At 30.4% G+C, this 144179-nt stretch overlaps 5 protein-coding genes across 11 annotated transcripts; 2 read left to right on the forward strand and 3 right to left on the reverse strand.

The window, feature by feature from the left end:
• The first annotated feature begins 20880 nt into the window (after window positions 1-20880).
• LOC121119926 (uncharacterized) lies at window positions 20881-40010 on the forward strand. Its single transcript, XM_040714765.2, has 3 exons — window positions 20881-21218; window positions 38219-38441; window positions 38989-40010. The coding sequence occupies exons 1-3, from the start codon at window positions 20949-20951 to the stop codon at window positions 39753-39755; spliced, it is 1260 nt and encodes a 419-aa protein (XP_040570699.1). The 5' UTR covers window positions 20881-20948; the 3' UTR covers window positions 39756-40010.
• Window positions 40011-40366: 356 nt separating this feature from the next.
• On the forward strand, window positions 40367-47923 carry LOC121119925 (uncharacterized). 4 transcript variants are annotated; one of them, XM_071889181.1, is made up of 9 exons: window positions 40367-40454; window positions 40685-40734; window positions 44565-45402; window positions 45474-45946; window positions 46046-46198; window positions 46257-46487; window positions 46551-46643; window positions 47283-47411; window positions 47469-47923. In XM_071889181.1, exons 3-9 carry the CDS (start codon window positions 44576-44578, stop codon window positions 47711-47713), a joined length of 2151 nt encoding a protein of 716 aa, XP_071745282.1. In that variant the 5' UTR covers window positions 40367-40454; window positions 40685-40734; window positions 44565-44575; the 3' UTR covers window positions 47714-47923. The 4 variants fall into 4 exon arrangements, with proteins under 4 accessions (XP_071745282.1, XP_040570696.1, XP_040570698.1 ...); XM_071889180.1 differs by lacking the exon at window positions 40367-40454 and adding an exon at window positions 40550-40603; XM_040714762.2 differs by lacking the exon at window positions 40367-40454 and having other exon boundaries at window positions 40535-40734.
• Window positions 47924-65024: 17101 nt separating this feature from the next.
• Window positions 65025-67328, reverse strand: LOC121120994 (uncharacterized). Its single transcript, XM_040715857.2, has 3 exons — window positions 67137-67328; window positions 65993-66337; window positions 65025-65426 (listed from the first exon to the last, which is right to left on the reverse strand). Exons 1-3 carry the CDS (start codon window positions 67319-67321, stop codon window positions 65123-65125), a joined length of 834 nt encoding a protein of 277 aa, XP_040571791.1. The 5' UTR covers window positions 67322-67328; the 3' UTR covers window positions 65025-65122.
• Window positions 67329-67514: 186 nt separating this feature from the next.
• LOC121119910 (uncharacterized) lies at window positions 67515-71282 on the reverse strand. The gene is made up of 4 exons (XM_040714738.2): window positions 70800-71282; window positions 69570-69929; window positions 69183-69500; window positions 67515-67811 (listed from the first exon to the last, which is right to left on the reverse strand). The coding sequence occupies exons 1-4, from the start codon at window positions 70973-70975 to the stop codon at window positions 67703-67705; spliced, it is 963 nt and encodes a 320-aa protein (XP_040570672.2). The 5' UTR covers window positions 70976-71282; the 3' UTR covers window positions 67515-67702.
• A 3696-nt stretch (window positions 71283-74978) lies between these two features.
• LOC121119909 (uncharacterized) lies at window positions 74979-86475 on the reverse strand. 4 transcript variants are annotated; one of them, XM_040714735.2, is made up of 4 exons: window positions 86038-86475; window positions 75618-76007; window positions 75200-75563; window positions 74979-75143 (listed from the first exon to the last, which is right to left on the reverse strand). In XM_040714735.2, exons 1-4 carry the CDS (start codon window positions 86301-86303, stop codon window positions 75072-75074), a joined length of 1092 nt encoding a protein of 363 aa, XP_040570669.1. In that variant the 5' UTR covers window positions 86304-86475; the 3' UTR covers window positions 74979-75071. The 4 variants fall into 4 exon arrangements, with proteins under 4 accessions (XP_040570669.1, XP_040570668.1, XP_040570671.1 ...); XM_040714734.2 differs by lacking the exon at window positions 86038-86475 and adding an exon at window positions 76070-76448; XM_040714737.2 differs by having other exon boundaries at window positions 75077-75563; window positions 86038-86472.
• Window positions 86476-144179: the final 57704 nt, after the last annotated feature.

A 144179-nucleotide genomic window follows, 5' to 3' on the forward strand; every position in this document is an offset into this window, starting at 1 on the left:
ACAATAAACAAGTTTGCTGGCGTCCCTCACTCCCTTCTCCAGGATCACATACTCTTCCCTGTCTCAAGTGCAGCTCTCGATTGAATCCTATATATAATTCATCACTCGACATAAGATCATGCTGGGACTCGTAAAAGATCTTTGAATAAATCATTCATCCTCTTCCATCCAATCACAAATGTTCAAACTCTAATACGTAGGTTTCAAAGTATTTGGAAGGAATCACGGAATACTATTACTACGGTCCGTTGCAAAGAATAATTCACATTCATATACACTCCCTTTCTTCATCAAAAGGCCATGACGAGGATTGTATTAGACTTTTAGAACTAGATCAAGATTGGGATCTCGTCCATAAAAGTCTGAATGCATTTGTGAATATGATATATAATATTAAATATATCTAAATACTTCATTATTGGTTATATTTATGTATATCAATTGGTTTTAGCCCTTTAGCAGGCTGCTGGTATCAAAAATGGTCCTAAAAACATTTCAAAACCCTGACAGGACACCAAAAAGTGATGTTTGAGTCTGTCCTGACTAATATAGTTAGAATACTAGAATTAATTGCTGCAAAAAATGAAAAGATTGGGTTCCGATATGATTGAGTATATGTTTAAACAAGTAAAAATCGGTGGGTGAAAAAAGAATTCCCTTCTCCCCTGAAGTAGCATAAACTGTTTTATGATTAGTGATGTAAACCCTATGAATTTTTGTAGCTGTCCTGTTTTTTTGTTTTTTTTAAGTGTTAATCTGGAGAATGAATTTTCTTTTCCCTAGCAGTTGTCATTTCATTCCTGAGTAGTGATTCCTTTCCTAAATAGATTCCATTACATTCAAAACCTAATTGAACATTCTTGTGTCCTCATAAAAGACGGAGTGTAACCTTGAGGATTTGTGGCAGAGTTATAATTGTAAGTCCTTGTTGGACTCTGAGTAGAATTGGAAATCAATATCGGAGTAATTCCTACCAATTTTCATGTTTATTTCCTGCGCCCTCCCTCCTCTGTAACAGCTTTTAGTGAAAGATTTCCTCAAAAATATTCCTCAAATTGTCCAGGTTACAATGTTGACTTTCGTTTTTTTTTAGCATGTCATTCATTCACACGATTTTCATCACTATTTATCATGATAAATATTATATGACTCCGAAACTTCATCTATAGACCTAGTATTGTTCTCAAGCTTAATAAAATACAATATTTTTTTGAAGAATAAGGGTTAAACATTTTAAAATATTTTTCAGCGAAGTCGAAATGGCAAAATGACCATCGTTGCTCTTGTGTCAAATATTTAATTTCTACACCCAGTATAATCTTACTATGAAATTTAGATTTTAAAAATAATTACTGCAAAGATATGTTCAATGGAGTAACCGGTAATTTTGCCATTTATAGTTTGACCAGTGGTAATTTTTCCACATGACATATGCCACCAATTTATTTTTTCATAAAACAGTTTCAAACTTTGCTTTTAGTCTTTAGTGCTGTATATCAGCTATAGATGAGAAGATGGAAAAAGAAAAGGAAATAGCGATGAACTAAAGAAGGAATACTGTTTATAAGGAGTCAAATGATTCTATTTTGAAAAACTCATTGACTAGTTACCTTATTCATTATAATTATCTTAATTGAGGATTGAAGAATGGTAAGAAAATCCATCGATCGATAGAAAAAAAGATTTTTTTTTAATAATAAAGACAAAAAGTAATGTTCTTACGTATAATAAAAAAAATAAAAAGTTGGCAAAATATCCTTCAGACGAAAATTTTTGTGGCAAAATTACTTAGATATATTTCATGGATAAGAATGTGCGTGTACACACATAAATTATAAATATGAGAACATATTTTCCTGTTATTTTGAAAATAAGAAAGTAAGAAATATATTATTTATGAAAAAATAAGTAAATATATGTTTTATAATTTATAGTTTTTTATGAGCTTCGACTTATGAAAAAATATATCTAATTACAGCCTCAATAAAAAATTTATTGGGACAAGTATTAAATGCTCATATATTACATATAAAAACTTTTTGGTTTGACAAAAAAAAAAGATACAAAGAATGATTTTTTGTCAAAATATTTTATTGATTGTCATAGATGTACTAAACCCTTCAAGAACCAATTAGGTCCAATTGATCTTTTTGTTAAGTTTGATTGTTGGTCCTACTTCCCCTATTGGTCCCAACCAATGGAGTACATGCATGGATAGTAAAGTATGCTTAACGAAACACCAAAAGCTTTGATTCCAATTACCTGTGGACTCTACACTACTGATCCACGCACTATTTGTGATAATAATAAAAACGAAAATTGAGAATATATATGTAAGAATAACTTCAAATATGTTATTTCGGCTTAACATTGAAAAAACATTACTTAAAATTTTCACAATTTTTGATTGACAACGGGGATCAGTTTAAAAAATTATTTCCCGAAATTTTGCTACTTTTTCTACCAAACAATTTAATTTTTTTTTATAATTAGAAAAAATATCGTTCAAGCTAAGCAAAGAATAATAATAAATTTAAAAAAGACAATTTTGAACTGAAAACCCGTGCTTTCAATGATGAGCTGAGGATTTTTCAACCCATGAGTTAGATATTAGACTTATCCAATAAGTAATTCGCTACAAATAATAGAAAAGATTTTTTTATTATAATATGTAATCCACTTTATTATGAACCCTGATTTACTAAAGACAACACCTCATATTAAAACCCATATTTTGCGAAGAAGGTATAAAAATATGCCTAAATATTAGCCTTTAATATTTTAAAGCATCATATAAACTTTTTATTAATTGTAAATTATTAAAGTTGTTCACTATTGTTTGCAAAAGTAAACAGTAGATTTTAACGCACTTTTTCAAATACATGGTCAATATTGATTCCTAAACGTTGTTAAACTATAGAAATTATTCTAAAAAAGAAGGTTCTTTTAATAGTTTTACTTTAAAAGGAACAATGCTTAGATTTTTATTGTTTAAAGCAATGAGTTTTTTTGAGTGTAAATTATCGGTCTTTCATAAAAAAAATTATTTGATTCTGATAGTTATAGTTCGGCAGCAACATCGATTTGAATTCTATTAAATCAAGACATAAATTTATCAAGTGTAAATGTTGATTTTTGAAATGTTGTGCTAATGAATTATATTGTACTAAAAAGGAATAAAATAATACAAATATAAACAGATAAGTAATGTGATTCTTATTTATTATTAAATCAACCTTTAGTTTTTCTTTAGTCAAAATTAAGATCAAAAATCAAAAATGTACAAAAAGTCATCCATATATGTAAGTTACATATTCAATACATATATACAGTGTTCGAAAGCAAAACGTGGACTGAATGTCTGATTTTAGAAAAATGTCAATATTTTTTTTTTTGGGAAAAATAATTTTGAAATTTATTTTCGGGTGTTATGATTAAATTTTACAGATTGCAAGAAAAGACGGTTGAAGTTATGTCGCAAGATAAGCTACATTATTTTTTTCCATGCTGTATTTGTTGTTCTCTGCTGTTTTCGGTTTACCTGTTTGTCTCTCATGTAGGTGGTACTCTATGAAGGCTCAGACCTCAGTTCCCTCAGAGACACCACCATCTCCTTTGTTTGTGGAAATTACTTGGGAATATAAATTGTTCTTTTTTGATAACGAATTTTTGCAATTGAAATATGACTTTCTTATATTTTTATGTAGTAAATTGAAATTAGATCTCAAACAATCATAAGTTCAAGACACATAAGCACCTTTTGTTCAAGCTCAAACAAATTATCAGGCTTAACTTGATCATATTTTACGAAACTTCTTTGCAACATGTACCCTAAGACAGTGGTTCCCAAATTTTTGTGCCAAAGGCACACCAAAAGACTATTAAAAATTAAATTTCTTGACAAACCCTTATTTAAGTAAAATCAATTATTTTGATTATTACAAGCTCTTGCAGATAATGTATGATTGTCACAAATTGTAAGGCACACTTGAACTTTCCTCAAGACACCCTGTTTAGAATTGCTACCCATTCACTTAATATTATCATATTTTCTTATGATAATAAAAATTCTGTCAATTTCATAGTTGTTATTCAAGATATTTGATTATGTGCAGAATTGGTGTTATATCTAATCAAGCACAAATGTTACATCCTGATTTATATGCTGTTGTCCTCAGGTACCGTTGAGAGAGTATTTTCTGAAGGAGATCAATTACACTGATGAACAAAAAAAATATTCTGGTATGAACTTTGAGGACGTATTTTTATAGAATTTGGACTCCTGATTCTAAATATATGCTTTGATTTTCCCCTTTACATCAAGTTTTTGTTTGATCTGATATTTAATATTCATTGAAGTTTACATTAAAAGGCTATAATGCTACCACGTGTTCCTGTTCTGCTTGAATGTATTTCTCTCTCTTTGACTCGAGTACCTACCATGTTTTAACATATAACTTGGTGTGTGCCAGCTTTAGCAATCAATATATCCTTTATTTAATCCAATCGATACTAGTGTCGCTATCATTGGATGCGCTTTCTTGTGTTGCTCTCATTTGGATTAAGTAAATGTTGATGATTATTAAACATTTTTTAAATGGTCATCATAGCTGTTTAGCTGTTTATGTAATCCTCACAGAGAAGAAAGTACTCAAGCGAGTGAGATATATTCTGCTATATTTGTGGATGCTTCCCTTCATCACCTCACAGACGGAACATAACTCCCTTCGTTAAGAGTGTGTACTTGGCGTATTTGAATGTACCTCTTGGAGACCACGACAAAAAATGTACACCTCTCATTGTATGTAGTACTTGTAGTGAAACTCTGATATCATGGTCTCCAGGAAAAGAAGATAAGCTCAAATTTAGTATGCTAGATGATTTGAAGAGAGCCAACAATCCACCTAGATGATTTCTACTCCTATCTTGTAAATGTTAAAGGATTCAATAAAAAGAACAGGCGATACTTGAATAACCTAGTATCTCCTCTGCAATATGCCCAGTTACTGATTCGGACGAAATACTTGTACCTGTTTTCTCCAAGTAAGAAGATATTGATTGGATAAATCCTTTTATGAATCTTTTGGATTTTCAATATAATTTTAGATCTTTAAGTTTTATTTATTCTTGTAACTTATTTATTTCATATTTTGGAATAGATTATATTTTTAATTTCAGGAAATTATTTTTTTTCATAAAGAGTTGTCAAATACGAGCAAAAATGAGCTCCACTCATTTTTAATTGAGGGGGAGCGCGCTCAGGATTTCTTGGGAGAGAAATGCTCTGATAATGGCCATAACATAAAATAAAGAACAAATTCTTCAAAAAAAGTAAAGTGCCTCTAAAACATAGTGTATATTCCAATCCCTCAGAGTACTGACATCTTATGAATATGATTGATGTAATGAGGGGTCTCAAGTTTTCTAATAAACTTAGAATACATTCTATGTTACACAAGTTTACAAACTATAATATACAATAATTTTATACTTATTTATGCGGAAGTTATATATTAATGATATACAACAACCTCTCTTTCTCCTATTTTAGATAAATTAAGTTAAAGCTATATTCTAAACGATACTTTTTTTATTTGGTTGGTATACAATTTATTTTTCTATTTGGTAAATTCCGAGTCGCCTCTTTGGTGTTTGTTGACATCGATTCAAATATAAAAATATGATACTTGATCCGGTATTATGCTTTCTTTACTTTGAGATGAAGTTCGAGAAAAATTGTTGGAGAAGACTCCACAGCTGAATTTGAAAGATACTCTCACTTTACGTAGAACAGTATAAACGTCAAAGAATAATCAAAATAGTCTAAATGATGTTCTATCAAAGGGTGTCAAGGCAAACAAAAATTTAAGCGGAGTCAATATATATCAAAGAAGAAGAAGTCAAACCTGTGAGAGATCGTGGAACAAGAGACAAGAAAAATTATGTATACAGTGTGGTTTTAATTTCCTCATAAGAATGGAAAAATTGTCCTGCAAGAAACGTTGAGTGCACAAAATGTGGTGAGAAAAGCCATTATGCTAGAGTGTCCAAGTGTCAAAAAGAAAACTCTTTATTGATCATCAACTCTATTTAAAAAATGAATTAAATAAATTACCCATCCATGTAGTGAATATAAATGGAAATTACTTATGACAGCGGTGCAATTGTATCGGTACCTGGATCGAGAATAATAACGGATTTAAATATAGGACGTCCAAAAACATGACTCAAAAATCAATTATCGGGGTTAATGGATCCAAATTAGAAATATAAAATACAATTGAATTGTATTTGTAATTGGGAAACCGTATTCATATAAAAATAGTTTATGTAGTACTTACTATCCCTCAAAACGGGATATTCATTTCAGAAAATCATTGTATTAAGTTGGGAATTTTACATCTTGATTTCCCTTGTCCATTAAAAGAAGAATAAATAGATCAATCATTGGTAAATGAACAAATTAAGACAAATATTAAGAATGCCCTCGATAAATGAAGGTGTAACCGTAAAAGTATAAATTCAAATATTTTTTAATATTGTATTCATAATTTATGTATATATATATATATATATATTAATCCTTTTAACTGCACCATGTAGTGATGGGTTTGATATTCTTTATTTAACTGAGAATACATTTTATTTCGTAAAATTTTACATAATATAATATATATTAATTATATATTTCTTTATGCGGAATTTATATATTAATAATATATAACAGTTGGTTTGTTCCTTCAAAATCAAAAATAGTCATTCAAAGTCGGTAATTTTAATAAAAAATAATAGTTAAATCCTACAAATTACAGATTTGTAAGATACTAACTGAGAAATTGGGACTTTTTGGAGAACAATCGTTGACTTTCTTCTCCTCTATATTAATTATTAATGTATAAGGCACAGTTATAGTCTTAGTAAATAAATATTATTACTTTTGTCCTCATTCAATAGAAAAATAAATGAAATATTTGTTACTTCACTCATAAGTGATGGTTTATATATATATATTTTTTGAGAAACTCGCAGCTCAGTAAATATACAAAAAACTTTTGGTGTTAAAAAATGATTTGAATTTATCAAAATAATAATTTCTATATAATTTAGCAGTAACAAGTGATTTAATAACGTAGACAGTTTTCAGACGTGAAGTGGACAGTTAAAATTTTGATAAAATTCAAAATGATTAAAAAATACTTCAAATTTTAGGCTATCATAAAATGCGTGAACGGTATTTTTGTCGCAAACACTTTAGCCCCCTGCAATTTTTCCACTGATAATTTAACCTTGAGGAGATTTTGTTGCATGACATCTTCGCCGCTTTTTATGTTTTTCTATTATCGGTTCGAACTTTACAGTTGTATCTTGCTCAGAGTAATTATATTGCTTGGAGAAGAAGCAAAAACTAAAAAGAAATAATGATAATGAAGTAATCTGTAATCTTGTGCTGTTTATATATTTAATATTATAAGGAGAATAAGTAGGGAATCACGAATCTGGGATGCTGAGTCTACTTCGAAGGGACTCCTTAGTTGAGGCATGAAGAAATGGAAAAAACTCCATCAATATAAAGCAAGGAATATTTATTGTCCGAAGAGGGTGGTTAGCCTCTTATTTCTCTACCGTATCTACTTTTACTATCAACGAGATTAAATAGCTCACACAGGTGCATTAAAGAATAATAATCACGTGACATACAAAAAATTGTAGTTATTATGTGTATATCAGATTTAAAAACATACTTAAATTATTATTACATTTTTTATCTTAATTTATTTATTCCTTAAATATTATTATTGAATAAGCAAAAAATCTTTGTATGGGTTTTTAGGTAAAATTACATACTTTAATTTTATTTTTTTAAATAAAATACAATGAAGTCAAATAGACTTTTTGAAAAAAGTAACTAGAAATTCAGTTATGCTATCCCTAAAAAATGGGGTATTACAATGCTCTATTACAAGCATGCACCCGAATTTGTAGAAATTAATTAATTATTCAATAAAAAATAATTAATTGCTAAAAAGTGGAAATAGAAAGAGGTGATTGTACTGATAGAAATAAAATGTGCACAGGCATAAGTGAAAGACTCCAAGGCCAAGTATTAAATTACAATACGATAGAAATATAAAAATATATGATCAGCATAGCCTTGAATCTTCACAAATTTAAGAATTAGATATGTCTATGTACGTTATGTGTCTTCTTATTTAAAAAATTAAAACAATATATATATGTACATAATCCTTATTTTAGAAAATGAAGGATATACATCTTATTAAAATATTTAATTTATATGAGTTACAACAAATGACTTGAGAATAAAAAAATAAAACAAACTATTGACTCCTCTAGAGCTGATCTATAAGCTATGTATAAATAGATAGCACATAAATAACAAATGCTAAATCACGTCAAGTTAATTAAAAAGTAATACAGTAAGTATTAAGAGATTAAAAGTCATACTCCACAACGTTAGAGTAAAAAACCATGGGATCCTCCAGGCTGATACCTTTTCAAATAAACAATATTCAAACAATGTTGAGAAGATAGCCCACTTGATTGAGGATTATAAAGAGAGACAGTGTTCTAAGATGGGAAAGAAAGGCTTCTGGAGAGTGATAAAGTAAATTCAGGAAATATAAAAAGGAGATCACTGATTAAGAGATAGTCCAGCATGATGATTTTACCAACAATCTGGGATAAAGATAGTCTTAACCCTATAAGGACAAGTGTAAAGATTTCTTTACGTTTGAAATCGTCCTTTTTTTTTACTCCAAAGATTAATTTGACCAATTTTATTATGGCTATTATCTTGTTGATCTACTGTCTAGGAGTACTTTGAACCTTTGTTTCTCCTTTATTTTCTTTTTCTAATTGAAATTTATTGACCATCAATAAGTTATTTTGTATACAAGTGTGCTTCCTTACTCAGTGACTTTTCTGAATGCATTTATTTGCTAAATTTTGATATATTGTTTTTTTAGAAAAAATATCGAGTTGTTTATTATTACCAAATCTTTAAATAATATTATTGGTATTTTCATCTATTTCTCCTTTACAGGCATTTTTTTAAATAGAGTTTCAATTGTAAAGAATTCTTTACGTTGTCCGTTTGGAATATTTTTTATCGACTTCAGAACTTATAAACATTCATTTTTTAAATAACAATGAGGATACATAGGTTGATGATAACGAGCAACACTGAAAATAGACGTAACTTCGTTTTACTCAAAAAAAAAAAAAAAAAAATGATAAGTCTTCAAGAAGAAATAAATGGTTCTGAGGGGTCTGAGAGTTCTGTTTTTGAAGATGAGGACATTGTTAAGTAAAACAAAGAATAAATTCACAATGTATTGTATTTTTAAGTTCCTTTAAAAAAGCAAAACAGAAAACAGAATATGATATTGAGACTAGGAGCGAGAATGAAGATAATACCCGAATTGCAAAACTTCATCCAGCTCCAAAATGGAAAAATATATATACCAATTCAGAGAAAATCCTTCCTATATGGCTTGAGAATAATGTAAATGTGGAAGAAGTAAAAACCCCAGTCCCTTACTTCAAACATTTATTTGACGAGAAAATAATAAATCGAATGGTTGAAGAAACCAATCTTTATTCCACAAAAAATGATCCTACAAATTGTATCAATCTGACTCAAAACGAGATATATTAGTTATTTGGGAGTCTTATGGCAATGTATTTGGTTAAGATTTCGTACTCGTACCTATATTGGGCATCATTTCTTCAATGTCCAATAGTTAAAAAAGCATTTAGCCGAAATCAATGGGAACAAATTAAGAGGTATTTGCACCTGAATGATAATACTAACATGCGAAAATATCGAAAAAATAGTTAGATATATAAAATAAGTCCACTTTTGGATCACCTGTATAAAATTTTTTGTAAGGTACCCATGCCTCAAATGCTTTGTATTGATGTTAGTTCCATTTAAAGAGACATCAAGTATAAAATGTTACATTCCGAGTAAGCCCCATAAATGGGGGTTTAAAATATTTGCTCTATGCGATATTTATGGATTTATGTTTGACCTCCATATCTCCGACGGTCCAATAAAATCTCTGAGTGGGGAATTAGACTTAGGAGCAAGTAGAAAAATTGCTTTACAGCTGACCCAAGAAGTACCTTGAGAAAAAAATATGTTCTAGGAAATGTGAGACAATCTCGAGTGAAAGGATTTTCCTTTCTCAACGAAAAAGAATTATAAAAGTAAGATTGAGGGGCTTTTAAAGAAGCTCAATTGATTGATATTGAAACGGAAATTAGATTAGTAAAATGGGTGGACAAAAAATGTGTGACCCTTGTATCAACACTTGCTTCCGCTCAACCCACACAACTTTGTCGTCGTTTTTACAAAAAGAACAAAAAAATTAGGAAATTCCTTTTCCAAATATTGTTAAAACCTTTAAAAAAATTATGGGCAGTGTCGATTTAATGGATTCCTTAATTGCTCTATTTAGAATTCAGACGAGATCTAAAAAAAAATAATCACCGTTTGTTATTCCATATTTATAAAGACTGTTTATTAAAAAAATATATATATTTTACTCTGTCCATTATTTGAAAATTATAATTTATATAACTGTGTCCCTGATAGCAAATAAATACAAATGATTGTTCATTTTTTACCTTTTATGACGAGCGTAAATAATTATTACGTTTAAAAAAAAAATAGTAGCCATGACATTTACAAAAAAATTGAAAAAAAGTAAATTGTTACTTTAAGGGTATAATGAAGAAAAGCGAAACAAAATTTTTTTATGGAAAAAGCAAAAAAGTTCGTCCTTAGAGGGTTAAGTAGTTTGTCCTGATATGATTCTTAGGTGATTTCCAGCTTGAGAAAGAAATGGAGTCGGAGTCTACAAAGAATGAAAGAATCAGTAATAATATCGTAATATCTAATATTAAGAAAATAATTAATAAAATATATTACACAATGGAATAAGACTAAAGCCAGGGAATATGAATTCAAGGAAAGAGATGATTCCTTTCGAAATATTCTCAGCATCCCAGATCCGTTATTCCTTACTCCTTATAATATTAAATATATAAGAGCACCAGATTACATATTAATTTTTTAGCATTATTCCTTTTTATGTTTTTCTTCTCCTCCTAGCTATATAATTACTCTGATCGAGATACAACTGTAAAGTTCGAACCGATAATAGAAAAACCTAAAAAGGTGGCGATGATGTCATGCGACAAAATCTCCTCGAGGAAAAATTACCAGCGGAAAAAAATATGAAAAGTTAGACATGATATTAAACAATGTAGGGTGCAAAAATGTTAGGAACAAAACTCTCCTTGGCAAGCCACCTGTCATTCTGGACGTTGTAGTTCTGTCGACAGTCCAGTTCTTCTCGTCGGAGAAGAAGTTGATTCTTCCTCCATGGCTCTTCAGGTCATTGAGGAGACGCTTACCATTGGGGAGCCAGGTGGCCTTCATGGATGCCGTGAGGATGTGCTGTTTGGCCATTCACAGCCTTGGACACCAGCTGCTTGCTCACTCCACGGTTTTTGGCCAACCTGGACAAGGAAGTCCCCGGCGAAGCCTACATGAACTTCCGGAGGCCTTCAAGGAAGCGGGGAGTGCGGATTCGGTCACTTCTCATGTTGTGGGCCTTGCAGCAGACCTTCTCCTTAACCTCCCAGGCATTGAAGACCCGGTACACCGTGGTCTTGGGGTAGTTAAGAAGCTTGTAGATAGCAGAGGGCTTGTGTCCCGCGCGAGCCAATTCGAGGATGGCGTCTCTCCTTGCTTGTTCGATGATGACTATTGTTTGTTGTCAAAACAATTGTGGTGGAAGTTATAGTTTATAGTGTATTGTTCACACAACCTTTAATATTAGTATGATTTAACCCCGAATATCCACATTATGGATCTGGATGAAGTTTAAAGTTGTTCCAATTTATCGTGGACACCCTGTATATACATTTGAAGTTGATTAAATAATGTTATTGATCAAAGCACCCTCTATATGAGTAACAAAAATATACATATACTCGTATGGTGATCAAAATTACTCAAATAGCATTTGAGTTACTTTCCTTCGAGTATGCTTCTTTGTTTTCCAATGCTATAAAATACAAATGTATAAAATTAAAAGTAAATGCGTCGTTATAATTAGTCACCCCTTTATGACAAGAACTCTTCTTTTTTTATGATATTGTTTTACTCGATTAAATGTTTTAGTGTGTGATGACCCCTTGACCTGGTTTCATTAGTATATTTTTTTTTCTTTCTAAGGGTGTTCATTAAGAGGAAGTAGTAAAGTAACTAAGTAAGTATGAGTAAGAAAATACCTGCATTAAACCTTACTTCTCAGTCTATTATGTTTTTCTAATAAATCATAAATTTTTTTGTAAGGTTGTGTTATGAAGGGGGATTTTATTTACTAGTTCTGTTTGGTATATCTATGTTATAGTGGTACCGAGGTACTGATACATTTAAAACTCTACAATACTAAATTGATATTGAAATTGATGCTTCAAATACTTTTATGTCATACAAAAAGTTATTCTGATTTAATAGGGTATTAGTTAGTGTGATTTGTATATTGTGAGGTCATTGTACAGAAAGATTAAAACCTGACTGTATATAATATTAGAATGTATTTATGTCAGTATCAATAGAATCGTCTATCAGTAGAAACGTTGAAAGTTGGTCCTTAACATTAGTAGAAAGAACCAAGGATATGATGAAGAAAGTTCAATTCATCATGACCAAAGTTGAGGATGTCTTACAAGAAATTATTTATGACGAGGTAACTGAAACAGTCGAGAAATTAAGACTATCGATCATAAAACTCTCCAAAAATCCCATAAAACAAAAAGAAAATAATCTCCTCCCGTCCAAGAAGTCAATACTGCAATAATAAATAACGATTTGAAGCCTAGAAAACTCACAAAAGAGTCGGCACTCGCGGAATTCAGATCATAGCGGACAAATTACGAACTTATCTATTCCATTAATAAGATGGGACAAATGTGCAAAGCGGAGTAACAGGGATATGTAAAAAGTTGTCTAGATTTAAAATTAAAAACCATATTATCGTTCATAATAATTCCAGACACTCCAATTATGTCATCAGAGGATATTTATACGAAATATTAAAAAAAAATTCTTCAGGCAATTCCCCTCTGAACGCGGCAGTATGGCTTCTTTCAATATCACTAGAAAGGGAGAAGAGTTCTCAGACTGGCATCTCCATCTTAAACTACATGGCTAAGAAGTCGAGATCAGCATTATCGATTAAGACTATTTAAACACCATGTACTTGATTATGTGAACAAATAATATACGTCTATACGAAGAGTTTCTCCTTCAAAGTGAGCCAGAAAGACACGATCTGATTCAAAAAATAATTATGAGCTCCCTGAGCCAGAGGGGAATAAAAGCCCAGGAAGGTAACGTTATCCCTGATGAAGGATCGTGTTTGAAGCCTGATATTATTATTTGTAAGGGTGATAAGGTTTTATTTTTCTTCAACTATCCGTGTCTTTCGACTTAATGGAAGTCAACAGGAAAACACATGTCGTTGTCGTGGACCGCTATTGAGGCTGGTCCCACATATGTCATTTACTTCAACTAAGTCCGTTACTGATATAATGTTGACGTGGCTTGAAGAGTGGGGACTTCCAAAGCATATTCCAACGTAACGTAGATCACAATTTTTGACCAAATTTGGGGACTTCTGCAAAGATTTAGGCATTAAACATGAGCTTGCATTCCCATACTCACCCCAATCCAACAGGCATGCAGAGGCTGGCGTCAAATTCATAAACATGATTCTCAAAATATCTAATAACTGGGCTTCATTTCGTTCATGACTCCTAGAATGGAGAAATACAGCCAGATCTAACGGACTCTATCCAGCCCAAAGGGTATTTGGCTACTCACAAAGAACTCGTGTCCTGGTATTGCTCATTTTCTACACTCTCCTGTCCCCTGCCGACTTTGAAATTGTGGAGGAGAAGGGGAGAGGGAAAGACCACTCACCTCAAAAAATACTACGATCGCACCTCTACAAATCAAAACGCTTTTGATTCCTGGAGATAACGTTAGGATACAAAATACAAAGTAAAAGGTTTGGGACATACGTTGAGTAATTAACCACACTCGGGAAGATTTAAGAAAATACTTTCTTGTTGTAGAAGGAAAATAAATTATACGTAATAGACGCTTCCTAAAAATGTGTCAACCAGAATGTCCTTAAAAACGACTTAAATAATGTTATTATTACTTAATTATAAGTCAGTTTTGTATATTAATGTTTTATGAAGTGTATAAGTGTATGGATATTACGTATTAATAATGATAATATGTTATGGTATTTGTCGTCTTGGGGGGAATGTGAGGTCATAGTATAAAAAAATTCAAACCTGTATCTATATAATATTATAATGTACCTTTGTATAGAATGTACTAACATCAGTATCAATAGAATCGTAGATCAGGAGAAACGTCGTAACCTTCTACAGGTAGTAGAAAAAAAAATTAAAATTGGTTTAGAGTGGGAAAACAGGTTTTCAGTTCCTTAAACAAAAAAAAAGGTAATTTGGTACAATTCAGGCCTAGCCCAAAAATGTAATTTGAATTTAAAAAAAAAAAAAAACTGAACCTGCAAGTAAAATCTTGAGAAATACCCCTGATTGCGTACGTGTTTTTAAGCAATACATTTTAACTTCTTTTTTGATACGTTTTAGTAATAAATCATCAATATCTAATTCTTCTATATCCTTTAGACCATTTATTACCGGAGTTCCCCATCTTTATTACATAAAATTCCTAACTTTGGTCCTTCATGACCATTTTGTTGTTTTATTAAAGGTAATATTGCTATGTTGGAATCTAACTCCGTGCATGCATCTCTCCCACCAATACCTTTTCCTTTCCTATTTAATTACCTTCTTATATTTCTCAGCTTTCTTGGTTGTCTTTCTTAGTCTGGTCAATTCTTTTGTCCATCATGGGGTAACTCATTTATACTTTTTTTACACAGTGCTGTCAATTCATCTAAAGTTTCGAAGAGTTAAAATGTTATTTCAGCAGCTGTAAGATACGTTGCATTTACACGTAATTTGTCTTCCAATCGAGTTTTATCCATTTTATTAAGCGGAAGTAGCTTCTATAATACTATATCCATTTCAGTTCCCCAGATTCATATATAATATGGGCTCAGTTTTAATTTCAAGTCTAAACATTAATGTTTGTGGTTAGACATTGATTGTATTTCAATGTCTGACCGCAAGTATTAAATGTCACTAACCCATTAACACCGAGAAATTAGATATAAATATTTTTTTAATGCAACTTTTTAATTTAGCTGATATAAATGTAAATAAGAGAGAAAAATACTATTTCGCAAAAATGGACATGAGTACATTTTAAACATATTTTCTATTTTTTTTAATAGTTCTTAATATAAAATTTTACATATTAAAGTACCACATTAAAAAATATTGCAATAGATGTCAGTAAATTTGGTCAAGATTTGAGAATAATTACACCTAAAGACTTCATAGAATAAGGTATCCACTATTTTTGTAAAAAAATATTTAGAAGGAAAAATTAAAAATTAAAGCTACAGTATACATTTTTATAAACATATTATCGATACTCTTAGAGGAAAATAAAATATGATAGGGGTAATAATTTCAAATTTAAAGGATCAACTTAATTGGTCATTGATTTATGTCTATAGAGAACAGCAGTGTTCATATGACCACGATAGGATTAAGGGATTAATACAAAAATACCTTTAAATTTCTGGCCCTTACCCTTACTCAGCACAAAAGTGCTGCTGATGTTCCTGTAAGTACATCTGAATTACACTTAACGAAATTTTGGTTTATACTTTAGTCCCCAGTGTACTAATGTACCAAAATACCGATTTCCATTACAGTACTGTAACCGATACGAAAATAATAATATCGTAATTACACAATAATGCACTATAGGTTAGAAGGTTAATTTGAGTAAGTGGCAACTGATAAGGCGAATGATAAAAAATCCCTAAATCAATCACTTAATCTGCAATAAAATTCCTGATTATTAAGAAAGTGAGTCATATTCAATACTTATGTCATTATTGACTCAATCAAACATATGAATCATGAAATTGAATCTATGTACATATTTATTGAATAAACATGACAATTTTTTTAAAAACAAATATATGTTCGAGCTTTCTAATAATGAAAAATATGTATGTGGATGACCTTAACAAATATTTATTGAAGGACAGATTTTAATGAAAAAATATACTTTGTGAATCATGGTTTTATTGGATTATTTAAAATAATTTAAAATTATATATTTGCTTGTTTATATATAATATCATAGGTAGATATTTCTGTATAAATATGTGTCTAACTGATTTTAAAATACATTATCCTAAATGATGTGTTATGTACATGACGTCCATCGAAGTACATATTAAAAATTCGCAAATGGGTATTTAGTTTTAAATCAACCTTCTAGTATTCATTAATTTCAGACCCTTAACGAAACTATTTCTTAAAGAAACCTAGTTTTTATTTCAAATAAATTTTAAATAAATATTTTAGTTTACAGTTAAATTCCTTAACAAAATCAATGCAACAGTTAATTAGCACGGTGAGTCAAAAGTAAAAAGACTCTGTAGTTGTTAATCACATTCCATAGAAAACTTCAATAAAATGAGTAAAATGATTTGGTAGAAAGCCAATGAGGCAAGTGCGTTGTTTACTTCAATTCGTATGTAAATACACCACCAATGAGTAGCTCCACATTGCGGAAAAATAATAAACCTCCCTCAATAATAATTATGATTATCCAGCCAAAGAATATTAGTTACTAGCTAGAGAAAGACTTGAGACGAAGTTGAGTCACCTGTCGACATAAGTCCTTTAATTTTATTACTCATTGTTATTACTTATTTGAGACTTTATCAAAGTGATTTTCATTTTTATAAAGTGACACTCAAATTAAAAGTATTCTTGATTCAAAGTTGTTTTCCAAAGATGAGTTGAACTACCCAAGAAGTTAATTTCAAGGATCTATTCTTTTCAAGAAATAAGAAACGTATAACGTCCATCTCAGTTCTTGCTAGTATTCCTTGAATTACAATTTGGATTTCAATCCATTAAAACTAATCCATCTATTAGTCAATGTTCCTATTACAAGGTTAGGCAACAAGAAAATTGCCTTCTTTTCTTCGGAAATAGTTTTTAGACGTGTATGGACTACCTCTCCTCATTTCGATTCTAATGTCAAATAAGTTCAATCTTTGGAATTTGTTTTTTTTTTTTTTTTTTGTGAGCAAGGACTGACTCACTAAGATAACGAAGAGCTATCATCCTTTTGGATTAGGATCTTTCGAGATAATACGAATATAGTCTATTCATGAATTACTCATTCTCATGAAACTGAGAAAAGGGACCAACATTTCTTCTCATAAAAGTCGAGATCATTTTTATTCTACATCCATTAAGATACTAAGATATTAAGATTCATACAGTTGATAGAAATCTAAATACTACTATGTTTATCGGAGCCCTCTGATCTCTTATGCAATGGAAAGAAATAACTATGTTTTAACATTTTGCGGTAAATTTTTTAGCATTTTTGAATTAGATATTCAGGACTGATAATTATCACTTCGACTTTTTTTATATTAATATTTAATACATACATGATGATATCCATATGATCCTATTAAATATATTTTTGTATCCTGCAATCCATTTCAATTTATTCATTTAGTATTTATCCTATAACTGTTTTGATTAATTTAGGAGTTTAAATACACCTATTTATTTTAGAATCGATTGGTTTGGGGCTAATATCAAATAATTTAATTAAGTTTATTTGATCCCTTTTTTGAATATTATATTGTTGAAAGTTATTAAAAATAGTTATTTCCGTACTACGCATACAATTTTATAATTTAGAAACATAAAACACATCAGAAAAGTGATGACGCTGATTAAAACAGTTTTTAAAATATTTTATTATAAATTGATAAGAGTATTTTTGAACCTAAGATTTAGAGTGAGATTAATGACTATCATTTATCACATGAAAGGCACTATGAAAATTATTCTTAGCAAGTCCCATTTTTTAAACAGGTTAACGACTAGTTAACTAGTTATTATTAGTCATTGACTACTTGCCTATTTATTACCTATTAGTTATAAAAGCGAGAAGACGAAAGTAATTTATTTAACCATGGATTCTTCTAATTATTCAAGCTGAACTTTATTGGCGCTCAGGAGAGAACTGAACAAACGAGGCACAAGGACAAGTGGGAGGAAGTCCGATTTGATAGAGCGTCTTGTCTCGTATCAACGAAACGCTGACTTCGGAGGCTTAGTTGTTCAGATCTCAGACATGGTTCCAATGACAATCTAGCGTGATTCTGGGGACTTTAAAAGTATTGTTATGTCAGATAGGACGTATATTCCTCCTATAACAAAGGCTCACATTGAGCATTATGTTATACATCGGCAAGTAGGGGAAGATATTCAAAATTTGGATATTGTGTCCATGTGCAAAGGGGAAAAAATGAAAGATTAGTCTTGGCCTTGAGCTTCGTGGAATCAAAAGAAGATTAATTATAATAATATATATAATTAATTCCTAATTATAAAGCACTATTTTCTGGTATAGTTGAAGCTGAAATGAAAAAAGTTAATTTTAATGTAAAGTTCGTCATCGCAAAGTCAGGAGAGGTCGTTAATAGCCATTGTGAATGTGCGGCAGGAATCGGTCCACATGAGACCTGTAAACATATGGGTTCTGCCCTCCTGATAATGGAAAATTTTGTTTCTAATGGCATTCTATATATATCAAAGTACTCTACAGAGACATTACAGACTTTTAAACGTTTGTTACTGACAGAAGGCAAATTATTTAATATTTGGGTCTATATGTTAAATAAATATAAACCACCACTTATTGTTGAAATCAATATGATAGTATCCCCCTCACCCACTAAATAGTTCCTTTACGCTCTAAACTTATTCAAAGTCTTTGAGAACAAAGAAAGTATCCCCTGATGTGTCCCATCTCCTGTGAAAAAGTGTGGAATATAAAAATGACATTTAAGTTAGCAAAATATGGAAGTACGGGACCTCGTTTTTCCCAAGAGTTTCTCAAAGAAATGTAAGGATTTGATTCCTAGAAATAGTTGTTTAGAAAAATAACCGATTTAGGTCTGCTTCTTAAAACAAATTATAAGTTAATTTGAAAAAAAGCTACAATTAGTTCTTTGGAACCTTTTTTTAGAGTTTGTTCTTTTTTTGGGGAGAGGCCGGAAGTTGAAGAAGATCTTTTTGAAACAGAACCGAGCCTTGTCCTAGATAGTTAAATGAGATCAGGATTTAGTTGCGGTTTTTTTTGGGTTGTATGCAATGGTTGATAATTCTTTATTATTTTCCTTTGAATTTTTTCTTCTTTTTTTCCTTTTTATCACACGAAAGTGCTATAATTTCTTCAATTGTATTCGCTGAGGAGAAGTCAATGGAAGCAATATTCTCTACCATTATCTCAGAGGGAACAATGTTATATTCATCATGTAAATGAAAATTTTCTTCATAAGTTGAACCTTTTTTTATGGCTCTCCTTGGTTTCTCCATTTTTTTCCTCCTCGTATATCGTTTCTGTTACCTCAGACGGAACAATGTTATTTTCTTCAAGTAAAGGACGATTTTCTTCACACACATATCCTTTTTTAGGGGTTTTCCTCAGTTTTTTCACTAATATCTTCCTTGCCTGTCATTTCCGGGACCTTATCAGAGTTTTCAAGAACCGTTTGTTCCACTTTTTTGAGACAAAATGAGTCTTCTCTTGATTGTAATCTCACTGTTGTCTCAGAAATAACCACCTCTTGAGAAACTTCTTCATCTGGAATAGGTCGTCAACTTGACAAAGAGTCATTTGCTTTGCGTCATGAATACCTTTTTTTTTAGCACATAAGCCTGCTCTTAAACCTTTAACCAGGCGTTTGTATAGCCAAGAATTGTATGTCAAAGGCCACAACCGGTTTTGACACTACAATTTAGCTTCTTTAAATTTTAACTTAGTGAGACATCCTTGCAATAGAACTATCTGTGGTGTGATGGTAGGGTCATTAATAATTTTTACATCGTAATTACTATCTCTTCAAACGTATTTTTATTCTTTGAATTTGCGCTCAGCTTTCTTCATTGGCTGGATTCTTCTTTGGATAATGCACAGCCATTCAACTTTAAATGTGTTAACCATTGTGATGATGACCATTCTGTTTATAATAAAATTAATTTTGTTCGATTTATTTTTAATTTGATCTTAACATTTATAAGCATGTTTTTAATGAGTGTACTTTCATAAGGTCTTCAAGCCTTCCTCTTATGTCAATAGGAAATTATGTACAAAATACGGCTTGATTTAGCCAAAATTTCAGATTATCTTTGAATCAAAAGAACACTTCCATATCATAAACATCAATGTGTTTGAATCCCTCTCAAATTAATAAATACTGAAGTTAGCTAGCCCTTGCTTCATGAATATAAAATAAATTACATAAGCTTCAAAGTATTTATTAATAGCTATCTCATCCGTGAATTTCTCGAACTACAAAAATGAGTGACACAGGATCTTACATAAAAATAACAACTTCCCAGGAAATTAAATACAGTAGAAGAAGCACATATTATTACAATTGTGGTACAACTTTATTTATTAAAATTACACATAAAAATGAAAGGGGAGAGACATGACCCCCCCCCTGGTCTTCTTCCTCTTTAACAACTACTTTCTTTCGAGAAGAAGGGACCTTACTTGTTATGTTTTGTTTCTTATTTTTATATACCTTCATAAAACAAAAAGACGTAATAATCAAAATATTTCTGATTCTCCGTTGAACAAGTCCTTATCTACTATAACTATTTTGTCTTCCAGCATGCCACCTTTTAGTGCACCCTTTTGCCTACTCCAACTTTGTGGAGATGTAGAATCTAATCCTGGTCCTCGAGGCCGTCCCGAAAAACCTGATCCTGTAAAACTGATGGAGACTAAAATGGAGGAACAAGAGCAAAAGATCGAAGGAATGAATGAGATCATTAAAGGACAAGAAGAAATTATCAAGGATCTTCAAAATAAGCAGGTAGTTGCTGAAGAAAGGATTGAGAAACTTCAGGTAGAGTTACAGGATCGGATCAAGGAGATTAAGGTTAGATTTGTACATGTTCGAGATTTTGCTTTGTGTGTACAATTCATTTTCATACATATTGTCTATGTGTGAATGTCTCGTTTGTGCTTTTGCATGTAAATCTAATTTTAAATTGAAAGTAAAAAGGGTATCAACATGTGAAATTAAATAATGATATTAACAGAATTACTTAAGTCCCTGGCGGTATTCATCGATTCCCGAGACGGAAATATTTTTTTTTTAAATATTGTATTCATGCTTAATTGATCTTATACGTCCTATAATTTATTTTGGGAGTATATTTCATTATATTTTGAGTTAATAAAATATTGGTTAAATAATTATTAATATTTCAAAGAAAGTTTTAACAGTTCTTATGATTTATTCACTCCAAAGATGAATATGAGAAAGCGAAACTGATCTTCTTTTTTTTTTTTTTTTTTTTGATAATTTGAAACTTGGAAGTTATAGATTTATTTTTTTTGAAAGCATTGTTTTAACATTAAATACAAACCAAGTTTTTTCCATTGAGTTTGATTTGAGCCTAAAAACACACTTTCACTCAACTTGGATGATACTAGTTATCTCAATGTGATTGTGAAATTGAGTAAGGGTTTTAATACATTTTTACATATTTTTAATAACTCATATCTTATGAGATGACATTATATTATTAAATAAGCATAAAACAATAATAAAATGTATCCTTCGTTAAATATATGAGCTATTTATCAAAAAGACTTTCGGACAGTTTTACGATTAAATCCCTAATTTTCGAAAACCATCCAAACGTAAAAAAAGTAATTGAACTTGTCATAATTAATAGTAAAATGTAGTAAAATATATGACCCTGCTTCTAAAATCATTTTTTCCGAATTCCGAAAAAATTTATAGTTTGCTTCGAAATATCACTCGGCCCCCTTGCTACAGTATTCAATAAAAAAATTAATTCATGAAATTCATGAAAATTGAATTTATATTTACAACTCACGCATAATGAGAAATAGAAAAATTTGTATAAAACTGTTCTTCAATTCCATACCAGATTTTTTTTTTTTTTTTTTGAGTCATTAGTTATCAAGGTTTCAATGAATGTAGAAGACATAACTGAAGTATTATGTAGATATCTTATACTGTAAAGTATTAGAAATAATCTATCTTTTACATTCTACAAAATTTAGTAATTATTGTAATTCTTCTTTTAGAGGGAGATGTGAATGTCATATGCAACAATTACTAATAGTAAATAATGCTTGATATTGCTAAGATATCAATTATGATGTTGGGCTAGATAGACATCCCCAGGAAGTACATGCATTATGATTTTAATAGAAATAAAACAGGGTGAATCCATTTTATCATTTTTTCAAAAGTTATTACTATGATATCAATATTACCACATAGAAAGTTAAATATATTTTATAAAATTATACACACAACTCATATTTATTTTTTTTGCATTGTGAATATCAAATCATTGAAATGCAGAATAAAGCTTTTGCGAAAATAGTTTATAGCTATTAATACTTTTATTTATGTATATATATCATCAATATTTAATCCTACAACAAGCAAAATGTATTGAAAAGGAAAACTTATTTAGATTATACCACTGAGTAGTATAATGTCAAGCAACATCTTTGAAAACTTTTTGTTTATGTGATAGGATATCTCATTTTTTTAGGAAATTCTTCTCAATATGCAACTTTTTTATAAATATAAAGTTTAATCAATAAGCTACAGATTGCCACTCAACTTTGCCGAGTAAAACACTTTTTGAGTTCGCTTATGTCCTATCCGCTTTCGTTAAAGATGTAAACAGTTGTCAACAATGATTAATTAGTCATTTTGAAGTTTTGGCTAACTAACAACTGATTTCGGAACTTTTTTTTCTGTTTGTGGAGCGGAATACAATAAATGTAAAGGCAAGACGTAGGAAACTTAGCCTTCTCGTTCAATATATAAAAATTATAAGCGAGATATATCATTTACTTTTTAATATTGTTGTCAAAATAACAATGATTTTTATTTTGATACTTTCTTGAATCAAAATAAAAAACAAAATTTCCTCAGAGCTACTCACATGCACTTAAAAGGATGCATGCAGGATTTGGTTTCGATAGGTTGAAGAGAATAGCTCAGAAATTTGATAACATTGAAAACACCCATCTTTCTTTGTTTCATAAAATATAGTTTTCCACCTAAGAATTTTGGGGTTACGTCATTGACAAGACCAGAGGCATTGCTAGCTTCGTTGAAGGAGGGGGTTGAATCTTTCTCTTCCCCCCCCCTCCTCCCCCCCTCATAAAAAATATCATCCCTATGTATGCATTATAATAAACCAATTTACTTAATTAAGGTGTTAATAATTTAATTTTTGGGCTGAGATTGTAATTAATTATTACACAACTATTTTAAATATTGATTTCTTTCCTTGATTGCACAAAATAAAATATTATCAAGAATAATATAATCTTAAGTCAACAGAGATTTAATTTCACAAAACAGTATATTGAAAGTAACTAAACATACTCATACACTTTATTAGTCATAAATCATTCCTTGTGCAAAAAAATATACTTAATTATAAAAATTACAACCATACTTACCATTGCATTATTTTGTTAAAATTTGATGATATGTATACTAAGGGAGTTACTCGAATTTTTTTTACTTGAAAATAACAAAAATGTTCTTTATTATTAAAAATATACAAAACTCATGCATAAACCACTTTAAAGGTACGTGATTAATTTAATTCATTATTTAATACAATATTAGTTTAATATTATGGAGCATATTTTTTTAATGTTTCTTTAATTGGTCAGATTGAGTTACACAGCAAAATATAATTAAATATTATAATCAGTCCTTATTTGACTGAGTAATTGTCTTTGAAGTCCACATATCTACAAATTGTAAGCTTAGTAAGACTAGTAGCTGTGATGACAAGCCCAGAAGTAGCCCTCAGAGTTCAGCAATGGCATACCGTTTATAAATTATTTGAACCGTGAACGCTTGATGAATATAATGTCATCATAAATTGGAATTTTGCAGCCATTAGTTCATAGGTTGGCCCAGAATGACTTGAAGATTTACCTTTTAACCTACGTTATAATTAAAAACTTACAGAAGCTATACAAACGAAAAGGATGGAAGGGCCAAAGAAAATTGTTAGAAATTTTGTACACGAAAGCTCTGCATTGTCGTTAGTGACGAGAAAAAGTGGGATATGGCTAATAAAAATAACTCCTGTTTGAGAAAAATCGATATGGCCTCCTTGAAGTGCAGATCCCAACTATCTCGATATAAAGTTATGTAGAGGAAAAGGTTAAGGTTCATTCCTATCAGAATTTTGTATTTTTTTGCAATGCCATCGTAGAAGTGTGGCTGAAACGTCTGTAAAAATACATCCATACAGAATACAACTATTTATACTTTGTTTTGGTAGATGTTATTTCTAACAACAATAGTTATATTGCATATATAGTTTAAAAAAATAAATTCAGAAATATAGTCTACAACTTTTATTTTACTGTTTCCTAAATATAATTTTATCTGATTAATTATCACGGTAAATATTACCTCCAAAACTTATATATATTCCTGTATACATGTATAACATGACTATTTGTTAAATAAATGTTTCTCAATATGTGGGCCGCAATATTTTATACAAGTAAGTTGTAGAGATTTGATCAAAAATACAAATATAGTTTCTTTTTATCCACCTGTACGGAATAATTCAATATGTTAAATTAATTCCAAATATATATGGATCCTGTCGGATACAAATTCCTCATCGTAGAGATTCATTTATATATATATATATACATATGTTTATATTAAAATTCATCAGTATTCTTAAAGGGGCTAAGAATTTTGATTTCATTTTATATTTTGTTATTCTTAGGTTTAGATTGATGTAATTATAACCTATTTCATAAATATATAAACTAATAATATAAGCCATTAATGTTAGACGTTTTTTACTTATAATTATAAATTAGTTCAATTTTTGTCCTTTGTTACATCAAATATATTCAAAACTAATTCCGGAAAATGAGATCGTAACAATTTGTTACACGAATGTGCATTCTATTAACGAACATATATCGACAATATAACTTAATTGATATGTCTCAAGCTCTCATATATTTAAGGCTTCTTTTTTCAAACTATCAATCATAAAATAATTGATAACAACCTCAATAATGCAATTACCGTTCCATCACTTATACCGGTAGTTGCATAAATACGCGGACTATTTGTGGCAAATAATTAAATGTGTAATAAAATTCGTATGACGTATTTTTTTTGAAAATTATATAATAGAGAATTTATTCTGGTATAAAATTTAAAATAATGATGATATAATGTTCTTCCATGGCTGCCCATTGCTCATTGACGCTGGCCTTCAATGAGTCCAAATTCGGATGGCGGGTAGCATAGGCTTTCTTCTCAATTTGCCACCACACACTGTAGTCAAGGGGATTCAAATCAGGTGATTCAGGTGGCTAAATGTTTTTGTTCCAAAATGGTATGTTGGCAGCGAGCCAATCCTGAGTCATTCCAGAGGTATGGGCAGGTGCCCCATCCAGCTGGAATTAGAGATCTTGAGGGCCTATGGAAGGACCTTGTCCTTCAAAATCTCCAAGTAGGCCTCTGATTAAGAGTGGCAACCATATGACGTTTGGCCTCATCATTCATCGTAAACGACTTTGTTTGATGCGAGTAAGAAAAACAAAAACAAAGCCAAAAGATTTACCGAGTTACTTGTGGTGGAATTTTTTATTTCTGGTCACGGAACCTCAAGATATAAGCGTTTAAAAATTAGTCCGCGTATTTATGCAACTACTAGTATATGTGCATTAAATATTGATTGAAATGTATTAAACTCTCCGATAATTTCCTTGAGTGATTGGACACTCACGTTCTTTTAATAATGTTATTAATTCATTGTAACAAATTCCGCTCTCTTCCACAATGCATATCTCCACACAAAACCGAAACCTTGAGTAGACCGATTTTATGGCAAGACATGTCATTCATTTTATACTCAATTTTTACGTTTAATAACTCAACGTTTAAGTGACTAGCAGCATAGGTATCACTCTCAATGGAATACAAACGTAGTAATCCAAAGGTTCAATTTGTAAAATTAGGGTACTACAACTCTTTTGACCAAAATTCGTCCGTTCCTAACTTTTATTTAAGGTATTTTTTTAGCCATGATGGAAATGTAAGCTGGTACTCCATATCCATTTGAAGTAGATTTGTCGCACATTTGAACAGGGTTTGTCCTTTATCTTGTTCTCACCTGACTCAATGTTAGCTTCAGTACGCATTGTCTTAAGTTAACAAGCATAGTAAAGATTAAAAAATCTTCCAGTTTTTTCAAAAAGCTTTTTAATGTTATATATTTTTTTGCATGATACATTAAATCTGTTAGAAACCTCTGATTGAGAGTTCAAAGACTTACTTTGCATGTAAATACATTTACGTAGTCTTTCTATTTAACTATCCAAGTTATTTATTAGGTCAAATAAGGAGGGAGGTTGAAAGTGCTCAAAATTGCCTTTGCACCATTCTTTTACTTAATTATGTGAGTGATGCTCACTTTCCAATATTTTTTGTAACAAAATGCTGTATTAATACTTCTAACGACATCTCCACATAATATGATTTTCACTAAATTTATAATTTTGAATTTGATAACTTGTTTCAAGTTAGGGATAATTGAAATTTTGATTAAAAGTAGGCTATTATTTTTCTATAAATATTCAGATATATATTAATAAATAAAGTTATTAAATTCATTTAAAAAAGAAGTATACTACAATAAAAATCTTATTTAGATCGGTTGTTAACAAACATGAAGTTATTAAATTCATTTGAAAAAGAAGTTGCCTACAATAAATTGTTATTTAGATCAGTTGTTAACAAACATTTAAGCACGATAGACCACATTGCCAATGTATATTATAGTAATACTACAAGTTTAATACACAACCCTAGTGGTCTGTACCACACCTTCAGTTACCTACCCCAGCTGATAATTATATTTCGATTAATAACAAATGTTTATATTCCGATTTCCCAAAAATAAAGTAAAAATTTAAATTTAAAAAGCAAATTCACAGTAATACAATGTATGATTTTGAATAAGGAATATGCAAACCCATACTCTTAGCATATTCATGTTACAAACCATTTATCACATTATTTGAGAAGCAATATCTATTCAATAGTTAAATAGACAAAATCTTAATTAATTATAAGAAGTACAAAAGATTGAATATGGACTATGCATTAATTTACATTAGTTATCCATAAGATTTTGGAATATAAATAATTTTTATTGAATTTCACATTAGCTTGAACATAACAATAGTTTTTATTTAATTAATATGTTGAGAAAGGTATTTTGACAGAATAAATTACTTTTTTTTTTTACTTATTCCATAATATTTTTATTGAACAAGTTAACTTTAACATTTTTCATAAAAAATTAAACCTATATGTAGACTTAATTTTAAAATTTCTTAAACACTTTGTATTAATTTCATGGGAAGGTTTTACACCCATATTGATCTTCAATTCTATTCTCAGTCCAACAAGGACATACACTTATAATTTCCCAAAAACTACAAGTTTGAATTCACTTTATTTATAATCTTCATATATTTCACATGCGAGTCAATTCTTTGAATTTGTAACTCTAGCCATTAACATGATAATAGTTTATTTTGCTTACAATTATTATATTTCTTTCTTTGTTTCTTCACAGATTTCCATTATTTTCTTATTATGAAATGGGTTCCTTATGATTTATGCAATATGTGTAGTATATTGCATCTGGACAAAGGAATTAGCTAACTAATTTTTATTTAAAGCTTCTTTCATGTTATTGTCTATTTTTCTTCAAATTATAAATTTAAAGACATTTATAGAATGGTCCCCAAAACTGAGTTTAATAAAATGTGAGCATTTACAAATACTAAATAATGCTACTGTTAGAGCAAATAATTTTCTATTTGATTAAAAGCTTATAATTTAAATAAAAAGTTCATATCAAGTTAGTCAACGCGCTAAGAAAAATAATCATAGCCATAGTTCTGGCCCTTCCTAAGTTCTCCTTCTAGGATATAAGTCTGGTAATGGGTCCGAATGAGAGTCATTGGATCAACGTTTGTAAGATCATATAGTTTCTTATAAAATTAATTCATTATAGTGCGAACAAAAATCCCTCTGATTATTTATTTCTTTTTTTTTCTGCTTTAGAACGAGTATACTCGTCATAACTAGCCATTCAGTTAAATTTGTTCTATTAGTTTTTTGGTCGGGGGAAAAACTGTGGATCATTAGTTCATAAATCAACAGAGTTTTTTTGGATAAAACTATAAGCATAAAATAGAAAATGTTCTCATAACAGTTCTAAAAAAATGCAGATATAAAGAAGATTTTTATTTATTATGATCATTTACTAGCATACTAATGATGCATAACTATTGAGAAAAATAAATATGTAGCATTAATTAAGGAATTGAGTGAAACAATATCTTTATGAGTATTCAAATAGTTATTTGTTCATTGTTTCATCAAATAACAAGTATATATGAATCCAAGATAAAACACGAGGTGAATAACAATAGAATTTAATTAAGAATGAAACAGTCATAAAATTTTCATCTCAAGTCCAATCCCGTCATAAATATTACTTTAATATCCGAAATTGACCCAAAAACTGGGCAATAAAAAGATTGACTTGGCTAATAACGTCATCATAAATATTAGCAACTGACGTCATCATCAATCAATCTCGCCCATGCAATCCTTATAAAAATAATAAACAATTAGGCTAACATTAAAAAAATGATAAACTATTTTCCCTAATGTAAATTAAGTTTTACTAAACTAATTTAATGAGTTAACTGAGATGTGTTTTTTTAAGATGATACTTTTAAGAAGGTGCTTTGAAATTTGGAATGTTTTTTAAAGACCAATAATAGGGACTGGAGCGATTTTAAGTTATATATTATCCCGAGTAATGTTAGGGAACATGTTTTTTATATCAGAGTTAGTGAACTGGTTAAAAAATAAACCCCAAAATAAAACATATTGAAGTACATTATAAACAATTGAAATAGTATAATAATTACTTCGTTTAAATTTTGTATCAATTTTGAACTCATAAATATTAATTAATATGTTAAAAGTAAATCTTAATTTTAAAGTAATACTAGCAACATAAGTTTGGGTCTCAACAAGATATAATTGGTTAATCTTATAGTAAAAACATTACATATCCATTTTTAATAAAAATTTCTTGGCAATATTTGTTACTTTCTACAATTTTTGGAATTCAATTGAGTATGCATCAGTTTTGATGAGGTTGCGTTACAATGAAAAAAGAATAATCCTAGGAAGGTGGGGGATAATAAAGGTGTGTCGCCCACAACTTATATCATTTAACAAAAGTAAGGAAGTTCATATTAATGAGGTTACAAATTTGTGGAAAACTTACGCATTTGTGGATATTTTTCAATTTTCTTTGGGTATGGGATATATATGCTAATATTACTTATAGTTTTATGATACAAAATGAATAAGTATAGTAAAGAAATCAATTATATATTAAAAATAAATGGATGTTGTTGTTTTTTAACATGAAACACTCATGTAGAAAAAATAAACTTACTACTAGATATTAATTTGTTATTTATGTTGATATAAAGTTTATTAATCAATACAAAACCAATTGTATTATTATTTTGTTACATTTTAACTATTTTTTTCATTAAAACAACTTATAATTACCTAATATAAAAAATATTCAATGAGTTACTTATTTGTGCTGAGATCCTAGATCTTCACGAGATTTCCAATATTCCAATTTGATGAAAAGCAATATGGCTGTTTAAAGAAGGATTCCTGACTCAATAAGTTTGGGAATTTCAATAACATTCAGATATTTTAATTAAAGTCTAAAGTTAACGGAGATGAGATCCACCAAGTGAAAATTTGTTAACAAGATCCCTTAACTAGACCATGGTATTAAAGAGAGTTATATCATCCACCACATTGATAAATTATCAACTCATGTTCTTATATAATATTATTGTTTTCAATTCTGAGTGGATAAAACATTTTGACGTCACTCAGCTCAGCTAATCAGAATGCAGAAGCTAATACCTTCTCCTTCCACCAACTTGAATTCTAGAAAACAAAAGAAAAACTTTTTCGAAAAACAGTTAGTTTAACTCACTAAACCTAAATTGAAAACTGCTAATTACTGATTTAATGTTTCAGGAAAATACATCAAAGTATTGGTGATAAAATATAAATTAAAAGAAATAAGAACCATATTTATAAATCATTCGTAATTGATCTGTGAACTGCTTAATATCCCAGTTCATTAATGGAGAGTTAAGGACCCATTTATAGAACCCGGCTTTCACTTAAAATATTGTTGACGATAAATAAATTAACGAGCTAAGATTAGAATATCCTTTTATACTAATGCAATCATTTGTTACTATAATTATATGTAGTTTTTTATAGTCATTTTAGCATTTTTTTTTATTATGTTGTTCTCCAATATATGTATGTATACTTATGTCATAGTTACATGCGTGTCTTAAACGTTAAGAATATATGTACTAACAAAATTTATCTATTTGAAAAGGAAGGTCAAATAATATAGATTAAATAAATAATTCAAGGATTAATTCTAATAACCAACTAATAGTAATAGTCAAGAGTAGACAGAATTATCGTGTAATTGGTAGAGATTATATACAATAACAGTATATAAAAACTAAAATATTGAATCAAAAGTCTTTATAGAACTTTACAAAGCAGATTTGTTTTCATTTTTAAAACTGTTGAGGGAGTAAGGTTCCTTCCTTATTACTGCAAGAGGATTGTGGACACTCATACTCTAAAAAACTATAATTTCTATGGCCTATTAGTTGTATGACAAAACTCCTTGAGGAAAACCTAGTTATGTATGGCTAATAAACAAATATTGGTTTTGGAGTACAAGTGGACACGTCGTTTATTAATTTATACACCATCTAATATTATTGAACCCAAGGAACTCAGTCCTTTCTCATCCCCTTTTTGATAAAACAGTTTATCTCTGCTAAAAAATGGGTTTACTCATTCACTGCGTAATAATAGGATTTTACGAAAAAAAAACCGTATTTATATTATATATTTTTTAAACTTTTACGTTTTTTGTAAAGCTTAATATTCTTACTTTATACGTATTACTCTACAAACAATAACATATTTTACTTGTACTATAAGTCGACCGTTATAAATTTTCCTATCGCTGCTGCTGGTCGAATTATATAAGTATATTTTTGTCATAGAATAAACATGATCTTAACAAAGTTTCCTTACATAATACATATAATTATAAAATTGATTAAATTACAGTATTTTTTTCCGAGAAAATAAAAACTATTTCCTTAACAGATTTTGTGTAAAACCTGCCATCATCAATTAATTTGTTATATTTGAAAATTTGTATCACTTAAAACTTTTTAAGTGATACTTTGTTTAAATTATTTTACTCAATAGTTATTGTTAGTTCCATGCTTACTTTAAAAGATCGTATGTTTTTTCTTCATTTTTAAGTATAGATTAAATCATTTGAGTTGAATATAAGGATGTATTTCCAAAAACTTTTGTCTCATCAGTAGCATACGAATATGTTCCTTATAGGAAATGGTCCATTTAAATTTTATACAGTTTCAATTATAAACTTCGACAAGATATAGTTACTAATTAACGATAGACTTTAAACAAAATTAATACTATAAATAAAAGTGTATCTGAGCTCCCTCAATCATTAATATAGCCATTCTTAGCGGTATTGATGGCTTCCAGGCGGCGGAAGAAGGCTTGGAACCCGCTGCAGATGTAATCATCTGTATTGGTATCCCAGAGCTGGCTGACAGTAGCTTTAAGGGCCTTGGTGTTTGAATGACGGACACGAAAGGCATTCCCTCGACATGAACATAAGAGGTGTAGTTGAGGGGCTTGGAATCAAGGCTGTAGGGGCCAAAAGTGTCATAAGAAAATTTCAAAATATTCTTGCAACTGAGGAAATGTGTTTTTTTCATTGTTGGTGTGAAAAGCGGGCTCTCCACCCTCGCAAGTCTCTTTCCACCCACTTTTTTCATAGCTCTCTAGACAGTCTGATGTATATGTCTTGCACGGGCCTTCACGGACTTGCTGACAGCGTATACGGTGGTCCAGTAAACGCCCAACTGCTTGGAATGCACAAATTGAAATTCGTCGATCACGTTAAAGTGTCATTTTTTCAACTTGTACGTAAGCTAGAGAGTTTCAATTTGTACTGTTTTGTGATTAATTGTTTATAATTTCACATATCAAGACATGAATCTATTTCATTTAATCAACCTTCATTAATTATTAATTAGTATGTATTCATGTTTCAACGTAACACCCAGTATATTAATAATTCTAAATTATTTTTAAATGTATTTTTGAACTTATAACTGTAAAAAGTGCATAAATATTTAATTTTGTGTACTGCCAAAAAAAAAAAATATTGGTTTATGATTCATGCTGCAATACTTTGTAATTTTGATTTCAATTATTCTTAAACCAAGTTTAAAAGATAAAATATTTAATCATTGCCCACGAATTAAAATCATTAAATCTTAATTAACTAATAGTTAATTCAGTAACTCATTATGGGAGTGCTTCAAAAGTTGGATTCAACAGTTATTAGATTCGTTGTAACGTAACTTTTGAAAACTGCTCAATAATCATTAAATAAATTTTTAAATTAAAGTAACATAATAACTATATAAATATATAGAGTTGGAATCAAAATAAATTTTGGAGTTCAAGCTTTCAATGATTGAAGTCAAGTCGAGTTCAAGTATGGCAATTAAACTAATACTTTACTTTTAGTTTCTAAAATTTGTTTCGAGTTTGCTATCAAGAAATAACTCCAAGGGCCACAAAATATTTAAATTATGATTTTTAGCAAAACATAACGCATATAATATAAAAATATACTGTGGTCCTAGGCCTATGCAGTAAAAACTGTCATTTATTAACCGAAAGAGTATGGTGGACCTTAAAACAAGATATTACATCTATAATTGTTATAATTTGTAGTCTATTTTGTCATTCATATCCTTTTGTATGAATAATTACATAAAAAATATTTGTAGATTTCGAACCATCAGTACCTTTAATTTTAAATGAGTATTTATATATTTATACTTGATAGCATGAATTGGATATTTCTTAATATTGAAAATAAATAATAAATACTTTATTAACGTGACTAATATGAATATTGGGAGTTTCCTTTGTTCGAGTTCAAACTACGAAGTGTTATTCAAAAGATATTTTGTGCGAGTTCTAGTAACTTTCAAAAATAATTGCCCCTACTTTTTACAAGTAGTTTTTGAGTTTGAGTAATATTCGAATCCAACTCTAAAAATATTTTTTTTATTCCTAAATGTTATTTTGCCAAGTTTCCTAGAACCTTTTTAGCAGTAAACCAATTTATAAATTATAAACTACGTACTTTGCACCTTTATAACTTCAAAATTACATTCTTAAAATATTTCAATTTATTAATATATAGGGACGTATTTGATTGATTATAAACCATATATAGCAAAGACTCTTAAAAATTATTTTCTCCCTTAGAAAACAAAAGAGTATAATATTTTGATGTAAGTAAATTTCTTTTAAGCTATTTATAATGGTACTTTCATCATTTTCAAAATAATTGTTCCATAAGATTATTCACTAAAATTACAAGTAAAGGAAATATTGGACTATGTTTGTTTATGTGTAGAAAATATATATATAGTGTTTTGCTTGACTCTATGTAAATACTATTTTAACATTGATACATGATAGTAAAATATACTTATCTATAATAGACATAACTTAATTTACATTTTTAATTTTCCTTCTGTTTTATTTTGTAAGAGCCTTTATTTGTGGGATTTATTTGAATTGTAAATATATATGACACAATTAAATCAAAAATATACTTTCTTAGATATATTAAAAAAAAGCTACAAAGTTAATATCTACAAATATTTGTTACAAAAAAAATATAAAAACTAATATCAACCCTATAGTTTATCATGTTCGAGTTTAACAATCCTCGATTCAAGCAGTTTGACAACTTTTTTGCCCAAAAACTGTATGGTTGAAATTGCAAATATGTAGTCTAAAACTGCTTATCATCTTTTCTTTTTTTTAAATATCAGAAAAATTAGCCAATTTCTTACTTTGATCATTAAAAGAAATATTTTTCCCGATTAAACTAAAAAATATTAGATTTGAGTATTTTTTTAAAACAAGGAGCATTTTTGTTCTTAGAAGTATACAAGGATTTTAACTACAAAAATGAGAATATAATGACAATTTATTAACCTAACAGACATAATACAACATAAACCATTAGAAAAAATATGAAAATCATTCTATTTGAGTTCACATCTAAAGGTACTTTAGCAATAAAATTTTAATTTTTTTTTATGTTTATATCATTTATTCCCAAACCTTCCTAAAAAAAAAATGGTTTATGAGAAACTCCTTCTCTGTAAAATCATGTCAAATATTTACTTAATAATTTTTTTAAAATTTTACTTCTTATCAAAGATACGTTTTTAATACTTTCTTGATATTAAAAATATTTTAATGTATGTTAAGAAGGAATTTGGGGCTGAATTAAATTATGTTTTACTGATAGTGATAAATTTAACCTATTTTTATATTTAAAGTACTATTAAACATTGTATAACAATAACATTTTTTTTTTTAACTTTCCAAAAAAAAACAGCTCTCAATATCAATTATATTAATAAAAATAAATATGCCAAAAATACCATTTATCTATTTATCGAATAGTTATAAATATATTCATTACACCAGTCTTTTTATTTAATTTCCTCTTTCATTTCATAAATATTACACTTATTTTTAGAGTTGGATATAATATGACATCTAATGTGTGCAATACTTTTGTAGTTGCACCTGAAAATAGTCTTTTATTTCCCAACGATGTCATCATAAATATGAAAATTTTATAAATCCTCATGAATTGAAATCAAAAACAAAAATAAGTCTTTTACTTTTTATTTCGTTCTTACACTTAAATAGCAGTGCATTTACGTAAAATATATAATAAACATTTTAGTTTAGACTTAAAGCTTTGAGGTAAGATTACATCGCAGTGTTATTAAAATTTACAAAAAAATACCTAGCTAAAACTGATCAAATTAATATTATCGGAGGTAAAAAAAATATCGTATAACATGTAATAAACCAATGAGTAGGGTTAAATAGCCCAAACTTGTTGTTTAAGCCAAGGATATATCAACCATATATATTTTTACAGCAGATGAATTTGTCCACCAACAGCTTTATTTTTAAAAAAGTCTGCCACACAATCCCATTTTTCCATAACAAATAACTGATCGCCTCTATACATATATTTCTTTCACAATGATAAACAACTTTTATGGACGACATATCTTCTGATAGAGATCCCTAGAGATGTAAATAAACTAACCACAGATATTTAATAAACAACAACACTTAAAATAAACGTTTTACCCCTGACAATTTGAAAAATGTGTTGGAGAAGAGCAGCTTAGTTCAAGACGTTTTATTAGATTACCTGTGAGCAGCCCTGATTATAAAAATAGTCTCGTTACTAAATAAATTTCAAAAAAAGTGGGGGTCATACTTCTATGTTCCCACCTGGGGGCTGGGCCCTGTAGTATAAATTATAAAGAAAAACAAAACAGGGAAATTTAATTAAATCAACATTTATAAGAAAAAATAATTTTCGTTGGAGGTGTTCCCTGGAAATTAAAAATGATTTTTTCTAGAGTGCTTAAAAGAAACTCTTCCATCCAAAAAGTATAGTTAAAATTCAATTTTATTTAAACATTCCTTCCCCCAATCATATATCAGTCTTTAGTTGATTATACTCGTATTTGAAGAACTTTTAGAATATCATTTCAAAGGCAAGATTCATTGATGTTATACATTTTCATCTTACGTATCTTTTTTCTTTTCTTTCTGGAAGTTATATTCTACAATGGTTGTTGCTAACTACTTTTTCAAATGTAACAATTTGTAAAAGTTAAATTTTAATAAATTAAATAATCTAAAGTTTGAAATAAATAAATACATTTTATTATATTAACGGACCAACGTTGCATCTTTGTAAAAATTTAAAAATGTTATACAAATAAAAAAATTAAATTAAATAATATTACTTATATCAAAATTTGTCTTTTTTAAATGAGTTTTTAGTGCGTCATATAGGGTTGCGGATAGTGCTAGTTTAGGGATGTATACGGCCACTTACCTTAGGTTGCACCTTTGATTGTTACAATAAGGATTTCAAAAATAGTAGAAATTTTTAATGTAATAATCGTGACAACGATAATTTTAAAAGAATCATCATTAAAAACTTATGGTATGTTAAAAATATTAATTATAACCGTATCAAGTCACAAAAAAATAAAGTGCCGTGAAGAATTATTATTCTATAAATAAAAGTTTCAAATTGTATTTTCTGATTTAAAAAAGAAATTCAAAATGTGATAAAAAATCAAAAAAAAATCAAGAATCTCGTTCATTCATTTTTTATTGAGACCCTGATTATGGAATATATACTCAGAATAATTCAATGTTTTAAACAATTTCGTATGTCATTAAATCGTTTGAATATTGAGGGAACTGCTTAAAAAAATAATTTAAATGCCTGTTATCGTTACTTTTTATATAATTTCAAAATAACTAACCTATGCATATGTCGTCCTGTTTTGTGATTCTATATTTTATTCGGTCTAGTCTGGTTCAGTCTTTGGATGGGTTCTTTCATTCCTTAGGATTGTCGCTCCTTCAAAAAACTGATTTAAAAAAATGAAATAAAGTTTAATGACGTCATAAAAGAACGAACTTAATAACTTTTAGGACTGAAATCGATGGGACTGCAGTCTTCAGTCCAAGATAAGAACCAACACTGCACTATATCTGGGTATTTTCGTTTCGTTTTTGAGAGACTAAGACATTTGACTTTGATTTGAGTAAAAATTCTTATAACTTAGTATTAGACTTGTCAAAATACTAAGGGATTTGATATTTGATTGAGAAACCAGTAACCTAAGTAATAAAATATCGTTCACATAAATTAAATCAACCCTCATCAAAAGTTGTCTGATAATAACTTTCTTTTTATAAATCTGGGGGTTTTGCTTCCATTTTTGTTTACAGAAAGGATAGAGGAGATTGCAAATGCTTAAAAAGTCAGCTTGGGAATTTTTGGACCCATCCCTTACTTGTTACATGAATGTAGGTTTGTGCGTATATCTTGATTCCCCAAGCAATTTTCTACTGAGTATCTTTTTTTTAATTAATGGGAAATATCTTCTTTAACGCAAATGAACTTTCCACAATATTTAGAATTGTCCGCATACATATTTAATTGATAAATACCTGCCTTGTTCCTATAGGGATAAGTAAGATCTTTAATATGACTTTGTAGAGTGACTCTCAACATGATTTCTATTTTTACAACTACTCAAATAATTACAGTAGAAAATGAATATATAATGCCACTTATTCATTTTACATTAGACTTAATCACTTAGACTGAACAATGATATTTATTAACTTGGGACTTATTTTGAACTTATGCAAAAATAATTGGAATTTATTTGAGATTCGTTTTGTGTGTAATGTACTTAATTGAAACATTTTGAATCTCCCCTAAAGCTAACAAAAGATTAAAAGCTTATTCATAGATAGTTTTGTTATTAGTAACACCTAGTAAACATTTATTCAACAAAAGTTTTGTTTTAACTCAAAGGTATCTACTCTAAATAAACAAGCATTAGGCGAATAAATGTTTTTTTTATAATATAAAAATTAAATACAAATATAGAAGACCATAAATCAATCGAAAAATTTTGTTTGTATTCAAATAGAAAAATCAGGAAAGCATCGCAGAAGATCTACGAAATGAAGTACAGACTATAAAGTCAAGTATGTCTGGAGTTGACAGCCTGGGAGAATCCTCAGCTGTGGTGAATGATAAAGTCACGCAACTTAGCAAAGTTGTTGAAGATATTCAAGAACAACTGCATGAAATTGATAAGAGTCATCAAAATAATCTGGTTTTCTATGGAATCAAATGTGACTCAGGAATAGGTAAATTATTATTGTTTATGGATCATTACACGGCAAAACGATCACAACTACGGTAAACGTCCACATATCTCCAAATATGTTGATTTTTACAGGACGTACAGAATTAGTTATAAAATACTGACAGTTTGAGATCAAATCGTTTATTAACTCATGAGATATAGACATTTAAATTTAGTATAATTACAGGTAGCTTTATTACTAGGAATGAGTTAGAATACTAAAATATATCATTCAAAATTAATTAAATTTACGTTGGAGGAACTCATGTGCTATAACTAATCTACAAACACATTTTGAATGTAGTCAAATTTTTGAGCTTTTTTTTTTTTTTTTTGAGGAAAATATATTTAATTTTACTGACTTTAGGCTAACTAATGAATGGACTGATCTCAAATCTTAAGTACTTTTATTATCAACATTGTACAACTTGTAAAAATAAGCACATTACAATGTATGTGGATTTTTTTTAACTTTTTGTGCGTGGAATGACTTTTATCTTTATAAGGGGTATATTAGTTTTAATAGTTGTTTTTCTATATTTTTTAAGATGAATCACCTGCTGTAGTTGAGGCCAAAGTAAGAGAGGTCCTTGTACATCATATGCATATAACAAGGGATGTCCTGATACAAAGAGTACGGAGATCTTGGAATGGACCAGATATAAGAGGATCGAAGCCAATCACAGTAAGTTTTGACAAGTGGCATGATAAAGAAGATGTTTTACGAAAAGGCAAACTTCTAAGAGGCTCTCACATTTACGTCGGAGAGGATTTTTCAAAGAAAGTGAAGGAACATCGAGCTGAGCTTATGAGATTTATGCGAGAAATAAAAAGAAGAAATCCCAAGGTGAAGTGTAGTTTAAAATACGACAAGCTCTTTATAAACAAGGATATATATGCCTACAACGACATGTCTGGCATGGTAGAGCAAATACGAAACACAGAGCTAGAGCAAATATATGATAAATTACTCTTCAGCTCAAGTCCAACAACCCCAAGATCCTCGTCCATAAGTCCAACACGGCGCCGAAGAACAAAATCATCACATGCAAATCTAAAAAAGTCTCACTCAACAGAGTCAGGCCTTCATACCCTTGCTCCAAACTCTCCTGTCCATGAAAACGGGAAGGAGGGTCCACAGTCTGATGCTAATGGTATTGAGCATGAGGGGGAAGATAATGGGATGAGTACATCAATGGCTGAGGATGAATCTGATTCTGAGTGTGTATCAAAATCCAATGACACAGAGTCTGGTCGTCGAGAGTCTCCAAGAAGGAAATCCAACCCAAATATCCCTGAAACGATTCCAGAATAAAATAATAAATTTGGCTGTTTTTTTTCCCTGTTTATACCTAAGTAACGTCCGTAATTGATTTTCAACTTTGTGTTGTCAAAATAGTATAAATGAAATTTGTCCTACTCTCCCCGAATTGGTCCCAGACAACTATAATTTTCTAACTTTGTTTGTACCCCTTGATATCGAATGAAAAATATTTTTTTTTTATATTTCTTCAGTTTAATATTATATCCTAATATATACAAACACAAAATATAGCATATAGTTCCAATATATCCATTAAAAAGTGGTATTATGCGTACAGTAAATTGTCTAATATTATAAGAGTTAATCAAATGTATCAATGCAATGCCCAACTTTATTGTATTGATCTTTGATTGTAAAACAAACTTTTACACTACATTATATGTAAGTGCTAACAAACATTTTTAGTGATAAAAGTAAAGCCATATACATGGGTTGTTAACGCTAAACTTGTAATATTAATGCATATAATGATAAGAAATGATTAGAGATAAGGCATGGGTGAATCACATGTATGTAGAACTACTTCTCATTAAGTTTATACGAACAATTGTTATTAATAAAGTCGTTGAGAAAAAATCTTGGAGGGAAATTCGTTCATTCATTATCATTGAATCTTATCAGTGACTCTTACAACTAGAAAAAAAGGGTTTGAAAATATCACCAAAGGCTATATTTCAAAGGAAATCTGTGGTATTATTAAGGAGTTGTTCAAATACATATGTGTATAGGTGTAGAGAAGGCGACTTATCTATTTATATATATATAAATATAGATACACACATATTTTCAAACAAATTATTACCTTTGTTACTCTAATTGAGATTAGTCAAAGTATTCAGGTCTGTCAGGAAGCATGACATGTGTATTGTATATTGAAAAAATTTTGTGATTTGGAAATTGTGAACTTTTTTATTCTCCAGGCTTTCTTTTGGATCAACGTGGAGACAGAAAATAGGATACCATTTCTTTGGTAAATAGATTATACTTCATTCATTCATAATTAATCATGTTAATGTTAGAGTTAGGGGTAAGATTAATTCAGGGTTAGTTTTTATATTAGTAAGGTATTTATATAGTTATAAGACTTTGCATTAAATAGGTGGTTTAAACCCTAAACTAGGGTTTAAATATGATTTGCTACTATTCTAATTTTGACTTAGATACAGGCTTTAAACCAGCAAAAATCAACCATCTCGGTCAAGTTATTATGGGAAAAGGATTCTGAGCTCATGCGATGGGCTGTGACAAGAATTCTTGAGTGGGTTACCTGATAATTAGTTTATGTAATAAGGTAAAGGTATATTAGTCTTTCCGAATCTGCTATTCAATCATCTTTCTTTCCTTCAAACTTTTCTCCAGAAATACGATATTGAATCGGTAGTTTTTCTTCTGATAAAATTGGGATTAAAAAATTCTGATAAAGTTATTACTGATAATTAACTTGCTTTGAGTATCAGAGAATTGTTAAAAATACTTGTAAATTAAAGTTGAGGCAACCAGTTTGCTTCTTAAAATCTAATATACAATCAACCGTTGGCGAGGTACATGAATGTAGATCATTTAGTAGTAGTTTTATATATCTAGCCAAGAATACCAAAGCCGTCTTGCAGCTAAAAGATTGAAACAAAATAAATAACATAAGTTGATTGAGTTTATTTATGTAGTTAGGTTAAGTATACATTGCGTATAATATACTTTAGTCTCTTTATAATTCATTATTAAGATTTGAGTGACAAGGACCTGAACGGTTTTTGCATCAGCAGGGTAATACATCCCCGCTAACCTATGTCTATTAAAAAACAGTAGGGTTAGTGCAGGGTGCCCGTTCAGCTAAGTACTATCGTGTCTTAAATACAGCATATACATAGGGAATTTTACGTTCAAATCATAAGTATTACCTTGTGTTAAACCCTCATACATCAAATAGACATTAAAAACAAATATTATGGGTGATTTTTAAGTAACATATAAATTAAAATAAATAAATTTTAAAATAAAATAAAATTAATGTGGAGTCTATTTTAAAATAAGCTAAAATCTTTTAATGTCTGACATATCTACATAATTTTTAAGGTGGCATCAGACTTAATAAGGGCCTTAAAATCTGTTCCATTTCCTCCTTCCTCTTGAAAAATGTACTGAAGTTTAGTGGATTCTCTACGAAGTAAATTTCATGGATGAGAATAATTTGCCATTATTTTAAAGTTACGCCTATGTATTATTCGTCGTATTATAGCAACACTCTCTGTCAACTAATTTACAAATTAATATAAGTCAATAACGCTCATGCCCTACTCCTGATGAAAGCACAAGCTAAACTCTATGATGACGTCATTTAGAAAAGATTGTTCAATGAAACTACTTTTGTGTTCTATTCGAACGTGTCCTTAAGTTTTAGGACCGGCACATCCCTATTAATCTTTGAACCAAAAGCAAATAATTTTTTTAAAACTCATCAATTAACAATAACCCAACATTTGTCATTCCCAAAATTATTTAAATGTTTACATTTGCATGGAAAACGGTATGAATATTCTACCTTTTTCAAAAAAGATTATGTGGCAGCACATTATTTTTATTATAAATATATTCACAGGAAATAAATCTATGAAACAATTCAACATTTCTAAAAATCAAAATAAATTTGATTTGGAAAGTAATAAGTACTATGTCTTCCAAACATGTATGTGAGCTCCTACAATCTTATCTATAAATATTAAACGTGACATAATGTATTTACACGACGATAATTAATTAATGTGTTGTATAGTTTATCTCAATTCTGACGTAATCTGTAGCTGTATACGTATAAAATAGAGTTTTTGTGTGTCCTTTATGCGTGCCCACAACGTTGAAACTAGGAAGCTGAAAATTTTCATGGGTGCCTCTTTCGAACCTTGTCAGACTTAGACGGGGTGTTGATTTTTTTTAGGGGGGCATATAAGAGGGGTTTATGCTATACCCCAAACCCAAAAAAAGTGATTGGTGTCTCAAAAAAGAAATATCTGAATAACTGCGTTCTCAAAATTTATTCAAACTCAAAAAAGTTATATACGAAAAAAGAACTCGGTGAAAATCGCAATTTTGTTTTTTTCAGGTTCACAAAAATGAACTTCCAATGAAATATTGAATTGTTACATGAAGTAAAGTTTGTATAAATTTGTCTCGAGATTCGTTTGCATATAAATTTAACACATAAAAATTGATGTTTAACTGGAAATATCTGTCATTTTCTGAATATTTTTTCATTTCTTGTCTCATTTTTCATCAAACGTCAATTTTCAATTTTTAAGAAGAAATGGCAGAAAATGATGCATTTTGTAGAAAACTTTTTAGACCCTTACTATACAGGAGAGCATTTTTATTTTTCCAAATATTTTTTTAAATTAGTGCAAAAAAAGGTTTTGTTAAAATGTTATTTGCAAATTTCGATTCGGCAATTTTTTAACTAAAACATAAATGGACTTCTCAGCTAGACCATTTTTTTGATGCATACATGTTGCTATTTTATTTGAAAATTATAACATATTTTTTAAATTCATAACACTGTACTAAGATTATAAGAACTAATAATAAGAGTATTGGGGGGGGGGGTACTGTAATAACACTTCATGGATTACCTTAGTTAACTGGATTGATATAGTGTGATTATTATATGTAGTTAAGAGAAGTAAGATTTAGAATTATCAGGATCTATCTTGACAATTATGTAACATATTCATATTACAATTATTAGTATATGGAAGTATGTTCTGAATAATTTTCAATTATTTTGACCATTTTCAATGTGATTTCCTTCTCCTTCCTTAGCCCGCGCAACGCCGGGTAATCTATTCACAGTATATTTGCATATTAATATATATGTATATATAATAGAGTTTGTGTGTGTACTTTAGAGTGGTCACACTATTGGGCCTAGGAGGCTGAAACTTTGCATGGGTGTCTCTTTTGAAAATGGTTAGGCTAAGAAGAGGTGTTAATTTTCGGATTGTAGGATATAAGGGAGGTGTTTTTCAATACCCAAAGCACAAAAATTGTTTTGGTAGTTTCAGGAGACTAGATAGGAGGGGGGAGTTATATATAACAAAAAGTGACTGGCGTCTCAAAAAACAACTATAAGAATGTTGAACTAAAAAAATGTCATTTTCTGAATTATTTTTCAATTTTTTTCTTTTTTTCCTCAAACATTAATTTTCAGTTTTTAAGAAAAATCTGAAATATATTTCCACATTTAAACATTTTTTTACATAATTTTTGCAATATTTGCGTACATACTATTTTTTGGTTTTGCAAGCACGAAAAATATCTTGGTATGATTGTGTTCCTCTTTACAATTCCAGTAAAAAAGAAATTTTTTTTAATTATCACAAAAAAGTTTTATTTTCCTTTTCGCAAATTTCGATAGGGCAATTTTTGACAAAATATGACATAAACTTATCATCTAGACAAATTTTTCCATGCATGATTCTCAAAGCTTAGAACACATTCATAGTAATATGTTTATTAATATCCTCCCCGCACCGAAGGTGTTTAAACATTAAAAAGAAATCACATCCTCCATTGCCAATATGATTTCATGCTCCCTCCTTGCCCCGAGCAACACCGAGTAACCCTTGGCTAGTTTGTACATAAAAAAGTATTTCTACATACAGAGTTATTTAAATATTTTCGTATTATGATTACATCAATATAAATTAATATTACTAAATTTATTTCTCGAACACAATCATTATCAAAATCATATTTGCTAAATAGGTAGACAAGTGAGTATACTTATTTTTGATACTGTCTATTTTTCAGCAATACAAATCATGACTTTCTCTCAAATTAAGGGAATATTCACATTTTTACTTCTGGCAATATGTTGTCAAATGTATCGAGGATTAAAAATTATAGACACTCCAAGGGATGTATGGACGATTCTACAAAATTCAGTAGAACTAGAATGTATAGTAGACTCCACTTGGCAGTGGTGCTACTGGGAAAATTTAAAAGAATCTCAAAAGTATCCCATTACTATGAACGACACATCCAATGAAGACAATGGTAATCTACTGCTATCCACCTCATCCGAATCCTGTAAAATAACCATTCACTTGGATGGCAGTGAAGAGAGAGCACAAAAATATATTGGAGATTGGAAATGTCATTTAGCAAAGACGGATACAGATGAAGTTTCATCATCTTACAAAGATGAACAGATTATTACACTTCATTTAGCTGTACCTGCGGGAATTCACTTCTCAATTGAATATAACAATGAAAGGAAAGATGTGTATAAAGTTATTCAAGGTGAAGAAATACTCCCATTCGACTCGGGTGAGGTTATAGAAAAGACAAGAATACTCTCTACAAATGAATCTGTTTGTGAAATAAAAGATACAGATTTCCAAAATGGTATATTTTTACTACCTCTTGTGATGGGAAATGAAGTGATATTAAACTGTGATATAGATTCGTCAATTGCTAAGCCAGAACCAAATCTAAGTCTATGGCTATCCTCGCCGATAGAGGATCAATTAATTAGCAAGGTCAGTTCATCTTTCACTTACGTTCCTAAAATGGAAGATGACAGAAAGCGGTTTGAATGTTTCTCAATTCAAAAAAATGAGTTCTTATCATTTGAAGCTATCAAGAGGTATGTTTAATGATTAGTTAATAACATATTCCTACTTCATTAGCTCTTTATGTTCCCTTTCAATAAAACAGCTATAGTTTTCCAATTTATGTGATGAGTATTCCATCAATTTTGGAATATCCAACAAATACTCAAAAATTATTAAAGGAAAATGATTTGGATTTAATTCCCATCAGCCTACAATTTTACTCACAACCTCCTCCTCAAAAGAATTCAATTTTCTGGACCTTCAATGATGTGATTATCAAACCAAATCAAACAATTGAGGTGGAGAATGATTTGATTTTACGAACATCTGATGTAATACCCCTGAAAAAAAAGGATTCTCCATCAGTTTTTCAAATTGATCTTTTTATTAGTAAAGGGCTGTTTAGTAGCCATAGCAACATCAGTATAATTGCATCTATTGGCAATAGATTGGGAAAAGTTAATTGGTCGTATGATTACAACGAAGATTTTTTTTCATCAAGATATGTTGTTAGTTGGCTATCAATGTCACATTTTACAACGTATCTCATTATCATCCTCCTTGTATTAAACTTGTGTAAGTATTGTCAGAAGACTTTTTTCGAACCATCATGTCAATAGAGTAACGTATATATTTTTTTAAATAACTAAATTACAATTACAATTTTTGTTCAAGTTTTGATTGGAATTTGGTGCACCTGTTGTTGCTGTTGTGGGAGCATTTGTAGATGCTGCCTTTGCCCATTTTTGCGAAAAATTCCTAAAACCCCCGAATCTAACCGTAACTTTTATGTTAGTGTTCAAAGTAACGAGGACTTACATTGCTCTGGTTTGTAACTTTATGATTTGCAATTAAAGTGCAATTATAATTGTACTTTGTGTTTTAGATCTTTCTTCATTGCCTGAAAAGGATAGCTCTAACGGTAATGATTGGAGTCTTTTAAATCCTAAGACGTTCACGTACGAAGAAGAGCCTTCACGAAACAAAGTATCTTCTCCTCCTGAAGAAAAATGGATCCGATTGAAATCTCTATCTCATGATGATACTCAAATTTTAATAACTTCTACTGATGATTCAAAATTATTATATATTGATGAAATATCAGTGTCTAGTCAAAGTAATTTTTAAAAGTCTGTATTACTAGCTCTTACTTATTCATCATTTTAATTTCGTATTTTAGACGATTCATCAAAAGATGAAGTCGACTCCTTTGAGAAGAAAGTTCAATCCATCACTCCACCTCCAGCTTATTCTTCAGAGCTTCCATCTCAGAGTAAGCATGAGTAACTGTCAATTTTCTCAATTTATCGATTCAGCTAAGTCAAATTTGAATAATTATTAACTACGTATACGGATCATTTTAGACTCAATATTTTTTTCTAATCCAACTCTCATTTGGTATAGTTAAGCTGTCAAGTCATCTTATATTTGAATGAAACTATTATATTTAAACTTTTTATCAAACGTTTATCATCCTGATGATCTAATAATGTATAAATTAAATGTTGAAAACATTCATTAGTGAATTGACAAACTTATATAAAAAAAAAAAAATTCTGAATAGTATTTGCATAAATTATCTACTTTTCATTATTGTTTTATGAATTAAAAAGTACTCTAACAGATGTTATTGACCAATAACAGATTAGCTGATTAACTTGTACTTTTAGATAAAACTATATAATGCCATTATTAAATAAGTAATTTTTATTAAATTGCATATGTAATTTTCGATCCGGACACGTAGCCATACAAGCAAAATGTCATTCAATCTTAATTACTTATGATACATAAGTAAAAAAATACAGTCAAATATAATCAAATGTAGGGTAACTTGGATTACTATTTGAACCGGTGAAATAACTGAAGAAATTCTCACAACAATAATTATTTATCTATTTTAAAAATATAGATCCTCCACCTTTGCCAGGCATGGTCGAAAATCCTATTTATGAAGTCCCGGAGATGATTGAAATTGAAGTCAAAGATCAGGATACTCAAACAACTAAGTCATTTAAAAAATCAATAAAAATTATACCAGGTACAGAAAAAAAAATGTTAATATGTATATAAAATACTCAGCTGAGCTTTTATTTAGAGTACATTCCGGATCACAATATATATGCAAGGGATAGATCTTCAAGTACGAATGTTGAGACATCTCCAAGTGAAAATAAAACATTTACTTTGAGTAAAAATTATACTTTAACCGGACCAACCTCTTATCCTGTATATTCACCAACGAGCATTTCAAATCCTGAAAAAATATATAGTGACTATTTAGGATCTGCTCAAGAAACAAGTTGGATCAAGAAAACTAAAGACGAGGATGATGAGGAATAAAAAGCATTCATTTTTTCAATTGAAAGATAATTTTTAAGTTTAAAGTCCTATTTAATGTTTTAATTAAATTGTTCATTTTATGAACCACGATATACATACTTATACCAATATATATAATCCAGCCCAGCTATGAATACATTATTGATAAGTAGAACTTGCTACATGTGTTTGGTTTTATCGCAAGAATATATTACTATGATGAAAACATAATTTCTACGTATTGGTGTTATTTATTAGTGTTGGAACTCGGTTCGAGGCCATTGATTTTACGATTCAATCTAAAGTTGTTTTTTTTATTATTATTTTTTTAAGATATAGAGCTATATTTCGGTCCCAATATTTTATTTTTTTACCATCAATTTTTTATGAGACGGATCTTTCGCTTAATAATATTGAGCGCCGTTCATTAATGCTTTGTTTATAATTGTAAATATACTAAATTTAATACTACACATATACTACCTAATTATCACATATTTTTTTAATTTTCAGCCCATAACCTTGACCACGGAATTCTAAAGACCTGAAATAATCAATCATAATTTTTATTCCCCATGAGGCAAATACCGAAGGAGTGATTGGTAGAAAAAAAAACCTCAGCCTCATTCTTTACAAGAGGACAAGCTAAGCTGCATGCATGATTATTCCATGTGTCTAGAATTCCATGCCTCTACCAATATCTGCATCCAAACATCAAATCAAATAAATATTCGAAGCATTTATGTTTATCGAAGCTTCAAAAAATACTTCCTCAAAAAATAATCACGATCACTGCAAATCCAGATTATTGGCGTAACAACTGAATTAGAGTAGTCTGGAGATGATGAATAAAATAAATGACACCATGGAAATCGAAATTGAAAAATTAAAATTATATTATGGTACTTAGAGAAAATTGCCTACAAAAACTAACAAATATGGCATTAGAAAGAATAAATTAGTGGAACAAAAACAAAAAGAGGATCAAAAATTCGATTTATTCTACGCTTCATTATGTTGTCAGGCTCAAAACTCTGGCTTACGTGAGATAACGTTTGATGTTTAAACGTTAAATTGAATTATATTGGGGATCAAAAACGAAGATACATTACCTGTGTGATCACATGCAGAAGTAATTTCAATCTGCTTCAATGAAGATAAGGGAAAAGTCCTGGAAAAGCCATTGGCTACAAAATCATTAGGATTAATATCTAGCATTAAGAAACAAAATGTTGCACAGATAAGAAATCAAAAATACATGGGATGCTCTTATTGTGGAGGTAACAATTATAGAAAGCGAGGAAAATGTGGAACATATAGAAAAAAGTGTAATCAATTTGAAAGAAAAGGACATTATGAAAGAGTTTGCAAGTTCATAATAGATGATAAATGATTCGCTGAAATTAGAATAAATGGAATTAAAGAGAACAAAAATAGCTCTTATCGTCCAGAGTATGTGAACCTAAAATCCTTTTTTGGCAATGAAAGAAATTAGATTAGCATTGATTAGAATGCAAACTTGAAACGGATGTATCGATAATAAATGAATAAGGATATGTAAGTGTTGTAATAAGATACTCGAAGATAGAATTATAAAGTTTAGGTTCAGTGTGGGTTATAAAGAAATTTCGTATAAATTTAGCAGGCTCATCTAAATTTCATGTAATTACGGATCATAAACCACTTGTTATCATTTTCAATTATTACACCATAGATGAACTAGATAACGCTAGTCTAATTAGATTTAAAATGAATATAGCAATGCTTCAATTTGCCACAAAGTGGAAAAAGGGGAAGATATAATAAAATGACAGATGTGCTATCGATATCACTGGCTTCTCATCCAATAAGGTCGAAGAATTGGAAATAGATGTTGGATATCATAGAGCAGGGATTATCACCCTTTTTTTAGTGATGTAACACTTCTAAAATATTTATTTAACCCAAGTACCCCCTTACCAGCACAGGGGCTAGCTTCAGTGACAGGGGTGTCCACAGGATTGTATTTTGGAAAAGGCTTGGTTTGTGGAATTTTTTAGAAAAAAATAACACAATTTAATTTTTAGGAAAAAAATTACAAAATTTAATTTTTTGGAAAAAAATTACAAAATATCAAATTTATTTGAGAAATTCAAAGCTATTTTCAAGAAAAAAAGATTTTTTGGAAATTTTTTTAAAAATTATTAGTTATTCAAAAAAAAAAATTTGCAGAAAAATTTCAAATATTAAATTTTTTGGAAAATTTAAAAATCCATAGCTATTCACAGAAGATTAAATTAAATTTTAACTCTTTTATTTCTTGCGAAAAAAAGTCAAATATTAAATTTTTTAGAAAAACTAAAATTCCTTAATTTGGGGGCTACATCCCTTTCAGGCCACGCCCTGCTGACACCCTGAGTTGTATACCACTAATAAAATATTCTTTCAAAATCTCAAGAGCCCTCTGGAGTGCTTCCAAGTACCCCAAGGTGTACATATACCTTCATTTGAGAACCACTGTCATAGAGGAGAAGTTATTGGAATTGCTGTCGTCAGAGCTACACATTTAAAAAGATGAAGAAAGATTAATGGATCCATAAGATATTAAAAAAGAGGCAATGAACGATCAAACATATATCAATTAAGTCAATGCAGCTGTACTAGTCACTACAACATATATCTACGATATCTTAAATATCAGGTATGCTAAGCTTGTCGAGGAAAAACATATCACTATCTGCATAAACTTACTAGTGGCATATAGGAGTTGAAATTGTGTGCCAAAGAAAGTACTCTGATATCATAATAATAGAAGAATATCAACAATTGTTCCACTATAAACAGAAAAATATATTTATTTCGCCAATCCATGTATAATATTAAGGTAACTTTGAATACTTAATATGATATCTTAATTTATATTTTGTTCATACTTTGAGTTCGAAAGAGGAAAAAATTTAAAAGTGAAGTGTATGAACTCATTACAAGAAGGTGAATAACATCTTTCATAGGAACGTTCACATTTGATATACAAATTTTCAATCAACTAAACAAGTCATAATAAATGCTTTAAACATGTTATTTAAATTCCATTATACCATAGATTACTTAAGAAATATAACTTTTTAAATTAGAAAAAATTTATATTCATATGTTTAGAAAACTTATAAATATACTTATAGTCAGACCCAACGCAAAACCTCAGTCTTAGTCTGGGGGATTTATTCCATGTGTCCTACCCATCAATGCGACGGGCTTGGTTATATTAATGCAGTAGTATATGTAAATCAATTTTTAAATCGAAAATATTTCAATGTAAGACTTGGAGCTCACATCAAGTTGAAAAATTCAAATACAATTATTTATTTACATCTTCTATTCATATTTATATGAAGGAGTACTAAAGAGTTTACATATATCGTTGTCTTTTGTTAAAATACAATGAAGAAAAAAAAGGGTGATCTTTTGAGGTTTCATTGACTTTAAAAAGTTCCGCTCATCCATATATCTAGTAATTTATGCCTTCTACAACCCAAATAATGAATAAGTTTACATTCTAACTGAATATTACATAATCCCTTCACATATATTATATGTGTTTAAGAAAAAACAACAAGAAGAAAAACGACAATAAAAATCACAGCTTTTTATTTACACAAGCACCTAAAAGTCCGAATTAACGACCATTGTTAGAAAAATTAGCTAAAACGTCAAGTTCTTTCTCGACTAAACCTTCTAAACTTCGTGGAATGGATTTTTGTTACATCTGCAATAATATAAATACCTGCCCTTTACAGATGATGGTCAATATAATTACGGCAAAGAGAGAGAGCCGTTTCTATTGGAAGGACGAAGGAAAAAATATCATTTCGTTTTGATAAAAACTTTATCTAATTTCCTCTTGATTGAACAACAATTAAAAGAGTATCTTCTTTAATTTATTTAGGCATACCTCTTTTCAGGTTACTAATTAATTGTTAAGCAATAGTTAGATAATATATATGCAAATTATGAGACTTATCTATTCCTTTTTTTTTTTTTTTTATCATTTCATAAAACGGAGCAATCAAATTAAGAAAAAATGTATAACATTAAGTCTTTATGGGTTAACCCATTAAGACTAACATAAAATTGTTTTAACTTTTATTGCCTTTAATTATACAGAGTTGAAACTTGTAACATTCATGATTCGAAACTAGAAATTAAAATAAACGGTAATACACATTCTCTTTTTTTTTTTTTTTTTTTAATTTTAAAAAGGATATACAAACAAAAACATGTTAGTCTTCCTTTAATTTAAGAGCCATGATTTCTCAAGAAGTGGAAAAGCGGAGGAGTATGCAAGAGAAGTACCATTTGTGCTAGAAGATTACAAAAGCTTAGAATCAATAGCTCCTATCATATTTGATGCTTATCACATCAATTTAGGAGTTTTTCCAAGTATAGTAAGAAGACTGGAACTTTCCCTACAAAGGTAACTTTAATGGCTGGTGTGTGAACTCCATATGCAGGGGTGTCTGGCTGGATGACCTTTTTTTGTTTGGAAGAAAGAATTTTATTAGAAAATAGGGGTTAAAAAAGGTACTTCTACCTTAATTATGCAGCGGAGTAAAAAATTTAATTTTTGTCAAGACAATTAACCTTAATCATTAATGGGGGTAGTGGGGGGGGGCAAGCAACAGTCCCTGCAGACGCTCTTATAACAGATGCAATTACCAAATATTGCTGTGCAGCTCAACCCTGTCTAGAAAAGGGTTCCATAAGGCAAAAGCAAAGTTTTCTTAGGGCCCCATGTTGTTATATAATTACTAAATGATGCTGGAAATATAAATATGGATAACTACCCTATGGTAGTTGATTGGTTGGGTTTTTTTTGGAGGAAACTGTATAGTTCTGTAATTTTACAATGCATATTTTACTATTAAAGTTTTAAGGATTTATTGTTTATTGCTACAAAATTTTTTAGAAAATATACAATCAAAGATACAAATCTGTTATGAAAGGGAGAAAATTAAGCTTATTAGCTAGTATTACGCTATAAATTTTGTATATCATTATGTGGATAACAAAAATATTAATGATATTTCCTTAATCTATAAGGAATATTATTTTTACATCTATAACATACATCGAACTTGAAACTGATACTTTGATTTTTAAATGTGAAAGAGATTTTTGTTCGCTTTTTTATCAACTATAAAATATCTCAAAATTATAGTTACTTTGGTCAGTCATCTGGCCTCGTACAAGGTGCCCGGTGACTTAAAAGAGAAATCAGGGTACCAGGAGTAAAGTTTCCTGACTTAATTGCCAAGGCAATATGGTAAAGGTAACATTGGCTTTTTCTTAAATCTGATAAAATAGTGTCACTCATTTGTAAAGAATTAGTTAGCGGTGCTCAATTGAGCGCCACTCAAAATTATTTAGCAAAAGTGGGAGTGCGCTTACTTATTTAGAAGAGCGATAACATGGCCCCCTATAAAAGTTTGTATTTTTTTTCTGTTTCCACCTCTTATGAGATAACATCGAAAAAATTGAGGGTTAAAGAATAGTTTTAATGATTGAGGAAAAGACGGTTGATGTAATGTTTCAAGATAAGCAGAATAACTATGACTCTCTGCTGTCTTTGGTTGACAAGCTTGTCTCTTATGCATATGGCCACTCTAAGAAGACTCAGACATGGGGTTTTTCAGAGATACCGCCTTCGTGTGTGGAGATACCATTGGTAGATAAATCTTTTTGTATTGTAAACGAATTTTTCCAACTGAAATACGACTTATTTATTAAGTTGACATCTCAAAATCTCACACAAACATAATTTCAAAGGCTGAATGGTTTTGTTTTTTTTTTTGTAAAAAAAAAATAAAAAAAAAGGGGGGGGGTACAACTATTTACGGAACAACTACAACCATTTAAAGTTGTAAATCCAAAGCATTTTTAGCGTGCAAGTTTTGTTGTTGTTGCCAAGCTAAACAATATTTTTATTTTATTTTCTCAAGCTGCCATTACTATACTTTGATTCTTGAGGAATTCGATATTCTAAGTATTGATTAATTACGTGTGTGTGTGTGCTGATAACAAACGGAGAATAATTCAGAGGATTTCTTGGGAAGTTATATTCTATATTTATCAAGCAATGTTTCTCTGTTCGTCAACGTCTAATAATTCCAAGCATTGCTTGGATACTACTGCTAATCTACTACTAGCATCATTGAATAAATGAAATTCTTTTTTGAGAAAGAATATTAAGGCTTGTAGATTGCAAAGGATAATGTTATTTCTAAATTGATAAATCAGTATCAAAATATCTATATTTCATACATTATATGACATCTTCTTCTCTCCTTCCATCTATTATATATATATATATTAATTGTTGGGGTTGATAAATTATATCAACGTACAAAAATAATTCATTTGTGATTTAATTCCAGAGCTCGTCAATAATTCAGAAACGAATGAAATAAGTAGCATTCTATAAAAAAATGCAAATCAATAATTTAAAGAGGAAATAATATACCTACACTCAAGATATAATACGGATATACATATATATTTCTGTCTCTAGAGTTAATAAACAACTCAGAGAAATAGATGAGATTAAGGAAACTGATAATTTTTAAATGACTATGTTCCTTAAAGTACAATTTAAAAGTTATATTGATAATTGTATTTAATGTAAAAAAGCAATAATAGAATACTTATAAATAAAAGCAATTAGTATTTCACAATGGTATCTCCAAATCCTTAATTAAACCTGTAGGTTTTTTTACTAGCAGCCGATTCTCTAGTTATCCAACTGTTTATTATCTGAAGTGCGGAAAAGCATTTAGTCTGCAAGTCCAATTCAAGTCTCAAGTCTTTGCTTACTAGTCCACGTCTATGAATATTTACATCGAGTTCTTGAATTTTTTCATTGAGCCCAGTTCAAGTCCTCAGAAAATAAAAGATACTTTAAAAAGTTACTTATATGCATTGAAAAAAATTGAAATAACGTTCAAGTCTCGAGTCTTGATTCTGTCAATCAAGTCGAGTTGCAAGTCTCCAAAATGTGGACTCGAATCCAATTTGAGTTAAATGATCGAGTCTAGTACTCACCTCTACTTATTAATATTCTAAACGCTGACTGGTTATATATTAGTGAAACTATTGTTAAATTCAAACAATTTTCTACTACTTATTAAATGAAGGATAGTCGAAGAGGTGGTAAAAAGTTTTTCTTCGTTCTATATTCTGAGGAAATTATGCAAGATGCAATAAAGATGGCTTTGTGTTTTATATTTTTTATTAATTGATATTTAAAGTATTCAAATATAAAAATTATATTTGAATAAAATTTATTTATAACGTTTTCATGGAAGTTCTTTTGACCGATAGTAGTTTAATATATAAACCATACATATAATAATATATTATAGTTGGGTTTCCGTCAGGAAATCCTAGACTGGTCTAATACCGTAATTATTTTAAGACTGAACAATATAATTCTGTCCGAGTTCGTTTTGGTTTTTGGATTGGTAAAAGTCGGTAAACACGAAAAAATCACTTGTATTGTATGATGTTCTGTTTTTTTAGAAAAATAATTTTATATATTTGTTCCAGCCCAAGGTTTAGGCTGCAATGTCGATCCTGATCGTTCTGGAAAAAATTCCTTAAGATTACACTGAAGTAAAATTGGTTTCGGATTGAGGCACAACATTAGGATGTATGTCTTTGATTTAAAATGTAATTGAGTCTGTACACAATTGCTCTCAATAAAAACATTACAAGGCTTCGCCTTATTTTCATTAAACATTATATCGTATCAATAATATCCATTAAGTATCATCCCATTTATGAGACAAAAACTACTTGACTCCACTTCTATAAACCTTTAATGAACTTAAGTGTTATTAAATATTTAATGTATTAATCACTTATATTTTTTTTTCAAATGTCCAACTTATAGAAAATACGTATATTATATTTGGGCAACATTGATTTCTGCAAAATATTGATAATATCAGTTATCCTGAAACTTTTTACATATGTAGGACCTGAGGAAATATCAAAATCTCGAAGTATCATTATAATCTGAAACAAATCTTTGACCGAATTTTATGTAAAATTTGAAATGAACTTTTTTTATGTAACACCTAGAACAGTTTGAGAACTACTAGATTAGAAATGTTGAATAGAATCTTATGACTGTCATTCGATTGCGACTAGTAAAAACAAAGTTCCATTAACAATTTAATTTCGCTTCAAAGTAGTCAGATATCACGTTATCAGACTTTGCATTGATAAAAACTTTAAAAAAATAATCTATGTGGCGCAATATCTATATCTAAGGAAGATATTCATGTTAATAAAGTTTACTCCATAGAAAACGTTTTACTCAGTTCTATAAATAACTTTAAAAGGTGGTTTGTAAATTTTGCAAAATGGGATGTAATTGCAAATTAAAATTAGGGCCTCAAGAATCCTGTGAAAAGAGAGGCCCATGCTCTCAGTGGTTTATTCACCAAGAAGTTGCATTTCGTTGGGCTAAGTCCTTAGAAATGGAAACAATTTCCAAAGATTTTCTAGAAATGTATGTTCTTGGACATTTTTTTTCAATGGAGGAAAAAGCTTTTTATCAAATAGAAGCATGGTTGCCAAATAACTTTTTCTTTCTTGATGGAAATATTCAAAAGTAACCTTGGTCGTTTACATGCCCACAATTATTACTTTGAGGACATATAAATCCATTTAATATCCCTTAGAAATATTACAATAGATCTATTCATGAGAGACGGGAAAGTATCAGGACAAAAAAAATTCAAAATTAGGTATTATTTATATGGACTTCAAAGAATATTCCTAGGTCTGATGAAGTAAATGTCAAAAGGGAATGTTTACTTAGTTATACTTAATCAGTGAAACTCCATCTAACCAATTAAAGGAACATTAAAAAGAAATATTTCCAAATTAGGTGTTTCATTGAAGATTAGCGGTTCAAACTTCTTAATTAAGTCCTAACATCGACTCTCGAATTATGTTATTATAAATTGAAGTAAAAAATATATTGGGATTTTTTCCTTATCTTGATTTATGTCCAATATTGTTTGTATGTTGACGAACCACATACGTCAAAGAAAATTAAATCAGGGACATCATATGTTTTTATATTGTGACTGTAAATTTGTGCAATCATTAAGTAAATATAACGGGGCGTCTGTAGGGATAATATGACTAATTTATCAGAAGAAATTGAAGATAATTTGTTGTTGATTCTAGTCAACTTTTGATTAATAGAGAAACAAAGTCAATCCTAATCACATCTCTGGACTTCCCTTTTTTGCTTGAAAAAAATAATCTTCTTTTTAAATCACCGGTATTTATTTATATTGAGAACTTGTACCAATAGTGTTATATTTCTATGAGAGAGGATTTATGTCTTAAATAAAAGTTATCAACTTAATACCAAATATCTTCCCAAACATGCCAAAAAATAAAAAAACAATTCTATTTTTTTCGTTGGAGCACTGAGTAATCTTATACTGTCCATGACATATTTTCTGCTTATTAATCCATGATATATAAGCCGAGAAGTCTAATCCAAATTCACTATATTAATTAATTATATCCATTGTTAGCTTTAAAATGACGGTGATACATGCATAAACCTCTTTTTCACCCTATCAACCAATATTGACATAAAAAACTGTCAGAGTGGTTTAGTTGGGTGAATAAAGGTTCTAAAAAATGAACTCTTAAGTCAGCTTGTTATTTCTCATGTGAGAGCGATGGACATTTCTTAATAGATAATTCTGGAACAAATTATATATATAAATAATTAGCAGTTCGAATGCATGCACTTGGTTTTGACCCATGTTTACAATGGATAGTATACCCACGATGCTTTTTGTTGAGGCGTTACTGTCGTATGAGTCTGTTATTATGGCTATTAGAGATTTTCTGAGTTTTAATTCAGAGTTAGCTTTTTTGCAGAATTGATATAAAATCAGCTAATCATTTTATTTTATTTTGTATGGGTTTATCTAATAATAGGGTGTCAGCAGCCAAATCGAAGAACATATCTATTTGGGACTTCTTTTTGGCATCAAGTCTTTTGGAATAAATATTTACTTTTTTCCAGAGTTTTTCACACCTGCTGTTTGATTTAGACGGTTTTTTCTGACTTATCGATCATTCCGTGGTCATCAGTAGCAATTTCTCTAACACTGCCAGTTTCATTCGCCTTAGTAGTATCTTTACAATTATTTTTATTCGTGCCAGCATCAACACAGACATTTACAATTTCCTCCGTTCAACTACTTACACTATCAAAAACCATGGTTGTTGTTTTATGCTGATTAGACTTATCAACACAGGATTCACAATTTTGATCCTGGTCCATCAGCTATTCCACAGTTTCTCACTTTCTTGAGTTACGGCCCTTAAATCATGAAAGGTTAAAATATTTTTCCCTGGGCTTCGTCCTTTAATTTTTTTGGAGTGCTTGGTTTATCTCCCGAATATTATCCCCATCAAATAAAGGAACAATTGACCAAATAATGAGTTGAGCTGCAGCCCATACCAGGGAGTGAGCAGCAATTTTCTCGTCTCTGAGGTTAGTAACAATCATGAGCCTATTGTAGAACTCGCTGGATGAAACATGTCTCCTCCATTCAACGTCTGGTTTGTTGAACCAAGGAGTACCTTATTTATATGGAGCGATTTTGTTCTTTTCATTTACATGTTTGGGCCAAAAAAATCAAAGCGTATGTAGTTATATAAGAAGAACGATAATATAAATTTATGTAACAACAACTACAAATTGAAACGTGTTTTCATCCCTTGAGTTTTAATTGAAGGTTCTTTGGTGGAGCTAACGAAGATGCCGAGTAGGTGCTCAGATCCTGGATGTCGGACTGGGTATCGCTTTAAAAAAGCAGGGCCCAAAGTCCTGAATGAAAAAGAGGGCAAAATACCGTTTCATCGATATCCAAATTTTCCAAATAGACTCCAATTTTGAAAAAGTGTCATTCTAAGAGATTAGACGAATTTCTCCCAATCATTTAATACAATTAAAATTTTCTCTTTGCATTTTCCAAATACAGATTTCTTAACAGAATCGATAGATTATAATAGTTTCCGAATGAAGAAGCGAAAAGGTTCAACATTGACGAGTAGAAAATTAAACTATGATTTCACTCTTTGTTAGTTCCAAAACTATCCTTCTTATTTATCAAGGCATTCACCAGATCAATGGAGCGGTAGAGCAACTACTCAAGCACGTTTCCAAGAAGAATATTAGTAATAATTTAAATGTTTTTGATTGTTTGTGTGTGTGTTTTATTCCCAATAGAGGTTGGCAATTTTTAGATAGATATTATTTATTAATATATATATATAGATTAATAGTTATGTACTTTATCTTCTAGTTGAATGGAAAATATGGGCAAAAAGTTTCTTGAAGCGGATAACACTACTTCCATCTAAGAAATTAAGACTAAATATCTCTCCCTAGATAATAGGCATGCTAATATATCAATTGAAGATATTGAAAATAGACTCCTATTTGCCAGATTTTCATTTTTGATTATTCCTCAGTAAAGTGCATCATATAATGAGCAAGAAATGAACTATCTGGTACTAAATATCTTAGCTTCTTTGAACAGCTACATAGTTGAGGAGGAAAGGAACATGGTCAAGTTTGCTCATTTTAAAGTCATTTTAGATGTTTTCAAAAATGAGGCAGAATTTATTCACACGGGTGAAATTTTCGATGAAAAATTCAATTTTCAGTAGAACAATTAAGCCTTGCGATGAAAGAGGGGAAATTCCTTAGATATTTGGTTAAAATGTTAGCCAACTGTTTAATGAGGAAACACACCAGCCCTACTCTCTACAAGCAACTTCAAATTCAAGGACTTCTTACAATGCCACATGTGTCCATTTGATGAAAGTTTCTGGAGTGGTCACTATCAGCACTGACATTAATGATACCACCAGTAAATACCTGAAATGTAGAAGTGAAAATTTGAATCCATTACAGAAAAATGTATATCCATTAATTGACGAAATTCACACAGCAAAGCAAGTGGACTATTTTAACGGTAAATTATATGGACTGAATGAAGATTTTGTACCCTCAAAAACTATCTTAACATTTATGATTAAAAGTTCGTGAGTATGAGGACGATGTGAGCATAAATCGTCTGACCAAACTCAACTCCAAAATATTACAAACAATATTATGATCTTGCTCTACATGGTGTGCATAAAGCTGGATTACGAGCGATTGGTACACTTGTCGACAACTACAGTGCAAACTGCAAATTTTTATCCAAAGAACTACTTTCCAGTTCGCCATTGAGCTATTACATTCACTCATCAGAAGGAGAATCTGGTAAAAAATTTCCTATTTTTGATTTAATCCATAGTTTTAAGAACGTATACAATAATTTCGTAAAAGGAAGAATTTTGGAATTCCCTGAACTCCGTGGAATAGAAATTGGATCTCCAAAGATTGAAAATCTTGAGTATCTATACAACATTGAAGTCGGAAAGTCAATTAAATATGCTCACAAATTGACTGATAAAATGCTCTGTCCAAGTCCAATCGAAAAAACTAATGTCAAATCAACTGATCCTCAGTTTCATCAAAGCATTCATTGATGCCCTGGAGATGAACTCTAAAATTCATACACATTTTCTTGAAGCAATCCCTTTTCTAAAGATGATTCATAATTATGGGAACATATTGAATGTGAAATGATCCGTCACTGGCTGTAGGAAAAGGGATAACCTTCAAAATCCCATACAAAGTATGGACAAAGAACAAATTAAATTTTTGAAATATTTTGAAGATTGGATAAAGAGGAAGGAATTGAGTAAAAAAAACAGTACTTTCGAGGGAAAATTTAATTGTTGTGAAACACTCACTTTTTGTTTATACTCAAGAAGTTATTCAAATCTATGGTTTTCAATTTGTCATTTTAGGTGTTATTCAAAGAGACTTCATTGAAGCAAGATTTAGAAAATATAGAGACAGTTGTCTGGTGCAAATTACTTTTTGTCTACGAAGAGCTGCATGGAAGGGGAAAATAATATTCGATTAAGTCACTTATCAAATTCTATAAATAAAATATGTGATATTAAGTAAGTGGTGGTTAAAGAAGATCTAACCTATACATAGAAAGACTTGGTAAATGGTATGTCAATGTTAGATACTGATAGGGTAATGGAATAATATGATTATGATGACTTGATTCAAAATTATTATTTTTTATAACTAGGTAAGTAGCTCGAAACCTCAAAACATCTGGGTCATGCAACTGTTTCCCATCCAAATTATGTTCATTTAAAGAATTTCCCAATATTAATTTTGAAGAAAGATTCATGGATGATGAGTCTTAAAAAGTCAAAGATTATTTCATCAATATGATATATCGAAGAGGTCTTGTATATCCTTCAGATTCTATTTATTTAATTTTTATCGTTTCTTGGAATCTATATGAAGCAATAACGGAAAATACAGACTCCAGAGCATATTTTTAAACTGTGCTAGTCAAAAAAATATATTTATATCTATGATAGAAATTATTTATCATGAAAATTGTGAGTTTTTGATAATATTACATTTATGGTTAATATTTGCCACAATAATTTGGACTGTTATATTTTTAAAATTTATGGAACTATCTTTACTAGTTTTATAAAAACTTAAAAAATGAAAACCATATGGCTTAAACAAGAATGGTTCAAAACAAAAAATAACAAAGTTTAATTATAAAAATTATTATAGAATTATTTGGAAAAAATTGTTAAATAAAGTATAATATGACCTTTATTTATTTATTTTTTTGAGTTATTTTATGTTAATAATACAACTTTACTAGATATGATTTTGGCTCAAATATGTAAGATGGGAAAAATAATAATCAATGAGGGTCAAATAGCAATGGTGAAATAGCTTTTTAAGCCACTCTTGTTGCTCTTTCATCACCCTAATAGCAAATTGAGGAAAAGCAGTTGGTTTGTATATAACAACAGTCCAGATTTGTATGGACGTCCAAATGAGGCTTCAATTGTTTTATTGACCATCTACTTTCTCCATCATTTGTCTTGTCTCTTTCTTACAGAGAACATTGGTTTCCCTTATCCGAATACTTGGTTTGTACTTGTTCTACATTGCTATTTCCCGCTTCATTGTTTAATCCGGAAGATGTAACTTCTTCTTTTTCTGCCACAGTTTGGGCCCCACTCACTTATTCGATTTGTTTTCTGAATAGAGTATTTTATTAATTCTGGAAGAATCGTCATCATTTTTGTCTTCTATCATTTCTTCATTTCCCGGTTCATTGTTTAATCCACAAGACTTATCTTGATTTTTTTCTGCCACAGATTGGGTCCCACTTACCTCTTCGATTTGTTTTTTGGATAGAGTATACTTATGAATTCTGGAATAATTCTCTTCATTTTTGTTTTCTATCAATTGAGCCTTCATATCTTTTAGAATTTGTACTTTTGATGGAAAACATTCTTGCATGGCTTTTTTGAGTACCCTTTCATATTCAAATGTTTTAATTCGTTTTTCAATGCAATAATGTTTCATGTGTCCAAAATCAAAGCACCTTTGACATTGAAGTTTCACTCCGGAAAACTTCAGCTTAATTAAACTTCCTTGAAAGGGTAAAATTTGAGGTATATACGAATGATCAACTACAATTTCTAAAGTGTAGTCACTGTCTCATTCAATTTCTTTATAACTCTTATATTTTCCCTCAACTTTATCATCCATTGTTTTTTGTTTTTTTGGGATAGTGGTTAATAATTTCACGAAATTGCTTCAACCATTTAACCATATTTGCCCAGCATTTACTCTTTTGAAAGTATGGATAAGCATAACAATTAATTTCTACTTTCTATTAATATTACCATTATCAATTTTTTTTACTTGAAAAGTAACATCCTCAAATGAACCGTCTGTATTTTTTATTTTCATCTCCTTGTACTTTTTCAAGTCATCAATTCGATCCCTAACGTTTGTAGGGAATCTAATATAAAAACACCTAGGCGAAATCTAGAATTAACACCCGCAATGCCATGCTCATTAAAACCATATTTAATTGCTATATCGTAAATACATATCAATGTGTTTAACATTTTCTACTTTAAAGCACAAACTTTCTGCATTGTCCATTGTGAGCACAAAAGTCTCCCATGATAGTTATTATCCAGGTTCACACGATCTGTTGCATCTCTATGAATGCTGTTATTTTCCTTGAGGACATTTGAGTAATCTCTTCCATTAATCTTCGATGATTTCCTGATATTATCATGAAGTTTATGAAGAGGTTTAGTTGACATATTTTTTTAAAGTTCCGATTATTTCTTTATAATTAAATAAAGACAGTATATATAATATGTGTATATGAAATAAAATATAAACACCATAGACAATATATATGATAAACACCCTCCCAATAAGAGAGGAACAGTAAAACACAAACAATGACCTGCTTTATCCTTGGGCTGAGCCCTATAATAAGAGTTGCTCAAAATACATTTGAGTGCTATCTTGCGCCAACCTTATGTAACTACAATTGAGGCCTTAAACAACTAAAATTCATTACATTGAAAGTAGATAAAACTTAATAAAATCATTATTAAATGATAACATTTTTTAAAAACATTATTAAATGATAACATTTTTTTAAAAACATTATACGTTCATTTTAGTTAAAACAACTAATTCAAATTATATAATATTACGAATATTTCAGATAAACATATTTCTCTTCGTATTATTTTTTTTCTTCAGCTCAACAATCTTCTCCTTTTGAACTTCTAATTGAATTTGAAGAGACTAATTCATGTCTTTTACCTTTTTCATTTTAAGGAAAGCTCTATAATGGATGTAATAAAATATTCATTACCAATAGCATAATGGATAACGTAGTCAAGAAATTTATATTTCTAAGTGGATATTTTTTAATATAAATATATTCCTCCGGATATGCTGGAAAATTTTCATCAGATTTTGTACCAAAAGTAAATTACATTATATCCTCCAAATGGAGAGCTTTCTAAGGGATGAACAGCACTATATAAATAATCTTGGCAATATGATTCCATATTATTTGGCCCTAAGTACAGAAAAACGATCATATTTACATTTTTTAAGTAATAAGGAATCCTACTTTGATATTGTTCAAGATTAAAATGTTCCTCCTCAATAGTTTATAAATTTTTTATAGTGAGAAGATAGGCTTTGTTATTATCTACTGCAGAGTCTTCCAAATGAGGATCAGCACCATAAGCATTATCATGGGAATCTAATTTCATGTTGACTAGCTCTAATAACCAAAAAAAAAGTAATAAAAATACAATTTTTCTTATGTTCATTTACCTTCTCATTCCTCATTGGATTTTCTAGAATTCCATGTTTGTCTTTGCACAATGGGTGTTACGTGGCTGAATAGGGTAGAAATAGCCCAAAACAAAGCTTTCTTATCCGTTTGGAGTGGTCTGATCTTATTGGGCGTCTTTCCAAGTGATTTGAGCACAACTGATAATAAGTGGAAGGCTTCCAATTGGTCCCCTTCATTCGTAGTATCCATTTATTTAATATACTCTTATCCTTTGGAAAGAAAAAAAAGGGTGGCATCTTTGTCTCCAGATTTGCTTGAGCATTTAACAGCACTACACGAAGAAAATTTCTATCCTAATTTTGGGATTTCAGGTCGATTTATTGGAAAAATTACATTGTCTTCACAGTTAATAAGATTTGAATAAGGCCACAAATTTATTTCAGCTGATGTCAGGCAGTTTTCTTGGTGTCGTAACTCTTCTTATAGGGTTTTGTTCTTGGGATCTCAAGATACAACTTTCGAGCCTCAAAAACTGACCTCGAGTATACTGTAGTCCAAAAAAGAATAAAAACGACGCAAAAAGGGACTTCTAGCACTTATGACGCTTTTTAAACATATAAAAAGGCCAAAATACACTTTGAGCTCACTAATTTCGAATTAAATTCATACATCACACAAAAAAACGTCTACACAAGATACATACATTACACACGCATTTTCTACCAATTCAAGTTTTTGTTCCAGATCAGCTGCATTTCTAAAGTCAAAACAGCGGGATAAATATTAATAATATATGCTTAATTAAGAATTAATTATTGGTCTCCAGTTATTCAAAAAATTCCAAAATCCTTTTGGAGAATAATAAATATTCTTCCATTGGTAAATGATTTTATCATTTTTCCAAGATTTTCAGAGATTTTCTGATTTTCAAAGGAAAAATTTGACTTATTGGACTATTGTGCATATCATATATGTAACCTTTTTTTTTTTTGGAGTAAGGTTTATTTGCAGGAATTTATATTGGTATATTTTCTTCATTAACATTTCAAAAAAAGGTAAATTGTGTCAATAAATATTTGGATAATAATCATCTTCTATCAAAATCAAATTAAAACTTTTGGTAACCATTTGATACAAAATACTTTTTCTTGACATTAAAGTTTAGACATTTCAAATACTCTTCATCATATTGTAAATACTCTTCGTCAATCACTTCTACTCCTTCAATTATTTCTGCACATCTTTCATTCCCATCTTGCATATTATTTTCATCTTTCAAGCATTTTTGCTCTATAACATTGAATTTTAAAATACCCACTACTTCAGTTTTATACTTCAATGATTTATTCTTTGATGTTTTAATTATGTTTTTGAGACAATTAAAAAACATTTTATCACAATCACAATGAGCTCTAAAATAAAAAGTAAAAACATACTTAATACTATATTTAAAAATTGATATAAAATGTCTTGATACACTAAAATTGTTGATGTTTTGTATTTTATTGTTTGAAACTAAATATACATACAAACAAGCACTGGGTCTTGGTCCTTTTGTAATAATAATGTTTAAAGGACATAAAGTTTTATGTCACAAGATTTAAAATAAGTTCTAATAGTAAAAACAAAAATTGATATTTCTTTTTTATAAAAATGAAGATTTGGTCAATTTAAAAACGAAGAAAAACAAAATCGACGCAAACTTTTATAAATGAATTTGATGAGTGAACAAAAATGAAAAACGGAAGAAAGACTTGATATTTTTGTAACATTATATTCAAATTTCTGAATAAGTTTAAATACCATAGATTCTTAACGATAGTTCATAACCTTCATTTGATATATGAGAAGATAGAAGTTGACGATAATTCGTCAAAGAGTACAATTGTGTTTCTAACTCAGTTATGTTAAAAATCATTTTAGCTTGCTTTTGTATTGATAAGCTATATAAATGGTTGAAATAATGAATTATACGTACATCTTTCGACCATATGAATTAATAATTCCGTATTTTTTATGGTTACTACTAATTTTAATTGGACAATAATGATAACCCCGACAGCATCGATCCACTCTTTCATATGATCCCAAATCCTCATAATCGGTCGCAATATCCTTAAACCCGCACCATTTAGTTCCTGAGATTACTCCCAACCATAAGGACAATTCCGACTTAGATTGTGCAGTAAAAGACTCCTTACGCTCTTCATGTATAGATGAACATTTAATTATGGTTTGTAAAATAACCTGCATATTAACTTCTAGAATGCTGATTGCTTTAGGTTTGAGTTTTGCTAATATCTTATCCTTATTAGGGTCATCTCTACAAACAAAATATAGTAAAAAATTATTAAGAACATTTTAATGTATTTATTTAATTAGTGAAAGTAGAGGTGAGCTGGGATAATAGCAACAGTCCGTTTTTCTCAAACATAAAAAAATGGCTACAGCCATAAAATTTACATGACATGATTATTTTGAAAAAATCAATGATTTTTGTAAATTTATCCTTGATAAAATGGAGAAAAACTATTTTTTTGCGTAAACGTAGTTTTTTTTCAGGATCACTATTTTGTAATAATGCTGAATTATTGACTATTTCGCTTTCATTTACTATAATTCTATTAAAATTCAAAACTCACTCAGTGAGGAGAAATTTGAGATATTGTAACGTGCAGTAGATAAGGGGTATTTACAGCAAGTGTTGCAATTTCCCTTGCATCGTTTACTCGTCTATTTTCTTTTATGTTGTTTAACTTCACATCAACAATGTTTTTAGTCAGAACAAGGCTTTGAAGAGTTTTTTGTGAGTCAACTTTATCCATCAAAATGCTGATTCCAAAGTCATTTATAATATAAAGCTCATACAATGTCAATCTAGAGAAAATTAACATTTAATCATTCAACATCATGAAAAGTATATGTACTAATTCATCAAAAAACTATTATTTAATTTTTCTAACTTCCAACTCAAATTTGATATTTTTTAACTATTGTGACCATCCCTGGTGTTCAAATTTGGGGAGTCATGTCAAGGCACCTCGGAGTAATTGTGCCAAAAACAAAAAGTGCTGTAATTTGTCTCAGTATCACCTTATTATTTATTATTCAGGCCAACTCACCTATGGTTCACTCTATAGAGTCGACAGTGAGCTAGCTCATTGTTAGCCTTTTCAAAAGCTGCAATTGTTTCCTCATGATACATAACTGTTAAACTTTTGTTGTTTGCGTTTGCAAAATTTAGTAAAAAGATTATGATTAAGGCACTTATAATATTCATATTCAATGTCATAGAAAATGATAACATCAAATGAAAAAAAATTAATAAAAGAATCATATTTCGTTTTATATTAAGAATTATTTTATAGTAAAGAAGAAAAAATATGACGCTTATAATTCATAGTACAATGACATTATACAAAAAAAAAATAGAAATACAATTTTAGTAAAAATGTAATTTTTAATTCTGTTTTATTCAAATCTTATATATACAATAATAAACATTTGAATCCTCCTCCTCCTCCATTTTTTTCTGCTTAGCGACAGTTTTTATTAGGTGAACACTTATGATAATTCAATCTCTTCAATAACTTTTCAGTTAGTAACATGAATGAGAGATTGTATTAACCTGTTAATTCGTCTTGGATTGCATAAACACTAATGAGAATTCAATTTGTTCAATACTTTTTCAGGTGTAGGTTGGTTTCAGTATCCTGCTAGTTAAGTAATGAGGAACTTGACTATCATTTATCATAGGATAATATAAACTATGTATTCCATGTTCCGTAGGCCTTGCACTTGAACAATAAAAAAATAGCAGCCTAATACATTATAGATATATTTTTTTATAAAGACCATAAAATTATATTATTTGGTTTAAAAAAAAAAAAGATTTTTTGTCTTGTTTTAAAAAACTTCAATAATTTTTTTCTTCTTAAATAATCGTTAATGTAACCTCGACAATCCAAAAAAGGCTTCCCAATTTTTTGTTGCTCATGATAAAACCAACCCCGCTTAGGGTTTCCACCTTAATGAAAAAAATAAGAGTGCTGCACGAAATTATTGTCTAAAAAAAGTATTTGCAATTATTTTCTTTGAAGAACCAAACTTGTAATTATTTTTCGGATTTGAATAATGCACTGCATTACACTGCACTAGAGGGAGAGAAAGGCAACAAACCATGCAAAATTTTACGGATAACTAAGGATATAAGCCCATTCTGGGGAGAAATGAAGTAATTAATGGGGAATTGGCAACTAAAGTTTTAAAAAGAATGGAATAGCAAGAACCAGTTTTAGAGAATAGTATATAGGCAAAAATATCGGATACCACTTTTAAAAGAAAGATATCGTTTTTTGGAGAGGTTTTTAATAAAAATTGTCAATTTACGCCAAATGAGATTTTAGAAAGAGTAAGAATTTTAAAAAGAGTTGTTCTTAATAGAAGAGAAATTGGCCCTAGGGATGTTTTTTTTTTAATTATATGAAAATGATGGGAAACAATAGGCTGATAATTTTTTTAGTGGCCAAATAAAGAAAAGGAAATATAGGATTGGCTTTAATGCCTAGGCTGGAGAGATTATAAGAACAGCGGAAAAAAGAACGTGTTTCTTCTGTCAACAATCACTCAAGACATCTCAACATTTTTTATTCAAGTGTACTCATATTATTACTATAATAAACCAAGTGATTGTCTTTTTTTTTCTCTCTTTTTTTTAAATTTTAATTTGAAAATTATCCATAAAGATTTTTGTTATTTTTATACCGCCCAATCAAGTGGAAATAAATTACATAACTGCAAAAGTACAAGTTCTGTTATATAAATTTAGATGCACAAAAACAAAATTGCCCAAGGATTTTACGATAATTTCGAAGAATATTGAGTTTTAATATGTTAAATAATTAAAAGTATGTTTTTATAAAATAATAAGCGGAAATTTAGTAGTATGGAGGTTGAAAATTTGCAATATTTCATCAATTTGAAGGAATTTACACATGAAAATAGAATATGATGTTAAACTTTTATACAAGTGAGGTAACAAGGTGAGATAATTTAAAAAGTATTGATAAAAGTATACTTATATCAATATGGTAAGAGTAGGATTTATCATACAAATACAAAGTAAATTTTCCAGACTAATTCAAACTTGAAGATGATGGATTACATACTCTGGAACTGCTGTGTAGTCAATGGTCCACTTCACACAAGGTTGATCACGAGAAACTTTTTCTTCTACATAAAAGAGCAAATCAAAGTAGCTCTTCTCTTTCATCAACACCTTTGGATTTTTGTTCTTTAAGCGAGTCCCATTCTTAGTTAAAATCTCAATACAGATCTTCGGGTACAATGTTGATATGCACTTGACTGCAGCAATATTAAAATATATTTTTTTAATATTCTTTATCGCTACCGTTGCTACAGAATCATTCTTTTTTTCTGCATTATTCAAACAACGATAAAACATTGAGTCACAGTCGCAATGAGATCTAGAAAAGAAATGAGTTTTTGAATTTCTGAATTTGTTGTATAAGTAAATATGTATCCTGTTACTCTACAATGTATAGGGATGAAAGTTAAAAATCCCATAGTTAAGTTGATAAGCACTGACACTGATAGGACAATGATCGTGTGTTCGACAACAGGCATCTACATTTTCAATTTCTCCAAGATCTTCAAACTCTTTCGCAATATTTCCAAATCCACACCACTTTGTTCCCGGAGAAATCCCAGCAAAAATAGTTTCAATTTTTGTAATAGGCTTTATTTCATTATAATCTCTCACATTCCTCTTTGATTCGTCAAATTCTTGACAATATTCAAGGACAATTAGTATTTCCTTCAAATTTATTTGAATACTGTGAGCTCCTTTTGATACTTCAAGTTTCTTCAATAATTTGTTCTTCCCATCAACATCTCTATAGAAAGTTTAATTAAAGAAGAACTAAGTGTATCATATTTATCTATTATATTAAAAAAAGTGCTTTTATTGATCATTCTATTATTTTGATTCAAAGAATAAAAATCTTTAAAATGATTCCTGAATGGAACATTCCCCCAAATCAGTAATATGATTTAAAAAAATAAGTTTCGTACAAATAAGGTTTTCACGATAAATTTACACAATAAATTAGTGTAGTTTAAAGCTTATCAAGAGCAGCAAAAATAAAAAAAATGAATTGCTATAATGAAAGTTAAATATGCATATTAAACTTAATATGCATATTCAATTCGAGCACGCTTGTCATCAATTAAAAACTTCAAACGATGCAGAAAGGACTTGCAGGAAGCAAAAAGTTCCGAAGTGGGTATCATGGCACAATACTTATTAATATCGACCAGCAATGTAATGATAAAATTTTAAGGACATATAGAACTTTTAAGACAAGACAGATTGAGATCCCTTTTATGTTTTTTAGAACTTTGAATGAAATACATTTAGTTTATGTTAGTAATTTTACGTGGTATGTTCCTTCATGTGTGACCCCGATTTTAACTGCAAAATGTATTCTACCCATTCAAAGGACCTTTTCCCTGAACGTGATTGCCTCCCGACTACAGCCGAAGCAGCTTTTAGGCCTTCCACTTCCGCCTGGAAGATATCATTGCCGCTAAGGGCTGTTAAATTAATTATTAAAAGAGCTCATACACATTTATATTTATATTATTTATTTTGTTAATATTAAATTGTTAAAGTTTAAAATTCAAAATTTGTTAATTTTAATGGAACACTCCTTATGTTTTGTTCACATAATACTCAGAATAAAAAGTTAATAAATATTTCTTACTTGTTATGAACGTTGAAAAGTTCACAATTTGTTATAATGTTTCCTTTAAAAGCAACATATGCAACTGTTTTTTCAAAATACAAAATAAGATTGTTCAAGTCATTAGTTGATAACTCCACGAGTTTGATTGAGAAGAAAAATAGTATGATAGGAAATAGTCTTCCATCAGATGGCATGGCAATCAAATCTATGATTGAGTGGAATAGTAAAGAGTTTAAAGGATATTGAAGTATGCTAATTTTAAGTTAATCCTTTATGAGGAAAAATGTATAAGAATTAAATTTTATTGCCTTTAAGTATCAAATTAAGTTCTAGCTTAATTACTCCGTAACTTGAGTTTTTTTATTAGGATACTATGAAGTTAAAAGAAAATACGTCAAGTTAAAATTTTATAAATGACATTCAACACTTTTCTTATGATAATAGAATAACTTTTAATTCCCCGTTACTTCCATTCAAATCCTATTGTGATAACATTGCAAAGATTAAAACAGTTATTTTATTAGTTTAAAAACTTTATTTGTCCTAAGTACTGGGTATACAAATTATCTATGCCACCACTTTGACAAGCTCTCTTGGGCTTTTTTTTTTTGTTAAATAGCTGTTCAAACCTGCACCAGTTGAAAAAAAAGGAATCGTTTGACGAATTCGTTGTCCCAAATATTTTGAAAAGGTACAGTGTCCTTCGCACCAAGAGCGACAACTTGGACGTGATAGAGCCCAGAATCGATATGGTTGCCAATTGGAGGACATACATATGGCAGTAGGATTTGGCTCCCAGCTACACCTAAAAAAAAAAATTATCAAATGGCTCCAAGACAATTTTGACGACTTCATCTCGCTTGACTTTTGCTCTACAAATTTGACAGATCTGAATCCAATGGATTTTTGATTTTTTTAGGGACACGATCGAACGATACACCAACCGAACCTCCTACAACACCAAATACAAACTAATCAGTGGGATCAAGAAGGAATTAAGGATTTGATAAGGGACCAAGTAGAGACGGCCTGCTTGCACTTTCCGTCTCGTATAGAGGCTGGAGGTGATTTTATTGAATAAAATAAATTAGAATCCTTCAAAGTTTCAGAATCTGTTTTTTTTTAATTTGATAATTGGTTAAAGAAAAAAAGGTGTTTGAAATAAAATCTTTTTGTCCCTGCAAATAGCTTTCAGACCCTGTAGTTGCTATATATAACCATTAAAAAACAAATCTATTAAATTTTTACAATTATTTTGTATACCTGTGAATTAATAGTTCAGAAAAGTAGTTGGAGAAAATAATATTAAATTGTTAAACAGTGGATGGTAGATTATATCTAAATTATTAAATCATTATTTATCAAGACATGCTTTGTGCGAGTAAAACAATTTTTATCTTCTTTTTTCATATCCATCGTTGGGAAGGATCAATAATAAGAACGTATCAAAAACATCCATTGAAACTACGATAATTAATTTTATAAATAAATCAGAAACTAATGAAGTATCATTGCCAAAAATTGGATAGAGGAAGTATATGATAAATTAGGAATTTACATGAAAGACGGAGGAAAAATATGATACATACAAAGTATTAAGATATTATTTCAGTCGTGGAGGTGTAAAAACACCACATTGGTTATAACTGGCGCTTACTCATATGTGTTTCTACTCATCAAATTGTAGTAAAATCAAAAATGAAATACGATAATTGTACTTCACACTGTTAAATCAATAATGAATATTTAAAGAGATACATAAAATGCATATAAATTTTTATATTCATTGAATTAGTGTTGCCTCAGTACTTTTTTATTCTGACCAGTCTAGTCTTAGGACCAGCTTTTATGACTGTTGGTCCTTCGGAATTATAATAAAGTTCATCAACGTCATAAAGGATTGAATTTTATAAGTTTTAGGACTGACTTACAGGATTGAACTGCACCAAACCATGACTGAAGTAGACAGGGCAGTAGTCTTCACTCCTAAATAATGAGCGACACAATACTACATAGAATAATAAAATTAATATATTTTCATTTAATTATCCAAATTTTTATTCATAGCTATCACACTCATTGATAACTCAAAAAACAATCGATTTTGTATAGATACCTACATTTAATAAACTTTTTTGCTTCTTTTTTAGAGTTCCCGTATGACTCGAGCTCGAAAAATCTCGACTTACTAGAGTCAACAATTTTCTGAAAACTGCTCAAAATCATCCAAAATGTTATTTGAAAACTCAACTAAACTCAAACAATCAAAAATCCAAAGATTTAAGTGAAGATTAATTCAAAACATCGAAGTTACATCTAAATTAAAAAATAATATTTAATCTATATTAATACAACAAAGCTTGTCTTTCTGTCTGTATGAATATAAGAAAAAAAAGTTACTGGGTGCACTGTATATAGTGCTCCATGATGTATATCATGGAGCACATTTTGATTTAAGAAATAAAAATGTAGTCGTATTAAAGAAATATTGCAGGAGTGTGTGCCTATAGCATCAAACTTGTATACAGTTGTGATCCTGGATGTATGTATATCATATACATATTTTTGATCTAAGAAATAATAATGTATTTGTATTAATTAAATATTGCAGGCGTGTGCATGTATAACTATTTCTGTTTTATTTATTTATTGGTTTATTATGTATATGCTCATAATTAATGTGCATTTTAAATCTATGTTAAAATGTGAATTAAATGTAAGCTTTGATATATTAAAATGATTTTTTTTGTTTTATTTTTCAGCACTCTTAAGACTTAGTATTCATAAGTCATTCTAACATATAATTTTTTTTTACTTTTTCTAATGTTGAGGTATATTTAGGATGAATAAAGTAAAAAAACAAGTCTAAAAATGTCAAGAAGAAGTACTTTTTGTAGGTCAAAGTTGTAAACGGGTCATTTTGAACCGTAAGAGGAATCGAGGGTTAATGAATGAGCTTGAACTTTACTCACTTTATGACAATGTCATAAGACAGAGGATTTATTATTCATATGGTGTTGTGATATAATGTATTGATGATCAGTAAATAATATAATGTAATAGAATGGTGTATATAAAAATATTAATAATCAGTCTTCATTATTATTATATCGTTCTATGCAAAATATGGCGCAGTTGGTAGGGTATTGAAGATTGAACGAGAAAGATTCAAGACTGCATACGAAAGATGAATTGGAAGAATAAAAACGAATTTTGATAGAGAAGTTCAAGATGTCAGAAGAAAATTTATCGGGCGACGAAGATAAGAATGATGATCCGATAATGACAATGAAAATTTTGACGGAAGAGCAAAAACGAGCTCTTAAGGAGTTGAATAGAATAGATAAACAAAACCGTGAAATGGTGAAAATGAGCCAATTTTGTATGCTCTATAACAAAACTACTCAACTGGAAGCGTTGTGGTCCCAAACTAGAACTTCTTTGTGTTGTGGTTGGACTCAATGCTTCAGAATAAAAAATATTTTTTTATAACATGAAAGTCTTAATCACAAATTTTTGAAACCAGGTCCTACCCTATGTATAGGACAATGCTGAGGCTTCATTGAGAGGGCAGGAAAAATTGTTCCTTATAAAAATTTCCCTTTACAATATAACTACATGTAATTTTGCCGGAAAAACATTCGCCATCGTAAATTTTGTCACATACCTTTTGGGCTCTTCGAAATATCGCCGCATCAAAAATTTCTGCCTTTTGTAATTTTATATTATAGGTTCAAACTGTACCTTAAGTATTTACTGTTCATACATTCATTTCTTTCTATCAATGAAGATTTTTACATTTCTTCAAGCACCAAGTAGGACCAAGACTATGAGTATGGAGTAACTAGTCAATTAATTATTTCGAAATAGACTTATGATCCCGAATTTGTCACTCCTTTACCCTTATAGATACTATTTTTATTTTATTTAATCCCTATTTACCATTTTTCTTTTTCTTCAGATCTATAGATAGCTGACATACAATGTTATACACTAAAAGTAACGTTCAAACCTAAAATATAAGTCAACGTAAAAAGAAAGCGTATATATCATGTGTTAAAATATCCAAGAAGGGAAATGCCCAGAGGCGAAAATGTTGGTGGAAAAGTTATTGGTCACTCTAACGCATGACATAAGACGTCGTACCTATTGCATACAGTGGAACTTGTCTAATTGAATCTTTCTACGCCATAATGGTTGAGTAGCCCTTTAATTTATTTTAAGGCCTTTCACTAAAATTATTGAATGCAATATTCAGATTTTACTTGTCGATATAAAATAATGTAAAAATTAAATTATTTTTTTATATCTATTATATTCTTTGGTTTTTGTTCCATAAAAGTTCTGAATGCATTGTGAAGGCTAAAATTCAAGTTTTTATAACATGATTAGTATTAAAATCGTTTTTTGGGACGCACTTGAAAATATTTAGGCTCTCTTGACATATCAACAGTCCATTTAATACATTTATCCGTTCGTTCATTATTGTTGGAGTTTCCATCATTGCTCTGTCCAAAATTGAAAGATCGACGGAAGCGATGTAAGGGTATGTTGGGCTGCCTATAGGTACTAGTAGCCTCATGTATTATGACGATCCCTTCCTCATTCATGGACTCAAGGCAATGAACAGGAAACTTTGGCTCAATGCATTCGATACCAATAACATTAAAGTAAATGTTACCAATTGTATGAGCCTTTTGCAAAGGTGTATTTGTAGAATTTTCTCCTGTCACTAGCCTTTTTAGGCAGTTGTAGAATACATTGTCGCAGTAGCAATGGGATCTATAAAGAAATATACAAAACAATTACTTTTATTTGAAAATGAAGGCTTATTACTTGGTATACGGATGAAAGTTAAATGTTCCATAATTTGATTGAAAGGCCTTCACTTTGACTGGACAATGATCATGAGCTCGGCAACATCGATCTAACTCCCCTTCGTCGCCAATATCATGATAATTAACAGCAATGTCATTGATTCCGCACCATTTTGTTCCGGGTACGATACCTGAGAATATACTCTTGAAATAAACGTCCTCAACATCTTCATCATCCTTCGTCTCTGGATCTTTTTTGATTATATTTGTAGTTTCATTTGGGTTTAAGACTTTGTCTAGGGTATTGCATGTATCTATAATAGAGGTCATCTCTTGAAACGGGATTTCACGAATTACATCAGACTCCATTCCGAGACTTTCCAACAAGTTGTTCTTAATACTTTCATCCCTGAAATATGGATAAATATTAGATAGTTAATTGATTTAAAAATAATTTGCTTCAAACATTACACAATTTTAAGAGAGCAAAATTTGGGTAAAGAATCATTTTTAAATTTTGGTAAGAATATGAGACTTAAAACACGACCTTGGTGATGTATTTGTGCATGTTCTAAGAAATGAAGGGGGAAAAATCTAGTGTCAAATAAGTTTTGTATTTTGGTTAAATTAGATTCAATTGGAGGAGTTTGGGACTCTAATGTCGTGATGTTATTCAATATGTCAGTTTGATGTTGAGTTGTGATGGATGTTGCACTAATCAATTGAAAAAGCTTGTTGAAAAACATGGTTGCAATATATATATATATTGAACTGATGCTAATAGATCACTTAGCCTAACAAACACGGATAATTCACTACTACATGACGTATGTCTTAAAAATATGAGGCACTAAAAATGAAGAAAAACAAGTTATTGAAATATATGTACATAACATATTATTATAGATCCGAGAGAACATTTAAATTTGTGTCGTAGAAGTACGGGTCAAATTACAGGATAGCTATTTTTGAATTCCATAGTAACAATATCACACCAAAAAAAGTACAACTTTGTTTATTTCACGCTTTATTAAAGGCTTATCTTCCATATTTATTTGTAAACATTTTTGATCGGCTCATTCAGGTTTAACTCATTTTAAATTTACAATGCGACTGTCTAAAAAAGCTTCACTTCATATGTATCTATGATAGTTACCAAGTGGTCCATTCAAATCTGAACACTTTGAATTTTAAACTTCAACAAGATTTAATTTATTAATTAACGGTAGAATTTCAACAATATTACTAATATACATGGATGTGTGCCTGAGCTCTCTTAATCATTAATGTAGTCACCCTTAGCGGCAATGATGGGTCCCAAGCCGCAGCGGAAGTCTGATGACCCTCTGCAGATGTAGTCCTTTGTCATGACGTCCCAGTGCTGTCTGATAGTGGCATTGAGGGCCTGAGTGTTTGGATGAGGACACTGCATGCCTTCTCCTCGACGTGCGCCCAAAAGGTTGGCATAAGGTCTATAGAGGGCAAAAGTGTCAAAAAAGAGTTCAAAAGAGTTTTGTAATAGAGGATATGGGTTTCTTTCATTGCTGGTATCAAAAGTGGTCTCTCCACCCCACATGGCTATTTCAATCCACTTTTTTGATAGTTCTTTGGACAGTCTGATGAGAAACCCCTAAGTCTGTTGTCAAGCATTATTGTTACAAAAGTATACAACGGTATTCCTATACCAAGAATTGAAAGAGGTATGTGCAGACCCCCAATTCTTATTGAAAGCAAACATCTTGATGAGGGAAAGGTTTATAGACCTATGGTAGACCACTTGTGTTCAAATCTAAAAATGTATCTGCTGGTCAATGTTAACATCGTCCGGAATCCTATGTTTGAGAAGTATAACTACTTCATTTCTGTATCTATCGGCTTTGATATTGCTTTTATCGTCCATTTGAGGATAAATAGGTAAATTACAACAAAAATTACATTGAAAAAATAAATCTTGTTTATGATATAAATTGAAGTGTCAATCTTTATTTGTACTAGTAATTATATTTGTCGTTAAACATCAAGGGATGGCTTAAAAAATCCACTTTATAAATGTATATCAGTTTAAAACTGATCTTACATACAAAATACTCTCATGATATTTGCATACTGTGTACAAAAATAAGGCACGGTCATAAATCATATAGAACTGTTTCAAAATACCGTTGATGTAAATATTTTCTTTTTTTAGGTTAATGATATTCTCTAAAAGTTTTGGGTATATTGGGCTCTAAATCATATCCAGAAAAGGAGTTTATGGATGTTTTACATATTATGAAATTGCTTATTTTTGTATCTCTCAACCTTTTATCCAAAAAGACTAAAGAAAAATGTCCCAAAATTATGTCACTAATATATACAAAATTTGTACACTGTATTTTTTTGTCAACAGTCGATCCGCTTGCTCCTTTTTCCTAATCAGTTTTCCGAGTCTTGATTGGTTGAATAAGGATACACATGATTGGTCAACTCTTAAGGTGGGTTTATACCGTGTTTGGGCCTTATTTTTTTAAAAATCTGCATAAAATTATCTTGAAACTTTAATCATTTTCCTCTTTATTTTTTTAACAAGAAATAATTATATTACGAAACTTAAGTAACATTTGTTGACTGTTATTCTTTATTAGTATTATAAACGTTGATTTGTAAATTCAAATCCTTAGTCGATAAGCAGAAAATATTTTTTATTTATTGAATTAGAAATATTCAAATATTTGGAGAAGATTGGTCATCCACAGTGACATTAGAACAAAACATGTATGCATAAGTACAAGGGTTCATTGCCCTCCTTTTTAACAAACAATATTAATTAAAAAATGCATTTTTATGGTGTAATCAAGATGCCTCGCCTAATTATGGATTAAAACTAACACTCCAGTTAGCTATTAATAAAGAAGGGATAATGTAGAAAAGGAAAATATAATTATAATCTTTTCCCAAAACTAATATTCTTTTCGATGTAGAAGGTACTCCTTTTTATAGCAGCAATTAATTTTCTCCTTACAAAATTATTTAAAAACTATTAAAATTGATCTCCAGGTTCTCGAAAAAATACCTCATGATTAGAGTTGACATATTTGTAATGAAAAAGCCACCTTTAAAATTAGAAAAGGAAAAACAGTTGTTACGGGCCCCCTTCTTCTTTTTTTGTTCATTATTTTATAGGACATCCTAGTGGTAACTTCTTTCTCTGAAGCAGAGGCGAAATAGTTCCTTTTTTTGGGGGAGGTTCAATCGCTTCCCCTCACAAAAATAAATCAAATTCTCATAAAATAAATCTATTTATAGAAATTATTATATAACGGCCGGGATAATTGTCGGGGCTAAGCCCCCTCCCCCAAAAAAAAAAAAAAGGATAACAACTTGCAACATCTTTGCTCTGAAGAAAGCATTATTGCCTATCTTTTTTGTAAATTGTTTTAAAAATGTATAATAAAATAAATACATATATATGGATTAAAATATAAGTACAATATTTTCACTAGACTAATGCTATTTCAAATTTAGAAAGTTCTCCTCTTTATAACAGTGATTCACTTGCTCCCCCAAAATCATTTAATAGGGAGCTGATATTAACAAAAATCTGAATTCAGTTGTACCCTATGTCTATCTCCCGCCATTTCCTTTTTGCTCTACTTTTAAGTAATTAAAAATAAAGAAAAACATTTCATTTTAAAGTTTTAATTATTATTATGTACATACATTTTTTAATGAGAAAAATTAAATTAAAATTTTGAATTAGAGAAAGAACCCTTACTTTTAATAAAAAGATAGAGTACCTTCAAAAATCTCTTACTTTAAGTTGTGTTTTTAATCAATATTTTAAATTATTGAAAAAAAAAAGGTTTTTTTTATACCTACAAAATATAAATTATCCAATAATGAAATGGAATATTATTCAAATCTATTTTTTTTTTTTTTTAATTAATAATAAGATCTACATTAAAAAACTATATGTAATTATAGTTACTATAATTAAAACATAATTTAATGCTTTTTATTCTAGGATTTTATTTTTAATTTTTTTTTGATCTACAAAACATAGACAGTCACAATATCTTAATTGCATCATAATATGATATTAAGTATCGAGTAATTCGTATTATGATACTTATATTGATATTAAAACAAAGTAAAATATGATACACTGGCCTATTTATCTTTATGATATTGAATTAGCTTACCTATACAAGATATATCTTAAGTTAATTTTACACACTGAATGTGCTCATTTTCCTATTTGTAATAATAAATTTATACGACATGGGACTAAAAAAATGAAAATGCGCTCATTTTTTATTGTATAATGATTTGAATTAGTTACGTCAATCGTGCGTATTTTTTAACTTGTCCGCTTTTTGAAATTTCTTTTCCTTACCTGTTTTCATCATTATTTAACCACTAAGTAGTGAATTTCCTTTTCTAATACATTCAATTATATTCAAGAGCTGATTGAACATTCATGTACACACATAAAATTTGTTACTGTGATATAATTAATTATAAGTGTCCTTATTGGACTCAGAGAAGAATTATGGATCGAAAGGTCGTAGTAATTCTTGCCGATGTCTTTGTATAGTTCCTCCTCCCTCGCTACAGCTGATTGTAGTTGGTCTAATGAGACTTCACGACAACTAAGCTATGAAATTGTTAGGATTCCCCTCCTGATTTTCGGTTTCTTTTTTTTAACATGCCCAATATACAAACGATTTTCATCACTACATATGATTGCACAATTTGCTTGTAACCACATGTACTAATTTCTTACTAGCACGTTTAAAAATGCACTAATGTTCTTTTCTATACATGGAACCTATATTGTCTTTAGAGAAGGGAAAATGAGCGCATTGGGCGTTAATTTAGACAAGCAAATTATACAATTGTATCTTTGCACGTTTAAAAATGCACTTTTTGATAAGAATTCTTGTAATAACTAGTTGTAATCCTTATTGATGTTATGTTTTTAGTATATGTAACACAATTTATTGATATTATACCACAATACCCCATGATATCTATACTCTTGGACAGCCCTTGTAATTAATATGCACTAAAAAAATCAATTTGCAGTCTTTCGAAAGAATTTTTAAAATTTTTAACATGTCCATGTTCATGTTTATTAAACATAAAACCAAATAAAAAAATATCATTAGAACTAAAGTCGATTTTACGAGGAGTGGAACGAAGGCAAAGGTAAATGTGCAGTGCCCTTTTCTTTTATTTTTGAATTTAAGGATATTGGTTTTGAAGAAAATTATTTTTTGAGTGGTGCTTTGTGCGTTAAAGTGAGAAACCTAGGCAGGGGCGGGTTTAACCGTGAGGAAAGACAAAATGCATAGATCATATTTTTATTGTCGAGATGACATTTATTTATTTATATTTCATTTTTTGTCTAATGACGTTTTGTTATACAATATATTTTTGAGAGATGACAAAAAAGTATTTTCAATATCTCTTTTATGATGATGATTTTCTAAAAAAGACATATTTTTTAGATCACGTTTTTTATAAAACATTCATATTTATCATTCCAAATAATTTAAAATATGTGTGTCTTTATTTCTTATAACCAAGTATGGGTAATTACTCCCGAATCACCATTTCTATCAAAGCCGGAACTGATAAAAACCCTAAAAAAGTTGATGCATAGCGTTGTTTCCAATTATTTTTATATATTTATTTATATTAAGAATGGAGACTACAATAAATTACGTAAGAAGAATCTATTTTATGACCAAAGTTGAAAAATTCAAATATTTATGGGATTGTAAATATTTATTTTTAAACTGACAGGTAATATAAACAGAATATTAATCTATATTTCTTCATAGAATAAAAAGAACAGTATGATATTATTAATTATTTAAATGGATTATTGTCCTTCTCGTTCGTATATTATTTTTTGAAAGGTTTAAAGTCATTTGAAAACTTCCAAACATTTCAAGGACAATTTATAAATATAATTTTTTTAAAGTCATTCCTATTGTATTTATTTATTTCTTTTTTAAATTATATGACTCTCCCATTTATTAATCACTTACAAAAATATTAAATGCACGATGGGAAATGATGATATAGAATATTTCTCACAAAGGATGTAATATACAGGGTTCGGAAGCAAAACCTGGACTGAATGACTGATTTTAGAAAAATGTCAATAATTTTATTTTTTGATGCATAATTTTGAAATTTTTTTGACAAAATTTTGAGGCCCGATCTTTGTGAACATTTTCACTCTATATGGCCGCCCTCAGCACCAATCACAGCCTCCACACGGTGGCAGAAAGCCTTGCAAGAGTTGATGATGAACTTTTCGGACAAGTTGTTCCACTCCTTCACAATGGCAACCTTCAGGGAGTACACGTTCGGAGAAGATGTTCGGTTAGTCTCCTTCTCCAAAGTACTCGACCCAGCAAAGTCCAACCGGGTCAAATCTGGTGAAGATAATAGCCACATGTCCTTTGTCCATAAATCAGCCATGTTGTCGGCGCAGAACTTCTGCCATATGGCCGATGTGTGTGAGGGTCCACCATCTTGGGCCAACACATAGTTGTCCTCTAGGTAGGTGGCCTTGAGCCATGGCAGTATGGAGAACCTCAGCAACTTGTAGCAGGGCTCTTGGCCGATTTTCTCCACAGCCTTAAAAAAGAAGGGAGACATCTTCTTGCCGTCGAACGCCACGACCCCAAGAACCATTGTTTGGGCCGGATTTTTTGTATGGAACACCCCCCTTGACCTCCTCTGGTGATCCCCCAAGACAACGGTCGTTCCGACGGTTGCAGACCTAGTCCAAAGGGAAAATATTCTCGTTAGAGAATTTTTTTACAGTGGATCCATTTGCCTTGATCCACAGACGAATTTTCTTGCACCTCTGCAGTCTCCTTCCGTCAACAGGTGGCGTGGGGTCCTTGTGTAAGACAACTCCAAATCCTCCACCACAGCCCTCCTGATTGTCCCCTCGTCCATGACATACTCGTTAGAGAGGCGATTCATGGATTTTTTGGGATCTTCCTTGATCTTTTTCTTCAAGTCCCCCAGAAACTCAAAATCCCCCCATCCCATGATTTTATATGTCTTATATTGCCTCAACTATCGAGTGGCAAATATCTCTCTGCAGCCATATTTGACTTTAAACACAAATATATCACTGAATTCATAACCGATTATTTTTTAAATTTAGCTTAAAAATTAACATTTAATAACAATATGGTCATAAAATATACCCATAAATTAAATGTGAATGTCTGTGTATTTGTGTGAGTGTATGTTTGTGTGTGTGGATGCTCCTCATTTAATCATGGCTGAACCAACAGATGGATTTTCCCGATTTTTTTAATGTAGATTCTAATTACCCCAGAAACGGATTTGATGACAATGTTTTTACTCTCCAGGGCTCTTGCAGGATTAAAATAGCGTTTTCAGCATTTTACCTGTACAGCCTGAGGGCCAGGCTGTATTTTGGATATCATAAGAGTTCTTTGATGCTCAGAGAAAAGGTGGTGAAAGAAGTTAACCTGCCTCGGGGACCAAAATCCCACAACCCGTGTTTGAGGGTGTATTCTAGCCTTTTGAAGGGGTTCTTAGTGCTAATAAATGTTACGGCGGTGCAGTTTAAACTCCCTTGAGACCTACTACTTCACTTATACAACCTGAGAGCTGGGGTATATTTTGGGATATTAGGAGGGTTCCTTGATGCTCAAGAAATGGGCAACAGAGAAATTTAACTTGACCTGGGTCCAGCACTACACTTGCACAACCTTTGGTCTGATATATATGATAGAAAACTAGAAGGGGTTCTTGGTGCTTAGAAATTCGGCGGCGGTAAAGTTTAAAGTGTATTTCTCCCCAGGACTTCACACACATGATCTGAAGATGGGGTTACATTGGGGTATTAGGAGGTTTTTTAAATGATCAAGGAAGCGGCAGCGTAAAAATTTAGAAAAAAGAGAAATTTAACTTGACTCGGGCAGTTTACCTCTACTTAATTAATTTTAATTTATTAAGGTCCAGGGCAACCCTGGGTAAACCTACTCTAGTATACTTCAAAAATGTAAATAAGAATAAAGTTTTAGAAGAAAATAAATTAGCATAAAAAAATACTTCGAGGTTGTAAATTCAAAAAATGGGTCAAAGCTCAAGATTTGCTGCATTCACAAATCTCAAAGAGTATTAATGTTAATCTAGTATATTGAAGCACAACTCGTAGAAACTTATAAAAAAATATTTCAGGGATGGCAAAATTCTCCACCTGTCAACTAGCCCCTTTTCATCCTCGCCTATTGGATTTATTCGTCACTTTTGTTCGTTTTTTGTCCGGAGACATAATTACACCAATTCCATATATTTTAGACGATATATAAGTGCTTTTTATCAAATTAAATAATATTTTGATCGATAAAGAGTTTTTCTTTCTTTTTTTACTCCAAAAACTCTCTCATTTGGGTTGTAAATTATAAGAATTCTGGGTATTTAAAAAAGAAACGAAAAATTAGCATCGTAATAATGACAATGACAAAAATTGAAGATTGCTAGAGAGCAAAAGAGTGTAGCTGCCATGGCGTTTTATTAAACCAGCTGGGAGGTGGAATTTTTTCGAAATTTCTTTTAAATTTTTTTTTCAAAAAATCAATTTTAAAAATTAAATTTTTTGGAAATTAATATCAAAATTAAATTCTAATATTAGATTTTTTTTAGTAATTAAATTTTGTAGAAAAAAATTTCATAAAATTTACGTCAACTTTAACAAAATTATATTTTTAGAAAAAGTTGAAAAATCCTCAGCTCATTATAAAGTATAATTTTTTTTGGAAAAAGAATTTCAAAACAAAATTTTTTGGAGAAAAATTTCAAAGTTCATTTTTATTGAAAGAAAAATTTAATTTGTTTGGAAAAAAATTTGAAAAATTAAATTAAATTAGAAATATTTAATTTTCTAGTAAAAAGGAAAAATTCAATAACTTTGGGGGAGGGCTACTCCCCCTCCAGCCCACCTCTTACAGACGCTCCATGTCCCCCTTTGTATCAGGCAAGGGCATAGGCAGAAATTACTCAGTTTTCAATCCTCAATGTTACTTTGAGTCTAACAGAAACTTACACTTATAAATCCTCAGCAAATCCTAAGTATTACTCTCCTTCAATCATGAACATACACACTCGTACATAGAATTAAATGTTATTTCTTCAATAATGAATAAACAATCATACCAGCTTTCAAAAAAACACTGTTTATGTAGGTTACTACTAAAAATGCTTATGATTAACAACCCTTTTTTCATTGTTATGAGATTTCTTAATTATTTCCATCAAATGTCAGTAAATTATGATTAAGAACCAAGATTCTTGTTAGTATTAGTTCAAAAACACTTTTTGACTCTTATTTGTAATTATGCTCTTAAAATATGGAATGACTGTATTGTAAAATATGTGAGGGAAAAACACTCAGTCAATTACCTATAAGAATGTTTCACCTATATCCTTCCATGCTTATTTTGTAGCATTTGATCGTATGATATCTATCAGAGTTTGAATATAGTCAAGGTATCTTTTGTTTCGCCCATTGATGTCCAAGGTATTTAAACATAAATATTATTACTTTAAATGAATAACACAACAGGTGCCTCTACAGAGGGTAGACCCGAGGACAGTAGCTCCCTCCCCCAAAAAAAAAAAAAAAAAAATGAAGGAATTTTTGTTTTTTATTAGAAAATTTACTATTTTGAAATTTAATCAATTTTTTTTTTTTTAATTTTACAAAAAATCTAAATTTCTGTGAATAACTATGGATTGTTCATTTTTTCTTCTAAAAATTTTAATTTTTTGTGAAGTTTTGTTTATAAATTTTTTTGTGAATAGCAGTGAATTTTTGAATTTTTTCCAAAAAAAATTCTTAAATCAAACACCCCACTCCTCACCCCGCTCCTCCCCCCACTCCAAAAAAAAAAAAAAATACAATCCTGCAGACACGCTTGCACATAGGACTCCGGCCTTTGTACTTAAGTGTGAAGAATTTTGTAATAAAATCGGAGTTTATCATAAAAATATGCTACATTGTACTTTAAGGCTAATAGACATCAAAATAAGGATTATACGATGTCCCAATGTTTATTTTAACAAATATTTAGACTTATTCATGAAAATAGAATGTCGTATGTAGTTATAATTATCAGCAGGAATGTTTGTGATATTAATCATATTGTAAAATGATCAATCATTATGTGATTAATTTGATTAGATTGGATTTAAAATCATTTATTATTATGAGACAAAGGTGCTATTTTTATTTTGGCTTGCAAGACTCTTACTGACACTTCATAAATTTATTATAAATATAACTATCACACTCAATCATCAAAAAATGTATAAATTCGTCAAAAACGAATATCATCATAACTTTGTTAGTTCCACTTCTAAGAAGATATTGATTATAAAAAAAAAACATTTACCTCGATTCTGCTAGGATAAGGTCACATTCAACAGGTTGATCATATCGGTATTGAATTACAGCAACTGTTTGTTCATGAAATAACGTCACTTTTTGCAGCCTCTCATCTCTTCCTCCACGTAACCTCCTTCCATCAGTCCAACCAATCACATTCAGCTGAATGATTGAAAGAACTCCTATGCTAATCAATATGAACATTCCACTTAATTGTACTTTGTACAAGGATAAAGACCTTTTGAATAGAAGGTGTAATACTTTATGTTTCATGGTAGTAGTCTGATAGTTTTTGTTTTTTTTCCTGATAAGTGCCCTCCTAGAATAGGTTTATCCATAGAACCATCAGCGGACGCTTTTTTTGCGCGATTCTTCTAGTGTGGTAAGTAGATACAGTCTTAAGTAAATATCCAGTTTTCATTTCATGACCATGAAAAAACCATTCCACTTTTTGTCCTCTGAAATGATTCATATTTAATATGTATGAGCCTTGTATAAAAAATTACATAGAACTTGTGTTTCTCTCTCGAGATTCTTGAGGGTTTTACACCTACGAGAAATTTCCGAGAAAAAAATATTAAATTTGCAAATCTTGCATTTAATTATTTGACAATACACTTGAATCCTTTATGTCATTCATTTAATACAAAGTTGAATAGATGTTGAAGATTCACTAGATACAAAATTTTTAACGGTATTATTTAACGGTTTTTACAGTGCAAATAATGTAGACATTAATAAAATATGTTGTCCAACAAAGCAATTATGAATTACCCAACAATGGAATAATTAATTATTACTTCAATTTTTAATGTAGGAAATATGAATTTGTTTTGGGATAATTCACGAATGGTTTAATTTTTTTTTCTTTACAAATATAAAGTAATCTAGAATGGGCATTCGGAAGGGTGCAACCCTCAGCCTCAAATCGTTCCCTCTAAAAAAATATATTTATTTCTCCTGTATGTTGATAATCAAAAGTTTGACATGTCAAACATTCATTGACCTTGTTTTAATTGACATAGATATATAGTGGCTTTAATATACATACAAAATATTACTAATTTGAGTTAAGGTGGGTTATAAATGATAATTTTGTGGGAACAAATCTTCTCTAGATATCATTTATCAGGAGCGTCCGCGGGGGTGGGTTGGAGGGGCTACAACGTGAAAATAGGGGTACTGCTTTTTTAAAGATTTATTTTCCATGAAATAATAGTCATTCCAGCAAATTATACAACAGAGCAAAAAGAAAAACAATAATATTTGAAATTTCATTCTTAAAACTTTTTTATATAAATTTAATTTTTCTTAAAATTTTAATTTTCTGTAAATAGCTATGAATATTTAAAAAAAAAAATTCCAAAAACTATCTTAACGTGAAAAGCTATGGATTTTTGAGATTTTTTTACCCAAAAATGTAATATGTAAAATTTAATTTTTCTATTTTTTTTTCTAAAAAAAAATAAGTCTTCCGCCGTCAATAATAACATATAGATTATTGAAATTGTTAAGAAAAAATTAAATATTTTAAATTTTTGTTTCTAAATATTTAATTTTTTGTGAATAATTTAAAAAAAAAAAATTTTAATATTTTTTTTTGTGATAGCTTTGAATTTTAAAATTTTTTTCATAAAATTTAATGTTTGGGGTTTTTTTCTATGAAAATTCTAAAAACTAACCCCTTCCCTCCTCTGGACGCGCTCCTTTTATATATATATATCCATACATGAAACAGTTTCAAACACCGTGGATTTCGCATAACGCAGTGACTCCCAGTATATTGCAACATATTCCTTCATATCACAGTTTTTTATATTATGATAATAATTACAAAAAGTATATATTGAAGTAAACAAGATTTTTTTTAGTAATAAAAAAGTCCCCCTACAACGTGAATTTCATATAACGCCGTTTTTTCTTGTTCGTAAAAACTGTCATAAGCGGAGACCCCTTCTATATATCTTAGACGTGTACATTCATGATAGATGTGGCAACCCTCCTTATTATATCTCAATTTTGTTCCAAAGTTATGGTATACATTTTCAACCCTTGCTTTGACCTTGAACTTTCACCTAAACTTTTCAAAATTTAATGTAAAAAACAAAAATGGACAAATCAGCACAAATGTGCAGTAAGAACCAGATCCTCTAATCTTCTTAAGTCTGTAAAAGTATTTGACGAAATACTTGACCTTAATATTTTACAAATAGAAACTTCATTTTTATTTTTTTAAATATTGCCGATATGAAAGTGTTTATTTAAATTCAAGGCTGGTGTGGGGGTACTCAAGAATTGACTGAAATGCATTATAAATTATTTACCATGGTAGAATAAAAATTATAACCAATAGAGGTAGTCATAGAAGTATAAAGGATCCATTCAAACAAATTAAATCATCCCAAGAAAGTTTCCCACGAAAAAAGATCCAATTACGAGTAAAATTCATCTTAGACAATGATCAAACTTTTAGGATATCTTTCCTATAACGTTATACGTATAGTATTACATACACAACTATTCGATTTGTGGAACTAGATCATATTTGGTCTCAAAAACTTCATTAATACAATTACAAAAATATAATCTAAAGATCGTAAAAAGAAAATGCGAATTTCTTATTTATGATTTTAGCCACGATGTTTTCGAAAAAAGACAAATCATATTTTAGAGATGCCGTATGGAGAAAATCATTTATTTTTTTAATTACCTTAACGATAATATTAATTTTGAATAATACAAAAAACTCAATAAAAAAATTAAAGATATTGGATTTTTACCCATTTATAAAAAAAAAATAAGTCATTTGTGTTTTTAAAAATGAACAAGGATTCAAATTTCAAAAAATCAGAAAATTCTAGTGTATTTTTAATGAGAGTCCCTTATTTTAGATATTTTACTTGTTTGATTAAGATAGAAAAAAGTTGAATTGTTTAAGGAAATAAATGGTTACTATCATAATATTATTTATATGTACTATCTATATATTTGTCCGAAGATAACTGTAAACTAAATATATATATTGAAAAATTATTTGTAAAAATAAATACTTTGTCGGCAGATTATATTTGAATAACTATTCAGAGAATGTTATACTCATATATCCAATGACATTAGTATCCAAGGGTTCATCGCACTCGATTTGCTGTCCTGAGTAACTTTAGGTTGGAGTCATGTCCTAAAAAAATTTCCTGTGATTTTATATTCACATTAAATTTATTTTGACTATCAAATCTTGGCTCAAAAAACTTGTATTCAATCAATTGGTTATGTTAATTAGAGGTAGTTTATAATTGAACCATAGCCATTAACAAAGGACGATTTTACTGTGAGCGGAGTTTGAGGCAAAGACAAAATAAAGGCTATTCTTTTGCAAATTTTAACGCATGCAGGGTTTTTAATTCAAAAAAAGAAATGAAAGAAAATAATTTCATGCGGGACTCTTATTATGTACGTCAAAGTATGGCTCAGTATCTTTGGTGTCTGCAGGATATTTTGAACACAGTTTTTTTAAAGGAAACTACTAGCTCCTACAAATCTATAACACACTATTTATTAAGTAAGGAAGGGGGGGGGGGACTAAAGCCACAGAGGCCTTCCTTCTCTAGACTAATATTATTGTTGACAATCTGAAGAGTGTTTCAGATTTTTCAAAGCTATTATCATTATTCTTTCGTTCTTGAAGAGAGAAAATCTAGGCAAAAAGTAATCACTATTGTGTGTGCTCATGAATGACGGAGAGTGATACTCAGAATTGGTGAGAAGTTATTAAAGTATGTCCTTGTTAGACTCAGAGAGGATAATAATAATTACCAAGGTTGTGCCGGGTTCAGGTTCATTGGTTCTATCGGTACAAGGTTCGGTTCCTTCATTTCAATGATTTGGATGTCAGTTCAACTTTATCGGTCTTTGGTCTCAGTTTTTTTTTTACAGGCTCAGTTTGGTAACAGCCATTCGAGCCAAGAAAATGTTATTAGATACAAACTGTGCTGCAGCAACTTTATACGCAGTGTGCGTTGTGCCCTAAGTTCTAGCAGGGGCCCAAAAAACTAAGATAATTTTTTTCGAAGTGGGGCCATAAGGGGGGCTAGAGGGGGGTACAGGTAGATGGATAATTGAGGATTGCTTTCAGTATATACATACATAGTACACATGTTTCGTATAAAGAAGGCCTCAGTTTAAAAATGTATTATTGTAGGGGGTCTTGGCATAGGAAAGTTTGGGAACCCCTGGATCAAAAAATATCAAAGTTATCATATTTTAGGGCCCATCAAGCTAAGTAGCGGCCCTTCCTCACCTTCAACCGCATGGAGATATTGTAAATTCTCTTTCTCGAGACCCCAGTCTGCTCCCAGATGGTCTTCTGAAACAACATCACGAGGAGGAACGTTTCAGTCTCAAACCTCATCTCGTACTGTGTACTCATGTAGCGGCTAGGACAATTTTTTACATAGCATTCGACAGTTAATTATATATTTTACAACTTTGCTCTTCGGAAAATTGTAAAAATTGACTCGTAGCACTCAAAATTTGCGTAATAAAGATAATTAAATAGTAACAGTTGGCCCGATATAACGGTATCTTAAGATTATTACTACTTCCTACTGAACCCAGTCATCTACCAGTTTTATATCATGTGAAATAAATCAAAGGATTGACACCAAGTGTTGTGTTAGTCTTTATTTAGTCGGTCCAGTACAGGTATAGGATCATCCCTATCAATCCTTGCTCCGATCCTTAAGAATGTCAGAACTAAAACCGATTAATAAGAAATAAATTTGATTGATGTCATTAAGACCAGAACTTAATAAGTTTTGGGAATTATATGTAGGTCAAAACTGGATGGGACTGTAGTTTTCAGTCCTAAACGGGGAGTAGCACAAAACTATTAACACTTATCAAAAAAATGTTGAAGTAGACAGTATATATCCCTTAATTGTAATTAATAAAAACCATTGTGTAATAGCTTTACATATAACCCATGTCGAATAAATGAAATAAAACAAAAGTACATTTGAGTACATATAAAATTAGAATGGCTTTAAATTGGTTTGGTCCAATGTAGTTTACTAGACAAAATGCATATCTCTAAAGGATTTATAATATTGATTATAGACTTATGCTTTAAAAAATATACGGATTTACATATCTAATCCCATATTTATCGAATTAAAGGGGATTTAATGTTTGCTAAATCCTATCATTTATATACTTGAATTAATATTCTACTATATTAATGTAAAATATTCAGGGTCATTAAGACCCTGTTTGTGACCAAAATCAAACCTTCTTTTCTTTCTCCCTTTCTATATATCCCTTTCGATGCCCTCTTCCCTTCTCCCTGGGTATCTTTTTAAATCTTTTTCCCTCCCTTCTCTGTTCTTCTTCCCCTCATTCTTTGTTTCTATTCCCCACTATTCAGCAATGCAACTCAGGCATCCTCTGCTTATAAATATATACATTTATAATAATAAAATTATTCATATCCGTAATTATATTACGGTGTAGATAATTTTTTGGGCTAAGCTCCCCAAATGGTGAAAGCTAGAAATGCCCCTGTGTAAGAGTATAACTCTATTTAAGTTAAAGTATATCTTTCACTCCCTAGGCTGGACTTACATTAAGTTCAATATTTATTATATAAAGTATAGTTTGAAAACTTTTTAAACCTTATTTTTCTTTATTTAACAAATAACAATTTTTCATCTCAATTTCTTTGTCTTAGAGTCAAGGTCAATTTTGCTCCGAGTATCAATCTATGTTTAAACAACATGATGATTTTTGTGGATATAAAATGTTTTTGTTTTGAGTAAGCTGCTATAAACATCTTTACATCAAGGGATTTATAATATAACATTTTTAACTTAAAAAATATATGAAAAAAATAGCTTTTATTTTATGTTATTTGTAATTCAGTATTTTAAAGTTCAAACGATTCCACAAAATTTGACTTGTTCAAAAATCTTTTGAGCCTCATTTTCAAAATCTAGTATTACTTGACACTTAAAATCACGAATTTGTAAGTACTTTTTCATATCGTACCTATTTTTCGAAATTTTTTGAGTATTTTTACGAATCCAATGTTTTATAGAAAATCCATTTTTTTTGTACCTGTAAAGTAAAAGCCCCCTTATATGCCCCCCCCCCTAAATCAGTACCCTTGTTTGAGCATCACCATGTTCAAAAGAGACATCCAATACAAAGTTTAAACCCCCTAGACACAACAGTTTGGGCACCTATAAAGGGCACGCACACACAAACTCTATTATATATATAGAGAGATATATTATTTGAAGATAAGACATGTTCTATAACGAATTGAGAATTTTCCACTTCCCTTCCATTTCCTTTTTTTTACATTTATCTGTCAGGTAGATTTAAGCTTTAAAACAAAGTAGCAAAATGCATCTGTCAGCTTGAGTAGATTCAAAGTCCTTCCTATGCAAGATGTTGATTTTTATTATGGAACAGATGACGTCACTTTTTGTCATTTTCCCCTATGTTGTATGCAATTTTTTTCCCTCTTCGCAGAATTTACCTTTTAATTCAACTATTTGGAATATTTTTAATTCAAACTAACTTATAGAAATATTGATCACATAATCTTCGTTTTGCTACTTGGGGTATAGTTTTGGGGTAGATACAAAATAAAAACCCATGAATATATTCTTGGAAACCTTGTTGTTAAAATTGTTTCAAAATATGTTAATAACTCAGAAATTAATAAAGTATCCTTCACTAAAAAGTCAGATATAGGAAATATTCTTATTACTAGAGTAAGGTATCTGTATTTATGAGTGTCTGAAAAACAGTCACAGGGTAAACTTTATATAGTGCTCCCTGATGGATATCATAAACATCTTTTTTAATCTAAGAAATAACAAGTTAGTCGTATAAGGGTAGATTACCACATCTCTTGTGATAGATTCAGAAATACATGACCAATTATATTATATTTTCAATAATAGGCAAAAAAAAAAATGTTTACAAAACATGTAGACAATGTTTTTGCAAAAAAAAATTCACTCAATATGGTCTCCTTCATTATCAATCCCAGCCTTTACACGTCGCCTGAAGGCCATGCTGGAAATGATGACAAACTCATCTGACAAGTTGTCCAATGTAGCCGCTATAGAGGACTTCAGCGAATCCACATTTGGGCATGAGGTCCTGTTGGTTTCCTTCTCCTAATTGGGCTATTCAGAAAAGTTCAATGGACTTAAATCTGTTGAAGAAAGGTCCATATCTCTTTGAGCCATGTTATCTATGCAGAACTTTTGACACTTGGCAGACGTGTGAGAGGAGACACCGTCCTGAGTCGACAAATAGTTACCCTCCGGGTAGTTGGTCTTCAGCCAAGGTAAGATGGTGTACTCAAGCACCTTATAGTTGGGTTACTGGCCAATTTTCTGCCTAGCCTGAAAAAGAACAGATGCATCTTCTTTCCATCAGAGGCCACTACGCCGAGGACAATTGTTGGACAGGATATTTTGTTTGGTAAACCCTTTGGACCTCTTCTTTTGTTTCTACAAGTCAGCGGTCCTTCCGATGATTATGGAATTGATCAACTGTGAAAATCTTCATGCCCGAGAAAATTTTCACTATTGACATTTCACCTTGATCCATGCGAGAATTTTCTTGCTCCTCTCGAGTCTCCTGGCTTTCATACCCTCTGTTCGAATGTGGCATGCAGTTTTTATAAAAGAAACTAATCCCAAGTTTTGCTTTATAGTCTCCCAGATGGTCCTAGGAGTCACAGAGAAGTAGTTGGCGAGGCGATTCATCGACTTAGTCGGATCCTCCTTTATATTCTTCTCTAAACTTAACAAGAACTTCGTATCCCTATTTATATTATGTCTCCACTTCCTGACATCTTGGAAAGGTCTTCTCCCTTTCTTTTTTCATCTTGGCCATCCTAAAAACTAGGCTTCTAATACACTTAACAATGTACATAATCTTCATCACATCAACTTTAGCATTTAGGAGATCAGAGGTGCGCTGCCTTTTTGTTTACTGTTCGCTCATGATGATAAAATGACTAAATGATTAGTATAGTTTGTTGATGTAAAAAAGACGGCATAAACCTTTTCATTGTAATGAGAAAATAAATATTAATGAACAGTCTACGTTTACTTGCCCTACCCTATATATATATACCCCATCTATCCTGAGTGTACACGTCAAAGTATATATATATATATACATATCAGGTGCGGTGAAGAAATGTTTAAACTTCGTTGTTGCTACATAAATCAAGGTTTTTGTGAATGCATCAAATTTTTTCGGTCAAATACTAAAAATAAACAAAAATTAGATCTTCGTAAGTGTCTTAGAAACCCATAAAATGCAATCTAAACGACACCAACGATTTTCGGTCGTTGCACTTTTGGACGCTGGCAAGAAACCAACGGAGGAGAAGTGGATACCATGCACGCACGTCCAAAAAGGCCCAAAAGTGGTTGGAGGACTATGTGCCAATTGGCCCCCACACTCACCAAATGCCAACTCATTGGACTTAACTTTTTGGGGGCACGTTGAGGCCAAGGCCTGCACCGTCCATCGCCCAAATATCAACAACCTTAATGATTTATGTCAACCAGCACTGAGATGCCATTGCGGATGTAGTCTATGGCATGGACTATATCTGCATCGGTGCAAGGCCTTTCGTGGCTACCTGGCAGCCTTCATTACACCCAAAAGGGGCTACATCGAAGATTAAGGTAGCCAAGACATCCTATTAGTTATTTTTATTCTATGAACATTCAGCAACTGTTTGCTGAAATACATCTTCATAAACCACTAAATTGAAAGTTTGCTTTTTTTTGCCGCACCCGGTATATATACACTGGCTAGAAAAAGGTTTGGGAAAAAATACCTTTATGTCATTTTCATTAATGTTTTATGACTTATAAATATTTTTTTACATTAACCTCATGAAAGCCATTTCATTTGGACAGATATTAATTGGAAGGAAGTTTGTTTTTCAACATGACAACGACCCAAACCATACATTCAAGCTCTTCAAAAACTTATTGGAAAAGAAAGAAGCCTCTCACATCTTATCTATTATGCAATAGCTAGCTGAATTCCCTAATTAGGATCTAATAGAGCTATTGTGGGAATACCTAGACAGAAACACTCTGGAAAAGTCTCATACAAGTAATAATGAGTTGTGGAACATTTTGCAGAATGTTTAGAATGATATTACAACTGCCTATCTTGAAAAACTAGGAGTAATAATGTGAAAAGTCTGTAAACCATTTATAGCGGCAATAAGAGGATTTTTTGATGAAACTAAAATTTAAACAAAAATACCTTGATTTTTATAATTTTATACCCACATTGAACCATATTTTTTCTTCATTTTAATAGCCAAATTACTACGTTATCTGATGATAAAGTAATTAAAAACCTAAGTGAAAATCCATTTTTTTCTAAAGCTTTTGCTTGCCAGTGTATAAACAGTTAGACGTGTATATGCACGATAGATGTGTTAACCGCCTGTAAAGAAATATTACAAGTGTGTGCATATATACATGGCCTGTTTTTGTTTGTTTTTGTCATTGCTTTCAGATCTATATCATAATTCGAATATGTTAAGATTATATAAAATATAAACGCTTGTATGTAATAATGAACTAACTCTCTGTGGCGTTTTGTATATAGTATACGCGGAGCACTGGGGTCTTTTTAGTAAACGATCTAGAGATTAAAGTACTCATCAGGCATCACTTCATATATTTTTTTGTCTCAAACTCTTATTATTAGTATTTCATTCTTGAAGAGAGAACCCATATGAATTGATATAAGTATTGAGTATTGTGAGTTTAATTATGAAATACGTAGAGTAACACCGAGGGTTTCTTGTGGAGTTATCTTCTATATTATTAAAGCATAATTTGTCTTTTGGCCGACGCCTAATTACTCTGAGCAATGCCGAATAACTTCCTACGAGAGATTACATAAAGAGTTGATCAAAAATATGATAAGATACACAAGATAGAACAAAAATATTTCAGCCTCCGGATTGGATAAACATCCAAAATAATATATAAGGGCAATATACTTTCAAATACTGTGGAAATTTTTAGGTATACATAAAGTATACGTAAATTTAATTGTATGATGATAAAAAATATTATGTGCCAAAATATTTTCCTATATCTATTTTTAATGTAATTGTATATTCTTTGGGTATTAAAAATAAAAACATAATTTCAAAGAATTACATTTTGAAGGTTATGTGATTTCAGAAAATGTTCCGAATATATTTGGTTATTATTTTTTTGTAAATCTTTTGATTTTTTGTATAATATTTCCCATTTATACAATAATAAAAAATAATGAATAAAGTATATTTTTCAAAAAAACAAAGAATTACTGTCCAAAATTTCAATAAAATTCGTTAAATTTAGGTATTGTATTCAAATTTATGGGATAACTTCTTTGAACGAGTGCCAAATTGTCGTAACTCAAATATTTTTAGGTTTAAGCTTGTATTTTTTATTTTCATTATGAAGAATGGTGTTCTGTAATTTTTTTTACAATAAAATTGATCTGAAAAACTAATTTCATAAATCTGATTTTATCATTTTTAAATCTTCTACTTCTGGAACGACATACAAATTGGGAATAACGAGAATATCTAATTTGCAGCGAGTCCAAATTTAATGTTTTTTTGTTTTTTTTTTAAATTGACGATGATTTTGTGGAAGACTACAAATGTAATCCAGACTCAATTTTGATAAAAAATATTACAGCTTGCTTTATTGTTGACAACTCAGAAATATTATTGGTAATTTCATAATAACATTTCTTAAGTTATTTGTATTATGAAATATAATTTATATCAATAACAAAAACTCATCAAATTAAAGACCGTAAATATACAATCAAAGAAGTTATTGAAAACAGAAATTAAATTAAGTAAAAACTAATACTGTGTTTGAAAGGGAAATAACAATAGTTTTTTCCTATTACATTTAGTATTAATGTAGCTATTGTATTTTTAACAATTTCGAAATCCAAATAATATGCAACATATGCTTATTAGTAAAAAGTGAAACGTTTGTTGGATATTTTTTTCACCGTAGAAAAGTTTATATACATGTATATTAATTTAGTTTGTCAAATAGTCGATTAATACTTTTAATTTACCTATAAGTTATAACTCCCTTATTTGTATTCCATCTTCTTCACAGACTTGTTCTCATATCCTTTGACTATATTATATAGAATTACAATTTCCTCCACAATAAACAACTTTCATTCATGAACTATTTATACAAAGTTTTTATCTTCTTTTTTCCATTTTTTTATGTAGATAGTTTATTTATTATTCAGATTTCCAATTTAAAACGCACGCTTAGTGTTTTTTTGATAATGGTTATGCAAATTAATTAAGAAATGTATTCAGCTAACATTTTTTTCTAAATCAATAAGAAATCCTAATATTGATATGTTATGTAAATGTACAAATGTGCATTCTTTTGAGACTTTTTTTGTATATATAAATACCTTTATTTTAATATCCTAAGAAGGGAGCTTAACATCGTGGATGTTTTTTTGGGATATTTAAAAAATATTTACTACCTGTTTTCTATTTGGCTGGCCTGTAAATCTACGTCATTTTTATCCTTATTGAGAATATTTCTCCTTATATACTCATATCTGTTAGGTTTCACAGCGTTTTGTACCTGTTCCTTATCCTTTGTCAGTATTCTGAACGTTGATTGGTTATTATTCAAATTAGCTATTGTTAAATTATGAACAATTCCTATCAATTATTAAGTAATGAATCCTTAATTATTAACCACACCAGATAATTGCCAACTATTTTAAAACATTTTTTGTCTGTTTTCCTTTCATCAGTAGTACAATCTTTCTATTAAAAAAATTTCGGTTTTAACTTTGTTGAATAGGATCCCTTTTTTCAGTAACAAAATTGATTCTCGGCAATGATACTTACTTTGATCCAGAAATTAACACCAAATTTGTTATTTTCTTTCACAATTATACTCTTTAAATCTTACACATCCATTTACTGACCAGTCGCAGCAGATAAAGATGGAAGTAATAATTTACTTTTAAAATCTTTGATTTTAAAAGGATACGTTTAAAAAATTTCTTCATAGAAGTTGTGTACTATAAAATTGCTTTATATATTAGTTTTCGATGGCATAGAGATGCCACTTACGTCTATTACATATTTTAAGAAATTCAGAGTTATATGTATTTAAAGGATAAGTTTATTTCATCCTTACTTTTTTTCAAGGCATGGATCTATTTCCCTCTCCTTGAGACTCCATGGGAACATATGTGAATTCTCCGGTTTTTTTATAACCCGGATAACTTGTTTGAATCTTGAGGCCAAAAACTGTGTGGTATTCCTTCATTTGAATAAATTTTAATAGTGAAACAGTTCTTAGAAATAATATATTAACTTATCAATTCAAACGAGTAAGTTGGTCTGTTCAAGGAGTGTACATAAATAGGGTTTTAAGCGATAGTTAACTTTATTTGTTTAAGCTTTTTCTTTTAATTTAAGAAATTCCGATATTTTTAACATTTATTCCATAGCGAGAGCGTTATTAACGTTAACTTTTCAACTCTATTCTTTATTCTGTCTTAGAAAAAAACAGGGTTGTGTGCAGAATGTGTAATTTACCGATGTTTAGCAGAAACCCTGTTCAACACACTGGGACAAACCAGGAAAGTGTTTATAGAGAAGTTAAAAGTTTTTCCACAGTCCTTACATGGAGCATTATAAAAATAAGACCAGCCAAGATTTGAAACTGCCTCGTAAATTTTTATTGTCATAGATATATATTAAGGAATCTCTCTATTTTTTTATCACAAGAGAACGGAAGATTTGAAAATTTTCTAAAATTCTTAAAATCTCTCAAATATAACATTTTCAAGTGCCATGGTGTAGGAGGATTGTGTTTCTTAGTAGTCCTAAAAAGTGAAAAACAAAATTTACCCGTCACAAATGCCGATTTATGTATAGCCAGACTTTCGAAGCAGCTCGGATCCTCTGAATTGTTGAAAAAGTGTTTCTATGCTACATTTCGATGAATTGTATCTATTGTAGCGTTCGTCTCATGTATTTGTGTTACATAACATAAAACACGAAGAGCAGCAACCTTTGAAAATGAGATTTTCTCGACTGATCCGTTTGACAACATAGTTCCCATCATCAGAAACATTTATAGGAGAGTACCCGATTAAGCAGCTCGCCATTCCAGCGGGGAATTTTTTTTATACCAATAAAAATCTTCTGGTATATCTTGGAGATAATAAAAGATAGTGGAGTTAGCCACATTCTATAAAATGTTTTGGCCTTTTGAGAGAAGAACTTTGAATGAAGAAACAATATTTTATGCTAAGTTTCAACCGTGAAAGGAAGGAAATAAACGCAAATCCACTCCAACTGTAGCAAGGATATATAGATTCGAGTTACTCCGATGTTAATCTTCAATTCTATTCCGAGCCTAACTAGAACTTACACTTATAACTCCAGAGCAAACGCTCATTATTATTATCTGTCTTTCGTGAGCACACGGCCTAATTATTACTTAATTCTTAGATGTTCTGCCTTCCAAAACCAAATCATAGCAGGTTGGGAAAATAAAAAAGCCTATTGACATTGCCATTTAGAAAAAGTTATTCCTTCCAGAAAAAAGGCAGGTTCACACAACGTAGAAATTCTACTTTGAGACTTTCATTACTCTTCCTTTCTTTCCGCCTCTGCTATGAACATCCAGATACTAAAGACATCCCTTGCTTCAGATAATTTATAATACATTTTTGCATTCATTAGTTTAAAATGAGCGCATTTCCTTCATTTTTAATATATTTTAAAATTGAAAATATCAAACATGAATGTTGCCCCTTTTTATAATGAGTTCAAACCGACTTCTCTATAAATCGTTGTACTTCTGATGAGAGGAAAGAGGAAGAAAATATATTAACAACTAAAAATCATAAAATGAAGTTTTACCATATGCCCAAAAAGCTCACTGATGGAAGCCCTTTCGGCAAGTGCCCTTAACCATAAGGAGGACAACAGATATGGCACTAGGAATTGCATCATGAACTTCTTAGTTAACCAACAGATCGCAACAGTTAACAGGTCAATGACTCGGGCTGGTCGATAGGGCCTATACAATTTCTACGTGTTAAAGCTGAAGCAGGGATTAAAGCTCGGATTGTAGAGCTTCTCAACTCCGACAAGAACAAAACAAGAGGGATCAACTTAACGTGGGCTCCCTGAAACAACGCAACCAATCTTTTCTCTTCTTTCTTCCCTATTTTGGAAAAGCTTTAAAATTGGTTCACAAGTAATTCATTTCCATTAAATGTGTCATGTAGGATTTGAACCCAAGCCCATTTTTACATTCCATTGTTAGGAATTGAAATGTAATTGCATCGTTTACATTGGACTCCTATTAAGAAAATGTATTGATTTTTACAATTTTTTGTTATTGATTTTTATTTACTTTTTTCAACTCGAATGCAGTTTATTTATTAATAAAATAATTTTTTTTCAATGTTTTTCTATAAGTTTGAACAATCCAGTTATAAAATCGTCTAAATAGAACTAGCACTTTGATCTGAAAAAAAAAGTCCTAGATGACTTAGTCAGAGGGGTGGAATTGGATTAAAATATTTTTGTTCAAAGATATCGAACTCCACCTAGTCTGAGTCACTAAATTATGAATAGCTGGAGACACAGAGTTAAAAATGGTTGCTGTACGATTTTTATAGAATAAGATGGATACTTATGTTAAAATCGTAACAGAGCTTGTTTTCATTTTCATTACTCTATAACCGCAAAATGTTGGTTTAGGTATTATAAACTTCTACATTTTCCTCATCAGCTTCAGATGAATTTCTGTAGCATTTTTACTTGCTTGTCTCCGGAAGTCCATCAAGGCTTCGCCGGAGACTTCCTTGTCCAGGTTGGCCAAGAACCGTGGAGTGAGCAAGCAGCTGGTCTCCAAGGCTGTGAATGAGGACCTCGGGTACAGGTCATACCGAATGGCCAAACAACACATCCTCACGGCATCCACGAAGGACACCAGGCTAACCAACGGTAAGCGTCTCCTCAATGATCTGAAGAACCATGGAGGAAATATCATCTTCTTCTCCGACGAGAAGAACTGGACTGTCGACAGAAGCTACAACGTCCAGAATGACAGGTGGTTTGCCAAGGAGAGAGAAGAGGTCCCTGCGGTCTTCACCATAAAGTTCCGGGCTTCCGTGATGCCCCTGGGTGTCATCTGCAGCACCCGTGAGGTGATGCCTCCTTTCTTCTTCAATCCCAAGGAAAGGGTTAACGCAATAAGGTACTGCGAAGTCATGGAGGAGTTTCTCATCCTCTGGATAAAGAATACGGCCGCTGGGAGGGAGTTCATATTCCAACAAGACTCAGCACCTGCATACATCGCCATGAGGACCACTAACCTCTTCAACTCCCACACCATCACTTTCTGGGATCGCAGCACCGGGCCCTCCAACTCCCCCGACCTCAATCCGTGTCATTACTACTGGTAGGGGAAGTTGGAGAGGGAGGTGTGCAAGGTCAGCCACAAGAGCATCGGGGCCCTGAAGCTTCGTTACGAGGGAGTGGAATGTTGTCGATTCCACGGAAGTCATCAGGGCATGCAAATCCTTTAGGGGCAGGATGGAGAAGATGGTGGCTGCTGAGGGAGGACATGTTGAATAAATTTATTGTTTAATAGCATGTCTAACTTTTTCATATTAACAAATACACTCCAAATTCCATATTTATCAAGCAGGTTGAATTTTAAGATAGTTCCAATTTATCGTGGACACCCTGTATACCTATTCAGCAGTTTCCGCAGGTGGGGGGCACAGCCCCTCCCCAAATGGAGAAATTCAAAAAAATTAGCCCCAAAAAGTCAATTTAAAAATTAGTTTTCCTAAAAAAGGTAATTGAAAGCAAAAAACAAAATTATAGTTTCCAAAAAAAAATAAAATAAGGATTTCTTATAAAAAGACAATTGTGGGAAAAACCAAAAATTGGGTGGACAGTCCTATATACATTACACATAACAAATAATTACAAGAAAATAAGAAGTTTGGAAGAAGATCCTTTGTGCACAAAAAGCATGCATATGTTTTCCTGGAGGAGCTTTAGTGGTTTTATTTTCCCCTTCAATTGAGTGACGATTTATAGTCACAACCCGTGAAGGTATGATACCCATGTTGTGATTGCAGAATGTATCACCAAGTCCTGCAAAGTGAATAATATCCCCATCTGATGAAAACATCTTCTTGAGAATAAAGTGAGAGACTCCACCTAATCTGGAAAGAATATCATAGCTCATCTGAAGATGCAGGTAGAAAAAAGCATCGATGATGGTTGCTTTAATTGCTGGTGGAAAGGTTCTTGAAACTTGAAATACTTCATAAGTCCAGCTTTGGGAGTTTTCTGCATTGTTCCATCAACATGACTAGTTGATAATAAAACTGGTGTAAGAAGTAGATACTTTAAAACTTAAATCACTATTATCCATGGCTAATGTCGTTGAAGTTTCATTTAAACATGTATCAATAAAGTTTATAATATAATGAGTAACTTAAAACAAAGTAAGATTGTGATTTTTGTAATGTCTTGATAAAGCAGAATCAACTTATTATTTTAATATAGGGTGCAGAAGGAGTTGTACTTTTCGGAGGTGTTACTTAATTTCCTCGAACAGAATTTGGTCTTGGTTTTTAATAATGATACAATTAAATGATGCAAGTTTTGTATATGTACTTTATGGGTTGAAATGAACCGTAAATTCAAAGTTTTTGGGTCTGACCTCACTTTTCCGATGGAAATTTATTATCAGTATTGGTTTTTTATGATGTCCTGACATATTACTATACGCATTGATGCAAGTTTTGTCTATCTACATCATATAAAAAATATATGTATATAGATGAGATGTCCATTTTTTATTTACTGCAAAAAATTACAAAATCGAAATTCTCGTTGAAAATTGCAAAATACTTTTTGTAGTAATTTTGAAAGAAAAGTTATAAATAGAATTTACTAGAATTGTAAAGACAAAAATAACTTTAATGTTTTCGTACTTGCAAAAACAAAAAATTATGAATAAAAAGTTTTTGAAGAATTTGAGTTATTTTATGTGTATATATTAAATAATTAAATCAACTATTTAGATTTTTTAAATACATAATAATTCAGTTTATGTTTTTTTATGCTGTATAATAACATCTTTCGCAATAAGTGAATTTATTTTTTAAAGAATCAATTGCCGGGGAAGATATCAAGGTTTCATGCAGCGTTTTTTGTTTTATGAGTTGCGTATTTATACAATTATTTATTAGAGATAAATTTTTTAATAATTAATTCCTCGGAACAATGTTTAGAAATCGACAAAACCTCAAGTCTATGAATTATATGTACAAATGTATGTATAATGTATATTATTATTCCTAATGTGGTTTCTATTTATTTTAACTAACTTTAATTAATTTATAGTGTGTGTTCGTTAATTGATATGTATGTTATATTTTCTCCATTTATCAATAAACAGTGATATTGTGTTGGAATAAAAAAATAATAATAACTTTTGGAACAAATCGATTTAATTTCATGAAACTTTTATATTAATATACCTAGACATACAGGTTTAATTCATTCTTAGACCGAGCTCGTAACTCAAAAAACTCATATGTCAAAGAAATTTATTCCATAAGAAATTTAAAAAAATTAAATCACTCTCGCGTCCCGTTATCAACTCTCGATCAGCTAGTAAGTCATTACAAATTTTTACTCGGAATCCGTTTCGTATCTCAAAAAACTCATATGTTGCGGCACTCGTATCTCAAGATATAACATTAAATCTATATTAATAAAGGAAGTTTAAATAAAATAAAATAAAATGTTTATCGTTCAGCATGTTTGAATGTATGTGTACTGGGTGCACTGTATATTTTTCTCCTTTTGAAGGTATATAATAAACATATTTTGATTTAAGAAATAACAATGTAGTCGTATTAATGAAATATTCCAGGCCTGTGCATATAGCTATATGTAGACGCCTACAATATTGATGTTATTTATTGTTAGCTATATTATATAGTTAGAGAAGGGATCCGAGTAAAGAAAAAACTCAGTATAGCGATTAGAAAAGAAAAAACGGTTGATGTAGTGTGTGCTCTTTCTTCTTTTTAGTTCATTTTTAACTAAGTCGTGGGCGTGTTAACATCTCCATTTAAAAGAAGAACTATCGCATATCTTTGGTGTTAATTGATTTAAAAATGCATAATAAAATAAATGTAATTATATCATTTTCCTTACCATTATAGCAATAATTCATTTTCTCCCTTCAAAATCATATAACGGGCAGCGGATATTAACAAGAGTCTTAACTTAGTAATACCCAAAAGTTGATAATCCTGTAGAGAAAAAAGCATGCAAGGAGAAGGGGGGGCGGGAGAAAGACTTATGGTATCATTGTTTAAAATACTGATGTGATTATCAGCTGCCTGCTTAACTATGATTATTGAGGGTATAACGAAAGTATTTAATAGTAAAATGTTTAATGAAGATATACTATGTATAATTAACTTAGGCGTGTTTTATCCGCTACAGTAGATTTGAAAACGTCACACTTCATGAAATTGTAATTCATGATGAACCATATTCTTAGAATAATAATTAATGAAACGACAAAGTAGTATATATTGAAATATATTTGATGTTCCAAGTTTAAAAAAGAAGGCTTAAATTAAATATAATCTACATACTAAAAAATAAACCATCATACATTTATGTTAAATTTACAAAATTAAACAATCAGAATCATACAACTAATATTAACAATAAATTATAAATACAGAATAATGAAATAATAGATTGATCCAAATAATATTTTCTTGGTCTGACATCGAAATTCAGATAAATTTGTCATAACTTTAGGTTACAAAACACAAGCCAGACTTGGACTTTAATAAAAAGATCATCACCCCTTTTTCTTCATGTGGAAATTGCCATATACAATTGTTCACATGTTAGATATATCTCTACCGATGAGATCTAAATAATTATTAATAATAAAGTAAATGTCAAAATCATAAAATTAGAAAATAACTATACTAATAAAAAAAATGTTCGGTTTAAATCCATCGTGAAGAATTAGTGCAAAAGCTAATTATGGTTTAATGTACAGCGATATTACTCCTTATTAAGGGCATCAAAAAAGATCCCCCCCGTTATTTATGCTTATATATATAGTTGATTATATTGTAGAGAAAAACGCGTGCAAGGAGAAGGGGGAAAAAAGACATATGGTATCATTGTTTAAAATACTGATGTGATTATCATCTGCCTACTTTATTATGATTTTTGATCGTATAACGAATGTATTTATTAGAAAATTGTTTAATGAAGATATACTACGTATAATTGACTTCGACGTTTTTTATCCGTTACAGTAGATTTGAAAACGTCACACTCCATGAAATTGTAATTCATTATGAACCTTATTCTCAGAATAATAGCTAATGAAACGACAAAGTAGAGTATTTCGAAATATATTTGAAGTTCCAAGTTTAAAAAGAAGGCTTAAATTAAATATAATCTACATACTAAAAAATATACCATCATATATTTATGTATGTTAAATATACAAAATTAAACAATTGGAATCATATAACTAATAACGATAAATTACATATACAGAATATTGAAATAATAGATTGATCCAAAGAATATTTTCTTGTTCTGACATCGGAATTCAGTTAAATATGCCATAACTTTAGGTTGCAAAACACAAGGTTATATTACATACAATAAGCATCCTTGTGAGATCAGAGTTAAAGTCTGACTTTATGTATTCATCGTTAAATTGATTTTATAGATGAATATCCATGCTCTTGATATGAGATGAGGATAATGAGGGGCGTGTAATTTTAGACAGGGGACTAAAGGCACATTTATATCGACAAATCCGACAAACCATCTGTTTCTCATCCGGTAAGTATTTTCCAAATTCCTGGGCCTCCATTTTCATAAATCCAGACAGAAGGCGACGTTATTTTAAGCATTTTATTCAGTTCTCTATCGACCATCCCCATCTAATATTATTATATTAATATTGAATAATAAAGGCGGGAATGATAACGTTCATGATTGATAGAAGAAGATGTATATTATTTAATCAATGATGCCATAAGTATTTCTTCTCTTCTCCTCGCACGCTTTTCTATTCTTACCAAAATTATCACCCTTACTTATATAACAACATACTATTATCATGAAGGATACGCACAATTGCTAATTATAATGCTACACCCAATGTAACTACCCCTGTTGTTGTGACCATTTAAGCAGTTGAATTATGAGTTTTCTGAACACCCTTTCTTGGAGCTTATCAACCATAGCTAATCCTTAAGTGATAAAAAAGGTAATATTTATTGACTATGTAATATTGGAAAAACTAATTATCATAACCAAGTCTTTAAGTGAAGAAACTAGTGTCAGAAAAACTAGTTGCGAACCATCCAAAGCTACTACCCCCGTTGTTGTGACCATTTAAGCAGTTGTTTTTGCCATTTAAAGAGTAATGTATTATAATTGTTGATATTTTTAGCTAAAATAAAATAATATTTTATTGTTATTTTATAAAAAATGAATACTTACTGTTAGATGGTACAAAATTCAGAACTTCATTTCGAAATTAGTAAATATTTTATACTTTTTACTGATAATTTTGATCGTAATTTGGTGTGGATGATTCAAAACATGCTGAAAATTATCGCAACTTCATAATTTACAATGGGGGTGTTTCATCATTTCCAACATCCTCCATTAACTTAATGATGGTTCCTCGGAAAGGGATGGGGTTACTCGTGTAAATGTCTATAAATTTTTTAAACGTAGGATGATTACCAATGGATATATTACATCCAATAAGCATCTTTGTGAGATCCTAGTTAAAGTCTGCTTGATGTATTCATCATTGACTTGAGTTTTTAAATGAATATCCATGCTCCTGATATGAGATGAAGATAATGAGTGGTGTTTAATTCTAGACGGGGGACTAAAGGCACAATTATATCGACACAAATCTGACAAGCCATCTGTTTCTCGTCGGATAAGTATTTTCCAAATTCATGGGCCTCCATTTCCAGATATCCAGACAGAAGGAGACGTTATTTTAGGCATTTTATTCAGTTTACTATCCACTATCAGTATGGAATGTTAATATTGAACAATAAAGACGGGAAGTAATCACTCGTTCATGATAGAGGAAGATGTTTATTATTTTAGTCAATAAACAATGATACCATAAGTCTTTCTTCCCCCCCCCCCCCACCCTCCCCTTGCACACGTTTTTCTCTACAGGATTATCAGCTTTGGTAATACCATATGTCTCGCTCTCGCCTTTTCCTTGCTCTCTTAAATATTTCCCGTCTCTAGATACAGCGTCCAACGAGGTTCACTGTATTTAGTACTCCCTTATGTAAATCACATAAATATTTTTGATATCGGAAGTAATAATGATGTAGTCCTTATAATATTCGAGGCGTGTGTGTATAACAAGAGTACTTTTTCCGTTTGTTTTAGTTCATAATTCACATGCTAAAAAAGTTAAGATTTTAATAAAATGTAAACGTTGGTATGTTAATATGAATTTTGTTTGTTTATAAATGTGAGCATTCCCTTAGACGAAAGTACTCATCACTCATTGTCATCCCAAAATATTAATATTTTTTTCTCAAAATCTTATTATTATTATATTCTTGAGGAGATAACACGTCACATGAATTGACATAAGTAGTGATGTAAATTATGTAGTTTTATTTTTGCTGTCACATTTTTTTTTGTTTGGAATTGGTAATTAGAAGCATGACTTTTCAATCTTTCCGAATTGAGCAATCTTGTGTGCTCATAAAAAACGGAGCATAATCCGTAGCATTTGTTGCAGATTTATAATTGTATGTATTAGTTAGACTCGGAGTAGATTTGGGATCGTCATCGTGGTAATTCTTGCCAAATTCCTTTTTTATTTCCTTCTCCCCCTCCCCTTTGTCACAGCTGATTTCAATTTGTCTTCTCCAAGACATTTTTCAAATTGTCAGGGTTACCATGTTGATTTCTGTTTTTGTTTTTTTGTAACATCACCATGATTTTCGTCACTAGAAATAAGTTTTATTGTATTGAGTAATTACGTTTGCATACTTTTTTCCCAAACCCTGCAAGATATTTATGATCTTACTAATTACTAGCGGTAGTACACAACATTCCTTAGAGTTATTAAGTAAAGACGAATATTACTTTTACAGTATATATTTCCTTCATTTTATATAAAAGCTTACTCCCCCCCAAAATAGCCAGTGTTACTTTACGTTTTTTATGAGCACACTCACTCATATTTACAATTAATATATTGATGTTTTGTCCCGTATTATCAAAATAATATTGATATAATTAATAAAAACTTTAGAAATAAATACAATTTGTAGGTTGGCAACTACAAAAAAACTCACACGCACATATTACTTAGGATTTACAATCTAGATATCTAACTTACTATTATTTTCTTTTCTTTTTAAACACCCACTCTTCATGAAAAAATTACGAGAAATAACAATTGCTGCATATGTTAAAATGGCAAAGAAAAAAAAAGTAAAAGTGACAAAGTGGAAAAATAGCACAAGATTTTCATCAGTAATTATAACCAAGCTTGTGTCAGAAAAAAAGAAAGTTTGTTGTGATGAGCTAATACAGTTAGAAGATTCGGAAATGCTCTCGAAGGTGGAGTCGTAGGACACTACGAGAAAATAACAGACGTAAGGGAGCTCAGTACAGTAGAAGCTATCTGAAATCGGAGTAGAAAGATGATAATTATGGTCTTTGTCTTTTCATGCAACTTTTTGTTTCTTACTAAGAAATTTGTAAATGAGAAAAAATACATCATTAATAAATAACACTCCATTCAAATGTTTAAGTACCGAACCATCTTTTGCAAAACATACGGGAGACCCCATTTTTTTAGCTTAACACCTTAAAATTCATAATATAATTTTCACAGATACGCTAAAAATATGATATTAAGTGAAAAAAAAATTGAATTCACTGATACTCTCGTTCTCGCACATAGAAAAAATTAAACCCTTGCCAACGCAGTATCCCATAGTGTTAAATGTCAAAAATCTGTTTATTCTATTATATAATATTAGAGTCTATACATATGGGAGCACACAAATATTTATTTGAGCAGTGGTTCTCAAACTAGTGATGCACGAACTTCATGTGGTAAAGGAACGTTGTAAATAGGTTTAGGCCCTTGTATTGTGTATTTATTTGATTATAATCGTGATACTTGGAGATAATGTGGGACACACTAAAAAAAGTTTTAGAACCACTCTACCAATAAGAGCTTTTGAATATATTATACAAAATCATGAAATGACAATTTATATTTTTTAAATTTACTCAAATAAAAGTGAGCAAGTTTCTCTTGTTACTTGGATTATTGATAGCTCTAAAAAAGTTGTTTTTCTTTTTATTTTAAACATGAATAGTTTAAAATAGAAACTAAATGAAAAAATGGAAAACTAAAAAGACTTATCTTAAGACAAAATCCTTTATCATCTTTAGGATTAAAAACAAAAGTGACAATTAAACATAGGACAAGTATAATCTCAATGGTTGAGGGGAGGTGTAACAGGAAATAGGATTAAAAAAATTAAGGGTGCAAAAGTTTTTAAGAAAATTTGTCCGACTTCAAAATAAAATAAAATATCAATTGTGACCTACAAAAATAATGGTAGATTAAATGTAAGATGAAATTCAATTTCTGTACTTATAAAAATCAGATTCAGGTATTCTGGAGAACATACAAAATTAGTGAAATGATAACTTTCTTTTTGAGAAGATAATAAATTATTATTTTGATTTTATAACTATATTTTTATTTAATTAATGATTGACAACTAGTCTTAATTTATTTTAGGTCGTTCAGTTATTGGAATTAGTGTAATAATTTAAAAAGACTAGAAATATCAAACGTGGAACACTACAAATAATATTTTAATAAATGAAATAAGTCATTGGTGGTTGCATAGCGAATAAATACATGTAGCAAAGCTGTATATTTACTTGCTTTTTTGAAGAAAAAGTATGATGATGTTACGGAACAAGAAACAATTATTAGAATAAACAGCTTATATCAAACCATTTCTGATCTAACTTAATTAATTTCCGATAAAAAAATATCATTTGTTTTGGAGCGATACATGATAGGATTTTCAAACAAAAATAATAATTATAGAACTGAACAAGAATTAATTTGATTTGTTACTTTATGGGTGAAATACTCTATATCGAGTGATCAATGTAATGATCATGAGTTATTCCAATTAAAGATTCATAGCATTCATATCGAAATATAATGTAGTACATAAATATCCGGAAGTAAAAGTTGAACTTGCTGTTACAATAAATTATCAGAATAAATTTGAAATGAAATACATATCAACACAACTTCATTAAGTGAGGTGCTTTCAGCTTTAGTAGGGCGATAATAACGATTTGTTGCACTAAAATAGGGAAATTATGGATTAGTTAATGCGTAACATGTTGAATAATCAGAATTGCATTAAGTGCTGTTTAAAAAGTTGTTACCTGATTCAGGAAAGGGGATCCCTGCTTTAATATATGTTTTTTTTTTACAAAAGCTGTCATAATTATTCTTGTATTATTTTTTATCATTACTACACCATCGTAAAGTCAATGGAGTCCAAAAGTAAATTAGTGCTGTCAAAGATTAAGGAAGAACTTGCAAAAAAGGATTTCATGCCTTAGACGAGACTACAGGTAAATCCAGACATTATTTATTTTTCTATGGCACGGAGCATGAGGACTTATACTTGAAACAAGAAAAAGCCAAAGCATGATTACACGGGACCACCAAAAAAAATCCCAAGAATGATGACTTGGACTTGACCTAAAGACTGAAAAGGTTTATACTGAGTATCTATTATTTAGAGTGAGTAATCAATAATTATTTCTAAGGAGTATGAAGAGGATCTGTAATGATCATGCAAAATAACTAATGGGAATTATTAATTTAGGTTGATACGAGTATATTATTATATCTATATAGGTTTATTGATGATAGTCTCGACGAAAATTGTAGCGGCCTCATTCATTAGTAGATATTAAGTTGTGCGTACAAGTTTCACTATAAAAAAGGTCTTATATGTCGTGAATGGGTAATATTATTATTGTTGATTTATACATTGCATCACTGGCAATCAATCGCTTTCGATTACCAGAATTAAGAAACAAAGTTTTTACTTCATTTGGTATTTTCGAAGTAATTCGAAGATAGCGCTGCTATTCTCTTGAGAACATGAGAGAGTCTAGTGACATTCAATATCATTTGGAAGTTTTGCATAAGGTTTTTGACTGATTTTATAATATAATCTGTACCATCGATGATGAAAACCTTCCGTCACTTGTGACATAAATCTGAACCAAACATGTTGTTAAGACTTATGACTTCAGTTGTTCTATTGTCAGCCTTCTTAACATCTTTCAAGTTTATTAAATATGAGCAACTTAATAATGACCACACATTGTACCAATCAATACTATAGTCATTAATAATAGTTTCGTCCAAGTTCGATCATCATGTCTTACAAGTTTTTTCGTAATCTTTGACGACACTACTTTACTTAGGGACTCCAATTACATTGCGAAGGTGCAGCGAATGGCTTTGATACTATAAATTTTCATAAATTTTAGAAGCATTGGATGGCTATCAATATGAGTGAGACATTGTAGGAAAAATAAATCTTGCTCATATCTGACCTAAAATTAGAAGGATCAGGACTGGAATTAGTTATATACTTTGAATAAAGCTTCATATTATTATCGTCAAAACAGTTTTTCTTTTGTTTTTGAAATACGAATTTTCTAAATTCTCCAACCCGTGGATAGCATTATTTTCCACTCTGTGAATAATTCACACTTAGGTTCTGTATCAATAATAAAACTATAAAATTTTTGAGGTTAAAGGTGCATATTGAAGCAGATATTGTATATATAAATTTATAGGGGAGTTTGAAGTATCTTTGATAATACATAGACTTGTCAAAAATGAACCACTGCCATATAAAAATCTAAAGAAATCAAATTTAAAACACTATTTTCAAAACTTTTAATGAATTAGAAAAGGGAGATCAAATCCAAACACAAGAGGTAATACAACAATTACTGAATGTAAAGTAATATATAGATGAAAATAAGTTAGATGATCTTCTCCAACTCTGAGGACTCTTTCAAGTCTCACCATCAAAAAATGAAATTTTCCAACAAAATATTTCACCAAACAATCAACAATTTCATGATTGATTACCTAAATCACAAATGAGGATGTTGATTGATTCGATCGGATAAGTCCTTAACACGTCGTTACCTTGATTATGTCACGCAACCTTTCTTCTAAAAAGAAACAGAAAAAAGCTCGACATCATCGGATAGTTAGCCAAATAAGTCAATCACAGAAATTGCTTATATCTCTTATGTACTCCCAGACTATCACCCTCATATTATTTCTTCACCTATTTTAAAATGAATTATATTATACAGGGAGCGGGAATCAAATTGTCGCCAAAATATTTTTCTACAAAAAACAACACAAAATATACATTTTTTAACTTTTTTATTGAAAATTAAAACTATGACGAGCATATAGGTATAGAGTAGCCATTCATTCAATATAATCACCGTTGGCATCAATAACTGCCTCAATACGGCCTCTGAACCGGCCGCAGGCTCTTCTGACCATCTCATTGTCCATCTTGCCGAATACCTCCTTGATGGAGTCCATCAGGCTGGCCTTGGTGCTATGGGGATGTCTGTTGGTATGTCTCTCAACATAGCCCCAGGCAAAATAGTCCAAAGGATTAAGGTCGGAAGAGTTAGGAGACCACAAATCCTTGGTTACGACGTCATAAAAGTTCTCGGTTAACCAATGCATAGAGATTTTGTACACATAGCAGGGTGCTGAGTGCTATTGCAACATGCAGGGCCTGTCTCCGACCACCCCTTGTATCCAGGGCAGAACCACCTTCTCCATAACATCCAGGTAGACCTCTGTATTGACCTTTAGAACTGTTTCAAACATGTAGGGAGACATAACATGACCTTCACTGCTGACCACCCCGAACACTATGACTATTGCAGACAACTTGGTCTTCATTACCTTCCTGACATGGTTGGTGCAGGTGGCTATCCACCTGTTGTTCTACTTGTTGACCTTCTGATCTTGACAGAAATTCTTTTCATCCGAGAAAAACCACAGCATCCCGGGCTACTTTGGGTGATTGAGCTTGTTGAGCAATTTTGTTGACTTCATCAGCCTGTTGTCCTTTGCCTTCTGGGTCAAGATCTGGCCCACCTGCATATTGTAGCTCCTGCAACTTAAATCCTCAGATACACAGTCCCTTATTGTTTTCTCATGGCAGCCCAGATCCCTCACCATGGCCTTCATAGACCTTCTTCACCTTGTCGACAAAGTCGGTGTCCCTGACCTTCCTGTCGGCATACTCCTCCTTGGTTGCCCTCTTTATGGTGGCATCAATATCCCAGGTGTCCTCTAGCTTCTTACGGATACGCTGAACAGTCCGTAAATTCACTCCTAAGGTTGAAGCAATCGTTGAATTGGAGATTTCACTTATTATTTTTTATCAAAAAGAATAAATTATGAAATAGCCATGACGTATCTAAAGGGCTCTATGGAAAGAGCGGTTAAGGAAAAAATAAACAATCCAATCTAAAAATAAGGAAGACTATGTTCTTAATACCGACCTATAATATCGTGTTTTTTCTGTGACGTAGTCGCCCTTATTCTTCTCTTTCACAAGGAGGGAGACGGCTTGCTCAAACTGGCTCAGTGCCTGGAGGAACATGTCGCAGCTTCTCATTTTAAGCCAATCAGAATTGAGAACTAATAAATCCTAACTTCCTTGCCTTGAGTGTCCACCCTTTGCCTAGAGTCCTTTAGAAGTATCAAGTGAGAAGAGGGAATCGAAAGTTGACAAAAAAATATAATGAATATTTTGTGTGTTAGCGATGTAACGCCGTCCCCTGTCTCCGCGTTTAGGATTAATCCCTTTTTAAAAGAATTAATGATTCTCTTCTACAATTGTTATTTAAAAGAACAATTATTTATTTTAAAAGTTCTAATAATGAGGTTGCATGGCTTGTGTCTATCCAGATGTTAAGTAATCCATGCTTAAACTGACAATTAAATGTGTTAATATTAATTAATTTATGTTATATTTCAGTAAGTCTTTTCATATAATAAGAATATTCATAATCAAATCAAATTCTGAAGGAAGAGGCATGTATTTCATAGGATGTTTCATTAACTTGACAGTTATTATATACGTATAAGATAGTTGTGAATATTTTTGCATTTATTTAACAAAGACACAACTTTATTTATATTAAAACATTTTAATCTTTTTTACATTTAAAAATTAAAATAAATAATAGTCTAAGCCTAGATTGCATCAAAGCTTTAAATACTGTTTGATGAATAATAATGGCTACTAAGGCGCCCTTTATCCAATCAATTTTTCAATTGTAAATACTAAGAGGATGTCAAAATTACTTCGTCACTGTCGAATAAATATAGGAAATATTGGCATTATTGAAGTCAAAATAAAAAATTATATCAAATAGAGTTAATAATTGACTTCCAATCTATATATATATATATTTGAATTGTTAACATGAACAGTAGTAATATAGATGTTTAAATATTAATAAAAATACCAGTGCATTTCAGTGGATTCTCTGCCAAAATTATACAAAAGTATGATCCAAGATCAATAACAAAAGGGGAAAAAAATCATACCAACTAACCATTTTTTCTATGTTAAAGAAGTTTTCTTTGATATTTACATTTTGTCTAATGTTGAAAATAATTACCTTAAATAGATAAACCCTTATAAAACACAAATTTAATCGATTTATTATTATTAACTATTGTTGTTTCTAGTACAAAACTGTACATTTTTAAGGTTACTGTCTAAGGATTTAACTACCAATTATTGTTTTTGTGAATGAACAGTGTGTTTAAATTGTATTGAAGAAATTTGAAAACATTTACTTCACTTAAATTTCTGAAGCACTTTTGTAGTTATCAATCTTACAATACAGACTAAATAAATTTCCCAATTAATAAATTCAATTTATATAAGTATTTATTTAAATTTGTCATAATTCATAATTTGTTTCATTAATTTGATAGACTTTTTTTTCATAAGGGGAGGAAAATAATTTACTGCATTTGCAATAATTACAATAATTTGACCAACTTTTTTTATCATGGAGGTACTAGGTTATTCAATATTTTAAAAAGAAATCAATCTTTGAAAAGCTCTTTCCACATGAGCTACATATTTTGTAGTAAGCATCATTTACTATAAACTTTACATGGAACTTGGATTTTTTACATTTGATAATACATTCAATCATAATTATGGCTTTAAATCATTTGAGGTTTTACTGTGATACTAGGACCCTACATCTACAGACAAGTCATGCTGTGCTATGTCTTCATGAGCATGCTAGACACAATCTTTATTCTAAGAGGGATCCAGGACAACCGAGAGAAATGAGGAGGGACGTGGAGGAATAATATTCTGTATAGACTACGAGAAACACATATATATTATATTCAATTCGGTACATATTAAATACTACTATAACATTATAAAAGGAGTAGGCCTATTTATACTATTAAGATAAAAGATAAGAAAGTGTACTTTATATACATACATACACGGCAATATAAAAGGAAGAGGATACATTTGTGCTGTGTCGATCAAGAACAATTTGTTCTTTTCGACGAATCTTTTTAGTGAATGTACTGATAAACCAACTCCGTCAAAGTCACCAACTCACCAACTGAAGTGTCTTACAAAAGAAAAACTGATTCACCAAAAGAACTGAATCATCAAAAGAACTGAATCTTTAAAAGAACAAGTCATTAAAAGTACATATTCTTTAATGAAACGAATCATTAAAAGAACGAATCATCAAAAGAGCTGAATATTTTAAAAGAACGAATCATTAAAATAACGAATCATCAAAAGAACTGAATCATCTAGAGAACTGATTTACTTAAAGGACATCTTGTAATATCCAAGAATACACTGGATGTACAAGTGAAGTGCTGAGCCGCAAGATAGATTAAACTCTACTGCCATTGCGTTCCTAAGCATCAAGGACCTCTTCTGATATGCTATAATACGTCCCGGCCCACGGGTTGTGCAGGATAAGTGCTGGGTCCCAAGGCTGGTTATATTCCCCGTTTCCACTTTCTTTAGCATCAAGAACCTCTTGTAATATCCAAAAATACAACCCGCCCCACAAGGTTGTACAGGTGGTCTTAATTAATAATCCTTTATTATCTAAAATGAACGCTTACATTAATAATGGCTTAACTAGAGGACAAGTTAAAGATGTAAAGATGTTATATTATTACTTGTGCAATCTGGAAGTTTTAGGATATAAGGAATATTGAACTGATATGTGAACTTTGACATCAAGTTATTCATTAACCCGGACTGTATTATGGGATATTACAAGGGATCCTTGATGCTCAGAGAAGCATATGTGTAAGAATTTAACCTGTGATGGGCCAGGTGTGTTTTAGTATATAAGATGATTATTTTTTTTAAATCATTCAATAGTTTGCTTGCCCGAATATTACGCCAACCTTTTTAATACAATAATCGTACCGGGCACACTTTTTGGGGGGCAGCCTCGACGCTCTTCCATTTATATTCAATAGCATACCTTATCTTTATGGTTCTATAGCTATTGGAAGGTTACATTATCCTATTGAGTGGGCAGTTTTGGAACAAGCTTGGAGGTAGAAGAGGCGAATTACCCGAACCCTCGAACAAAAGGAGTCAATTTCAAGATATTGTTTTCTGTATAAATGTATATCATAGAGAAATAGTGTGTGTGTGTATGTATATATCTTTTATACGTTCAACACCATTTAATGTAGAATACTAAAATTTTCCATGGGTCCCTCTTTTGAGTTGGGGCAGGCTAGAACGAGGGTGTCGATTATGGGGAGGTCATATAAGGGGGGCTTATGCTATTCCCAAAACTCTAAAACCCTTTTTTTGTAACTCAGAGAAACTAGAAAGGGTGTTGAGTTATTTATGAATGAGTGTTTGGCGTTTCGAAGGCAACTATACCAATTACTATCTTTCTAAATTTATTCAAAATCAGAAAAGTTATGGGCTCAAAAATAAATCTGTGAAAATTGCAATTTCGTTTATTTCAGGTGCAAAAAAATTAACTTCCAATGGCATTTGAGATTAGTAAATAAAATAAAGTTTGTAGAAATTTGTCTGGAGAGTCGTTTGCATATAAATTTGTCAAAAAAAATGACGTTTTTTATTGAAATATAATTTTATATCAATGTCATTTTATCAATAATTTTTCTCTCTTTTTTCCCCACTTTTTTATCAAACATCAATTTTCCGTTTTTTAAGAATAAATGCCACAAGACAATGCTATTTTGAATTAAAAAATCCAGACGCTACTATACGAAGGGAGTATTTTCAATTAGCGCTATATTTTATTACATAATTTTTCAATATTTGTAAATATGAACCAGTTATCGAGTGTTATTTTTTCGACAACATTTTTTTTGATAACTTTTCAGTTTTTGGAAGTACAAAAGAAAAATTGGTAGGTTTGTGTTTCTTTTATAATTCCTATAAATACTATTAACTATTTTTTTGCAAAATTAGTGCTTGTTTTTTTTTTAAAATTTTCTTTGGGAATTTTTGAAGTAAATAAAAAATGGACTTATCTTGAATTTTTTTTTAGATCCATATATGTTGATATGTTACTTGAAGCTACTTATTTTTTTATATTCATAACCATTTCACTATTGGAGATTGTCATGATGAGACTTTGCAGATTGCGTGTTAACTTGGCTATAAAAAAGGTTTTGTTCTCGTTTCGTTGGATCCTGCACAATTTGTCAATCCTCAAAAGAAGGCTCATTTCGATTGATGCAAAGAAATGTTGAAAAAATACGCTCATGGTACTTCAAAAGAATTTATAAGACGTCACAGGGGACAAATCATGGATCTCTGCATATAAGTCCGAAACAAAACAACAATCAACCGGGTGAGTATTCGAAGAAGAGCCAAATATATATTATATATAATATAAAAATCAGTTTGTTGTTTAGATAACACAGTTTCTTCTTCTAGATGAGGAGTTAGTTCTGGAAGAAAAGTTGCATTATCAACTTCATCAGATTTATTTCTTCCTTCTTTTAAATCATCTAAGAAACTGATTAGATATTCGCCGTCATCATATTCATAATTGGAAGATCCCTTTTCCTTCATGAACGGCCTTAAAGAAATTATTCTTAGATTGTTTTGTGCCTCTAATGATGTTGGAGTTTGGCTCTTTTAACTAATAAGGCTGAATACATTTTCCCCGGTATCTTGAGTTCATCTTCCAATGAAAATGAATGAAAATCCTTCATCAAGGAGTTCCTTGTGCAACTATAGGATGGAAGTTTTCGACAAAATGATACCAGTTTGCCATGCCGTCCAATAACCTTTTTTCCTACATGACATTGACAAATTACTTTTATTAAGGTCCGAATAGCATCATTATATTTGTCAATATTTTGATGACTTAAAGCCATCATCGGAGATCGAGAGGTCATGAGTTCGAACCAAGAACGAATCAGATCAATAAATTCTGTCATTAATAAGATTGACCCATCAGACTCCTAGATTGTCGAATATCTCAGGCCTGCACTTGTTGCACGAAAAAAAAAGTCATTGCATCAGCAACATTCATTTTTGAAAAGTGGCTGGGGTGTATGACACTTTCAGAAAGCTTTAGAACAATTATCGATTCCTCAACTTCTTCTAACTCTACCAGCTTTTCAAGATGTTTTACATGAACAATATGGCTTAACAAATGTCTTCCTTCCCCAAAAAATGATGGCAAAATAATTTTAATATTGTTTACTAAAGATGTTTGAAGATTTTCTAGAAGATGATGAATATCATAAAGAAGGTATAAATTTTCTTTCGGATTTGCTGGATGACGGACGAAGTTGACAATTTCATTTTTTCTACCAAAATTAACTCCCTACCAACGGAACATTGTCTGGTTTGATAGGCCCATATCTGTGGCAATTGATCTTACACGTAGACCAATTTCAGAAGCTCTTATGACGACATCCTTTGTAATTTTTCCCAGTAGAGACCCATTAACTGAATCTGGAATCAAGAAGTAACCAACAACTTGTTTTCATCTACTTGCAATTCCAGCGAGTATGATCACAAGAGTATGTCTCTCATATTCACCTGTGTGCTCTGTAAGAGTAACTTGCCCCATTAAACAGTCTAGCCGCTGATCATTTCATCCATCAATAGTACACAATTTTTGTCTTTTTCACTGAAGTTCGTTATTTTAAACGTCAAAACTCAAAAACACCATTCAAAATACCGCTTTCAAATGCAATGCCTTCAGTTTTCCTGCGCAGTGTCCTCAGCAAAGGTAAAGGAAATCTTGATCAAGAAGAAATTCATACCCTGACAAACCGCAAGCAAATCTGAAAAGTGTAATAAACCATTATCAATTCATAAGAAAGGACGTAGCTTCAAAATAAGGCATAAAAGAATCGTTAATTTATTCATTTAATTTATTTTTTTTATATTAATTTTAGTTTTGTTTTAACTGTTGGACTTAACTAATTGATTCTAGAGTTTTTTCTTTTCTTGGACAAATATCTTAACTGATCGTCATTCAAGAACCCTTCAATATAGCTTTTGCGAAAAAACTAAGTCTAAACAATAAATATGATAAAAGTAATATACTACTGTATCATTTACAGATACCACCTTTTTTTACATATTTTTACTGCTTTTTTTTAATTGACATTATTGAAGCCTTGAAGTTTCGCTTGAAGGTACTGTATCTTTGCAGATAAAGATTTATTTGCCGCTACTAAATTGATACAATGAGAGCATGGTACGTATGTTAAAATTTTAATCTCAGGGCCTTTTGTTAAAAAAAAATATCTGATGAGAATGGGTTTTGAGCTTCGTGATCAGGAAAATTTTCCTTATTTGGTGTCTCATGTGTATACGATTTTCTAAAATTAGAATTATTTGTATCCTTTGAAGTTCTTCTGTTTCGGTTAAACGGAAGCTGCTGTTTGTTTTGTATCTTAATATGTTCAAATAATGTAGGAATTATATTATGTACCAAACGCCACCAACCTTCTACATACTTCCGCAGAAGCATTGTGTCTTCAAAGTGAGCCTAAAGCCAATAATTTAAGTATGAATAATTATAATATGGGGCTCAGTGATATCATATTGAAACAACCCATTAATTTAATTTTCATATTCCTCACATAGTAAAAAATGTTGCTTATATTACTTGGCAAATTCTTGAGTCTTTGGTGGGAGTCCAATTCGCACCTTTGATGGCATTGATTCACAACTTCCGACGATATGTCTTTCGGAAAATTAAACATTTTCTTGGGCGGTAAGCCAATAAACTTTTTTGTCAAAGTTGATCTATTATTACAATACACTGCACTACACGTTACCATTATGAACTATATATTGTAAATAATTTGTATTGGTTCATTAAAACAAAATTAATTAAATTAAGCTCACAATGTAGTACATAAATTGAATTCAAAACCTTTAAAATTGCCGGATGGCACTTGACAATTTTAAGCCAATCAGCAAAGAGAAGAAAAAATATTTTCTTGTTCTACTGATAGTCCACTCTTTCCCTTGAGTCCTTGAGGACAAATTATCTCTAAACTCAGAAATTGTTTAAGTCCAACTAAGTTCAGCCAGATTATATTACTTAATACTAATTTGGATTAAATACAGTTCGATACGAATGAATACCGTAATGTTGTAATCAATGATCCACAATATTTTATATATGTATATATATTAAATAAATTTAATTTACCATTTTTCCGTTACTATTTAATCTTTCTAAATTTTGCAATATTGATTTAATACATATTTTTTAAATATCAGTTTGAATCATTCCGAAAAATCATAGAAAATTATTTTTATTGGAGAGATACCTTAGAACTAATTCAGTTAACATTATTTGAATGAATCTTTCATCAAACTGATTCAAGTGATTCAGTTCACTAAAAAGGGTCAAAATTATGAAACATGATTAAAATAAACCACATACTGGACGTTAAACAGTCCTTAAATGCCAAGTAACAAAACGATGACCAAGTGATAATTCCTTTACAAATTTAGCTATATATGAAAACACCTAAACAAAGTGAATCTCCGAAAAGGAAAAAAAAGTTGCATACGTCATATGAGAAAATTATAAAGTAACGTAATCTGTGGTAACATTTCTGGAGGAAACTATTTCACGTTTCCAAGGAATCTACTCAAGCTTTGCAGTATGAATTTTGTTTGTGGCAATTCTACAAACCATGTGATGTATGCAATTTTTTTCTTCTCTTTGCAGAGTTCACTTTATAAATTAAATAAAAAGTGTACATTCATTTAGTTACACCATAATATCCCTGGCACACTAATTACTCCCCTAGTGGACAAAAAAAAGTGTCACTTTTTATGATACCACAAATGACGTTACTTCATCATTTTTCCTTATGCAGAATGTAACTATTTCTTCCCTTCGCAGATTTACCTTGTTATTCAGTTAATATGAAGGCTGCATGGTTAGTTATGGAGCAATATTCAATGCTGGTATTGGAGGCAACAAAAGTGTCGCAAACAACACTACTTTTAGAAATATTGATCTCACAGTTTTCATAAATATCAACTTGGCTAACAGCTTTGATACAACCTGAAACAGTTCATTTATAAAATAGTCGGTTTATTATTGATGAAAATAATATCAAAAAACTACATACTAGCTCCAAAATGAAACATATATATATATATATGTTTCATTTTGGAGCTAGTATGTAGTAGTATATATGATAAAACGCATTTATAGATGGATACACCTCACCTTCCCCTGAGGATATTGTAATCATGTTTATAATAGAGTAATAAAATCATGTTTCAACCATGAACAAATATACCTTAATTACCTGCCTCACTAAACTATGTATGATGGCCTATAAGGGCTACTTTTGTGTAGAGGAGTGTACACATTCGATCTGAAGGATTCTATCCGATGACAAGGACATACAATTAAAACTATATATCTATGTTATTAACACAAAAATGTACACCGTTAGTCCTCACTCATTAGCAATTGGTGTTTCATGGATTCAATCATTTCGCTTTTTTATTCGCAGTTTTTTATGAATTTCATAAAAAAATATTTTTCTATGTATAGCTTAACATTTACTAATTATATATTTAGTAATTCGTAGTTTTCGTAACAATAACAACTCTTTCCCATATCGTACTTACTTTTTATAGAAATTACATATAAATGCCTAGATCTTTTTGAAAAAATGTCTAGAAAAATTAATTGAATCTCGAAAATATTAATTTCAAGGTGTAAATTGATCTAAATTCAATCCAAACTTGATGAGAATACATGAATGTAAGATTACTATTTATGAGTTAAATTATAATAATGAGTGTCATACATTCCAGCTTATTCATAACTACTTATAGTGGAGGTTTCAATCATTTACAGCAGGTCCTACTTCTCATCAACCGCGAATAACGAGGGCTCACTGCAAACATCAAGATATGACTTGGGTGTGTATGTTGTACATATATATATATTCAGTTTGTTAGGTGATAATTGACTTTTTGAGGCCCTGAGAAGTACAAAACAATCACTCATCTAATTATGTACGAGAAAGATTGCAAATATACGTAATTTACGCCTTATTTGAAAAGACTAAAGTCGATTAGGGTAATAACAACGCTATGTTTTCCTATTGTTACGTGAGGAAAGAGTAACTTCACTACAAGTCTTTTAAAAAATCACCAGGACCATTTTATAGATATAGACTAATTTTAATATGATGTTACAATAATTGTTTTTAGAAATATAAGCATATGTATTTAGTTGGTGACTAATGTTGTTTGAACTGAAATTGAAGCACACAAAAATATATTTATAAGTAGATTTATTTCATGGATAAAGGTTTTTTCTTAATTTACATTTAAAGGCATGTTTTTTTATCATATTATGCTTTTTCTTCAATCCATGAGTTATTTCCAATGTGAATAATCCATCATGTCTAATTATAGTTTGTAACAGAAAAAGGTTATTCTATTCGAACTTTTTTCTTTCCAGTTCGAATTCATTACATAGTACGATTTTATTGGTGTATGCATTGAATCTTTTGGGCATATTATCATATTTTTTCAAGAAGAAAACAATAATTTAATGCATTTTATAATAATACACATTATATATTGACTTTACTGCAAGAGTAAATTTTTGATTTACGCTTCATTGTTTGGGGAGGCGTCGGCTGAAAAAAAGAAGACTTGACTACTATATTGCACTGGAAGCGAAGTACGACAATGGTATAAGACATTGAAACTTTTAAAAAAAGGCAGATGAGGATGAGTTCCAAACCGTCGTCAGAGCCAAGCTTCTTTTGGATATGAGTGCCAACCTCAACATACTTCCTATTAAATTTGCAACATTGGATCGCTTAGAAGAGAACCTTGGTTCTTAAGAGGTGTTTGGAGGTGATAAAGTCAAAACCTTAGGTACAACCCGGTAATTATTTTCTCAGGATGGAAAAAATAATGTTAGTAGGGGTTTTATGGTAACCCAGGTAGGACACCCTACTCTTGGGTTTTTGGAACTGTACTGATTTTGGTATGGTGAAGCTGTAGAACCATCCAAACTAGTGTCATTCTCTGGATTCTCAAAGATCAACCATGGAATCATTGATGAAAAACGAATTTTCAGGAATATTTAAAGATGTCAAAGTTGCAAAGGTGAAGACAACTTGAGTCCAGTCTCACTTTAAAGAGGGTGCGAATGCTATAGTAGGTGAAGACAACTTGAAGGTCAATGAAAGACCTCCAGGCTCACTTTAAAGAGGGTGCAAGTCCATGCTATAGTAGGGCACGCCCTGTACCACTGGCCCTGCATGAGAAGGTCAATGAAAGACCTCCTGGGCATGGTTGCTATGGGAACATAAAGTCGTGTAGAATCAGCTGAATGGCAGTCTCCTATTGTGTCAATAATGAGGCCAGATGGAAAGTCAGGATTCGTGCTGACTTCCCGGTGCCAAGGTCTATATTGACGATGCCTTGGTCTTCTATAGGAGTAAGGAACACATTGAAACTTGGGAGAAAGTATTTCGTCGTGTTTAAGATGTTGGGTGAGGCTCAAGACAAGGAAATGTCTCATTGGAGCTAATGAACTCACTTATTTAGATTAAGGCTTTCCAAAGAAGGTCGCTCCATGGATCAGGAACTGATCCGCCCTCTTTCGATTTCCCATCTCCTACCTCGTTTACTAAAGTCAAGGGATGGTGCAATATTATGAATTTTTATCCTTAATCTCTCCATGGGGGCCGCCCCTCTACACAAACTTACAAAGAAAGATTGTAGCTTCTCTTGGCCGTATAAGTGCAAGGTTAGTTTTAAGAGAATTAAAAAGATTTAGCTAACGCTCCCGTTCTCACACATTATGATCCTTCACGTCTGCTCACACTTTTGACTTGAAATGGGGGCTGCCCTCTCACAATTTATTGAGAAAGTGGATTATCCGGTGGTTTTTGCTTCAAGGAAACTAACACCGGGTGAAATCAACTACTCACAGATCGATAAGGAAGCAACAGGGATTTTGTACGTCCTGAAGAAGTTTGAGCGGTATCTTATGGGTCTTATGGATCATGAACCCGTGGTATACATTTTCAATCCCAGAAGGGAATTGATAGGAGTTGTGTCGGTGAGATTGTCTCGATACGCTATGCTGCTCTCTACGTTTGACTATTCATTAGAACATATAAACTTCTACTGATACTCTTCCAAGACTTCTCATTGACGACATCTCACGGATGTGTTGATGGTCCAATCTATTTCTCAGGCAGAAACAACCAAGTCGTCTATCGTTGGTAACGTCGCTCAGGACAGGGAACTATTCAAACCAATTGAAGCTGCCAGAATAGAAAATTGGAAAGATGTGACTAAGACCCTTAAGAAGAATGAGTTTTTGTTGAGAAATGGCCTTCTTTTCTGGGGAAGTATGGTTGTGGTTCCGCACCAACTTCAAAAGACCATCTCGGATGAGTTATACCTGAACCACTGAGCCATAGTTAAGATGAAGGCAGTAGCTCAGACGGTAGTTTGGTGGCCTAGAATTGACACAGACATTGAAATTTTCATACACGCTTGCCCTACATGTCAGGTAGCTCAACCCCAAAAGCTGAATTCACACCTTCCTCCCGTGCCTCCGAATGGGAAAACATTCATCTAGATTATCTATACATGAAAGGAAATAAAATTTTGCTATTGATTGACTCTAAATCAAAATGGATTGAAGCTGAAGTAATGAGGACACGTCGACCATGGCAAGATTGAGACTGATATTCCACTGGATTTCTCACTTTGGATTTCTGCGGGAAGTCCAAACTGAAAATAGGCTTCAGTTTGCCTACTATGAAAGTCTGGGTCGAATGTTACGGACACGGGAAACCAAAGCAGGAACTCTAGTTAAACCATTGGGAGCAACTCCATGGAATGTCAAATGTCAAGATGATGCGTGAAGAAGTCACCTTAGTCAACTCCACGCTCAAATGGACGGTATGATTGTGGGTTAATTCATGTATTTTGTTTGTTACCCTGATTAGATGGGTGGGATGATTATCCCCGTTTTAGATTTTCCTTGTTTTCTAAATGTACTTATTTTTATTCTTTTATATACATAAGTAATAATAATTTTACTTTTTAATACTGAATTGCTCATATCTCGAGAAATTACCCTACTTCTATATACTCCTTTAGAACTCCATATTTATTCCTAAATTAATGATGAGCTATATTACGTTCAACCTTAATTCATAGCACCTAGTACTCACGTTTCCAGTGCCTTCTTACAGAATGAGCGGTTCACATGTGGATTTTTTTGATTTATTGGTATAATTAAATTATGTGGCCATACCAGTGCGTTGGGAGTTTGTCACATATTTACGCGGTGGATTTAAAAAGGCTGCCGAGGATCGCCTTAAATCCAACCAATAAACATATATCAATGGAGAAGTAGATGGTGAGGACTATGTATATAAAATGTTTTCTTTAGAGGAAGTCTCATTATCTGTAATTGATCCCCTAAATTGGAGTAGGGGTCCGCTTAATCCATAGACAAAAAAAGGATATGCAAGAAATAGAAAATGGTTGGATAACTTTTTTAGCAGACTAAAACATCTTTTTTTATTTTCCAAATAAGTAATTTCATGTTAGGGCCATGGAAAATTTAAATAGAATTTCCATCCCCCCCCCAAAAAAACAACAACAACAATTTAACGATTTTGTTAGTAAGTCGTTCTTGTTTTGAGTAACTAACATGATTTCTTGGAACTATTTTGAATTCCTCTCTGATCTCAGAAGACATAATATTATAATCAATCACCAGATTAAAAGTTATTACAGTGAGTTTCCTCCTGTTTAATAATTTTATATTTTAATTAAATGTTTTATTGTCTTAGTTTTTAATGAACATAACCTACTAGTATCAATTAATATATGTAAATATTTACATAACGTATAACTATAATATTTAATGATATGAGTTGAAAAAAAAAACATTACTTCCAAGGCATGCATGAACTTAATAAGTATTTTTATTGTACATGTATAAGTATTACAGTGACCCTTGAGGTTATATCTCTCCTTATAAATTAATACTCTGGAAGTATATTAGTTCCAGGGGCATTCTTAAAGAGTCTTCTTTTTTTTAAAATTATAAAAAATCATGATACAAAAATCTAAAAATAAACTATCTTATCATCCTTATCCAACCCTCATCGGTCGATTTATTCTAAATAGAGTTGTATAATGTATGCCTTGCGGATGTGTTAGAAAATGGTAACCCTGATAGTTTAAATAATGTATGAAAGAAAAGCAGTTTAGCTACCATTAATTTTTATTAGATTAGCTCCAAGTATCTATGAGAAGATGGAAATAAAAACATTCCACAATCGACATAGGTAGGAATCACTTCCATGGCAATCCTCAATTCTAATCTGAATCTATCAAGGACTAACACTTGCAACTATTATGTATCGCCATCTTTTTTATTACTTTCATGAATATGATGTAGGGATTAGTTTTAGCCATAGGCTATAAATTACCTTTTAGGAGTAGTGTCTTATTAATTGTAGATATCGTAGTTTTATGTACATCTTTTAAATAGAATCCCTGTAAAATATGAGTAAGTGTATGATTTTACCCCAACCCAATCGTCTAATTTATTAGCTCTTCCTCCGATTCATTACTTCCATATGTAGGTAGCATTATTGGATCACTACAATAAACTTCAAACAAATCATCAGGGTTACTCTCTCTCTATGATGAGGACATGCACAAGTGGTTACTTTATACTCAGGTAAAAACACTTTTCCAGTTACCAACAACAAGAAATCGTTCACCCTAAAAAATGCTTAAAGCTTATAACCCTATATATCACTAAAAATAATATGTAAAAAAATATCATTATACAAGGTATTACTCATAACTAGACTTAAGATTTGTGAGCAATAGCTCAAAAAGTTGTTCATTTGACCTTCTTGGGGGAAATCACTTATTATGCTCTTTCTTTTTTTAAATTAGGGAAACCACGAATCACTTCTCATTCCTTTATTTGGGTATTTGGGATAAAATATATGCATGGAATACGTATATTGTAGCAAAGATCCTTCATCTTCCGCGAGTAACTCCTGTCTGTGCGAAAATATCTCCTGAAATAAGCACCGTTCCAGAGTCTTTTTTTTTTAATCTAAAGAAGAGGAACATATCCTTTTCAAAGAATGCACAATCCCTTGAAGCTAAGAGGCTTGAATATCATACCCATTGAATACATGTGAAAATCTCTCAACTCTTACTGGATTAGGAAGTTGTGGGATAACCACCAATACTGGTCCGACCTCTGCCTTTTCTTTCTGGAGAAGCATAATATTGATTATATTATGCACCCACAACTGTATTACAGGTTGTGATTTGGAAATTGCAGCTGATGTCGTGGTGTCGAATTCTTTGGTAAGCAAAATGGTAATAAAATTTTATGAATCGGTTTGAGGGAAATATACACCCGTACAACGCCCTGTACTTCCTTTTAGAATGAAAATAAGCATGCTAGCTACTGCAAGCCTAAGAAAATATTGATATAGCACAACTCTTACTCCTTTTATATCTTATCTAAGTCGCTACAATATTGCAAGGACTCCCAAACAGAGAATGAAAGCAATTAAAAATAAATTATTGATACCCCCCGAGAAGTGGTTCAAATATAAAGTTATGTCAGGTACTCTTGAAGTTGCTGTGCAAATACTTTAAAGACAGCTGATCTAATTGTTTCTTTTGTGAAACAACAATGTAAACGACAGACCATATTTTGTGGGATTGTAAAATCTTAGCTCACACTTATGTTGGAATTCTAAAACTCTTAGAAGAAAATTTTAAATGGCAACTAAATAAACAAGACTTTTTATCTACTTCGAACAACGAAAAAATCGATGCAACTATAACCAAGGCGAAATATATAATCTATGTATTACGAAAAGTGAAAAAAAATAATACTGGTGGAATTATGCCCACTGTAAAATTGTGTTATAATGTTTTGACAAAATTACCTTGATTTTTAGTGCTTCACTAGTTGTTTTAAACGTTTTATAATAATCTTGTTTTTGCATACTAGGTTTTTTTTTTACTCATGTTTTTAATTGTGTTCCAAGCCTATTGTGTACTTGAATTGTTAAATGTTAAATAAAATCGCATGCCTTATGGCCAAGAAAAAAAAAAAAGAGGGGAAAAAAAAATAACTTTCTCTTATTGTAGGGAAGACTAAGGCTAATAGAAATACTAATTTGGACCATTATGCAATTGGGCTTGCTAGAATTTTCAATTTAATGTATCGTACCGACTACTGGGCAATATAAACGGATTTTGACAACCCACAACCACTCATACACTATGACGTCAATGTTAAAAAGTGTGGTGGAAGTCAAACATCAGTGGTACACGCGTTATGGTATAACCTAGGATTTATATTAAACTTGTGGAAAATTATATATACGAGTATGAAGAAAACAGGTTTATGATTACATAATCGGATATGTGAAGGAGAAAGATTCGGACAACAGCTAATAAGAGGAAGTGTAAAATTAATGCAAAATTACTCTTTAATAATCCCCCCTAAATCTTGCGAAAAAGGAAAAGTATTTTCCTAATTGTGATTGGTTGTTGTGCAATTTAACTTAAATCTGTATGAGGTTCAGGCAACCATGTAATACAAAACCTATTTTCAAGAGATAAAGAAAATTGTACATCAAAAAAGATATAAATATATATAAAAAAATGTATATAAACAAAGTATATTTAAAAAGACAAAAGGGGAGAAATACTTGCGATAAAATAACTTATTTCATTCACAAAAATCATGATCTTCCATTTATCCAAAAGATTAGACACATAATGAGTGGTGGTGATGTTGTGATGCCTCAGTTTAATTTCACTCCTGAAGATTTGGCCAACTTCAAATTTGCTCCAATTACTAATGTGGGCATTGGACGGTCCTTGGGTATGTTTAAAACTAACAATACTGATCGAATGCAAAAATTGGCGTAAGAAAATCTTTCTAAAATCTCGATTTGACAATATGATTTACCATAATTAATCATTAAATTATGGTAAAATTGTGTAGACAAAATATTGGACTAATTCTAAAATCATTTAATTTTTAGTTGAAGACATTATGATAATTAACGATGATTAAGTATTATTATGGTCAATTGTTGATTATCAATAACAAGAACCTAATCGAAACAGATAGCAAAGCAATAATAAGCGTTGTTCCAAAAGTGAAATAAATCTCCTCAGTATGAGTAAATAGGGTTGTATAAAATATAAGCTGCCAGATAAACTGAACAATTACAATGTAACCCTGACAACTTAAATAATGTTTTGGAAGAATGCAGCCTAACTGTCATGACATTATATTAGGTTAGTTGCAAATGGCTATGAAAGAAAATAAATAAATATATATTATTTCTCCATGTCTAGAAAGGGCATCCATTGCCAATCTTCAATTATACTCTAACTCTTAAAAAAAAAATTAGTGATACTCTCAGTCTTTCATGTGCATACACACTCTGTGATTACTCATTACTTATATAGTCTCCTCTCAATAATTAAATAATAACCATAACAGAATTGGAAATTTAAAGAATCTATTTAGACTACCAACAATACAAAAAATCGGTGCTTCTTGAATTCTATTTTGATACATTATAACACCATTAGTCGATTTTCAATACTTTCATGGCAGTAATGTTATACACCTCTTATTTTTACTTCTAAATCTAGATATTACACAATATTAGAAATAAAGTGATCAAATTCCGTGTAGTATGACGTCATTGACATGTAATTAATAAATGTTGAAGCTTGACTTTTTATCTGTATGACACTAAAATGCTAAAAAAATGTTTTTAATTTTATTCAAGGGCAGTAACTATCGGATCTTAAAAATAACAAAAAAAATGTCACTGCTTCTTAGAAATAATATATATTTCTTTGCTATAAGTTGGTTGCTCAGGAATAATATTTTACTTATATATTTGATGTACTTCAGGAATAATTTGAGATTTATTACTTTGTCTTCTAATCGTGAAAACGGATTTATATATTAATGTATATTTCATAGCTTACATCAATAAAAAAAGTTTTATAATCCTATAATGATAGATACACAAAATGCACATTTTATATAATAAGATTATGATTGGATGGAATGTAAAAATAATAAAAATGAAAGTTATAATTCAAATACAAATGTATTTACATATATGAAATAGTGTTTGTCTCATGTAAAATATATATATTTATAAGCTGAAAACAAAGTAAAGTGCAAATTTTTATACTTGTAAGGTCATGCCTAGATTAAAAATGACTAAAATATTTTAATCAGCTGATTTTTTAGATTGACAGAAATAAGATTTATATTTTGTAAAATTGTGTATAGCATAATTAATCAATATAATTTGAGAAAATGAAGAGATGTATTTACTGATTTTAGGCCTATTGCTTTTTGTTTTTTATCATAGTTTAATGGATGCCATGCTGGTCAACTTATTTTCGAAAAATTATTAATTATAAAATTATTTATATCATACAACTTATTATGACATTCTGAGGTGGAGAAGTGAAATACCAAATATTACTTAGTTCTTGTTGCATACATAAAGTTGGAGAAAGAAAACTATAATTTCTTACTCCAACTTATTAACAGAGTAGAAAAGATACCATGGAATTTTTTGTATCTCTTTTTTTGTCTATGAAACTATGTCACTGACTAATATTACAGAAATCCTGACTTCCTCAAGGTAGATACCAACTTAATATTCATTAACGCTTTATTTTAATACATTTAATATTTATTAACAACCTCCATTTGAACTTTATTTCTTTCCGACTTGTTTGAAATGTTTAATAAAGGCTTAACTGATGGAACTTTGGACTACGCACTGGGGTCTAATTATTATTTGCAACTCGTTGTATGTAGGTCGCTCCTATAAAAGGGAATGCACATTAAAACAGCATTTCCCCCTAACAATTCCAAAATCTATTGATATTCTAATTTATACAAATATATTAGCTTCCAAATATGGTCTTCGAGTTTTATGTTATTAGACACACATTTTGTAGGAACGTTATACAAGAGAATTTAATTAATAATTTATGTTTCGAGTGCTGGAATGTTCTTTATGAATTTGTATTACCTATAACTTTCCTCTATATTCAACCTATAAAGTTATTTAACTTCGAAATATGAAAATTCTGCAATTATTTGTCGCAAGGGTCTGGAAAATGGATCTTTGAATTTAAAAAAAGCTTCTATACTCTTCAGATTATCTCAATGGAAGAAGTGTCCGCAGAAGTCTAAAGCCGTTGATTTTGCTTAATTAAGCTCTAAGGCATTAATTGATGGAAAGCTTACATCCTATTAGCCAATATACCCTTACGAACTTAGAGCTATTTTTATGGCATCTGGTGCTAGACATATCACCCTTTCCTTGAAAATCCCCAATCCTCATAACACGTCATGGATCCTGCTGGCAAAAGAAGTGAAATTCTATCCATCGTTATCACTCCAATATAAGAGGCTACTAAAGTCAATCCTCAGAAGTTTTACAATTTCTAACCCGGACTCTTGATTGCTAGTATTTATTTTGGTTTTTAATTTTTTTATATAGTATTATTGATGTGTTTTATTAATGAGGTTTTTTAAATTATTATTATTGATGTGCTTAATTTTTTTGTTTGTTTTGAATTTTAAATCAATGACATTTATAACTTCCCCCGCTAGAATACACTGCTTTTTTAAAATAGGCTATTTTTTGTTTTTATTTTTCAACTTCTTTGATAGAAATTTTTGAAAGTTCTTATTTGAAGCAATAACTTTAAACTGTTATGTTTATTTATGTATATTTATTTACAAAATTGCTCTGTAAATATAAAAGGGACGGTAAAAAAATATATAACTTTAAATTTTAACTACAAATACTCTAAAAACTTGACTTTTTTTACAAAGCCTCTAAAGGTCAAACCTATTGCAGTTGAAGCCTTTAGTATTCATTTTCGTGTTTATAGCTAAAATAATAATAATAAATATATGAGTTTTAGCCGGCCTACGTTCCAATACCAGAATTGTGTTGCATAGTGTTGTGTATATGAACTTCAAAGACAATTCCTAATCTGAGGTAAGATGATGTGATTTAAATAATATCATGTATACCTATATTTAATTTATGCCACTTCATTTGGTCTATTAAAACAAGTACGTTTGCAAAGTTTGATTGAAAAGGGATTATACTTATTGATATTCACTATACACGATTGGTCCATTGAAAGTAAAAATGTACATGAAAAGTTTTATTATAAAGTTTTATCTTTTGATAAGACACGTAATAGTATATTTCCTAATATTCGATAAGGGAAAAAATCATTTTTTAAATATGATAAAAAGGAGTCACATATTTTTGTCTCATCTTAGAATAATAAAAAATTAAAACAATAGGTGGGCCTAGAATATTCTACAGCTCCGTTGTGCCAAAATTAATGATGGAAAAAGTTGTTTTTTTGCAATTTCAAATATCCACAGGATGTCTATTCTCCTTGCAAAGATTGTAGTGAATTATTTAATACAGGAATACATGCTTTTTCTGACTGCCCTGTATTATGAAGGAGTTTATTTCCCTTAACATATCTGGACTACGGGATAAGTTCGTAACTCCTCTGTTATTATTCGGGGCATATCAAATGTCGCCAATGCAACAATAACGACACGTGTCTTGGAGTTTGCTCTCTCGAGCTGTAAAAGTAGAATAGCTGGGATGTTAACTGAAGGGAAACCAGTCAGAAATAAAAAGTTGAGAGGTATTTGATTTGCTACCACTGCAAGGTATTCAGCATTCACCATAAAAATCCATGATCTGGAAATATGCGGGGGATCTTATTCGCTACTGCCCTTCAAGTTCGAATAACAATAGGAAGTTTCTATGTTGCCTGAAACGTATTCATAGACAGTTTAAGAAGTTCTGTGCCTCAAAAATTCAATTGTTTTTTGTATTGCCATTGAAGGTTTAGATTTTGTTTCTCTTTTTTTATTATTAATATTAAAATGTGAACTTTTAGGATTATTTAAATGTTATTTTTATAGCAATGGGCATATTTTATCAAGAGAAATGCATGTAATAATGTACATTATCTGTTCACCATGTTTATAGTAGTCATGTCTTTTTAGTTTAGGGATTTAATTATGAACTATAACGTTTATTTATATATTTTTTGTGTAAGTAACTAACCTGGACCAATAAAGAGAAGAAAAAAATTCTAGAAATTGATTATTCTGAATAATATATAGTCATATTTTGTATGATTCATGTAAATTAACTTCTGCAATGTCATGAAGAGATTAGACTACGGATTATTTTAGTGGTAATAGTATTATTATACAATAAATTTATTTAATATGCAACAGATCCAAGGTCACATTTCATATTGAATAATGCTATAATAAACATTATACATGATCCATTCAAATTACAGCTTGAATACCAAGTTAGGTCGAAAAAAATATATTATTCGTGTCTTATAGTGTTTGGGTCTCATAGATGTTCGAAATACTCGTCAAATTAAAATTTCGGTGGCTGCAAGATATGTAGTGTTGGATATAATGATTCAAAGCCAATTATGGTATTCGCAACTAATTACTTTATTTCATTAGCATTAGCATAGGAGATGAAGTTATTTTATGGGACCGCATCATCTTTGCCTTAATATTAATAATTAATATAATACAAAAAATGGAAACACACGGCCGTGAATATAATTTTTATGTATTAAGATGAAATTTTTTCAGGGAAAAGTTTGAATTACTTTTTTCCTAATAATTTTTATGCTTCTAGACAAGACTTTAAAAATATGATTTCTGTTTTTGAGAGCTATATTTAAACAATACCTTTTTGCAAGCACACGCCTTTTCCTCCAGACTAGCCTGGATATAGTAATGTCAGGGGTTCACGTCTGGAGAGGAGAATGACCAAATATTAGTTCCCAAAATTCCGAAAAGTTGTCTCCCAGGAAGGCCTGGGTCTTAGTAGTGCAATGAAACGTTGCTCTGTCTTGAGTGAAAAAAAAGTTGTCCCCGAACTTTCCCCTCCTTATCCAGAAGTTGGGCGTAAGCATCTTTCTAAGTAGGGTCAGTTCCTCTCGAGAGTTGAGTATTATTTTACAACTTCATCGAAAGATGTAATCAAATAGAGTTACTTGGCTCTTTTATTATACATGTTTTCATATCCTTACACATTATTTTTGTGCTCCTATATGTTTATAGTGCCTGAAAATAAATATATAAATATTTAATATCATACTACGTCTTCTTATAATTATTATTTTACTAACTTATTTTATTTCAGTAAGTTTAATAAACTTAATTACTGAAAATTTTGCTTACAGATACTTAACAATACTTACTTCACAGTGAGGAAAGTTTTTTATGATTAATTATACCATAAAGATACCTTAATTTGTACAACAATTATTTGAGACATTACTAACTTAATATATTTTTTTTAAATGATATATTCCTTAATTTAATATTGGTTCTATTATTTATCTGAGAATTTTTTTTATTTTTCCAAAAATACTACTAGATTAAGTTCTAAATATTATTATAGTTTTACGTAATTAACTTTCCTCATGACGAACTTTCAGCATAAAAATAAATTTCAGGCACTTTGAGATACAATGTTTTTTCTAACTTCACAACAAATGAAACACACATAAATAATCCGTCGTGCCAAGGGAGTTTTATGGCATTCGAGTTCTCCTTGAAGGATTTTATAGGTTTTGGCCATTCCAATGTTCCCCTCAACATGTATTTTTTTAGAAGAAATTTTTCAGCCCTTAATGACTGTATCCCCCGGAAGTTGATTAATCCCTTTCATAGGAGTATTTACTTTAATATTTTGATTGACAAATAAGTCCTGCAACATAAACCCTCTATCTGTCATGATTGCATCTCCTGAAGTCAGTCGTTTTTTTTTCTTTAATATGTCTAATATTTCGATTATTTGACGATCTCTATTGGAGCCACCTTAGGCAGGTGATATGTAGGTGACCACACCTCTCGGACTAATTCCTATCATAACTTTTACCCTGTTACTGTTCTTGTTAGAATTCAAGATTGCTCTTTGATCTGCAACATTACTTGATTTATTGATTTTGATCTCAGTGGCATCCAAGATCATTCTTGTATTTGGGTATTTTGACTTAAAGTCCTCTGGAATGTAGAGGTCTATGACGTCATTGGGAAAGAACAAATCAATTTCTATAAATTGATAATACATAAAGTTCAACCAAGTTCTAAAGACCTTTCCGACTGATGTACGGTGGATTTTAACCATAATGTAAATTTCAATATCATCCTTGTTTTGCCATAACTTCATCAATGTGATGAATAACTTGTCCTCTCGAGTTAAGGACTCATTTGATTTAAAATACAACTATAGTATCCTTCTATGGAATATAGCAAGATACATAGTATTTTATTCATCTACCCGATGGATTATTACCAACGTTTTAGATCGAGAACATAGGTTGAAGGAGTTCTTCTTTGTTACAAGTATTTTGAACATATTGGGCCTTGTGGTCAACAGAACTGATATTCGTATTGTGTTGGAGTTGATGTTCTCAATATATACCTTCTACCCTAACACATCCAAGTATTGATCATTAGTCATGATCATACTTTTACCATCGATATTAATTATGTTGCCATTCTGGAAAAAAGTATGGGTGCTTAAATTAAAATTTCTTAGGCAGATTTAAAGACCTTAAACTTGCCCTATTTTCAACGTTTATCCAACGAAATTTTTCCTCAACTGGATTTTTACTTACTTGTGACTAAGGAAAAAGAGATGGGACTGCATCTCATTTCAAATGCGAATATGATTTTTCTCACACAGAAGCTAGAGTTTGTCTCCCCACTCGGAAATCTTCTGATTTGAAGTGTTTTTTACATAATACAGAGTATGGTAATGACCTCCAGAGTGAACCATTATTCTTGTCTCATTCTTCTTTTCCCAGAGCAATCTGCTGTTTAAAACATGTACCTTCCTTTGTAGGGATTTGATATGATCCTCCTCTGGAGCACCCAGGGACAACACAAGACGCTGTCATATGTATAAATTATAATAATAACTATCGTACAACTTACAAATACCGCAATATTACAATTTACAAAGATGAAATATTATTAACATAGCTAAAGAATACATTACCGTCACACAACATTTAACGTAATCTTAGGTGATACTAGCGCCTTTATTTAATACCTCCTGATTTGATTAGCCCAAGCGATAGTGAGTAACACTCACTATGTGGATCACTTGGTGGATAGTATATAATTTTTAGGTTTTTTTCGTACCCTATTGTGATAACCTGTTATGTATATAATATAAATTAATTTTCATGTATTTGCTATATAAAAAATATTAAATTTAACTTTTGATGGAATTTGAACACTATTTCCAGAAAAACTATATATTAAAACAAATATTTATGAATGTGTAACTACAATTAAGCATGCTGTTACAAAACAAAGTTTAGGCTTTATTATAAACCATTTTTTTTCTATTAATGATGAGAAGGAGTAGCATTGATTAGGTATACATTGACATTTAATCCATATGGCCTAGGAAAAACTTTTGAAACAAGGTTCATACTCCACATATTATAAATAAGTGGTTCTTAAAATTTTTACCTTGAGAAAATATTAAGATCTCCAAGTACTAACAATTTTTTTAATCAATTTTCATTACTTTTAGTTTTCATTTATAGTCAAAATATGCCTCTGAATCTTAACTATACTCTAAAAACTTGATTTTTTTTTTAAATTGCTCAAAGGCCAAACATAATACTTTGATCTTCATTTTCGTGTTGCATGGCTTAAATGACAATAATCAATATGGGTTTTACAAAACGGGCATTGTAAAAACTGAATTTTGCTGCATAGATTAATAGTATGGAAATTCAATCAAATCCATTTTTTCTTACACTTTTTACGACACATTGAATTTAGCACACATTTTTCCAAAGATGGAAAGGTTAACCTTGAATTTTATGAGTTAGCCTTTTTTTGGAAAATTATATTAAATGTAAGAGTTAAACATGGCAAGTTATGTGATTTATGTGACAAGTTCTTAAATAAAGTAGGAATGGGGATAGAAGGCTCAAATTTAAAAACATTAGGTGACACTAATAAAATTTATAAAAATTGATAGTTCAAATGCTTATGGGCAATTTTATAAATAAACTTCTAAATGTCAATTAAATACATTTAAATAAAAAGTATTCGATAAATATGTAAAGTTAAAATAATAAATATTCTGTGTTTTGTTAAATTTTCTATAATTATCAAACTAAATAAAAGGTTGTGGGGAGAGTCGTGTCGAGATTAAAAAATATGGGACCTGCAGGCTCAAAAAAAGTATTGATATACATACATATGATATATGTATTTATTTATCAAGCCTTTGACCGAATCATTTTAATTAATCTCCAATATTCAAAGACACCCAATATTTGTTTCAATGAATACTAATAAAAAGAAGGCTTATTAACTTTTAAGCTAGTACCTTTGGGGTATTATACTTTTATTTTTCTTGTTTTATAAAGATCGTCCATCAAACTTATTTAACTTTCTTCTTTACATAGTTGGAAGAAGTAAATCAATTATTAAGAAAAGTGAGAATACTTATCAATTATATCTTTTTGTATAATCTTCTCTTTTTTATTCTTACAAAGAGAAGAATATCTACCTTTATATTCATGTCAAATCTTATATTGCAAAATAATAATCAAGTTTCTTCAAGAAAACCGAAACTATAAATTTCCTCTTTGTATGAAACTTTAACAAGCCATTTGAAATATTTTGATGTGGTTTTTATAGAATTGGTAGCTAAACAATTTTGTAGGTGATTCAAATTGGAAAAAAACTTTATAGCTCCAATTTTGCATAATGACATTGAAATATCAGTTCCTTGTTATATCCGTGGGCCGTTAACAGAAACGCAAACATTTTTTTTTTTTTTTTTTTTTTTTTTTTTTTTCAAAATTGAGTATTGATTACACTTGTATTCTTAAGCTAAAAATTGTTCATTTCTACCAACAAAATATTCGAAATAACCCTTTGCAGGTGCTCAAATTGTACTTAAATTAACAAAAAATTACAATTAAATAATTATAAATTGTTCAATTTTATTCAAAGGACCAAATTAAGTGACAATAATCAAATGAATGATCTAAACTGTAATTAACATACTTCAATATTTCGAATCCTCTCAGACATTTGTAAAAATTGACAGAAAGATGTCCATAAAATATTGGATTGTGTATTTATATGATATAAAAAAATTAGAAATTTGTTTTTTCCTGATTAATTGTATGTTAACGCAACAAATTTGCAGGTATAGATGATAGATTTAAAATACAAAAGCTATTTAGTTTCAGAATTGGTAATTCACATAAGCTAAAAACGTGCTTAAGTAGTTTTTTTTATTCTGTAAGTAGGTGATAAGAAATCCAAATAGTATGATTTTATAATCTTATTTCGAATAAAGTTTCTAAAATTTATCTTCATCAAGACCCTTATTTAATACTCCCTTGCAATGTGCTATCCCACATTCTGTTAAATGTTTTATGTCACACGGTAATTCTTATACACTAACGGAACCCGTTAGTGTTTCATTTCTGTTTTTTAGTGTAGTAACATAAACAATTGACCATTATAACACAATAAATCGTAGTCCCATAAGTTTCTTTGGAACATTAAAAATTTCAATAAAACTTTTTGAGTTGAAAAAAAGAAAATTACTGTAATTACCTCAATTGAAAAAGAAGTCGAAAAATAATGTATTAACGTAAATGAAACTGAAATTTATTTTATTTCAAAATATATTTTATAGCGATATAAAAATTAGAGCTTAGGGCATATTTTAAATATAATGGAAAAAAACCCTTTGAATATGTAAATAATAATGTAACATATCTAAATTATAAGATATATTAATTTATTAAAATGAAGGTTTAATATGGGTGTAAACATTTATTTGTAAAAAATTAAAGTATTTTTGTTTAAATTTTGGCTTCATTAAAAAATACTTCCTTTTGCCGCTATAACTGCTTTAAAGACTTTTGGGATACTTGCTGTTAGTTTATCAAAATAGCCAGGTGTGAAATCATTCCATGCATTCTTCAAATGGTTCCACTTAATTGTGTTGCACTTTTTACGAACTTTTTTTTCCTAGGTGTTCCCAGAATAGCTCTATTGGGTTCAAATCAGGAAATTGAGCTTGGCATTGCATAATAGATAAGATGTCAGAGGCTTCTTTTTTTCACATAAGTTTTTGCAGAGCTTGAATGTATGACTAGCTTAAAGTGTATGCTCAAATTACTTCAAACTTTGAAATGATTATAATTTAATATTTGACCTGGAACTATCAAGGGTTCTAAAATTTAAAAAGATGGTTTTTCATAGTCTTGGTGAAAAATAATTACTTTACAAATAAGAAATCTCATATACCGGGTGTGTAGTTAAATTTGGATACGTATAAAATAGAGGAATCAGAAAAAAGAAACATTAAACCAAGGGATCCTTCCAACCATCAGCGGAGAAACTGTTTGTATTGACACCCCCCTCCAAAAAAAAACAACACAATCAATTGAAAAATTACCTCACAAAGAGGGTAAAGAATCGGGATTGGTGCTTTTATTTGCTCGGATCACACACCAAGAGAGATATAACACTCGACTTAGAACAAGCAGGTAGACTAATTTCAACGTCAAGAAGGCCATTAACGACGATATTGACATCAAGATGATCTTCAACAAGATGGTGCACCAGCACACACAGTAAAGGATACACAGTCCTTTTTGGAGAACAACAATAAATTCTGCCTCATAATAATGCAGCATCCATACTCACCAGATGCTCCCACTCTACTGTTCTGAGGGCTGCATGTCGAGGCCAGGGTCTGTCGTACAAGGTTACCAAATTTCGAATTTCTCAAGGGTTTCGTTGATGAGTTTTGGGCACTCCATAAGCTCAAATTACATTATGCCATTAGTCAGATCTTCCAGTGGCGCATTCATTTCATTATTAAACATGATGGAGTTTACATATTTTATTAAGAATATGCCAACATCTGAACAAAGTTAAGTTAATCTAGCTCCTCTTGTTTCTGTAATTAAACTTTCAATTTAGTTATAATAGGATTTCGATACGTATCCTATCCCTGTCAGGAAGCCAGAAAATTATTTGGTAATGTCAGATTTGTTTATTGGGTGTGACTTCTAGATATCTAATTATGAACTAAAATGTTCATTTATACATAAGTAAATTCAGTAGAATGGATAATGTTAATAAACAGTTGCATGGAAAAGAATTATTACGGACCGTAAACGGTGCCTTTGGCTTATGATTGGGAACAATCCGATCAACAATATTACTTCTTTACTCTCACCAATCTGTATCTTAGTTCAGAAAATAATATTGATGTACACCCTTGCATCTAAAAATGACTCAATGATTGATATAATTCAATAAAAGGTAAATAAAAAAATTTTCTTTAGAAATTTATAGGATCTCTTAACTTTAAAAGAACTTTCAATCAGACGATTTTTTTAACAATTGATGATTCAAACTCAGAAGGAATTTTCAACGATGTTTTAGAATAAGATTTCCTTTTGTTAACTCTTCAAAGTTTTATAGAATTTTGTACTCATGGTACCCTAAACCTTGAAGCAGATGTGAATGGACTCTGTGAGCTACAGAGAAAGCATATGTTTATACATATTGGGTTCTCTTTACTGTATATTTGGAAAAAATTAGTCAATCAATCTGGTCAAAAATACTTTATAAATCATAATCATGATACATTAAACAAAAAAAGAGACGATGTTTACAATCTTCTACTACGACGATCACCCTTATTTTGTTGGAGTCAAAAGTTGATTCAAAACTATAGAATTATTTAATCCTCAGAAATAAATGTAGACTTAAGTTTAAACCTACATGTTTGAACTAATTGTATGGGTCATTCCACGCCAATTCGATCAAAAAAGGGACATTTTTACGGCACCATCTCAATTTTTTTGAAATTTTTGCAGATAGTTTAATTTTGAATAGATACTCAAAAGTCACAATACCACAAACTCAGAAATTTCACTCATTTATCTCTGTGTCGACATTTTCCTTACAGGTGAAATATTTTACTGCTTCTGAAGTATGGATAGTTAAAAGAGTCATCACTACACTGAACTAAAGTTAAGTATTAATTTAGAAATTATGTTTAAAATACAGCGGCTGTAAGAAAAAAAATATATTATTGTGTGCCATTATAAATGATTTGTGAATTCTTGATAACAGAAATAAAGTTAGAAATTTATCTTTTGATCTTTTCATTAGTCTGTATTTTATTAAAATTGTAAATTTGGTTGCGTTAGGTCGTAAAATTTGTAGGAGTTTATGTTCATAATACCCTATATATTTACAAACACTTAAGGCCATTGTAGTATACTAAATCTATGTAACCTGGATATAAAAAAATATATAAATGAGGTTAAATTTGTCTCGCCACAATTCTAAATTAATTATCTTTTCTAATATTATACCCAAGTTTTGTACATCCCATTCTTAGTATTTCGCTTATAGCGTTGACCCAAATTTGAAAGCAGATCCAAAACTTTTCTGAAATTAAAATAACATAAATGTTGACGACTATTTCATGAAAAATTGAGAAAAATTGAAGTATACCATGTTTTAAATTTTTATGTTCAAATATTTGACCTCTTGACATCAAGAGGTCAAAGAGACATTTTATTGGGTAAAAGTATAAAATATAGAATCATGAATGTATAAATATCTATCCAATCACGTTGAAATTAAATCGATATCATTCAAAACACAAGAGAAATAGCTATTTATAATATGGGTGCTGGCCTCAAGGCTTGAACTTTAGGAGCCGCTAACTACTGATATGGAGGTAAAAAAAAACTAAAATATTAGATTTTTGAGTTTCTATTCCATATTAAGATATATACAAAATTTCAAAAAAAAAATCGGAGATGATGCTGTCTGACAAGTGATCGATTTGACGTGGAATGACCCGTATATGACCATAAATAAGTTTGTAACAAAGTAAAATAAACTATAAAGCGTTATTATCGTAGATATTCCATTTACTAATGCTTTTGAACAGACAATGATTGATTATGTAGAATGTACATAAGTCATTTTGCGAAACGAAGGAAATATTTATTTTCAATAATGATTGCCAAACGTGTATATTTTGACATCTGCTTCTCATTTTGTGGTTGATGAATTACAATCTAAGGTATATCCATATATACATATGAAAATTATATTAAGAGTTAGAAAATATATGCAAAATATTTGAAATTCAATGCAAGTGGGCTCATCTGTGTACAATACAACAACATTATTTATGATTCATTTTGTTTGTTGTTAGAATTCCAAATAAGATTATATTCAAACTAGTTGAAAGATTTTGTGCTATTAACAACACAGAGAAAGATAAAAAAACCAACCTTCCTTAGTAATTATGTACTATAATTAGAGTTAATTTAGTAATTAGGTTTATTACCATTTTCTTGGCAATCGAAAGAATGAATTTTCTTTTCCTTAGCAGTTGTGATTATAATTTCATTCCTGAGTAGTTAACTTCTTTTTCTACTTATTGAATTATATTCCAAACCTGATTGATCATTCGTGTGTACTCATGAAAGACAGAGAGTTATAATCGTAAGTCTTTGCTGGACTCAGAGCATAATTGGAGATTGACATTTGAGTAATTCTTGCCAATGTCCTTGTTTATTTCCTTTCTCCCTTCATCCCTAGTCACAGCTGATTGTAGATGATCGAAAAAAACGTCATGAGCTTAATTATTTATCTACCACAAAACATTGTTCAAATTGTCAGGGTAAACATGTTGATTTTCGGTTTCTTTTTATTAGCATGCCCATTGCACACAGGATTTTCATCACTATACATATGATATCTACTATAAGCATTAAGCATATGTGAAAGAAATTATTTTACGGAAAGTTCATCGTGCTCTTTTTACCTCCGGAAATCCCATTCCTCTTCACACCCGAAGACAAGTTCATTCGGAAATAAGTTCATCCCAAGATATGTTCATCCTGAGGAAAATTCATAACAATTTACATATATTTATATGTATATACACAGGAGAAAATGAGGCATCCTCTTTAAAAATGAATCACAAACATATAATAATCTAAGAAATCAAATCAGAAACA

This window comes from Lepeophtheirus salmonis, chromosome 6, assembly GCF_016086655.4.
Source record: "Lepeophtheirus salmonis chromosome 6, UVic_Lsal_1.4, whole genome shotgun sequence".
Lineage (NCBI taxonomy): Eukaryota > Metazoa > Arthropoda > Copepoda > Siphonostomatoida > Caligidae > Lepeophtheirus > Lepeophtheirus salmonis.

Bases quoted from the DNA above. Each gene is read 5' to 3' on its own strand.
- LOC121119926 (XM_040714765.2), top strand. From the start codon at position 20,949: ATGCCACCTTTTAGTGCACCCTTTTGCCTACTCCAACTTTGTGGAGAT. The intron at 21,219-38,218 runs GTTAGATTTGTA...GTATTCAAATAG, and splicing joins ATCGGATCAAGGAGATTAAG to AAAAATCAGGAAAGCATCGC. The intron at 38,442-38,988 runs GTAAATTATTAT...ATATTTTTTAAG, and splicing joins CAAATGTGACTCAGGAATAG to ATGAATCACCTGCTGTAGTT.
- LOC121119925 (XM_071889181.1), top strand. From the start codon at position 44,576: ATGACTTTCTCTCAAATTAAGGGAATATTCACATTTTTACTTCTGGCA. The intron at 45,403-45,473 runs GTATGTTTAATG...TCAATAAAACAG, and splicing joins TCATTTGAAGCTATCAAGAG to CTATAGTTTTCCAATTTATG. The intron at 47,412-47,468 runs GTACAGAAAAAA...GCTTTTATTTAG, and splicing joins ATCAATAAAAATTATACCAG to AGTACATTCCGGATCACAAT.
- LOC121119909 (XM_040714734.2), bottom strand. From the start codon at position 76,344: ATGTTTTTCAACAAGCTTTTTCAATTGATTAGTGCAACATCCATCACA. The intron at 75,564-75,617 runs GTAATAAGCCTT...ATTTCTTTATAG, and splicing joins AACTTTCATCCGTATACCAA to ATCCCATTGCTACTGCGACA. The intron at 75,144-75,199 runs GTGCGTCCCAAA...CTTGAATTTTAG, and splicing joins GAGAGCCTAAATATTTTCAA to CCTTCACAATGCATTCAGAA.
- LOC121120994 (XM_040715857.2), bottom strand. From the start codon at position 67,321: ATGTTATCATTTTCTATGACATTGAATATGAATATTATAAGTGCCTTA. The intron at 66,338-67,136 runs GTGAGTTGGCCT...TTTTGTTTGTAG, and splicing joins CTCTATAGAGTGAACCATAG to AGATGACCCTAATAAGGATA. The intron at 65,427-65,992 runs GTACGTATAATT...TTTTTATTTTAG, and splicing joins AATTCATATGGTCGAAAGAT to AGCTCATTGTGATTGTGATA.
- LOC121119910 (XM_040714738.2), bottom strand. From the start codon at position 70,975: ATGCCATCTGATGGAAGACTATTTCCTATCATACTATTTTTCTTCTCA. The intron at 69,501-69,569 runs GTAGAGTAACAG...TTTCTTTTCTAG, and splicing joins AACTTTCATCCCTATACATT to ATCTCATTGCGACTGTGACT. The intron at 67,812-69,182 runs GTATGTAATCCA...TTATTGTTCAAG, and splicing joins GACTACACAGCAGTTCCAGA to TGCAAGGCCTACGGAACATG.